The sequence below is a fragment of the Notamacropus eugenii genome, chromosome 1 (assembly GCF_028372415.1).
Source record: "Notamacropus eugenii isolate mMacEug1 chromosome 1, mMacEug1.pri_v2, whole genome shotgun sequence".
Classification (NCBI taxonomy): domain Eukaryota; kingdom Metazoa; phylum Chordata; class Mammalia; order Diprotodontia; family Macropodidae; genus Notamacropus; species Notamacropus eugenii.
In genome coordinates, this window is record NC_092872.1 from 369,296,939 (window position 1) to 369,441,117 (window position 144,179).

At 40.5% G+C, this 144,179-nt stretch overlaps 4 protein-coding genes and 1 long non-coding RNA gene across 13 annotated transcripts; 3 read left to right on the plus strand and 2 right to left on the minus strand.

The window, feature by feature from the left end:
* Window positions 1–9,246: 9,246 nt before the first annotated feature.
* Window positions 9,247–21,057, plus strand: DELE1 (DAP3 binding cell death enhancer 1). Its single transcript, XM_072630614.1, has 13 exons — window positions 9,247–9,417; window positions 10,246–10,360; window positions 10,474–10,591; window positions 12,397–12,541; window positions 15,025–15,195; window positions 15,395–15,462; window positions 15,594–15,690; window positions 16,591–16,733; window positions 16,945–17,103; window positions 17,189–17,281; window positions 19,089–19,248; window positions 20,228–20,467; window positions 20,747–21,057. Exons 1-12 carry the CDS (start codon window positions 9,387–9,389, stop codon window positions 20,464–20,466), a joined length of 1,539 nt encoding a protein of 512 aa, XP_072486715.1. The 5' UTR covers window positions 9,247–9,386; the 3' UTR covers window position 20,467; window positions 20,747–21,057.
* A 5,475-nt stretch (window positions 21,058–26,532) lies between these two features.
* Window positions 26,533–40,423, minus strand: PCDH12 (protocadherin 12). Its single transcript, XM_072630613.1, has 4 exons — window positions 37,218–40,423; window positions 34,586–34,683; window positions 33,255–33,406; window positions 26,533–27,577 (listed from the first exon to the last, which is right to left on the minus strand). Exons 1-4 carry the CDS (start codon window positions 40,083–40,085, stop codon window positions 27,135–27,137), a joined length of 3,561 nt encoding a protein of 1,186 aa, XP_072486714.1. The 5' UTR covers window positions 40,086–40,423; the 3' UTR covers window positions 26,533–27,134.
* Window positions 40,424–49,708: 9,285 nt separating this feature from the next.
* On the plus strand, window positions 49,709–74,771 carry RNF14 (ring finger protein 14). Of its 7 annotated transcripts, none has more exons than XM_072630616.1 (8): window positions 49,709–49,826; window positions 57,759–57,920; window positions 58,928–59,079; window positions 62,390–62,917; window positions 63,428–63,656; window positions 69,562–69,734; window positions 70,807–70,937; window positions 72,115–74,771. In XM_072630616.1, exons 2-8 carry the CDS (start codon window positions 57,767–57,769, stop codon window positions 72,170–72,172), a joined length of 1,425 nt encoding a protein of 474 aa, XP_072486717.1. In that variant the 5' UTR covers window positions 49,709–49,826; window positions 57,759–57,766; the 3' UTR covers window positions 72,173–74,771. The 7 variants fall into 7 exon arrangements, with proteins under 7 accessions (XP_072486717.1, XP_072486716.1, XP_072486722.1 ...); XM_072630615.1 differs by lacking the exon at window positions 49,709–49,826 and adding an exon at window positions 51,804–51,892; XM_072630618.1 differs by lacking the exon at window positions 49,709–49,826 and adding an exon at window positions 51,927–52,154.
* A 1,959-nt stretch (window positions 74,772–76,730) lies between these two features.
* Window positions 76,731–98,496, minus strand: GNPDA1 (glucosamine-6-phosphate deaminase 1). Of its 2 annotated transcripts, XM_072630622.1 has the most exons (8): window positions 98,479–98,496; window positions 98,201–98,263; window positions 90,574–90,703; window positions 88,239–88,340; window positions 83,731–83,913; window positions 81,964–82,148; window positions 79,145–79,319; window positions 76,731–78,148 (listed from the first exon to the last, which is right to left on the minus strand). In XM_072630622.1, the coding sequence occupies exons 3-8, from the start codon at window positions 90,695–90,697 to the stop codon at window positions 78,069–78,071; spliced, it is 849 nt and encodes a 282-aa protein (XP_072486723.1). In that variant the 5' UTR covers window positions 90,698–90,703; window positions 98,201–98,263; window positions 98,479–98,496; the 3' UTR covers window positions 76,731–78,068. The 2 variants fall into 2 exon arrangements, with proteins under 2 accessions (XP_072486723.1, XP_072486724.1); XM_072630623.1 differs by lacking the exons at window positions 98,201–98,263; window positions 98,479–98,496 and adding an exon at window positions 92,669–93,579.
* Window positions 98,497–98,602: 106 nt separating this feature from the next.
* On the plus strand, window positions 98,603–119,422 carry LOC140518445 (uncharacterized). 2 transcript variants are annotated; one of them, XR_011971923.1, is made up of 5 exons: window positions 98,603–98,762; window positions 109,499–109,849; window positions 113,284–113,353; window positions 115,268–115,345; window positions 116,818–119,422. It is a non-coding gene; the product is annotated as an uncharacterized lncRNA (long non-coding RNA). The 2 variants fall into 2 exon arrangements; XR_011971922.1 differs by lacking the exon at window positions 109,499–109,849 and having other exon boundaries at window positions 98,614–98,762.
* Window positions 119,423–144,179: the final 24,757 nt, after the last annotated feature.

The window sequence follows — 144,179 nt, forward strand, 5'->3', positions numbered from 1 at the left end:
ATTTCTCTGAACTCTCCAGTTTATCAATGTCCTTTCTCAAATGTAGCAACCAAAACTGAACACGGTACTTCAAATGTGGTCAGACTAGAGTTAAATGAAACTATCACCTCCTGATACCTCTCTTAATTCAGTTTAAGATTACATTAGCTGTCTTGGCTGCTACAGAACATTGCTGACAAATACTGAGTTTGCAAGCCACTAAAATCCTCAGCTTTTTCTCAGAAGAACTGTTACCTAATATGCCTCTCTCATATCTTATGTTTGTGGGCTTAATTTTTTGAGGGACCCATATAAGACTTTACATTTATTCTATTTTTTTCTTGTTCTAGACTTAAATACCAAATAAAATAAAAATTTCCATATACATCATAGAACAGGAAGGGACTTTCTCCCAAACTGTGACTCTATATTATGGAGAGCTTTTCTAGTATATAATAAATTTGACATATAACCTTCAAAATTGTTCTTCTTTTCTGTGATTCCTTTTGACTTCTATTCTCTTCCATTTGGGGGGAGTATCCTAATGATAGGCCCATCCCACCTCCCATTCATCCTCCAATTGAAAAGAAAAGTAAAACTTTTGTAACAAATATACACAGGCAAGCAAATTTCCACATTGTCCATGTCCAAAACTGTATGCCTTACTCTGAATCTATGAATCTTGAGATCATCACCACTCTTTCAGGAGATGACTAGCATTCTTCACCCTTGATATTTTGGAATTCTTAAGTCTTTCAAAGTTATTTTGCTTACTCTACTCTGTATCGGTTCATATAAAATTTCCAGGATTCTCTGAAACTATCTTTTTCACATTCCATTATAGTAATATATCATAATTTGTTCAGCATTCCCCAATTGATAATCTGTTCTGAAGTTTTGTCAAGTTATTATGCTCACCCCACTTTGTATAAGTTCATACAAGTCTTCGCAGGATTCTCTGAAACTCTCCTTTTCATCATTTCTTGTGGCACAATAATATTCCATCACCATCACATTCCATAATTTGTTCAACCATTATGCAATTGATAGGAATTAGTCTTCAATTCTTTGTAACTAGAAAAAGAGATGCTATAAATATTTTTATAACTATGATTCCTTTCCCTCCTTCTTTGATCTCTAGGAATATGGCCTAGTATATCAAAGGGCATGCACAGTTTAGTGGCTTCTTGGACAAAGTTTAACTTGCTTTTTCAGAATGGCTACTCCAATTCACAGTCAAGTTATCAAGCAATTATTAAGCACTGCCAGGCACTATGTTAAGTGCTAAGGATTCAAAAAAAGATAAAACAGTCTCTTCTCTCAAGGAATTTATTAATCTAATGGGAAAACAACATGCAAACAGTTGCGTACAAACATGATATATTGCAAGATAAATTAATGATAATTTTAGAGAGAAGACATAGCATTAAGAAAGACTGGGAAAGGCTTCTTGCAGAAGGTAGGATTTTGGCTCATAATTGAAGGAAGTCAGAGAAGCCAGAAGGTGGAGATGAGGAGGGAAAACATTTTAGTCATGAGGAACTGCCAGTGAAAATGCATCCAGGCAGAAGTTGGAGTATAGTGTGTGCTCAGTCAGGTGTTTGAAACATCAAGGAAGCCAGTATTACTGGATTGTAGAGTACATGAAAGTATAAGAGTGGGAAGGCAGAAGAGAGGCCATGTTGTGAAGGGCTTTAAAAGTCAAGGTATTTCATGTTTGATCCTAGAAGTAATTGGGAGTCACGGGAGTTTATTGAATAGGGAGAGGGGGGGATGACATGGAAAGACCTGAGCTTTAGGATGATCACTTTGATAGCTAAATGGAAGATGGACTGGAATTCAAACAGATTGGAGCACCAAGATATGAGATAGGTATACCAACAGTGCATTAATCTAGATATTCTTTGACAGGTCCTCTAATATTTGTCATTTTAATTTTTTCACCTTTGACAATCAGTGGGTGTGAGCTGGAACCTCAGTTACTTTAATTTGCTTTTATCTAATTTTTAGTGATTTGGAGTATCTTCTCACATGGTTGTTACCTTGAATTTCATCCTTTGAAAGTTTTGCTCATATTCTTGGACCATATCAAATTTTTTAAAAATATGAGTTAGTTCCATACATGTTTTGGAAATGAGACCATTATTTAAGACTCTTTCTGAAAAGATTTTCTCCCAGTTAACTATATTGGTTTTACTTATGCAAAAACTTTTAACTGTTAAGCAACCAAAACTGTCTAAAATATCTTTTGTGATGCTCTCTACCCCTTTCTCGGTCATATACTGTTTCTCTACCCATAGAACAGAAAGGTAATTTCTTCCCTGCTCCTCTAATTTGTTTCTGATGTGACCTTTTCTGTCTAAGTCATTTACTCATTTGGGGTTATCTTGCTTGATACATCATATAAGGTGTTGATCCATACCTAATTTCTGCCATTTCCTATTAGATTTTATATTATTTGATTTGCTCAACAATCTGGTCTGTCAAGATCTTTTAAAATCTTGTCATACAAAATCTTAGTACTCATCTTTGTGCCAAGTGAAAGTTTGAAGAGCATGCTATCTCTGTCTTTATCTAAGTTACTGATTAAAATGTTCAGCAGCTTAGAGCAAAATATAAATCTCTTTGGCCACTTCACTTGAAGTTTCCTCTACGGTGACATCAAAACATTCTGACTACTGTTTAAGTCCAGCTATTCAACCAATTTCGAATACAGTTAGCCCATTTCTGCCTCTTTTCCATAAGAATGGTAAGAGATTTTACCAAATACTTTCCTTAAAATCTAAGTAAACTTTAACTATAGCATTCCTCTGAATCACATAAATTTTATATTTGGAAGTGTGGACTTCAATAGACATCTAGAGAAACTCAATTGCACAATTTCCAAGATTCCTTTGAATACCTTCCAGCTTATCTACCAGCTTGGTAGCCTTGCCCCAAAATAAATAAATAAATAAATAAGGTTAGTTTGATATGATCTGTTTAGAAAGCTAAGTTTACTTTTGATGATCACTACACTTCCTTTTCTAAATATTAACCAATTGTCTCTTTAATAATATCTTCTAGAATTTCACCATAAATTGAAGTTAAGCTCAATGGCTTATAGTTTGCCAACTCTACTTCCCCGTTTTGAAACTCTGAAATTTGTCATTCTCCAATCCTATAGTGCCTATTCCATTCTCCACAGTCTCTCAGGTATCATTGACAGTAGTTCAGCAATCACATTTATCAGTTTTTTTCAGTAACCTAAGGTCGAGGTCAGGTGATTTGCATTCATCAAGGGCAGTTGCCCAGTTTGTTGATCTGGCACTATCAGCTCTCTATTTTTTTGCTGTATGGTTTTGTCCCTTTCAGTCCAAAGATTTAGCATCTAAATTAAACTGAATAACTCTGCTTTAGCTCAGTCATGTCTATCCTATGTACCTTGGGTAACAGTTCTAGTTCTTATTATCTTTTCCACCAAGTGCTTTTTAAAATTTTTTCCCCCTTACTCTTAGGTTTTCTTGTCCACCTCAGCTTTATTTTGAGCTTTCATACTCTCCACACTATTCTTAACAAGACCATGCCATACCCTTATATTTGTCCTACAACTTGCCTTTGCCTCTGCCTTCTGTACTTTTTTTAAATCTAAGTTGGTTGAGGTCCTATGTATCCACACAAGGTTTCTATAGACACAGGGAAGAAGGTCCAAAAAAGAAGGGTGAGACATTACCACAGCTTTTATAGACTATGGAGAAAAAAAGTTTCTCTACAGGAGTCAGTCCTTCCTAATACTCAAGTATTATTTTATTAGTTTTCATCAGCCAAGATCTGCCTTCTCATCTTCTCACCACACACACAAACACACCCAATCCAGTTGAGAACACAAGGAAAACAAAACCCATTACAAATGTATAATCAATCAAAATAAATTTCCACATTAACCAGATCAAAAGAAAATTTGTCATATTCTGCATTTCAAGTCCTTCACCTCTCTCTCAAGAGGTGGGCAACATGCTTCTTCATTAATCTTTTGGAGTCCTGGCTGGTCGTTATGCTGATAAGAGTTCAGCACAATAGTATTCTATCACATTTATATAGTATATCTTATTCATACATTTTAAAATTTATGAGTATCCATTCAGATTCCCATTCTTTGCTGCCTCAAAAAGAGTGGAATTTCTGAATATATTCAGAGTGTTTTGTTTAGGACTAATCCTTCCCTTAAACTACCCTTCCTCTTATTTCCCCTCTCTCTCCTATGTTCCTATGGAGTGAAATGTATATCTTTATCCAACAATGTGTGGTATGTATGTATAATTCTTTCAATCAATTCAGATGAGCATGGTTGAAGTGGCAGCCACTTTCTCTCATTACCTTCTTTTTGTATAGATGTCTATTTGTGCACCATTATTATAATTTCCCCTATCCTTCCTTTCTCTCTACTGTTTCCATTGTATGACTCTTTCCCTCTTTCCATTCTTTTTTTTTTTATAAGGGGGGAGGCAAGACAATCCAGGTTAAGTGACTTGTCCAAGGTCACACAACTAGTAAGCGTCAAGTGTCTGAGGTTGGATTTGAGCTCAGATCCTCCTGACTCCAGGGCCAGTGCTCTATTCATTGTGCCACCTAGCTGCCCCTCTTTTCTTAAGCTCATTAAGACATAACTGAACCTCTACCAGGTCTTGTCTGATCTAACTATTTCTAAATACCCTGATGATGACAGGGTTCAGAGGGAGCACTATCATTTCCCCACATTTGAATGTAAGCAGTTTATTCTTGTTTAGTTCTTTATCATCATTATACTCATCATTTGATGTCCCCCTTTCACTCCTCAATTTGAACTTGAAAGTTTCTCTACAGCTCTGGTCTTTTCATCAGGAATGCTTGTAAATCCTCCATTTCATTAAAGGTCCATTTTCCCCCCATAGCTTTATACACAGTTTTTCTGGGTAAGTTATTGGCTACTGTAAGCCCAGATCATTTGGCTTCTGGAATATCAAATTCCAAATTCTCCTCTCCTTTATAATAGGGGCCACTAAATTGTTTATAATTTTTACTATGGCTTCTCAGTACTTGATTTCTTTCTTTCTGACAGTATGTATGTATACATACATACATATACACATACATAGGCACACATATATCACATATACTATATATAGTCTATGTATGTATGTATGTAGGTTGTGTGTATTATCATTGGTCACCATATGTGTGTGTATGTGCACACAGAGTGACCAATGGATTCTTCCTATTTCCATTTTATTCTCAGGTTCTAAGAGATCTTGGCAATTTTCTTTTAAGATTTCTTGAAATACGATGCCTAGGTAGAAGAGGAGTGGGAGGGAAGGAAAAAATTTGGAACTCAAAATTTTTTAAAATGAATGTTAAATTTTTTTGCATGTAATTGGTAAATATTTAACAAAATAAATAAAAAATTAAAAAGAAATGTCTAGGCTCTTTTTTTTGGATATAGAATTCAGATAGTCCAATGATTTTTAAAATTTTTTTCTCTTTGGTCCGTTTTTCAGGACAGTTGTTTTTGCTATGAGATCTCTTACACTTTCTTCTATTTGGTCAGCCTTTTGATTTTGTTTTAACATTTCTTGTTGCCTTGTGGCAACATTGGCTTCCGTTTGGTACATTCTAATTTTCAAGGATTTTGTTGCTTGAGCAAGGTTTGGTACCTCTTGTGCCAAACTGTTTATTCTTTTTCCAAATCTTTCTTCCATAACTCTCATTTCTTTTTCAGTTTTTTCCTAAAGTACTTTCATTCCATTTATAAAAACATTTATCTCTTGCTTCATTTTTTCTGGAATTCTTGTTGAGTTTTTTTCTTAGGTATTGCTTGTAGATGTTTTGAAATCATTCTCTTCTGTTTGTGTCTTGTTTGTCTCTGCTCATTATAGCACGATTCTTTTTTTGTTTGTCCATTCTTCCAATTTACTTCCTGACTTTGCATTTGAGGGTAGGGTCTGGACTTTGCCTCACTTCTGGAGGGGAGGTCTTAGCTGGTTCTGTTTCTGCTTTCTTGGGAGTATTGAGTCTTGGGTTGGATTTCAGGAATAGGCTGAGTACCTACAAGTTTAGTTTAGTGCTCCAGGCCAAAGTCTGATTACTGCAACCTTGGTGGTCTGAGCTCTCCAAGTTCCTGACCTGGATTTGGTTCTATTTTCACACTAGATTAAATTTCTCCCCTCTCAGCTAGCTAGAAAACTATTGATTCACTGGGATTCCTGCCCTGACCTCTGTAGGCTCTGTAGCCTCTGTAGGCTGGGTTAGATATTGAAAATGGAATCCGTTGGAGTCTGAGCCACACTGTTTGCTACTGGCTTCTGATCTTGCTCTTTATTCTGTGCACTGCTTAGGCTCTTCCTATCTAGGAACACCACCTCCCTCTACAGGATACATTCTCAGTCCAAACTGAATCTGTGACCTAGAACTGAGTAGTGGACAAAAATGCTGCCAGTTGACACCTGTCCCTGGCACAGTGCTCCTGCATGGGTCTGGAACCTTGTCTTCCCCTCATGCACAACCTTTTCCTAGGCGCTGGGATGTTTGAATGCAGCATGCTCAGTGTAACCCTGTCTTCAGGGCCAAGATGGCCTAGACAGAAGATTCACTTTTTTTCTGGATTTCCTCAAACAAGATTTAGTTTAGCGCAATTTTTGGAGCAGTTTGTCTGGGGGAGTTCACTGTACTGCTTCCTAACACTCCACCACCTGTGCTCCTCCACACTAATAATTTGCAATTCTTTTGAGAACTCTTTGTTGCTATGTTCGAGGAATAACATTTGTTCCTGTCTGTGCATTTAATTCCCTATATGTCTTGACCTTTATCAGAAATATTTGATACAAGTGTTTTCCCCCAATCAACTGTTTCCTTTTTTTCTCCTAGTTGTACCGATCCTGTTTACAAAAGCTTTTCCATTTCACGCCATCAAAACTATCCATTTTCTCTTTTATATCCTTTAAGCCTTAAAAATTTCCCCTCTAATTAAGTTGTAAAATGTTATCCCCATCTATTTTCCCCTAATTTTTATGCGAACTTTTATATTTAAGTTAGCATCAAATATCAGTATAAATCCATCTTGTACCGAACTGCTTTCCAGTTTGCCCAGCTCTTATCAAATAGTTATTCCCCAAATAATTTATGTTCTTAGGTTACTGCTGCACTATTGAGTTTAATGATTTCTGATTCTTGCTTATTTTTCAGTGATCTACTTCTCTATTTTCAGTGATCTACTTCTCTATTTTTTAACCACTGACAAATAATTTTTATGATAACTACTTTGCAATATAATTTAAGGTCTGGAATTATTTTTCTTGATTTTCTAGACCTTTTGTTCCTCCAAGTGAATTTGGTTTATTATTTCACTTAGCCACATAAAGCATCCCTCTTTCCTCCCTACCCAATAGTTTAAGAACATCAAATTGCAAATTCAACTTTTGATTCTTGAGAGCTTCCCATCCATCACAGAGAAGCCATGTACCATAAGTTGAAGATATTCTAGTGGATCTCAAGCTACCTCTTCTCTTGCACCCGGAGCGACTATCAGAAGAATTTTATTTCCTGGTATCCTAACATATGCCTTCCTCTTTTAGATTGACTTTATTTACTCTTTATGTATCTTCTATGTGATTAGTTATTCCACGTGGCCTCCGTTACGATGTGTATGCTCCTTGAGGGCAGGGATTTTTATTTTATTTTTTGTATCCTAAGCACTTAGTTCAGTGCCTGGCATCCTAGTAGCACTAAATAAATTTGTCAAATGACTGAATTTTGTTGAACCTTTGAAATCTATACTTCAAAAACCTACAATGCACTGTCAGACTATTCTCAACATTTCTTCTCTAAAGCAAAATCTGATAGGAAATTTTGTGCTTTTGTTATACTTATTCTATAATAAGAATTATTCCCATCACACAATGTTCCCAATATTTCCAGTGCAATAAATTGTTTCTCCTTATTGGTTAAAATCAGATTCAGCATAGAACTTTCCCTTATTTGTTCTTCTACTACATAGAGTTGGAGGTTCCAGTGGGCCACCCAAGTGAAGATGCCCAGCAGCCAGCAGCAAGAGATTTAGAGCTTGGAGTTCAAGTAAGGCATTAGGAATAGATATATAGATTTGGTAGTCATATGAAAAGAGGCAATAAATGAACAGATGCACAAGAGAGGGAGAATTTAAAGGGAGTAGAGGGTTAGAGCAAAGCAATGAAAATCAGGATTAGAGGACAGAGGACTACGAAGCAACCAAAGAAACCAGGAGAGGGCAGTATCACTAAAGGCTAGGGAGAAAAAGTTTCCAGGAGGAGGGAAGGGGGTAGGAATCAGAAGGATAAATAAAATGGACAGAGAAATAAAAAAGTACCAAAACAGAAAAAGTCACCAGATTTAGACATCTACACAACTCAGTTCAGCAAGTGTTTATTTAACGATCATATTCAGTAGGGAAATAAAAAATAAATTTAAAAATGTAGTTGCTGCTCTTGGAGCTTAGCTTTAGTAGGGGAAGACGTTAAAACGTATGGTTATAATGTATCTGTAGAATAACTATAATAAAGAGATACAAAGTAAAGTGTTTTCCGAGATGCTCAGGGGAAGATTGTTACTGTCAAACCAGGGAAAACTTCCTGGAGAAGATGGCACTTGAGTAAGCTCGAAGGATAATTAGGAATTCAGGAAGCAAAGGATAAGAGAGGCCGTTCCAGATACACACACGATGACAATAAAAGCTGGAATGCTGTAAATGCGTACAAGGAGCACAGGGCGCAGCTGAGGGAGAGATCAGTGAGAGCTGGGGGGAGGGGATAAAGGGAGCCTTCTTTTTTCCAACTGACCTCGGAGAAATCATGGAAAGTTTCCTAGAGGAGATGATGGCCTTTCGATAGGGCTTGAAAATTTAAGTTGGAATTAAAGAGGCAAAGAAGGTGGGGGAGATTCTGTCTCCCCCACACCCTCCAGTCGCGGGTAGGGGCTGTGACACTGAGCAAGTGACTTCTCTCCGGCCCTCGGTAACTTCAAACACCTACGCCCCCCGTCCGCCAGGCCCCACTAAATCAAGGCCTTTCTTCCCGCCGCCTCTCGGGGCTGACGGTGACACTACTTTCTCCAGTCCCTTCGGCAACCACTCTGCAGAAAAGATGGAGGTGGAGGGAGAATGACACCTGAGGAATGAACTGAAGGCTGAGGCCTTCTAACCTAGACCCAGCCCGGAGTCACCCCCGGAACAGGCCTAATGCCCTTCCACCTTTCCCTTCCTCTCGGTGAGCCCTTCCTTCCGGTCGGGCTCCGGCTCTCTGATTGGCCGACTGGGCTACTTCCGGCTGTACTCCCTCCCCGGGAGCCGCCGCCGCGATTATGCGGCTCTTTCTGCGTATAGACTGTGTTCTCTCCGCACCTGGCTTTGTGGTTGTGACAACATGTGGCGACTCCCAGGGATCCTGGGCCGAGGTGAGGGGACTCCGAGCAGGGACAGGGATCTTATCTCCCTCATGTCGCCGAGCCCCAACCGCTGTAGCACGATTTAGAGCGGAAAACGTGGCGAAAGGCCGAGAGGGGCCCAGCCATCATGGAATGGGCGGGGCCAATCCGGGAGTGGGTGGGGCCTTGAGAAAGGGGCGGGGTTAAGCTGGGACAGGATTTTACCTTTGTGTCCTTGGGCCAGTTTCTTGACTTTTTTTTTCAGAATTGGTTTCTTCATATGTAAAACGAACGTAACACTTGAACAGCTTAGCTCACAACGCCGTTTTGTAAACTTTAAACACACTATAATATGATCATTTTCATTAGTGTGCATAACCATCATCAGTCAACCCAATGAGACATTTGGGAAACTCTTGCAAAAACTCCATAGTGGATGGGAAGCTTTCAGCAATTAAATTTTGATTTTCCAGTTTAGTGTTCTTAACCAATCAAACTATGGGATGGGGACCAGGAAGAGGGATACTTTATATAGCTAGATGAAATTAATATAGAAATAAACGCTTATTCCCTTCCTCCTTATCAAATAGTGGAAGCCATAGAGGAATAGGCCAGAGTCAAGGGCAGGTCCTAAGTGCCAAGGAGAACAAGGTGGAGGGAGGCTAGGGCTAGGAAAGAAAGCTCGTGAATCAAGACGAGATCATTAGGACCTTGGGATTTGGGTCAACTTTTTCCAACTGTCTTAGGGTACCACTGCTGGTGCCCTTTCCTTATGTGATTCAAGAGCCAGGGACCAATGGAAGCAGAGGTTATCCTCAACATTTGAGTTGCTGACTGGCCACATCTCTCTCTTCTTAGCCCTACAACATCTGCCTAAGCACAGCCTTCGTGGTGTGACTCCTGGGGTACCCAGTCAGGATGAGCCTCAAATTACTCGGTCACCACAGTCCATCCCTGTGCCCATCCATAATAGGTAAGTATAAGAACTACTTCCAAGGAACCTACCACACAGCCCCTACCCTTCCCCAGGACCCTACCCCCACCTACTTAACAGACCCTGAAGGTTTCCTTTTCATTTCTTTTTAGACATGAGTCCCATGTCCTGGGTGTGGGCAGTGGCCCAAGGTACCAAGGCTGGAAAAATGCATTCCAGTGGATCTCAAGTCGCCTGTGCAGTCACAGAATGTGGGATGCTATCTCATGGGTATGTCTTCCCTACATCTATCTGTCCAGGGTATATCTAGAGTCTAAATTTTGAAATACAGCCAAGAGATGAAATGATGGGGCCATCATTATGAGTAGACAAATAATTTATCCTCTGAATCAAAGGAAATAATGTATATAAAACACTTTGCATACCTAAAAGCACTTTACAGTACAAGTAGTCACTATTAGACCAAGTATAGGTAGCCCATGAAGGGGAAGGGTTAGAGGGAGAGGGGGACAACAGTCATTGAGAAAGTTGTTAAAATGACTCACCACTTTCATCTTCTGTATCAGTTTACTTTTATTCTTCTTCTCCTTTTTTTCAATCTTTTCTTTTTACTATTGACCCTTAATACTTGCAGATTGATTAGCCTAGGTACTAGACATACCAAGAAGTTTTAAAAAGCCAAGGAGATTCTGTATCTAATTTGGGAAAACAGCCCTAAACATAAAAACGATAACTAATAATACAAGAGAGTATATGCTGAGTGGTACAAACCAGTACTACAAGAGTTCTTTCCCTATCAGAAAATTTTAAAGGCAATGACCCTGGTCTCCCTTGTAACCTGACAGTGACTAGCCAGTACTGGTAGGTCTTTAATAAACGTGTCTTGATTTCAAGACTTTATGCCTAATGAAGTAAAAAGGTTATATGAATAGTGTGTCTGCCTTCTAGGGTCTATGACAACAATGTGGAATGAATTAGGCATGTGTGCAGAAAACATCCTTCAGCTGAAGATAAGAGAAGTCTCTTGGTTTCATAGACAGTAGCAGAAAGTAAAGGTGTGTCTGGTGATGTTTGGGCCCAGTCTTAAGCCAAGACAATTCATTCCCATTCCATCCACCTCCCCCAACCAAGGTCTTAGTGTTGAATCTGAATCCATTCAGTTCAAACTTTTGAGTTCCTGCTCAATGCAATACATTACATGCAATACATTATCCTATGTCAGGAGTTCTTGACCTGGAGTCCAGCAATAGATTTCAAGGGTTGCATAAACTTGGATGGGAAAATCAAAAATACATCATTATTTTCACTAACTGAAATTTAGCATTTCCTTCAGTGATGAATCTAGACAACAAATATTATTCTGAGGACTCCAAAAGGCTTCGCCAGACTGCCAAGAGCTCCACGACACAAAACGAAATGAAGAAGCCCTGTCCTAGGTGCGAGAGAGGTCACTATTAGTTTTGTAATCCAGGCCCCAGTCCACATCAATTCCATTCTCTCAAATACCCCTACGGGCTGCATCTGTTTGCAACAGTAACTTCTCCCTCCTGTAGTCCATTCCTTTCTAGGAAGCAAGAGCTCCAAGGGCTCATGAGTGGTATCTAATTCACACAGTCTCCCTTTGAGGAATAAGATGGGCTAGGGAATTAATTCCACCCACCCCAACCCACTTTTTTTTCCCTTCAGTTAAGCAAGGTTAGTACTGTGCTTCGGGTTACAAAACAAGCAAGCAGTGGAACCCTAATAAAAAGCCCAGCACTTTGTTCACTAATCTAAGCAATCAAGGATAGGAGCCTTATGTATAAACCAACAAGGAGGATGTTTTTGACCTTCAAGGCACAGGAATAGCCTTATTTCCTTACATTTTCAAAAATTGTCTCAACAGTTTTTGAGTCACATCTATTATGTAAAGATGTTTGTGAGAAAATCATCCTCCAGGGTTGGGTGAACTCAGAATTGTCCTAACAGGAAATCATGATCTGTTACAGTAACCTACATTACAGAGGGACCAGTTTATTCACTCTTATTGCTTGTACCCAGTTGGGTTTCTGACAGGTTTTTTTTTTCTTTCTCAGGGAACCCTGGCTGTTCTGGCCGTGCAACTGGCCAAGCAAATCCAATTTCATGCATCGTTACCAGGTTTCCAGGGACAAGAGCAGTGCTCTTGGCACAGTCACCTGGACCAGATCCGTTTCTCCCCTTTACTGTGCCAAGACTTATGTAAGTTATCTCTTAGACAGGCAGAAGGAGTGGTTCTAGAGTTCCTCTTGGCCAGGATGTAGCTATAGGACACACCCCAGGAAAAGAGCCATCAACTCTTCCTCATTAGGGGGTCAGAAATGAGGTCAGAGGAAAGTGAACATGGTAAAGTTACATCCACCCAGGGCGTAGAACAGTTCCACCCTTGAAAGTTCTTCTACTCATCCAAAAGAAGGAGCTGAGCAGAGGGTCCTGACAACCTCCTCTGTTTTGTTATTGTTTACAAATATTTCTTTATGTTAAATTGTATTTTTTTCAGTCATCAAGCATTTATTATTTTCTACCTACCACCTCCCCCTCCCAAGAAAACAAAACCCCCATAATATAGACATAATCAAGCAAAATAAATTCCCACACTGACCATGTATCTCATTCTGCATATTAGCCTATAACTTCTCTGTCATGAGGTAGATAGCATTCTCAGCCACTGATTCTCTGCAATCTCAATAAGTCATTGTATTGATTAGAGTTCTTAAGTTTTTCAAAATTGTTTATCTTTACAATGTTAATATTGTAGTATACCTGGCCTTCTTTGGAAAATAGATTCCTACCAACCTCCAGGGCTTCCCAATTTTTTTTATTTTATGGCACCTTTATTTTTAGTTTTTCATACCACAGTAGTTGGTGTGGGACAAACACAGCGTTTCTTAGGTCAGGAACGAAAATCAGCCATCTTATGCACCCACCATTTCAATCCTCAGTCAGTGGCCCCTATATATTAAGCAGTATCCCATACAATCAGATTATAGATAGGCAAATAATTTGAATGGTCCCCTGGAATTTGTTGTAATGAGATCTGACTTAGAGTTAAAATGATAAGGGAAGAGCTCCCTAAAGGAACAAGTGTGAGAAAAAGCCACACGTCCCATCCAGTGCTTTAAGCAAGAAGCAGGTGCAGTGGTGGGTTCTGTCTCCCTTCCCCCCTCCCCCCCTCTTAGCCCTCTTGTTTGGCCTATATTTCTTCCTGAAGGCCTAGGCCCTGAATGGGAAATCAGAAGCCCTTAACCCACAGCCTTCCAGCCCTTTCCCTACATAGCTGGATTTTGAAGCCTCTACTATCCCCTCCCTTTTGGGAAGAAGTCTATAGTCCTCACTGTACTTCAGTCCTCCAGGCCACTCCTTGCTTCCTACTGGTAGTCACCTAGGTCTCTTCCTCTAACCCCTCATACCCCACTCCAACTTGCCAAACAAACATGGCTACTCATGCTGCTTGGATAAATGGGAAAGTCACCCACTACAGTCTCTCATATAGGTAGAGGGCCACCATTTGATCTTAGTCACATCTGACCTCCCACTGTATGCTAAGGTCTACTCAGTCTTACTATCTGCCCCACCACTATGTTTCTAAGACCCTAGGCACTGCCATCTGGCCTGCCAATACACTCTAAGAATTCCCAGGCCTTACTATTTGCCCTGTAGCTAACCCTTTAGTACTCTTCCATCCACTTTTTAACAGAACACTCATATATGTGTTGTCTCTCCCAGTTAGAATGTGAGCTCCTTGAGAGGTCTACTTGGCTCTCTTTTCTATTTGTATCCTTAATGCTTAGCATATCCTAAGCTCTTAATAAACATTCTTTCATTCAGAGGGAGCCTTTTGGGGAAATTCACAGATAATGATTTTAAAAGGAAAAGTTGGAAAAGGAGGAAAAGGAAGGAAATAGTGAGTTCCCAAAACTATAGACTAGTCACCTTAACATGAATCTTTAGCAAAATTTCAAAAGAAATAATCATCACATCAATCATTATGGGTTCACTAAAAAAAAAAGTCGTGCCAAACTAACTTGATTGCTTTTTTCATAAGTTTACTAAGTAACGGGGGTGCCAAAAAAGCATTGTTTATCTTGAATTCTCCAAGGCAGCTAGCATTAGCCCTCCTGATCTGTGGAAGCCTTGGAGAAATGTGGGTCAGGTATGATGGAATGGATTCAGATCATTGAACAATTGTACCCAAAGTACATTTATTAATGGACATATATCTTTCTGTATGGTGAGGGGAATGGGTTGTCTGTTATTGTGAAAGTAGAAATGGACTCACTTTATATGACTCTGGAGTGTAGAACTAGTAGTATTAGACACAAATTATGGACGGACAGGTTTGGGCTCAATATTAGGAAGTGTTCTGACAGCTATCTAAAAATGAGGGTTCAGCTGTTCCATCATACCCTGACAGGAATGTTATAGAAAGGATTTCTGCATTGGGAGGACAATTTGCATAAATAGCATCTAAGACCCCTTTCAATGGTGATTCCTTAGGAGGAGACAGAGAAGGAATAGCCAGAGATAGGAAGTACCAGGAGAGCCTAAGTGTCATAGAGACATCAGAATACAGGGTTCATTTCTGCACAAGCATCCTTAAAACACAATGAAAGGCTGCAGTCCAGCTCTGACCAGGATTTTACATATGTTTTATGCCTTACCACTTTCTCCCTGGCATTTTCTAGGGCTGAAGAAAAACATTCTCCCTACAAGTAATCCCCCAACCCCCTTCCACACTTGCCTTGAGGAACCCACAGAAGAGCAGAAAGGACCTGACCCTCAACACCCTCAGCCTGAGAGCCTTGCTTCCCATAGCTCCACAAGGACAGCCAGACTTAGGGGTTCCTGCAAAGCAGGTAATGAGCTAGTATCTCTTGGAGTCAGTCACAGGAGATCCAAAGGGCTGGGAAAGTCTGTGCTGGTGAATGCCCCAGGATAGGGCAATGGACATCCCTTTGTAACTGCATGCTTTCTGACCTCTGGGAAGTAGAGTGTGTCAGAGCAAAGGACTTGTTCCTTTTGCTATATAGCTGTGTGTCTCTGGTCTTTTCCCAGAACCTGTTGGAATTGCTTTCTTGGATGTGACTGGAGCAGGCCAGTGTCATACCACCAGAGAGAGACAGGTATTGGTGAAATGTTGCCACTCAGAGGCTTATATTTGTCCCCTGAACAGGGAATTGGGGCATTCTCAGGGTCTGGGCAGGGATCTGTCTTGACTATCCCATACTGATCCTTCTGGCCATTTGTTTCTCAGGAGCAGGAGGAAACAGAGCCTCTTTCCTTAGAGGAAGCCATGTCGTCTTTACAGAAGCAATTCCAACTCAGTGTTTCTATCGCCCTCAATTTCCTCGGTAACTGATTGCCACCCAGGGATGAGGTGGGGGTATTGGAAAAGGGAGAGGACACAAAAGGTAATTGAATGGTTTTCTGGAGTAGCAGAAATGTTGAAACTCTGAATAAGGGAGCTAAATTCCCTGGTATAAGTCATGAAACAGCAGGAGCCATGGGGTGAAACCACATACAGCTGCCAGAAGTACTCATAGAGCCTGTGCCTACACCTAGAACATCCAGGTCATTACACCCTGCCCTAAAGTGACTAAACATGGGTCACAGTCTCAGAATTCCTGGGAAACCAGGGAGCCCTCCTGTTCATTGGGGTTAAATCCATAGATAAATTGTCAGAATAGAGACTGCCTCTTCCTTTTGTCTCTTTCTCCTCCCAACTCCCTTCTTTGTGCCTGGAAGGAGTGGGCTTTTATCAGTCCTGCCAAAAGATCTTAGAATAAGTAAGATGGTGGCTGTGGAGTTAAATTGGTGGTTAAATGAATCTGGCTTTTGCATCATCACCTTTGAGTGATTTGAATAGAGGCTAATCTCTTCTGAGCATAACATGTAACTGTCAAGTAACAGTGGCAGGCATTATATGGTTAAGTGCCAAAAAGCAGTGGTACAGACAGAAAAGACTAGAAATTGAGAAAAGGGAAATATTGCCTTGGTGGAAATTATTTAGAGAAATTGAGAATTGAGCTGAGCCCTGATAGTTGAAGAAGAAAGAAAAAGCATTCATCAGCATGAACATGGGTTTGCCATTTGAATATGGTCTGTTCTTTCTCTGTTTTCTCTTACATTTTTAGGATCAGGACTAAGGAAGGGGCCTATCATCAGGCAATTTGTATTCTGGGTCCATGGGGTCTTTGGCAAATGTTGTGGGAATTTCATATTGTCCCTTCTGCCCTGTGATCCCTTTACAGGGACTGAAAATATGAGAAGTGGCAGTTGTGAAGCAGCATACTCTTACTTTCAGAAGGCTGCAGACCAGGGCTATAGCAAAGCTCAGTTTAATGTTGGCCTGTGTCATGAGCATGGAAAAGGGACCCAGAAAGATATCAACAAGGTAAGTGAAGTCTTCTGATTGATTCCCACTCCTCTTCTGTGCCAGGTTGCTAAGAGGGATCAAAGCTGGGTGGAAAAGTCTGATCTCACACTATGGAGAACAGCCCTGACCCAGTTGAGAATAAAGAACAGCCCGGGGAGAGTCTCTCACCCAGTAACAGGGGAGCCTTCCAGAGATGAAACTGAATGTAGTGCCTGTCAATTTGTGCCAGGCAGTTTTTTATTACCAGCTTGCTGCCCAGAAGGGCCACCAAATGGCTCAGTATCGCTATGCCAGGTCCTTGCTGAGTGACCAGGTCCCAGCGAAGGAAGCTGATAAGCAGAGAGCAGTGGCCATGTTGAAGCAAGCAGCTGATGCTGGCCTGAAAGAGGTAAGGCTCCTGCCCGAAGGTAGGGGGGTCCCTGAGGGCAAGCATGGCAGGGATTGAGATGTCCCATCCCCTTGTTCTGCCTTAGGCTCAAGCCTACCTGGGGGTGCTGTTTACCAAGGAACCATTTGAGGATCAACACAAAGCCGTGAAGTACCTTTGGCTTGCAGCCAGTAATGGGGTAAGTGGGGGAGTGACATAGGGGCCTTGACTGGGTCCTCTGGAGCTCTGGGAGGGCAGGAGAAGGAAGGACAAGCAGTGGGAAAGAGTACTTGCAGGCAGGACCAAGCTTCAATGATGTCTGGGGAATCAGCTTGTCCTTCACTCTCCCCATGCCCATGGCCTTTTCTTCCTTCATTTCTTGGTCAGCACCCTGGAAGCTTTGCCCTGCGTTGTTGGGCAAGAGAATTTCTTTTCAGTTTCATTTGGTGAAGGTGCCTTAGGTTACTGACCACCATGTCCTTCTGTTCCTGTCTTTGCTCTCAAAGAACCTCATGAAACCTTATCTGGGTTGAAATGGACCTGAATTTTAATATGCAAGTGTGAGGAGTCTCTCCAGCTGTGTAAGTTAAGAAGGAACACCAAGAAGATGGACTGACAGGGATCTGTCTGTCACCTCGGCTAATCACAATCCAGTGAGAGCCTCTTATGTAACTGTGGAAGCAGTACCCAAGGCTAGGACTCTCCTAACAGGTCCTTGGTATTAGACCAGGCATCTATTCTATGACATCACAGTCTTGTAGGACATCATTGGACTCAGAAGATATTTAAATGCCTTTAAGAAAGTGCAAAACCAAACCTCCAGTATTTATTGTGTGGCTAGAAAATAGAGTGGTGTTTTGTAAGTACTTTGTCTTTTTAGCTGGTTAGGTATTCATTGGGTAGAAAAGTCTCACTAAGGTAGCTCCCTCTCCCAGTGCCAGTTTGTATCTGTCCTGTACCTTGGAGAATGGTCAGAGAGAATTACCTAGGGGCAGTGGGAGGGGGAGTATAGTAGCATGTTGGGGCTTTAATGAGCAAGTACCCATGGTCACATAGCCACTATGTATTAAAGGTAGGACTTGCACCCCCATGCCTTCTTTCAGTACTCCACACGGCCTCTCATGTATTATAAAGTAGACCCCATTTCTGGCTTCAGGTTGGGGGTGGGGAGAAGCTGGATGCTACAGTGGATGGATTGCTGAAGTTGGAGACAGGAAGACCAAATCCTGCCTCAGATACTTACTAGACCCATGACCCCAGTGGGCAAATCCCTTAACCATTCTCAGTTTCCTTGTCTGTAAAATGAGGATAATAATAGTATCTACCTCATGGGATTGTTATAGGGGTTAAATCAAATAGCCTATCTAAAGTGCTTTGGAACTCTTAAAGTACTATGTAAGGCCAGTTTTTATTAATTAGGAGAGCTTTTTTCGCCAAACATTAATTCTTATAAAACTGGCCTCAGGCAGGGTTGTAGGAGCTCTAATTTACAGCATCCTAAAGAGGTGCTCTTTACTCAATCTTCTTACCTGTAAGCCCCACAGTATGTCATATTAGGTTTTCAGGATATAGTTACCCAATTTTTTAGAATGTTCATCCATAATCTGTGTGTGTTCAGTTCATTCCCTGTCACAATAAACATAGCTGGCTGACTTTCTTCAGATTTTCCATGATTCAGGTTGGCTGCTTTATCCTTCATTCACCTCTCTAGTCTCTCACAGTTCCTGGTGAGGGATTCTCCACAGACCACAGGCACTCAGTACCTCTATAGGTAACCTCTGGCTCTGTCTTCTTTGGACCAGGCTGGCTCTAATCTCAGATTCTCTTTGATAACCTCAGATTTCTTTTTGTGGTGATGGTTCATGAATGGTGTCAGTGCTGGGTCTTGGTTCTTGCTTTATACAACATAGATGAAAATTGCTCACTCTCACACCCTTTGTTCTCTTCTGCTTTAACATGTTCTGCATCTACAATCTTGCATGTGTGTGTATGTGTGTCTTTTTTAGGATTCTCAGAGCAAGTACCATATGGGGATTTGCTATGAAAAGGGCCTTGGAGTCCAGAAGAACCTAGGAGAGGCCATGAGATATTACCAGCAATCAGCTGCTCTAGGGAATGAGCCAGCTCAGAAAAGGCTGAAGATGCTCCTCTCAGCACAGCTGGAAGGTACAGTTAGCCCTAGCCCCTCTACATGTCTCACCCACAGTTCCTTAAAGGAATTGAGGTGGATCATTGGATCCAGCCCACGTGGTGTGGTCAAAATGACAGATTTTTCCCTTTTCCAAGAAACAACTATCTCTATGCAAAGGTAGTTATCCCTGCTGATGGAGAAGATAGTGACCACTGGTAGTTCCTTCTTTATGTCAATTTTTTTTTTTACTATTTTATTTTATATTTCATACTTTGATAGTATTATCAGTTTTCCTTGGTTCACTTGATTCCTGTAATCCTAAAGAATTATCCCATTTTTCACAGAGGATCCTGTAGGTTGTAGGCCCAAGGTCACTTACCTAGTCAAGGACAGAGTTAGGACTCGAACACTGATCTTCTGACTCTAGTCCAGTAATTTTTCCGCTACACTGCTCAGCCTTGTCACTGTGTTAGGACGTGCTGTTGCACCTTGTATCTTCCTTCTTTGAGCTCTAGGGAGTAGCATGTCATTGATAAGACATCCTCGTGTCAGGAGGATTGCGGTAGAATTGGTGTACTGGGGGAAGCAAATCTGTGTTATGTCCTTTAGGGTCCCACACATTAGGTGCTATTGTGGCTAAAAGCACTAGGCTTGAAGTCAGAAGAACCCTGTCTGAGTCCTGTCTCAGACACTTACTAGTGGTATTACCTTGTACCATGAGGTTATACCTCAGTTTCTTCATGTGTAAAATGAGGATGTTGAATTTAGTGACCTCTAAGGTCCTTTCCAGCCCCAAATCTATGATGCTATGATTCTTTTTTTACAACTTTATAGTCGTAGAAAGTTGCCTGTGATACCAAGAGGTTACATAGCCATTATGTGACAGAAGTGGGTCTTGAACCCAGATATTCCTGCCTCTGAGGCCCCATCTACTGTGCCACACTGCTTCTCTAAAAACAAAAAACCCCCAGATCCTATTCATTGAATGATAGTTCTTACTTCTCTTCCTCACAGCTTTGGGGCACAATAATCCAACCCTGAAAGGTTTGAGGTCCTTCTCTAGCCCTTCTGTTTATACTCTGAATACAGCCCTGAATGTGGCTACCCACCTTCCCCATGCTTGGAGCACAGGAAGCCTTGGACTTCTTAGCAGAATTGATCATCTGGGATCCAGCCCTGTAGCATCTAGTGTGACAGAACCCCCAAGTCCACACCCTTTTGAGATGCATCTAGTAAAACTAGGATTTGGCTAAGGTAAGAATATAGTTATGGAGAAGCCTCCTTGAGGATAAACCTTGGGGTGGTTTGAGGGGATACCAATGAGAATATAAAATCTTTTGCTTTCTTGTGAGGAAATTGTACTTGAGAATACCATTCTCTGGTAGGGGCTGGTTCGAAGTTCACTACAGAGATTTGGGAGTATTTTCACCAACTGTTTTTAGAGCTTAGCAAAGTAACGTATATAGAATCTTTTCCAGTCCCAGAACAATAAGGATTTACTTCTGTTTGATTTGTGTTTTTTTGGTTTGAAAGAGAATTTCCAATCACAGCTGTTCCCTGAATGTATCTGTTTGGCCCCACAACAATCACTTCAGTCCCAAAGATGGAAGCTTTGGGAATCTTTCACTAACATTGAACACAGTCTTGGACCCAAAGGAGTTGGTACTGCCCAATCAGATCCTTCTGTGAAGACCTTGAAGAATCTCGTTATTTTCCCATGGAAAGTGGAAGACTGAGTGCGAGTTCTGTGAGCAAGAGTGTGTGGTTTTCCATAGTCTCACTTGGGACATTATATAACATTAAAATCTCTAATATTTAATAAAATCAGCCAATTAAAACCAAAACTAGGTTTTCTTATCACTTCATCCCCTTTGAATGTGAATGGGAGATGAATGGGGGCAAAAGAGAAAGGGCAGCCCAACCTTCATGCCTTAAATCTTTCCATTATAGTTTAAAGTCACATGACTAGATATTGTTCCAAAGGGAATGCTTGGAAAAGAACACATCAACCTTCTTCCATTGACTTCCTTACTTCTTGTTAATAACCCAGATTAATGATTTTACTGATAACTTCTCTTTTTAATAATATTCATCTGTGTTTAATGAAAGATATTTAGGTAAAAATCAAAGGAATATGGATGGATAGATGGTTGAAAGATTGATATCTAGATAAATAGAGAACATTTTACAAGTTCACAAGGTTTCAGAAAAAAAAAGATTGGGTATACTGGCAAAATAATCCTCTTTCACATTCCCCTGTGTTGCTTCAGTTTCATTTGTCTGTGCATGCCTTCATTGAACTTTATCATAGACCTCTCTCAGTAGGTCCCTCCCACACCTAATATCTCCCAGAGTTTCCTGTGGTTTCGATGGCTTTCCTGCAATACTCATTCCTCAGCTTCCCCAGCCATTCTTCTTACAGAATTTTATGGAATAAGTCTTCTCACAGAGTATCAGCCACCTTGGGGAGTGGGGTTAGTCATCATTGGATAGACTATGCTACAGTCCCTCCCCCATGGCTGCATCACAAAGATCATCGAGACCATAATAATTGACATTTACGTAGTATTTCTGGTTTGCAAAGCTTGCGGTGTACTTACAATTTTTTACTTAGGATATCTTGCAATTATCTCATTTGATTTTCACTAGGTAGATACTACAGTATATTATCCCAATCTGAATGAGACTTAGGGAGTTAAATGACTAGCTCATGATTACACAGCTGGTAAATCTCAGAAACAAGATCTTTTCTGACTCCAGATCCAGTGCCCTTTCTGCACCCCTCTGCTGCTTTCACCCAGATGGGTTTAGATAGCACAGAAAAGCCAGAGACCTTTTAGCATTAAAGCCCCATTATCTGATGACTCATCACCAGATCTTTGAAAGGAAGGATAGGGCAGAGCAGCCTGGTCAGCAGAGCCTGGGCTGGACTTTTGGGTGACAGTTCTCTGGCTGACTTAATTAGTCCCCTGTGCCTTAGCTTCCTTATCTGGGCTTATATTTGTCATGTACCCACAGCTTGCCAGAATAAAAGAATTTAAAAACCCTGTTGCACCTGCCTAAGTCCTTATGATTGAACTTCCTTTGCCTTTCTGCTTCCTTTGGGGTTTGATTTTCTCAGCAATCCAAGGTTGATTTCGCTAGCCTGTATGTTCTGTGACAAAGTGCCCTTGCTTAGACTCCTCAATCCCTTCTAACCCACATTTCTTTAGGTTGAAATCCTACTCTTCTTTCATTGTTCATGTGATGTTTGGAACATTTTTGCCTTTCTCGTGGCATTTGTCACACTTGGCATTACATTGAATTTGTTTCCCCATTAGACCTCAAGTTCCTTGAGGCTATAGAGAGACATCACTGTGAGGTTACACCTTACAACCATCCATCAGTCAATCAGTAGACATTTATTAGTATCTGCCATGTGACAGGCACTGCTAAGTGCTGGAATACAAAACAGAAAAAGACAGTCCCTACCCTCACCCTCAGGAAGTTTATGATCTAATGGGAAGGGCAAAGATGAACAAAGATGACTAGCAATTGTTGGATTGTAGGAAGACGGTAACAACAATATTCATTTCTGGTGGAGCTGTAAATTGGTCCAACCATTCTGGGAAACAATTTGAAGCTATGAAAACATCAGCTGTATGGCATATTCATCATTGTGTGCCTCCGGGTGCCTAGCACTGATCCTTCCACACGACCAGCACTCAATCAATGTTTGTTGGATGAATGACTGTTCTTTTAGTTGAGAGAGGGTAGAAATAAGGTTGATAATGTACAGATTGCTGTCAGGTTGAAATTTGGTCACAGGAATGACTGCCATCCAGTCTTTGAGCTGGCTCCAGGTGCCATCCATTGTACTGCCTGTGCTTGATGATGGTTGAATGCTACCTATGGCTTGCCCTCTCAGGAGAGAATGAGTACCATCCTGGTAGAATCTTATGGAGTACTGTTGTCCAAAATTTTAGCTGTGTCATTTTTACCTTTCTGTGACCCATGTTTGTCATGAACTTGAACCATTTTGTGCTGAAACACATTGCAGCGTACTTTCCCTGTACAAGAAAAAGCTGTTAGTATAAGAGATGTTTCTATGAGACAGGGGAAAGGAGGGACCTAGGTGGCACAGTGAGTGGAGCCCTGCACCTAGAGACAGGAAGACCTGAGTTCAGATCTAGCCTTAGCTATGTCTGAGCAACCTGTGCAAGTTACTTAACCTGTTTGCCTCAGTTTCCATAACTGTGAAATGAGGAGTAACAGCACCATACAGGGTTGTTGTTAGGGTTAAAAGAGATAATATTTGTAAAAAACAAACAAACAAACAAAAAAACCACCATAGTGCCTGGCAAGGAAAGGTTCTAAATAAATCCTTATTCCTTTTCCTCAGAGTGTATATCCTCTTTCCCTCTCCCCCCAGTTCCCAACAGAATAGATTTTTTAAAAGCACAGCTCATCCAGTTTGCTTGCTGTGCTCCAGTGGCCCACAAGAGGTCAGAGGCAGAGAACAGTTGAAGAAGCACATTGCCAGAACGGTTCATCCATTGGGTTCTCCAACACCATGTGTCACCTTAACACATCCTGCAGCGGAGGAGATAATCACATATAATGCCAGCACTGGGCTGAGCTTCAGAAGGCCCGAGACCCCACCCAGGCACGGCCTTTTTGGAGAAACTACATGAAGTTTTTAGAGTTTTAGTTATCTCATCTGTAACATGAAATACCACTTTACATATACAAAATATAATTATCTTTCTTGCTCCTGCCTAGGAGAATGATTCTACCATTCTCTGATCATAAGTTCTGTACCCCTACTGAGGAATAGCAGAAGAAAGGTTCCTATCCACAGGGCATGAGGCGAATGGAGTGAACCAACTAAGATGCCTGGAAATTTCTAGGACAAAGATGAACTTTAAGATTTGCTATTTCATGGTTCTCTACATCTTGCGGGGAGGGGGGCCAAAGGAAGAAGGGAGCAACTAAATCTGTGATTTCATTAAGATAGGGAAGACCCAGGGAGGAAACTCCTTCTACTAATGGAAATTAGGACCTGATCTGCAATTTATAGTATTAGAGAGTTGTATGGGGACAAAGAGAGATTAAATGATTTGACCATGGTCAGGGGCAAAATCTGAATCCAGGTCTTTCTGACACCCAGACGAGCTCTCTGTACTTCTCTACATATAGTGCCTCTCTATTCAGGGATGGGAAACCTGTAATCTCAAGGTCACATGTGGCCTGCTAGGCCCTCAAGGGCCCTTTGACTGAATCCAAACTTCACAGAACAAATCCCCTTAATAAAAGGATTTGTTCTGTAAAACTTGGACTCAGTCAAAAAGCTGCACTCAAGGACCTTAGAAGGCCATATGCTGTCTTAAGGCTGCAGGTTACTTTGGATACTAAAAGAGAAAAAAGTCTCTTCCCTCAAGGAGCCTACAATCTGCTGCTGGAGACAACATGCAAACGAATGTATGCAAATGTATCCTGGAGACAGGATAAATAGGAAATAATTGATAGAAGACACTGGAATTAAGAGAGGTTGGGGAAGGCTTTCTGCAGAAAGTGAGACTTTGGGACTTAAAGGAAGCCAGAGATGTCTATAGTTGGATCAGAGGAGGAACAGCATTCCAGGCAGAGGGGACAGCCAGAGAAAATACCCAGAGGCAAGAGATGGAGCATCTTGTCTGAATCGAAGAGAGCATGTTGGAGAGACTGGAAAGGTAGGAGGGGCTTCTGACACTTATGATGATGAGCTTCAAATGCCAAACAGAGCATTTTGTATTTGATCCTGGAGATCACAAGGAAGCCACTGGAGCTTACCAAGGAGGGGCATGGCATGATAGGACTTGTGCTTTAGGAAAATCCCTTTAGTGGCTGGAGATACACTGGAGTGAAGGGAGACTTGAGACAGGCCAACCATCAGGCTATCGCAATAATCCAGGCATGAGGTGCCAAAGGCCTGCCCTAGAGTGGTGGCTGTGTCAGAGAGAAGGGCGCATATTGGAGAGATGTTGCAAAGGTGAAATTGACAGGCCTTGACAACAGCTTTGATGGGTGGGGGGGATTGAGAGAGAGAGAGAGAGAGTGAGGAATCGGGGATGACTCCCAGTTTGCAAGCCTGAGAGACTGAGAGGATGGTGTCACCCTCTACAGTAATAGAGAAGTTTTGGGGTGATTGAAAGAGTTTAGAGGGAAACTGAGTTCAAGTTTAAGATGTCTACTGGACATCCAGTTCAAGACGTCTGAAAGGCAGTTGGAAATGAGACGTTGGAGGTCAGCAGAGAGTCTGGGCCAAGACAGGTAGATTTGAGAATTATCAGCATAGAGATGGTAATTAAATTTATGGGAGCTGATAAGATCACTGAGTGAAGTAGTATAGAGGGACAAGTAGAATCCTGAGGGATACCTGTGGTTAACGAGAAGATGATCTAGCAAAGGAGACAGAGGAGAAGTCAGAAAGGACCATTAGGGTGAGAACGAGGAGAGAGTGATGTCTCAAAAACCTAGAGAGAAGAGAATTTCAAGGAGGAGAGAGTGTTCCACCATGTTATTGGCTGCAGAGAGGTCAAGGAGAAGGAGAAAAGAAAAGAGGCAAAGAAAGCTTTACTAGTTAACTATTTCCTTTGACAGATTTCCTCCTATTAATAGGGATTTCACAGTATTCTCTATAGAGACCAAAGTGAGTTAGATTTTGGAAGAATGGACAAAGATTAAAACCCAACATATGAGAAAGGATGACTCATGCACACAAATACACTGAACTGAAAATAAAGTGTCATCAGAGGCCAATTCTTTTCCCAGTCATAGAGCTCTTGACCCAACCCTTCCCAACATCCAACAATCCAAATTAAGTTCATCTTCAACATATTAAACCTCAGCCTCAGCTTCTGATAGGATAGTTCACAGATCCATTAAGCCAAGTTGCTTTGGAAGTATTTTATTTTTAAGAGGTCTCCAGAGTGAAGCTTAGACAAGTTCACTGCTGGCGATAGCCCAAATTATTGGCTATTTCTCATCTCCTGGAGTGAGAAGAGTTTAATCTCAGGTGTCCTATTATATATAGACATCAGAATGGCCCCTTTAAATGCCACATCAAGGAGAACCAACAGGCTGAAGGCAGAAGGCATCTCTAGAGAAGGAATCTTTAGTGGCAGCTGATTGGAATGTTAGGCTCTGGGGAATGCATAGACAACATAGGCATGTGTACATAATAGTACACACCACTTGGGAGAAAGTCACAGGAGTCTCCCCCTTGACTTCCCAAAACCAACTTGGACCAAACTGACTAAAGATTTTTTGGAGGGGATGGGCAAAGTGAACACTTATTCTTTCTCTACTTTTTATGTTTGAAGGGAGGTGACAGTCAGAAATGTATGCTATCTTATCAGTAGGCCAATTAACACCAAATCCCCCAGGATTCAGGACCCTATATATGGGTGGCTCAGTTTGTATCAGATGAGGGGCAACTCAGGTAGTAGCTTCCATGAGAATGTCCACCATACTTGCTGGTGATATTTCTTAAACATTTCTACTTCTAGGGACTCTTCCTTTACCTTCTGTGTGTATTTTACCAGCAAACACTCAATCTGCTTCAGTCCAGCACTCGTTCTTCAGCCAAGTCATTCAGTAGGTTGAGCCCTTTAAAGAAGTCTGCTTTGGTTCACTTGCTAACACTGACGATCTTGGAGATGGGCCAGGTGTCTTCCTTGGAGCAGCTTTTGGATGGAGAATAAGCCAGAAGTTTTCTGTCTACCTCAGATTAGGTTCCTTCATGGTAAGGTTAGAGATTTCAGGACCTACCAATGGGACCCAGGATTCAGACTCATCACCTAAGCACCAAACCCAACAAGCCTTAAGGTGGACTGAACACACAATGCGCCAGTGCTCCCCTAGACTCTGGTAGGTGGCTTAGGTTCCCCCAGCTCTAAGTTCACAGGCCTCTGCTGCTATTGCTGCTGCCTGTCCTGCTCTTTGTTCCTTTCCTTCCACTTGTACCTATGGCTTCAGAGCCCAGGGCCCCACTTCCAGCAAGGTCTAATCCCAGAGTCTTGCCACAGGCTGAGAGACGCTGAAGCACTTCAGAAGCAGCCACAGGGGCATTGCTGTTTTGGGACAGCAGCATCTCAAACAGGGAGCTCATTTCTGAGAGGAAGGTGCTGGCCAGTTGGGTCCCCACAGAGTTCATCTCAGAACCAGCCGATTTACCAAACGTCTGGAATGTTCTTGGCTCCTCCGTGGCAGTGATTTCTCTACACTGGCTAGTGGCCAGGGAGTCTGGGGAGAAGACATTGTCTCTGTAGTTGGTGTTAAGAGGCAGGGACAGCCTCGCCATCCAAGCTGGATCTGGGACATTCAGCCGATCAAGGGCCAGACCTGTCAGTCAGAAAGAAACAACAACCTTGCTGTGAGACAACGAAGTACCAAGCAGGTCAAGGGAGGAGCTGGAGGTCAGGGAAAGGGTACTGAACAGTGCAAAGTAGGAAAGGGAAGTAACTGGAGAGGATGAGAGAAAGAAAGGAAGGAAAAGAGCCCAGATAGGTGAAATGTTTGGGGCAAGAAAAGTCAATGGAGAGCAGAGCTATGGGGAAGAAGCAAGTCAAGACAAGAGTGGTTAAGAATGTAAAACTAGGATTCAGTAAAACAATAAGGTGACTTTTGTGTTGGTTATGAGCTTTAGGTTTACTTATCTGTTCCCCCTTCCTGCCACCCTCTTCCACTCCTGTGCAGTCAGGTCTCCTACCTCCTTAAAAGAAACTTTTCTCTCCTTTGGATACTATAAGGTTACTTAGAACTGCTTCCATTATACAGACTGAAGCATGCTATTTTTTACTTTCTTTTACTCTTTTTCTTTTATTAGAGTCTTTTGGTAAAAAATTACTAATATGGAAATGTTGCACATAACTGCAGATGTATAACCTATATTTGATTGCTTACCATCTCAGGGAGAAAGGAGGGATAGAATTTGGAACTCAAAACTTAAAAAACAAGTTTTAAAAGATTGTTTTGATGTATAGTTAGGGAAAATATGTGTATGTATACACACATATACATATAAATGTGTGTGTATATATATATATATATATATATATCTGCCTTCATTAGCTTTGATTTGACTAATAATGTTCATTCAGCCTATGGCCACATTAGTCCTTCTCTACTTTGTGAAGGTTCTCTGTGTGATGGCAGACTAGGCCATCTTTTGCCTCAATTCTTACCTGGCCTTTAATTCCTGAATGGGCATTGCCCCAGACAAACTGAGATCTGGGAAAGACCTTAGCTTAAAAAGACCAAGGTCTCCCATTAAATCTGGGGCCACCATCAGCCTTACCATTGGATTCTAATGACACTGGAGGAGACAGTGAGGCTAATGACTCTGCACAGCTCTGCCTCACTTAAATCCAATTCAGTTGCAAGTCAAGACATCACCCTCCTGATGTCAATGGTCCTCTTTGAGAACCAAGGATGAAAAACAACAACAGTGAAGGTCCCTTCCTCTTCCCTGTGGACTTACTCTCTCTCACCCACATCATAGGAGCCTTGCTTCCATCTCTCCCCACTTGGCTGTCCCACACCCCTATTTTTTTCCCAGCCCAGCTGATTCTCTCCTTCTGAATTAAGACACTAGTATTTGGTTTAAAATCAATCAAAGACAAAAAATGAAACAGTCCCTATCCTCAAAGAATTTACAGTTATCAAGGGAAATAACATGTACCCATATAAATACATGGAAAACACACAGCAAGTAAATAGAAGGCAATTTCCTTGTGCAGAGGACCTAGCTGCTAGAGGAAACAGGAAAGGCCTCATGGAGGAAATGGCATTCGAACTAGAAGGTGGGGATTTCAAGAAATGAGAAGGGAGGGCCTTTTAGGCACAGAGATGGGTGATGGAGTGTCTAGAGTAGGCCAGGTTGGTTGGATGGCAAAGCATAGAAAGGAGAGTAAGGTACAATAGATCCTGAAAAGGTTGGATAGAGCCTGACAGTGAAGGACTCCAAATGCCTAACAGAAGAATTTTTATTTTATCTTACAGGCAATAGGGAGTTACTGGAGCTTTCCAAATAAGGGAGTGATGAGATTAGACCTTGGCTTTTAAGAATGGTACTTTAGGAGCTATGTGGAGAATAGATTGGAGAGGAGAGGGGCATGAGGTAAGGAGACCAACTAGGACAGGGGCGGGGAACCTTTGACCTCGAGGCCACATGTGACCCTCTAGGTCCTCAAGTGCAATTCAATCAAAAGGCTGCTCTTGAGGACCTAGAGGGCCACATGTGGCCTTGAGGCCACAGGTGCCCTATCTCTGACCTAGGAGATATTGATCATGTGCTTTTTAAGAGTTCCTTTACCTAGGTTCATAGATCACTTTTATCATTTCTAACCAAAGATAACTCTGATTTTGGGGTTTTGTTTAAGCATCTATTATTTCTTTGGTGGAATATCCCAGCAAGCACAGTTCTTCTGTTAAATTAGTAACTCTAATCCCAAACATGAGGATTTCATTATTTGCTTGAGGTTTTTGACCTTTGATTCATTCCTCTAAAGCAATTTCCTTAATAATTCTTCTATAAAGTAATCTAAGTAGTTTGATTGACACTGAATTAGTATGTTAACTGTCATTTTCATTATAGTGGCTCAACCTGTCCTTGAGCATTTAAGATTTCTCCAATTATTTAGACCTCTTTATTTCCATAAATCTGTTCTATAGGTTTTATAGGTGCATTCATATCATATAGGGATATTTTCTTGAAAATATGCAAAGGTGCTTCCTTGTTTGCTACTCTACCTCTCTGGCCTATAGTGCCTCAATTGCAGCCTAGACCCTGGGCCTAGAAGGGGAAGCACTTCCTAGAACTCTGAGGACAATTCAAAGACCTCCCTTTCATTACAGAAACTGGTGCCAAGTGGAAATGTGCTACATATGAGCAAGGAGCTTGCTCAGGGGGATGATAATTGAAAGAATATCCACTACCCTCCAAGGCAGAGTGGTACCATGGGAACAATACCAGATTTAGAGTCAGAGGGTATGTATTTGAAGCCTCGAACTACTACTTACTACCCATGTGACCCTGAACAAATTACTTCAACCCTCTGGGCTGCAGATTTCTTATCTGTAAAATAAGGTGATTGGACTAGATGACCTCTGACATTTCTTCCAACTCTATATCTACGATCCTAAGACTCTAGGTCCTCCATATAAACTGCCTCTTATGTACCAAGAATATTCCAATACCTGTCTTCTCTCCTTAGCAGAGAGAATGGCTATGGTAAATAGTTATGGTGGCAGAGGTAAGGGAAAGCTAGCTCCTTCCTAGACCATGATGAGTTATGAGACTGATTATTAATGATTGTGTTTCACATAGGGTTGGCACCCAACACGTGAAATGTTGCATGTGACTTCCTGAGCCATTGCCATGCTTGGAGGGGTCTTTGAGAACATAAGGGGCTATTCCTTCCCCCTTTCCCAGTTAGACTGGGGTGAACAAAAACCTTTCTTACAAAAACAGAGAAAGATAAGACAGCATGAAATTTAGAATGATAGTGTTCATATGAGAAAAGTGAAAATGTTATATTTGGAAAAATTCCATTCAAGCCTCAGTTGTTTAGCCCCCAGTTTCAGCATCTTCGCTGTTAATGGAGGTTCCAATAACTACTCCTCATCCTAGGTCTAGAAGACTTTCTGCCCAGGCCTAGAGCTGAGAGGTAGAATTGTCTCTATTATAGAAATACTTCCTGTACAGAGTATCACCACCACCCAGGCCTCCCTACAAATTTGTTAATGTCAAATACTTCTCTTCTGAGCTAAATACAGGTACTGTCTATCTACAGTTGATACTGGGCTTTACTAAAGAGAACTCAGGACTAAAATGATCTTTTTAGATTTGCATCCCCCTCTGTAGAGCTAAGCAACGTCTTTAGGGGCTGCTGGTTAACCATAAGTCTAATAGGAGAAAAGGAATAAAGAGAAAAATGAGGAGAGAGAAAAAAAGGAAAAAGATAGGATGAAGAATTATGTAGAGAGAGTCATCATCAGTTTTATTTTTAATCAGACAGTTATTTGGTACAGCATAAAAATAATTATAATCCCGGAGCTAAAAACATGGAATTTCACTAGAACTCAGATCCACTACTTTTTTGTTATTGTTGATTTGAAGACACTTCTGCATTGAAATCTAGGAGGTAGATGGGCAAATATCCCTTCCTGGTAAATTTCTGCCTTTTTGCTTCTCCTACCCACTCACCTTTAGCATCACTCACACTGATTGCAATGACTTCTAAAGTTAGCCACAAGGAATGGGTGCCCAGACCAGACAAAAGTAAGAAAAAAGAGTCAGAACAGTGAAAGACAAGAAAGAGCCAGAGAGGTGAGTGATATCATTAGACTTCAACTCAGCTTTCTGCAGAGAAGTTACTTTACACTGACCAGATGTTGTCCAAAATACACAAATTTTGCATGAAATTGCTGCTGTTCTCCACAAGACTTACTATTTTGCTGCTTATTATCATAATACCATAATTCTAGAACTGGAAAGGACCTTTGTGGTCATCTAGTCAGTTCAGCTCCCTCATTTTACAAATGAAGAAACTAAGGTCCAAGTGACTTGGTCAAGGTGCATTAATATTAAGTGGCAGAGCCACTGAAGCCACTAAGATAGATTCTCTGACTCAAGTACCAGGATTCCTTCTATTGTATCATGCTACAGTTTGCTAAAACCATTAATTTTTTAAAAAATTCAACTTAATAAACATTTATTAAGTGCCTACTATGTACTAGGCACTGTGCTAAGTACTAGGGATACAAAAAGTGGCAAAAGACAGTCCTTGCCATCATGAGAAGATAGGTGGCATCAGGCCTGAAGACCTGAGTTCAAATCTGACCTCAGATACTTACTGGCTGTGTGACCCCAAGTAAGCCACTTAACCCTATTTGCCTCAGTCTCCTTATCTGAAAGATGATCTGGAGAAAGAAATGGCAAACCACTCCATCATCTTTGCCAAGAAAATCCCAAATAGGGTCACAAAGGGTTGGACAAAACTGAAACGCGTGAAAAATGAGCCTTCATAGTGTTTACAAATCTAATGGGGGAGATGACATGCAAATAAATATATACAAATTAAGGTCTATACAAGATAAATAAAAAACAATTAACAGAGGGAAGGCACTGGAATTAAAAGGGGTTGAGGAAGGCTTCCTGTAGGAGGTGAAATTTAAAGGTAAAAAGCACCGAAAACATAAAATGAAATATTAAGGCAGCAAAAGCATTAAGCTTTTTAAAAGCATTAACTTCAGACTTTTGTGGTGAATAGGTCATGGCCAACCCTGAAATAGGGTCGCTAATCCCAGTGTGACCTTGGAATAAGAATACAAGTAGCAAAGGGCATTCTCCTTGAGACTATAAGCACCTTGAGGGAAAGGGCTATCTTTCTCCTGTTTTTATACCCCCATCATTCAGCACAGTGCTTGGCACATAGTAGGTGATTAATAATGATTGATTGATTCTCTGCCATCACTATAACCCGTTTTGATTCTCTCCTCTACCACCATGTCCTGACCACCCTGGAGGAAGAGAGATAAAGCTGAAAAAGACCTGGTCACTGACCTTCAGGATGTTTGAAATCTTATAGAAGAAAATGATAAACAAGTGCCTACCTAATAACAGCTGTACAGGTACATGGATCCCTTAAAGAATACAGCTGGTTAATGTTTCTCTCAGGGAAAAGAACAATTAGCAAATTCACAAATTATAGTTATTGTCAAGGCAAATTTGTGAATACTTATGAAAGGCAAAGAACAAATTAATCTATTCGCTAGTGCTTTTGGTTTCCAATCAAAGTATAACTTAATTTAAACTTGCTTAAATGAGTAATTACCTTGCTTGAAGTTTAAAAGGAAATACAACTAATGATTTTGCTAATTGTTCTTCCCAACTGTGACTACAATAGTCTTTCACTCAATAAATATTTGTTGAATTTGAGTTCTGAAAAAAGAAGATCCTGAAGGGATAGAATTAATCAGAGTCAATTGAAGTTATTGATCAAAAGAAGCCCTTTACCTGTTTGTGGATCAAACAAGCTCTCTAATTCTTCCTCCAAGAGTTGTTTCATCGAGAGGTCCAGCTCATTGTCCAAATTCCCATCATCTGCTTCATGTTCTCCATGGTCACCCTCTCTGGCACTTTGCCAATCTGTCTCCAATCCTGCATTTCTGTAAAGGAAACCAAATCATCTCAGGAAGCCACAGACTTCCTAGAGTTTTCTCTCTCTTTTTCTCATTGTAGAATTCAATTTGACAAATATTTAAATGCCTACTATCTATGCAAGGCTCCCTTTTGGTTCCTTCTCCAGTACATTTTGTTCATGGTTTCAGAACCTGCTCTAGGCCAGAAGTGTACATTCAAAATAGCTACAACTTAGGTTTCTCACTTAGAAAGTATATCCAAGTATAAGAAAGTATATCTTGATGTACTGCTGTCTACCCCATTTTACTCTTTAGAAATTCTGTGCATTCTTCAAGGTCCAATTCAATGTTGCCTCCTCTAAGAAGCCCTTCCTGATACCTCTAGTGTATTCATATAGTACTTTGCTTGTACCCCTCTTATGGCACTTATCATATTCTACCTTGTATCATGTTCATCTGTACTCATGTCTCTTTCTATCGGGCAGCTATAATATCTTGTCTATCTCTGCATATTCCATCTCTGCCTGCCACAAGATCTTGCCTATATCAGACACTCAATAAGTACTTTTTGAATTGAATTGAATTGAATTTCCACTCCTTCCTCTCAATCACATTTAGTCTCCAAGTGAAACCTGAGAAACATCATCTCCTAGGGCTGTTTTCATGTGGAATATTTGATGCCCAGGAGCAGGGCCACTTTCAGAGGAGGCTAAATCTAGCTCACTAATGAGTTGTGAGTCCTCAAAAATAGTGAATCCCACTCAAGGGGACAAACACCCACACTTAACACAAACTATTATTTCTACCCTTTAAGTTAGGCTTAGGTGACAAAACAAGAGGGGAATAAATTTATTAATACAAAACAAAACATATCCTGTGTGCAAAAGAAGCCCAGACACCTCTGTAATCAGCAGACAAATTGGAGCATCAGAAATGAAATCATTTCCTTCACAGCTCTAGGACCTAAATATAGTGGCAAAAGCACAGCCCAGCCTGGGACCGAAGGATGGCAGGGGGTGGGGGACCAAGCCTAGAATTCTGACCCAGAATAGTAAAGACTGAAGATCAAGGAACTTTGGAAATCACTGACCTGAGAAAAATGAGGCCAAAAGGGGCTGGGATTGAGAGGATGGCCAGGGAAAGAGACAGACCCAAGGTTTTTGAAGACACTTCTTTGAGTAGAGCTGAAGGTTACGTGTTGCTTACCTGACACTACCGGTCTTGGCTGAGTATTTGTTTCCTCTGTGGTTTGGTTTGGGTTGAAATTGGCCCTGGTGCAGCAAGGACAGCAGCTGGGATATTTGCTGTAAGACAGGAAAAATCTGTTGACTCTACACAATTCCTACCAAGCACACTTCCTTGCCGGATGTTTCCTTCAATACTGTGCTTTCTTTTTATAGTGTTTCCTCTGGCTTCAGATGTTTGTGTGATTAGGACAGGGGGACAATGCAGAAGTGACAGAGACCTAGGCAAGCAGATTCCCCAAGCTCCCTTATTTTACCCAGGAAAGCTATAAGGTAATGGAGAGGGGAGCTTAGAAAATATGTTATCTTGCCCTTTCTTTGTCCATCTTTCTCCTACACACACACACACACACACACACACACACACACACACACACACACACACACACACACACACACACACACACACAAACACACACCCCTGCAAGGTGACCAGAAGTAATGGTCCTTACCAATTAGGGAGATGAAAGTGGGATGTATGATGGAGGAGGAAAGACATTTCTTGAAAAAAAACATTAAAAAAAATCTCACTCAGGCACTAGTAAATTGCCACACAAGATTTCTTTGCAAATGTTGTTTAGTTAATTGCTGTCTTCAGAACAGATGAGGGAGTTCAGATAGGCCAAGTGCCATGCACATATGTACTTACATAACAAAATAATAAAGCAAGAGTAAGGTACAAAAAAAGGGGAAGGGAAAGAAAGCAAGCCTAATATTATATTAGTAAAAAATGAGTTGTGTGTCTGTTTTCACCAACATTTAAGCTTCTACCTGATCAAAAGAGACATAATGCTCTGGTGCTGAGGGAAGGAGAGCAGACTGGGACCCAGGATACCTGGGTTGCCCCCTCATCTCTGTCATCCCTTTGTTGTATGATGTTAGGCAAGGGATTTAACCTCCCTTAGCTTTTGGGTTGGACTCTTCGTCTGTAAAACAGGGCTCATGATACTTGCTTTATCTCCCTCACAGGGATGAAGATTAATGAGCTATATTTTTTATAACTGCTATATAAATACAAAAAGTTTTTCTTATTTTTGTTACCAGGATCAGTGCTTCAGCCTTAAGGGAGGTTCTCCAGGATGACGGGTTGTCTTTCCTCTGAACTCAGCTCATTGGGCCCAACGGAAGAGAGGTCTGAGAATTCCCAATGTCAAATGTGATTTGGAAGTCAGACCCTTGAAAGGGGAAAAGAGAAGCCTCTAGGCTAGGATTTGACTGTGACTGTGAGGTTTTTAAAGAAGTAAGGGTCAGTAGGTCATTCTCCCATTTCCTGGAGCACACCCGACCCCAGCCCCAAAGAGCCAGGTCCATTCATCTGCTGCAGCTGGAGAAAAAGCTATCTATTCTAAAAGTGCTATCTGCAGCAAGCCATTTCCTCCTTGTCTTATCTGCTTGTATGACAGATAAGAAAACAGCAAGATGACAAGCCACTTAACACAGGAAAATGTCTCTTTAATGCATTCTCCCTTCTTTCCAGCCTCCTCATTAAGTAACAACCCCCAGACAAAGTCTGCCCTTGTCTTTGAGGGGCTTGGAGGGCCATTTTGATGTCTGGGGCCCATGTTAAAACTACCCAAAAGGGAGACTGGCTATTTGCCTGGTAGTCTGTGAGTCTGTATTTTTGGCAAGTTCTTGGGAGAAGGTTGAGGAATTAGCCCTGTCCTTGGAGGGCAGGAAATTTGCCTGGTCTACTTGGCACCACAGGAATATATCAGATCTATTTTGTGAATGTAATGTGGTGTAGAGGAAAGAGCCTTGGATTAGGAAATCCTAGATTTGCTATTACTAGCTGAATGACCTTGGGTGACTCTCTTTTCCCCCGAGCATCAATCTCCCTGACTGTTAAATGAAGACAAGTTTACTCGCCCCAATTACTTCACAAGAGAGTTGTGAGGATCCAATGAAATCTGAAGGGATTTGGGAACCATATCCAGTACAGATAAAGCACCATGAACGTGGTTTAGTATTGTAGATTTACAGAGCATCTAGTCTAATCCTTTCACTTTATAAATGAGGAAACTGAGACCCAGAAAGATCAAGTCAAGGAGCAGAGGCAAGAATAGAAGCCACATCCTTTGTCTCCAAATCCACCAGTCTATCCATGAGTCTCACCAGCTGATTTCTCTTTTCCTGGACTTAATAGATTAGATTGCTTTCCTTTTTCCTACCTCCTCCCTGCCCTCATCAAAAAACAAAACAACAAAACAAAAACAAGCCTTCAGTTTCAAGTTCAAATTATTCATCTTTGTTTAGTTTCTTTTTTAATTTTGTCATTGGTTGGAAATAACTACAATTTAAACATAGAGAAATGACAAATTTAACAGCCCAATTTCAGTGCTCTAGTGTTTAAAGTGTAGCCTTATCCATATTGGGTAGAGCCACACATCCAGTGAGCCTGTACTATTTGACTTGGATAGCAGTTTTACTTAATGGAATTCTCATTTTCAGTCATTTTCTGTCTGCTACATATTATATAACAACAAAGAGTCAAGTCAAATATAAAATATCACTACATCTGAGACAGAATCCACAGCCATACTCTTTTTCATGGATTGTTTGTTTTTCCTCTAAGAGGATGCTTGTATTAACAATACCTGAACTGGGGGGGAGTCAATGGTGAGCTCTTCCATGGGGTTTCGTTCTGTGAAGGCAGCCACAGACAGTCGGACCAGGCTTCGCAGGATCTGATGGGGGTGGTGTTCTTTGTCTGGGTCAGCTTTGGCATTCAGATTTCGCTGCCTCCTAAGAGTTGCAGTAGAGGCTGGAAGGGCTGGCACTGGTGGATTGTTCCCTTGCTCTTGGGATGGTTTCATTTGGGGGATCCCTACATTCTTTGAGGCCTTGGGGTGAGGTTGGCATGTTGTTGGCTGTGGGTCTGGAAGGTTCAGATTTTCTCGAGAGGCATTTCTCTGCCTGGGATGGTGGAAAAGGAGATTGTAGGTATCTTGTAATACCTCTCTATCCTCAGGGGAAGTTCCCTGGTTCCTTTGGTTCCTAAGTGTCCTGTACAATGTTGGGGTTAAATATGGAGCCTGCAGTGGAGAGTCCCAATCTGTTTCTGGGACATTTTCTTTTCCAGCATCCTTATGGGGCAGCCCGGCCTCACTAAGCTCTTCTGCCTGGCCCCTGAGCACTGGCACTAGGTGAATATCAGTTTTCTGGATTTGTTTCTGGGGTCTCTTGGGCTGGTGTCGGTAGGTTGATTCTGCTTCTCTGCAGTTATAAGCTCTGTTATCTTTACGGTCAGTTCTACAGATGGACACAATCAGAACAAAAATCAACAGGAAGATGGCCAACAACACAGCCAAGCAAATCACTGTCAGTGCTGAGACACTCAAGGGACTAGATTCTTGTGCCAGGTTCTTCAGGTGATCAAGGCTATTGGTGAAAGTGACTTTCACCAGAGCTCTGGTCTCCAAGGGAGGACTTCCTTGATCAGTGACAACAACCATCAGTTCCCATTCACTGCCAATGAGGCTGCTGGCATTGGTGGCATTGATGTATAGCTGCCCCATGTGAGGGTCAAGGAAGAAGAGGTGAGCATCATTTCCACTCTGAATAGCATAGAGAGGATTTCCGTTGTCCCCAGAATCTGCATCAATGGCTACAATGGTCACTAAGAGAAACAGCTGTGACCTAGAGGCCACTGAAGAAGACACGCCAGAGCTGGATGCTCTAAAGGGATCAGGGGTCTCTGAAGCAACCATAAGGTGACCAGTGGAAGAGTTCACAAACACAGAAATAGAGGCTGCCCCACCATTAAGGACAGGCTGTACCACTATGGGAGGATTGTCATTGGTATCAAGGAGGCTGACCCTCACAGAGGCACTAGAAACAAGCTGAGGTTGACCTTTATCTTCTGCTATTACCAGAAATTGAAAACTTGTCATCTGTTCATAGTCCAGTGTAGTAGATGCTGAGATCTCCCCAGTGTCAGAGTCAATAGCTACCAGATGGGAAAAAGGAGATTCCTGGATACGGTAAGTGACTTTTCCATTGAGGTCCAAGTCAGCATCATGAGCCTTAACAGTGATGAGATGGGAGGAAGGTAAATTATTCTCCCAAATGGAGATGTTGTACTTGCTCAACTCAAACATGGGTGCATTGTCATTGATGTCACTGATCTGAATAGTGATCTGTTTCTCGACTGATAAGGGCTGCTGCCCCTGGTCTTGGGCTAACAACGTCAAGTTATATTCAGGCCACCTTTCCCTATCCAGAATGGCATTGGTCAGGAGCATATAAGTGTTACCATTTGTTCTTTTTAGTTGAAAATGTCCCTGTCCTTGGCTGAGGGAGCAGTGAACTAGGCCATTGTCCCCAGAATCCAGGTCACTTGCTCTCACCAGGGCAATGAAGCTATCCCTGGGAAGAGCTTCAGATATCACAGATGGCTGAGAGGCCCATGTAATATGTATGCTTGGGGAGTTGTCATTGACATCTAGAATCTTGATGAGGACTTTGCAGTGAGCTGGAATAGGGTTGGGACCCAAGTCCCTGGCCTGTACATCTATCTCATAAGCAGGGGTTTTTTCATAGTCCAGGGGCTGACTCAGAATAATCTGACCTGTCTTGGCATCAATACTAAAGGTGTCTTGCACATCTGGTGGCACATGCTTACTGAGGGAAAACTCAACTTCCCCATTTGGTCCTTCATCAGGGTCAGTAGCTGTGAGATTTATGAGAAGGGTCCCAGGGACAGTATCTTCCCCAATTTCTAAAGCTAAGGAGCTCTCTGCAAACATAGGACTGTTGTCATTGGAATCCAAAACACTGACCTTAACTAAGCTAGTGCCCGACTTGGGGGGATCCCCATTGTCAAAGGCTGTTAATACCAAGTCAAAGGATGCATGCAGTTCCCGGTCCAGCTCCTTAACCACCACAAGCTCTGCATGTTTGCTTTCATCAGGCCCCAGGATCACCTCCAGAGCAAAGTGCTCACTGGGAGAAAGTGAATAGGAGTACAAAGTATTAGGGCCAGTGTCAAGATCCCACGCTCGGTCCAAGGGAATCCTGGTTCGAAGAGAGGCACTTTCAGAGATCTCTAGCTCCTGCTCTGCTTTGGGGAAGCGGGGCTGGTGATCATTGATGTCCAGTACCTGGATCTCCACATGGATCAAAGCTAAGCCCGCTGTGGCCAGCACATCAAAGGATATCAGACAAGGATCTTTCTGTTTGCAAAGCTGCTCTCTGTCGAGCCTCCTCCCAGTGCTGAGTAAACCATCTTTAGAACCAACATGAATGGGAAGCACCTGAAGTGACTGCAGAATCTGGAAAGCCCCTTCTTGCCTGCTTCTCTCCTCCCAGCCCAGTTCTTTAGACAGTTTTCCTATTACTGTTCCATATGGCACTTCTTCTGAAACTTGGTATTTTACAGTGAGAGTGGCTATCTCCTGACTATCTGCTGAAAGAAAAAAGAACCAGCACAAACCAGAGAACTGAAGCCATAAAAAGAATGCCATGCTTACCACCCTATCAGATGGGTTTTGGAAGGGGATAAAGTCCCTTAGGGGCTGGAAAAGTCCTCAGATGTTTCCTGGGGGCAGTGTTTGGCCTTGTCTTCTTGCCACCAAGCTTGCTGGCGTGATCAGGTCCCATATTCAGATGCTGAAAAAAATAGCAAGATTCCTAGGCAAGTCCATCTTCATTTGAAGAGAGCAGTGAACCCCAAGTTTAGAGGGAATCAAAGAAGGCTTCACTCTTGCACCAGTCCTGACACTTGTGCAAAGGATAGAGAAAGTCCAGCTTAAAACGGAACTTTACCATGTGAAATGAGATGTAGGGGATTCAGACTCCAAATAGTTGCGAGAGCAAGGAAACAGAGAGGCTGCTTTTTCCTATGGAAACCCCACCTACAGGAAAGGGAGGCCTGTGAGTTGAAATGTCAGTTAGAGAAATAGCATTTCCCATGAAAGCTGAGTATGAAAAAGAATCCAGCTCTGGCTCAGGAGATCCTCTGCTGGGAAGGTGCTGTCCAATAACTGCTCTGCTACTGCCAGAAATCAATCCCTTTCCCTAGAGGGAAGGGCTACATGGAGCTACCTTTTCCTAGTCCCCAACTGTTCCCATCTGCATGCCATGCATGCCCCACAGTGTAGGCACAAGCTGCCACTCCTGCCCTTCCCACAGACCCACTCCCTCACCTTTCCCCGCTGTGGCTTACTGAACCCTTGCTTTAGAAGACCCACTCTGTCCTGGCACTAATGACCATGCTCTTTATTTAACTTCTTTCTTCCTTTATTACCCTTCCCCCAGCTCCTAATCACATAGTTTCATTGTTCTTCTTGTCCTGTTTTGATTCTTGCTGGGGGGATTCCCCATCTTCCACTTCACCATCTTTTCTCATGCTATTTTTAATCTATCCTCTTTCTCCCTCTCTTCCTTCCTCAATTTCTTCTGTCTCCTTAATCCTATTTATGACCAACTCTTCCATTGACCTCTAGTTTCCCACTACCACCAACTCCCACAAATATTTTCATTGACTTTTGTGTAAGTACACCCACCCTTCACCTTCCTCCCACCCTTGAGGGAAAGGAAGGAAGGGAGTAAACATTTATATGTCACCAAGTACCAAGTACTGTGCTAAAATCTGAGAGGGTAGGTATTATTATTACCCCCATTTTTACAGTAGAGAAAACTGAAGTTAAATAACTTGCCCAGGGTCACACAGCCAATTAATATCTGAGGCTTGATTTGAACTCAGGCTCCTGACTTCAGGCCTTGAAGGTTATCCACTGTACCACTTTCCTCAAAGCAAGTGAGAAGGTTGTATTGAGGAGCAGGTTGGGTGGAGAGTAAGAAGCATGCATAACTTTGCATTGTTCCTTTGGGATCAGGTTATTTTTCATGACTTTCCTCCTCAATCTGGGGTTTCAAGTGTCATAGGGGTTGATTGATATGGCAATAATCCCTCTTTAAATTTCCTGGATTCCATGGATCACATACATGGTAAAGATGGCTTTGCTCCTTTTCCTTTTGTTTTGCTTTCTTGCCTAGGGTAAACCCATTTTTCATTTCTTTTTCCTGTCCAAGAAAGTGCAAATGCCTATTGTTACCTCGCTATCCATTTTTGGCACAATGATTATATGTCTTGGATTTTCTAAAAAAGTCCTGATTCCAAGAAAAGGAAATATACATTTATGAGGTTTTTCAAAAGGAAGATCTTATGTCATACCATGTGTTCCAATTCTTGGTTTCAGCTATATGAATCACTTTCATTGTAAGAAACAAGAAAAGGCTGCCTGCTATGTACTCTTGCATCCGCGAAGGAGCTAGAGAGCAAATAGGGCTGAGTTTTCACTGCCATCTGCTGACCACAGGCTTTTATAACACTCCCACAATGTTGCCCAATTGCCATCTGGTGGTCAGAGACTTAGAAAGAGGATTTGGGATGAAGTTGATTTCCAGAAATGTTTTCGGTAAAGCCAGAATTGTTTTAATAAGAAAAAAGCCTTCCCAGAGAACTGCTTTGAAGGAAATAGTACTCATTTGTATATAGATGTTCCAGTATCCATATTTCTTAATCAGCTTAATTACTTTATAATCGTATGCTTTTATGTGAGCAGTATCACCACATATTTATTATCTAGAGATATTATTACTGTTGCTGGTGTAAGTGAGAAAAACATATCTCACTTCTTTACAAGTTTTCCTCAGATAATGAATAAGATACTAAACCTCAAACACAAGATGGTTATATACCCTTTTCTCTAATTTTAACTTTTTAAATTGTAGAACAAATAAGCATATTTCTACCCAAACTTTTTACATCTCTCATTAAATGTTATTTGATACATATATGTATTGTTGTTGTTTTATGTATTCCTGTGCTTTGTATTTTTGCTAGGTCTTCTGTTTATGGAATGTAGTGGAGCATTTGGATATATGTGCGGTTAATTTCATTTGTCAAAATGAGAGGGAAAATTTTAATAGCTTGAATTTGCTTAACATATAATAATAGGCCAGTCAGGCAGGCAACAAGCATTTATTAAGCACCTATTATGTGCCAGGTGCCATGTTAAGTGTTTGGGACTCAGAGAAAGTGTTTGGGATTCACTGTCTAATGGGAGAGGCAACATGGAAACAACTGCAGACAATTCTCAAGTTTCTTGGGGATAACGGTCCTAGAAAACCACGGAAAAGAAAAAAATCTAATGTTAATACATTGAACTTATGAGAAATAGGGGCTTAGGTTCCTAGAACCACCAAAAACTGTAATCTTTTCCAAAAATTGCTAAAAATACACTATTCTGCATACAGTTCTTTATAACAAACATTCATTCTGAAATATGCACTTTTCCTCACACAGTAACCATGAAATGACCCATAAGATACAATACACAGAACAAAATTAGTATCATTGAAAACTTTTGTTCTAGTTGCTAGTAGTTCTCTAGAATTCTACGATCTTTCATGCTAACATCTCAATTTTTAAAAATTTCCAAAAAAACATTGATTTCACACAATATATACTTTTAATAATACATGAAATTTATAGTACCACAAATAGCATTAAATTTCATCTGATATTGTTCAGTCACATTCAACTCTTTGTGACCCTATTTGGGGTTTTCTTGACAATGATACTGGAGTGGTTTCCTATTCCTTCTCCAGCTCATTTTACAGATGAGGAAACTGAGGCAAACAGAGTTTAAGTGACTTGCCCAAGGTCACACAGCTAGTAAGTATCTGAAGCTGAATCTGAACTCAGGAAGATGAATCTTCCTGACTCCAAGCCTGGTGATTTATCTACTTAGTGCACCACCTAGCTGCCTTCACTATAAATACTATACAGCAAGCAATATTCTTAAAACTGAAACATTTTTTAACCTGAATCTTATCTTCCACTGTGTCAGATGGAAGTGTGAGGGAATTGTGCTCTATGCTATTACTGCTGTAAACCTCTATGCCTTGGCCACTCTCTGAAAACCAAGGAAGAGGTTGCTAGGACTTTAGCCACTGCTATGAGTAGAGGTTGAGACTGGTAAGGTCTGGAAATCACCTCCAAAATTCTGTCCTTCACCCCCATCATGAAGGACCCACCAGCTTGAAAAAATGTCAACTATATCTGTTTCATGCTCTGTTTGAGATCCTTAAGGGTGTCAGAGTATGTGCACAGTTGCCACTGGGAAAGTAAAAGTGTGGTTACTAAAAACATCACAGAAATGCTTGAAGTCAGGAAAGTTAGACCTAGGATTGACTGTATGTACAAACAAGTTACATACAGGACAATCAGGAGAAAATCAACAGAAGAAAGGCACTAAATTGAGGGTCAAACGTGGGATTTTAGCTGAGACTTGAAGGAAGCTGGGAGGCAGAGATGAGGAGAGAGAGAATTCCAGGCATGAGGACCAGTCAGTGAAAATGCCTGGAGTCAGGAAATGGGGTATCATATGCAAGGAATAGCAAGGAGACCAGTGTCACTGAATCAATGAGTATGTAGAGGGGAGACTGGGAAGGTAGGAAGGAACCAAGCTGTAAATTCCAATCAATTGTAAATCAATTCCAAACAGAACATTTTATATTTAATCTTTGAAGTGATGGGAAGCTTATTATTGAATAAGGGTGTGACACAGTCAGCCCTGGGCTTAGGGAAATCAAATTGACAGCTGAGTGGAGGAGATGGATTGAACTACAGAGAGAAACTGTCCAGCAGGCTATTGCAACAGTCCTTGTGTGAGGGGATGAGAGCCTCTACCAGGGCAGTATCAGTGTCAAGGGAAAGGGGAGTATACAAGGGAGTTGAAAGGCAGAAGTGACAGGCTTTGCCAATAGATTGGTTATAGGGAGCAAGAGTGAGAAGCCTAGGATGACAGCTGGGTTGTGATGCTGGGTGACTGAAAGGATGATGGTGCCTCAACAAAAATAGAAAAGTTAGGAAGAAAGAAGGGGAGGTCTTAGGGGACGGAGGGATGAGTTCAGTTTTAGAAGACATCTATTGGAATTCAGTTTAAGATGTCCATTAGACAGTTGGAAATGCAAGCCTGGAGGTCAGGAGAGAGGTCAGGGCTGGATGATTAGATCTTTAATTTTTACTTCTGTATAATCTCAAAATAGGTTCCTCTTATAAGCTTATTTTAAAGTGTTATTGCAAGTAAATTTCTTTTTACAAAGTAAATTTGAAAAATATATCAGGAAACACAAAGATAAAACATGCATGAATATTCAAGGGTTGACTCTGTTGATTAACCTTGTTATATATTCATCATCTTCAGGTGCCTTTATCATTGCATTGTTTTTAATTTGAAAGATCCATCCATGAAATCCCTCCATCACATTAGGGGGCTTTTCAGGTTTGAGTTTTTTGTTTTGTTGTGTTTTACTTATTCTTTCTCATTCAGCATCTTCTTACCTGCCTGTTGGATTAACTTTTTTTATGAGAGGAGGGAGAGTTTAAAGTTTAACTCCTACCAAGCCCTGTCCCTTGGGACAAAGAGTAACTTGGACCCTTAGAAGGGAAACAATATTGAGAAATACTTTAATCCTGCACTTGGGGTAGCAGGGTGGAGAGAGACTCAGGACATTCAAGAAACATTTCCTCTTCATCACAGGGAGGGTTCCTTGTATCACACTTATGCCCTTGTATCACACTTGTCTCCACCTTGATTTCACTTACATTCTAGAATGTGCCCAAATGTCCTAGAATGTTTCATCTGGTATCTATCTATCTATCTATCTATCTATCTATCTATCTATCTATCTATCTATCTATCTATCTATCTATCTGTCTGTCTATCTATCTATCATCTATCTATCCATATATATCAACATAATCCCTTGAGGCTTTTATTATATTGCAACATTCCTTTGACTTTTTCATCAAATTCATAGTTAAAAAATTATAATTGCATGGTTTTGAGGAAACACTTTGTAAACCTCAAAGCACTATAAAAATGTAAGTTGTTATCATTGTTATATCCTCCATTACTGAAATCCTACCTACTCTGGTGCTTTGTCATAGCATAGAGATAACCCTGAGTTCTTAGATGCCATGTCAACAATATGGCCTCTACTGTGGGTGTAACAGGAGACTGTATTGTCTATTATTCAAGGACCAGCCTAGATAAATTTGGAGGCTCATCAGTGGGTTGGCTACCCCAGGTAAGGAAGACCATCTACTATGGTCTAGTAGAAAGATTACCTTCTGTGTTGACTGACTACTCTGATGACCCCACAGATCTTTGAAGCAATACATGTGTCTATAAGTACATATATATGTATATATATATATACATACACATACATATACATACACACCTATATATAATATATAATACAATACACACCTATAAATAATCATTAATAATGGAACAATTAAAATAAGAGAAAAGACATAGTTGTTTTTACTAGTTATATATATATATATATACATACACATACATATACATACACACCTATATATAATATATAATACAATATATACAATACACACCTATAAATAATCATTAATAATGGAACAATTAAAATAAGAGAAAAGACATAGTTGTTTTTACTAGTTATATATATATATATACATACACATACATATACATACATACCTATATATAATATATAATACAATATATACAATACACACCTATAAATAATCATTAATAATGGAACAATTAAAATAAGAGAAAAGACATAGTTGTTTTTACTAGTTATATATATATATATACATACACATACATATACATACATACCTATATATAATATATAATACAATATATACAATACACACCTATAAATAATCATTAATAATGGAACAATTAAAATAAGAGAAAAGACATAGTTGTTTTTACTAGTTATATATATATATATATATATATATATATATATATATATATATATATATATAGGTGTGTATGTATATGTACCTGAAGTTTAGATTATATTGCAATGTTTTTATCTTTGTCCAGATTACATTAATAATTGATTACAACATTCCTAAAACCAGTTTGGAACTGCCCAGTTGGACTGATCTTGATATGACTTTGATATGCTACAATAACCACTTGGATTTGGGGGTGGGGGAAGGTCTAGTGTCTCTTGAAGAGATTGCCTCTACTCTAGATATGCTTCCTCCCTCTTCAGGGCATGCCTGAATTTCTTGCCTTTTTCTGGAAACATAAATGCCTCATACTTATACAATAGGTACTTTCCCCAGGTCAATCCCTGGTATCTCCCTGCTTATGTCATCAGAGGTGGGAAGCCAATCAGATGAGCTCAGATGAGAGCTGCTCCCTTTCTTCCCCTTCCCCATCCCCCCAATATCCAGAGACTTTACTGTTAAGTCGCCCTAATGGAGAGTTATTTTTGAGTGATTCTTTGCAGTTGGAGGAAACAGGGCCTTGGCTATCTCCCACACTGACTAGAAGTGAAAGAAGACATATTTGACGAAGTTAGCTCAAAGAGCAATTTTGTCCATTATTTCCTCCCACCCACCACCAAATTTCCTCCTCTTGCTCTGGAGGAGGAATGTCACACCTGAGGTCTGGCACCTTCCCTGCTTATACCCTTTCCTTGTTGTCCCTGTCCTCCATGTTCCCCTCCCTGAGGTATCTCACTTTAGATTTCTGCCCTTCTCTTGTGTGAGGTGAGATGTACTATAATAAAAATCTCTTGTGCTACACATCACTGGCTTACTTCCTGATTCTTTTTTGCAAGACTTTCTCTAAGTCTCTGGGGCCATAAAAGCTTCTTTGCTTCAAACTAAGCAGAGAAAGAGAACTCTGAGCCTGATTCTGGGCCTTCAGCATTGCCTGCTTTTAAGAACAAGTCCTTTGACTGAGACCTAGTGGTCAGACTGGGACTGAGCTGGAGACAGTTAACATTCAAGTATCTAGAAAGCAAATGAATGTTACGGCAAAAGATTCTTCTCAAGAAAGCTTCTAACATTTCCTGTCTGTCTTATGAATCTAAAGGTTATCTGAAGATGAGGTGAAAAATAATCATTAATAATGGAACAATTAAAATAAGAGAGAAAAGACAGTTGCTTTTACTAGTTGTATATATACAGCTTTAGGACCAACAATTCATCCTTCGGGCTGAAGAGAGATATAGACAATCCTTTTAATTTCCATTATTATCAAGCTCTCTGTACGCTTTTTCCAATACCCTCAGCAGTTTTTTTTCCTAGATCTAGTGTTAAAATGAGCTTTACAATGACAGTAAGAGAATCTTTCAGACTTGATGATCCTCTGAAGTTTCTCTTCAGCAGCTTCAGTTGGAAATCTCCTGAAATGGTGTAACCTAGAGTTATTCTCTGTACCCACATATCACCCCCAAACTGGGTCTCTGGTTTTAGAGTCCAATGTGAAGGGAGAATTCCTATACTTTATTTTCTGAGACTTCATTTCTTAATGTACTTTGCTTCCAGAGTTCAAAACAAACTTACAAGTATGTCTACACATACATACACGTACATATATATGCATATACATATATAGACACACACACACACACACACACACACACAGGTATATCACAGCCCAATTTAGACAATTCAACATCAACATCTACCGATTAGCTCCAAAAGGTATGCATGAAAAAGCATGTCCCTGACCCTCAAAGAACTTACATTGTAACAGAGAAAGACAATATCTATAACCAGGGTGTTTAGTGGGTCCATGCAGCAACAGTGATTGATGGCAAGAAGATGGCCTGGTCAAGTGGCATGGTTTAATCTGGGCTGGCTCTCACTAATCAGGACAGCGTGGCTACAAGATCCAGAGTTCCAAAGCTTGAGGAGCTTAGCTCCTCTAGGACCTCATCTTTGGAGGTTGTAACAAATGACAAGACAGGTAGCAAGATAGCTAATGGTCTGATCTGGGAATGGTCAGTGAGACTGTAACCTAAAACTCACTGTATCTCATAATCTAGAGCGTCTCCAAGTCAGCTAACCTCACTTCCTATTGTGTAGACTCAAAATGAGAATGGAAAAAGCTGGCATAGCTTATCAGTGATCTCTATCAGTTAAAGTCCCTTATCTAAAACCTTGATCTTAGTCTTATATTTCTCTAATCAATTGATCAAACTCACTCTCAGAGAAGACCAAGTTTACACACTACCTATTAGGTACCAGCAATACTGAGAAGCAGGATAATGTAGTGGAAAAATCACTGGACTTGGAATAAGAAAAGGACCTGAGTTTTGTAGCTGTCCAATGTATTCATCATATAAATATGATCACTATTGTGGCTACCTGTGTGTGTGTTCTTCCTTCATTGCTGAAGATCATGCCATCAGAGAAATGGTGACATGATTTGCACTTGACTTTGTTCTGAGTGAGGGAGGGCTGTGCAGGTCACCAGCCTCACTTCTCCTCCAGAGCCACCTGAATCCAGTGACCAGATATTCATCAGGATGACTGGAGATGACTCAGGATGAGGCAATTGGGGTTAAGTGACTTGCCCAAGGTCACACAGCTAGTGAGTGTCAAGTGTCTGAGGTAAGATTTGAACTCAGGTCCTTCTTCTGCATTGGCGCTCTATCTACCGCACCCCCTAGCTGCTCCAATTCATTTAGTACTCTGAGGTTTAAAAAAGTCCCATCTATCTACTCAACACCACTGTGAAGTAGGTCCTGGAAAGCATTATTCCCATTTCATAGATGAGGAAACTGATACTCCGAGTGTTTAAGTGACTTGGTCAGCCTCAAGAGCCACACATTTGAATGCTACTAAACTAACAAACCAAAAGGCAGGATTCAAATCGGGAACTTGCATCTTAGATGTGCTACCTTCCCAATCTGGGCCAAAGAACAGGTCATGAAAAGGCAGGGAGTATATTGCCCTTGAAATCTCATTATTCTTCAAGTAATCAGATTCTGGCTGATTCAAACACTTCCCTAAATTACATCCTGAATTCAGCTCTGGACCATAAAAACTTCTGTAACCATACTCTCAAAAACAATTTAGAACCTAAATAGGAACACGGCCACTTTCAATGCTTATCATTACTAACTAACTATCTTGACAACACAATTCCAACTCAGGGGCCATCATCTTCAACTATCTCCATTCACTGTCTGTGACATCACATGGTGTCACAATTAAACCTATGACTGCCTGTCTTAGATAAATCCTTATGGGTTATCCTATAGACTCATACTGGATCATGTAATCTCACATACATGCATTTGGTAATGAAGGGTACAAGGAAACATACCAATGACACAAGGATTGCTGTGTAATAATAAAGCTCTACTGGCCTGTGATGGAGAAGGTATGAGCTCTTTCATGGGGCCCAGACACTTTCCTTTAGGCTGAATTATTTACTAATAGCAGCTGGCTGAGTATTTCATTTGGTTTCTATTCTGAGGTAGGGAGGAGGCAAAGATTTTTTTCTCCTTTTTGCCTACACTGATTGTTAGTGAAAACGACATTAGTGAATTTGGTCAAAGGAATGTCATTCATCTGGACTGATTTTTCAAGGTTTTTGTTTCCATTGTAGAGCTATATTTCAATTACAGGCAAGGCTTTAATCAAACATGATCTATGAAAATTCAGATTTATAAAATGCAAATGGGGGAGGGATAATTGTTTGCTTTATAAAAAGGCTGATGCTTAGACTCTGCTTTAGTCAGACCAGTCTTGAACCTTCTTCCAGTTCTTCCCCCCAGGCCTACACTATTCTTTCTCTTTAACTCCTTTTGTACTTATTTTACGTACTGCACCATGTGGCACTTTTATGATATCTATAATATAATCTATAATGCATACTGCCTTAGTCACTCAACCCTAGCTGGATGGAATAAGAATTCTCAGCTCCAACGTCCTTCTTTCCCACCCCCTGTATTTTACAATTAGAACTGAAGACAGACTATGAGGGCATGCACATGTGAAGTGTTGCTTAGAATACTGCTTCACTATGACTGCTGGCTTGTAACCCTGAGAGTCTTCAATTCATTCCTCTTTTAGTATCCACTACAGTGGATAGTACTAGACCTGACTTGCATTTTAATACAGTAGAGAGTGCTGGACTTGGACTTGGGGTCAGGAATCTTTGGGCTTGAATACTCTGAATAACGTGTCAACTAACCTCACTATTGTCTAGACCCAGTCCAGGATCCTTACTGTCTAGGATCGGTCACTGGGTCCCTCTGAACCTCAGTTTTCTCATCTATAAAATGGGCATAGGTATTACCAGAGTTGTTATGAAGTACCTAACACGTACTTGGCTTAAAGCTCTACATAAACATCAGCTACTGTTATTATGCCCCAAAAATGTAAGGAGATAAATGGGAATTCCTCGCTACAACCTCGGTCAGGAGAACAATGTCTGGTGAACTTGCAGAGACGTGGAAATCCAGGAAAGAAGAAAGGTGTGAGCTCTGCATCCCTCAGTGGTCTCACTTCCATTTAACAACCATTTGGTTGCGCTCCTACCATAAAAGGATGGCCTTTTACAGTGGGAAGGGTTCTTATGTGCCTTCCACAGGTTTCTCAACCCGAACCACATTCTGTTTTTAACATCAAGACTGTGCCGGGATCGCTTGAGCCCTTGCCCTTCCGACCTCGGGCAGCCCAGTCTAGTCCGCAGGACGTTGGCCAAGAGCGGGAGAGGAGGGAGAAGGGTCGGTTTTTCGGTGCACAGGCTAGGGAGTGTGGATGACCTCTTTGCGAGGTCCGGCTCCATGAACCGGGCCAAGGTGAAGTGATTGGGTCACTGCCAACCAGGGACGGCGGGGACCAAACCAGAGAAGCAGCCGGTGGAGGCGTCTCTGGACTTCATTTCCTAATTTGCAAACGTGGGACGATCTCCGAGGTTCTCCAAGATCTCAGAGCAAATGAGGGGGAAGCAGACAGACAGGAGAGAACTGGGGCGCTTCCTGGGGGCACCTCTGGAAGTAGTCTAGCAGAAAGTGCCCAGGAATGAATGAACGTACGCTCTATTGTGATTTGGGGCAAGCCACCGAGCCTCAGCCCCCGAAGGAGCAAGGGCTTGTGTGCCTCGAGAACCACCTGGGGCTTGTTTGTTCACACACCCACTTGTAAAGCCCGAGGCCCAGTGGTGCTGGGATGCCCCCGGGTTCCATCTCCACGTCCTCCTCTTCCTCCTCCTCCTGCCCTTTCTCTCCGGCTTCCCCGCTTCCGGCCGTTCCGGCTCTCACCACCTCCACCCTGCAGGGGGCGCAGCTCCCGGAGCGTCAGCGTCTGCGCCGCGCCTTCCCTCCCGCCGTCGGCCCCGCCCTCCCCACCCCACCCTGGCCCGCCCCGCCCCATCCCATCTCATCCCATCCCATTCCGTTCGGTTGCTCTGTGGTTAGAGGAAACTGCCTGCCGGGCCAGGTGAGGTGGACGGCAGGGAGCGGAAGTCGCCGCCGACCTCCACGCCGACCTCCTCCTCGGGGGTGGGGGCCGAGCTGAAAGGCGGCGGCGGCGGCGGTTGCGGCGGCGGAGGCGGCTCAGCAGGCCGTAGCGACCCTTGCGGCGACGGCCCTTCAGTCACCCGGTGCCGAGGCGCTGGCCGCGCGGGCTGACCGGTCGGGAGGAGGGGGGAGGGGAGAGCGGGGCGGAACCTTTGGGGCCGAGCTCGGGCTGCCACCGGAAGGTGAGGGTGCTGGCCTCCAGGCGCCCGGTATGGAGAGGAGGGGAGACGAGGCGAGGCGGGGCCGGGCGGTTGGAGGGCCGCCCGCGGAGGATGCGGGGAGGGTTGTTAGTGCGGGTTCTGAAACTCCCCCGAAACACCTTCAAACAGCCCCTCTTGCCTGCCCGAATCCATCCCCGGAACGTGGGGAGACGACGGAACCGAGGCGCCCCGTGGGAAAGGGCGGGGCGGACGGCCGCCCCCTCCCCGTCCCCGTCCCCGTCCCCATTCGCAGACTGGCCCCTTTTTCTAGAAGGAAGGGAGCCCCTACCCCAGTAAAGTCAGGGGTGCCGGGGAGAGAACACCGAACCTGGAGGCAGGAAGGCTCGGGCTTAGACACTCAGTAGCTGTGTGACCCTCTGCCTGCCTCAGTTTCCTCATCTGTAAAACGAGGATAACAGCACCTCCTGCTCTGAGTTGGGAGGATAGAGTGAGGCAACACTTGCCAATGTTACCGTTATGAAAAGATGGGGGCGGAAAGAGGAAAAATTAGTAATTACTTTCCTCATTCGGTGGCTGGCCTAAAGAGAATAATTTGCCTTTTTATAGGGTTCGGAGTTTGCAAAACACTTCTTCCTACCTCCGATCTATGAGGAAAACAGGTTAAATGCATCCTGTTCAGAATCAGACTCTAAATCTATCACTTTAGGTTTTGAATGCTTTTGATTGGTACCTGACATTTCCTAGGGTCATAAGAGCTGGAAGACACCTTTAAAAATCATCTGGTCCATAGAAAGAGAAGTGAAGTGACTGGACCCAAGTCTCAGCAGACCCCGGATCGGAATCTAATTTAATTGCTTTTGACTCTTATTCCCTATCCTATGACCTGTCATTTGGTATAATTTTATTACTTCTGTTGTATTAAAGCTAAATCTGGTGATTTTGGAATGGGTATCCTCCAGCAGTTGTAGATACTGTAATGGAGATGTTTTTTGAAGGCCTATATTCTTTGCCTTAAAATTTAATCCATTACAGCAAAAAAATAGAGATGACAGATTTTTAGCCTGTTGAAAGGTTATTTGTCTGGGAGAGGAGGTTGAGGGTGCCTACTGAATTCTTTAAGCCCATTGAAATAGAGAAAATAATTAATTCTAATATCACCCTACTACCCACCTAGGCACCAAGCTTATAGTTCTTGTTAATTGCAAGAAATGATCTGGGCAAGTGTGGAACTTGTTACTGCTCAACTTCATTGAAAGTTAGGAGTGTGGTATTATTTTCTCTCTGTGATGTATTTGTCAAATCAAATAGTAAATTCTTATATTTTGCTTGTGTACCAAATTGCATCAGAGAAGGACAGGCAGCTTAGGTAATGCTTTTAGTGTGGCAGTACTTTCTTTCATCGTGACAGCAGCCCTTAATGACATAACCTCCTGAAGTGGTTGTTATTTTAAATATGCCTGCCCACTGACTGCTTGACTTATTTTAAAGTAGTATGTTGAATTAAAATTTTAAGATGGTAGATGATGGCCTTAAAATTAATTGCTAACAAAGCATTTCACTTCTCACAACAATGAAGTTTGTAAGGAAAATCTAAACAAAACATTTTTAGGGTTTTTTGTCAGTTTTTCCCTAAGGAATTCAGAACATATTCTGAGTACAAATTGATTCTGAGATCAGCTCAGATCAGAAAAGCTCAAGTAACTTAGCTAAACTGAATCTGGCAATTCCAAAAAACTTCAGTACTTCACACTGCTTGGTGCTACACCTACAAATCTCCATGGCCTGTTGAAGAGATAACCTTTTAAAAAATACATTGAAAGTTGATTATGAACAATCTGTTTTATGAATAATTGTCTGTTTCATCTTAGATTCTCTGAAGTGCTTTACATTAGTGTAACATACCATTAGGGAAATAATGAATTCGAACATAATTTTCTTCTAGCAGCTCAAAGCAATTCAACAGTCTCCTTCCATTGGTTCATAGTATATTCTTAAAATGTCAGATCTTAAGTCCAGAAACGAAGGCAAAGGTAAATTATCAAAGAGTTTCATTAGTAGTAGCAGTCAGGAATGAAATGAAGTAAATATTTATTGTTCATGATATTGTAGGATTACAAAGTCTATGAAATTAGATTCTCTGTCTTTTAGGTACTCATAGTCTAATTAGAAAAATAACATTGGGGGAGGGGAAATCTCAATTATTAGATAGCATTTAAGTGCCAGATCAGTGGTATATAGAAATTGTCAAAGTTTTGATCATGTGAAACTTGTTCAGAGGAAGTGAGAGGTTATTCTGTCTGAGTTGAACAGAAAAACTTTATAGAGCATATATGATTCGAAGAAGGTCTTGGGAAAGTGATGAAATTCACAGAAGAAACACCCTGTGATCTTAACTAGGAAAACAGTGAACTAGTTGGGAATTATGGACATTTATGTGAATTGGAGGGTATTTGAAATTAAGTGGAAAATTTTTTTTTTACAATTAACAAATGTGCATTATTTAATGCAGGGTTTTTTTTTCTGATATGTGCTTTATCTGATTTTTATAAATTGAATGATTTTGCTGTTTAGAAATCCTCTGGTTTATATTTATTTATGTAAATAATCATATAGTCACATTTTTTTATAAATCAAGTCTTTCATGTTGGATTTGCTTAAAGAGTTATACCTGTGTGTATATATGTATGTAAACACACACATTTTGCTGATAGGAACACTCTTTACTCTGAGTGTATAATATATACATACATTATACCTTAAAATAATTGCTTGCTAACAAAGTGTTTTTAAATAGAAGACTAGTAAAACCTGTTTTTAATAGATGAATTGTTCATAATTAGCATATTTTGAAAAACAGTTATCTTGTTTTCACCTCTAATTTGTGTAGCACAATTTCTCTTCTTGCAGAATGTTACATGTCAAGCAGCTGAATTGTCAGAGATTAGCTAATATGATTTTTACTATTTTTTTTATACTTATAGACAACTTTCCAGATTTTACAACCAAAACCTGAATTCCATAAGGTTCCTTTCAAATAACTAAGACAGCTATGTGGAAGATTCTTTTTTCTTAACGTAGTTTATATTCGGGACACAGGCATTGTTATGAAATTAAGAATTGCAAGGAATTTAGGAATATGAGAAGTGGTATATCTGTATGCATGTGTGTGTATGTGTGTGTGTTGTGTATGCATGCATGTATGCTGAAGACTAGCTTTGATTACAATCATTCTCAAGCAGTGCCCACAGATATCACTTGTGTATGCAGTAAGAAAGAAAAAGAAAAGGAAGAATAAAAGGGAAAAAGGAGAGGGAAAAAATTAAAGTGTATCTGGGGTTTGTGATGGTGAAGGGCAAATTGAGTACTTCAAAGTTTCTCTTTGAGGGATTTACTGTATAAATAGCCTAAGCAAATTAACCACCAAGTTGGAAGTTGGTAGTTCAGTTTGGGCTTATGTGTAGTGTTTCATTTAAAGGAAAAATAATGAGAATTCAAAATATACATATTGAGAGAGCCTAACACCCACTACTATAATTACTTGTTTTTTACAAATGACAATTAAAATACCAACCTTAGTTTCCAATTTGAGCAACTCCTGTTAGGTAATTCTTGCTGGAAAATGAAAGAAATTAGTGGCACTCCCAAGCTAATTAGACTGAGAATGCCAATTACAATATTAGGTATCATTTTCTTGGATGTGTTATTTAAAGCAAATATTTTGAATCCTTCCACTTAATACTAAGTGGACATGCAACTTGAGAATGATAAAATTTCAATAAGGAATAATCTTGTCCTGCAAATCATTTTTGCTATTTTGTTATTTTGTGAAGAATATTAAAAACGTACACATGTACACAAGCACACATATTTGTGCTTTACACAAATAGATATTCTGAAAAGCTATATAGAGGGTGACTTCTTAGTCATTTGACTTACTGAGAGGCAGTGTGGTGAGATAGAGTCCACCGAGCAGTTTAATTAGAATTGGATTTCAGTGCCAACTCTGTCACTAACTAGCTGTATAACTTTGTGTAAGTCACCCTTTCTGGCCCTTTGTTTCCCTGTTCATAAAATGATGGCCATAAACTAAATAATCCCTGAAGGTTAGCTCAAACGGTGTCTACTTAGGGGAACCCTGAGGTAAAACTTCTTGTTATATGAATGATCACTTGAATTTTCCATTTTTATCAAGCTGCATTTTTGTATATCAGGATTTTCTTAAAGTGAAAAGTATTAGTAATTGCAACAGTATTTCTAAGTTTTCACTGCATACTTTGTTGTTTCAGTCATGTCCAACTCTCCATGACTCCATTTGGGGTTTTCTTGGCAAAGATATTGGAGTGCCTTGCCATTTCATTCTCCAGCTCATTTTACAGATGAGGAAACTGAGGCAAATAGGGTTAAGTGACTTGTCCAGGGTCACAGCTAGTAAATGTTTGAGGCTGGATTTGAACTCAGGTCTTCCTGTTTCCAGGCCCAGTGTTCTATCTATACATCAATTAACTGCATCTAGCTATAGGAACTTTCTAATTTTTGTGTTCTAAAAATTTATAGTCAGGTATTTAAAACATTCATTTCCCCAACAAAAACCATGTTATAAAGTCGTAAATACAGCTAGCTTCCCAAGCAATCCCTGCCTGCCCTCCCCCAATCCGTTTAATCAATAATATTCCTTTAATATAATATCTATAAGAAATTTTAAAGTGCACAGAAGAAAACAAATTCACAAGGGGATACACAAATAGCAACTTTCTTACTACCATGTTAAATATATGCTTTTAAAAACTGTATATGTAGCAAGTTTACTGTTTCATATGCAACCAACCATCTTCCTCTTTTTCTTTGTACTTAAATGTACCTGTTTGATGAGTAAGTTCACAATTAAAAAAACACTAGGGACAAGTCTTCTGGTGGATAAGAATATGGGATTGTGCCTTTAAACTTCCTTCTTTGTTACCTCGCTGATACATAGAGATAAATAAATAAGAATCTGGAGAAAGAGATGAGGATGTCCTAGACAGCTGGAAGGGAAAGGGAATTCTTCTGATTACCATGGTAGGGCAGCTATTCCTAGGTGGCAGTGTGTTTTCTAGGGTTGTATCTAAGTCATAGACTGCCTATAATAGGTTTGTTAAAGTCTGTTATTTTTGTTACATCATTGTCAATTTGGCATTAGCAATACTGTATCCTTTTTCTGCTTTTAAATGCCTTGGTGACTTTTTGACAATGAACTTTTGTCCATTTATCTTTATATAAAAATCAGTGATTTATTGAATCCTAATGATAGACACTTCTATATATTATGATACAGAATAATAGAAGCCATACCACCCACTATAAGAGCATAATAATATTATAGTTGCTGATTATTCAGAATTAGTCCTCATAAAACCCCAAATTAACCAAAGCTGGCAATAAGCAACAATTTCTAATATGGTTGTTTTTATTTTAGAGATAAGGAGATACTGTAGTATTATACCTGCCTTGTTTTTAAACTACTGCAAGACTGACATTGTTGCTTTGCAGTTCTGTAGGTTTTAATGCTGTTTTTTTGGTGGTGTGGGGTGGTTTGTTTTGCACTCTCTTCAATTTTACTAATTTGAGTAAATACCCTTAACTTGACAGAAAATTAAATGTCGTCAGAAGACCGAGAAGCCCAGGAGGATGAATTGCTGGCCTTGGCAAGTATATATGATGAAGATGAATTTAAAAAAGCAGAATCTGTTCAAGGTGGAGAAACCAGAATATGTTTGGATTTGCCCCAGAATTTCAAGATATTTGTGAGCGGTGAGTCATGATACTTGTTCACTTTTAAAGAGATTGTTCTAAATGCAGCGTTTTCTGGTTTTCCTGGCAGAGATGTTGATACTGTTGTTATAGCTTGAGGTGTTGGACATTATTAGGAGAATGGCTAACCACTCTATGCATGTCTCTTTGATAACCTGAATAACTTTCTGCATGTCTCTTTGATAACTTAAATAAAAGGGGTAAGTAGATTTTTAGTTGCTATTTTCTTGAATACCAAGTAGGATTTCCAGATAGTTTATGCTTCTCAAAAACGGCTTCCAAAATTCTTCCTAACTTCTAATATGTTTGCTGCCATACGCAGTAACTTTTGCTTAAAAACAAAAAAACAAAGTATCAATAGAATGTCGCAAACATCACAGAAGGATCTCAAGGTACTTTCCCCCAAAAGTTATTACAGTATAGAGGAGAACTGGAGAAAAGGAAGTAAGGTAATACAAGTGAAACTTTGGTTGTGGAAATGCTGGCCTGCATGAACAAGATACCCTGCTGATGGAAGATCATGTAGTGGCACATGTTAATCTAAATGGACCATGACATCTGGCCCCAGTTAATCTCAATACTTCATACCAGACTCTTCGGTAAGGATAAATATTTCCCTTTTCTCTGAAATTTTTCTCTAATTTTCTGCTGTTAAAATAGTGTGTATAATTTGGTGACTCATTAAAGTTGGGAATCCCACCAAACTGCATGCTATAGTAAATTACATTTTTACTAAGCAAGTCATTGTGCTTTGATTGATTTTTAAAGACTGATTTTTTTTTCCCCTTGAAAGGAAAACTAAAAATTAAAGAAGCAGAGATAGAGAGTTAGACATAGGGGACTGAGAGATTTCTCTCTTTTGGGGGAAAAAAACTCCATTTTCTTTCTTATACCACCATCACTCACCTCCCCTTCCTTTTCCTCTCACTCCACCACAGTGCATTGTTTTGTACCCAGTGGGGCACTCAAATATTGATTGATCCTTGAATTCCCTGTTTTTGGTTCAGGCAATCCAACGGAGTGTCTCCAGAATGGTGGCTTTGAATATACAATTTGCTTTCTGCCTCCACTTGTGCTGAATTTTGAACTTCCACCAGATTATCCATCAACCTCCCCTCCAGCATTCACCCTCAGTGGCAAATGGCTTTCACCAACTCAGGTTAGGTTTGAAACTTACTTTTTATTATCCATCTTCAGGAACTTGAATACTTTCTTTAACTGATGTTCACCTTGTTGGCATTAAGGAAATTTAATACAATAAAGAGTAGCTTCTAAATTTTTTTACATTTATAAATCCTGTTGTTAATGAGAAACTGATTGATATACTGAACTAGGAATCAGGGGACCTAGGTTCTTCTATCATAGCTCTGCTAATTATAGTGGTATGATCTTAGGCAATTCACTTAACTTCTCTGGGCCTCAGTTTCCTTACTGTAAAATGGAGTTTGGACTAAATGATGATCCTATGATCTCTTAAGATTTCTTTCTAAGTCAAGTATTCTGTTACTATATAATTGAAAATCCTTTTTTTTTTTTTTAGGAGATAGCTAAAATGCTTCAATTCTTTAGTGTAATGTGGACCCATCATAGATTGCAGTAAAAATAATTTGAAATCATGTATATGTGTCTTTTTATCATCTTGCAATTTTCCAATTTTATCCATATTAAAATTGAAAAAAAATATGTTTTCTCCAAAATTAGTACCCTGTCATTTTTTCCCTAGGAGTTAATGCTGCTTTTTTCTTTGTATTTGCTTCCTAGCTAAATGTTTTTTTTTCTTTTCAAAGGAAATCTCTTTTGGTTGCAAGGGACTAAAAAATGAGTTTATGCTGTAAGAAGCTAATTTCTTATGTAAATATAAAAAGGGGCTTTGTTTCATATTTTACTCTTGGTAAAAATAACTATTTCTTAATTAATTGGTCTCTATATTTGAATTTATAAAAGCAGTAATGTTAGGTTCTAGAAGATATTTAAATATCTCAAATGTATCTGTAGGGCCAGACACCTCATATTAAGTGCCAACATTTCCTCTGTAATTTGTTGTTTTTCTACCACAATTTCATTCTATTTTGGGCAAAGAGAAAAGACTTTGGGCATAATATAAAGCATTCAGGCACGGATTTTGGTTCAATAGCAGCAAGACTTGTCAAAATCCTTTTGAAGATTGATAGACTGAAGAGTGTTAAGAGATAAGCTATCATTTGCTGAGCTCAAAGAATAAGTAGCCTGCCCATTTTTCATTGTTGGCCATGTAGTTTTCACCTCCTCCAACTCTGCTTTTTAGAATATCATTAAGTTATGACAATGCTTACAGAGAACGAGGAAACATACTTCAAGATTCAAATAGGCCACCTCAGAACTTGTACAAAGGTTATTATGCTTTTAAAATTAAAAAATGGTGCTTTAAATTTTAATATCTGAACTAGTGGCAGAGAGCTTCAGTAAGTCAGATAAAAGAAAATAGTGACCTACTTGAGTCCAAACTGCCTGGCAACTTGGTAACAGCATGTAGATAATTGAAGTAGAATTAATTTAGATTTTTTTTGTGCTATTTCTGCAAAAAGTTCAATGTATGCTTTACAATTTTTTTATTGTCTAAATAGTCTAAAGTATTTTTTTTTCATCATTACAATGTTAAAAATTAGTGGGAATACAGGAAGTAGAAAAAAGACACAGGAAAATTAGGGGTTTATGGTTTTATTACATAAGCCAAAGAGAATAATTCACTTGATTTTGCTATAATGTTCTGTATCTAAGGTAATTAGAACCACACACTTCTTTCAGATGAAAAAATCCACATTTCTTATTTCAGCTCCTTCAAATTCTTTTACAGCTTTCATTGTTTAGGCATCCAAAATAGCTATTGCTCAATGGTCATTTACAGTCTTCTAGTTCTTTGACCTCTTAGCACTATATATCCAAGACAAGAGTTAACAGTTGGGCCTGTGTATTTAGTCTGAGGTGGTAGTGCTAGGGAATTAGAATGGATTTCTTCCATTCTCTCCCTATGGACAAACCAACTATCTTTTTAGAAATGTTGAGGGGAAAAAAGGAGGAGGAAGGGATTTGGAAGAAGGTTAGATGAGGAGATGGGTCAGTTAGGTGGTGCAGCTGATGGAGTGCCAGGCCTGAAGTCAGGAGAACTTGAATTCAAATCCAGCTTGAGATACTTCCTAGGTGTGTGACCCTGAACAAGAAACTTAATCCTGTTAGCCTCAGTTCCTTATTTGTAAAATGAGCTGGAGAAGGAAATTGCAGACCACTCCAATGTTTTTGCCAAGAAAACTTCAAATGGGGTCACTGAGAGTTACACCACTGAAATGACTGAACAACAGCAGCATAGTTAAGGAAAGAGTCATCTAATTTTATGGTTCAAAGAGCAATTAACCTTCTGATTATTAGTAAATATGAAATTTCAATTGTGTAGAATTAAGTACCACCAACAGCATAGATTTTTCTTATGAGAAAAGTCATAACTAAGTGAAAGATTTCTTTTTTAACATTGAATTTATCATGAGCAAGTATTAAGGGCCCATCTGTGTTCAATATCAGACACTATGAGAAAGGTAACATGGAATTATGCTGTCACTTTTCAGTTGGAATTAATTTAAATTTACCAAAATTTGTTTGCTTTTTTAAAAAAAATAGTTTGTAATTTTGTTATGCTTTTTTTAGAGGTTTTTATGGGGTAGAATTTGCCTTTCAGTCTAAGCAGACACCATTTTTTAAGAAGAAAATAAAATGATTTTAACTTTCTTCCTTGACTTAGGAAATATAGGCCTTTTTTATAACCTTCAAACTGCTCTGACCTGTTTTTGTACCTGCACCATTAATCTAATTCCTTTCACTAACTGAGTTTTGTTTTAAACACATATAGGTTAGTGAAATGAAGTTCTAAATCAAAAAATGCACTTGATAAAACAGATGTTCCTTTAGTGATTTCTATATGTTATACTTTATTATATAATTATAATTAATTTAAAAATTTGGTCTTATCTTTAATCTATTTCATTACTAATCATAATGCCGACGAAATTTTATGTTGTGCAAGGGGAATTTGTCAACTTTTAAACTATTCTAGAACACATAAAAGAGCTAGGACAATAAAGGATCTGAAGCCCTCTATTACTAAATCCTAGTCTTTTAAGAATATATAGCTTGTTAGATGATTTCTGTTATGTTTAATCTGTACTTTTGGCATATTCACTAATTTCTTTGTTCTAGTCTCTAAGTTTTTAACTCTGTAGTGTATTTAGACACAAAGGGCTTACTCTTCAGAGAATGAACTGATGATGAGACTTCCAGGTCATTTTACAGCATGTCACAATGAAGGAAAATGGTGATATAATATAAAGACTTTAAGTAAAAGCTTAAAAAGGAAATCATTCTGAGTCAAGGGTTAGGGTTGCTTTTTTTTTTTAATTGAATTTTTATTTCTGATACTCAGTGATGTTACCTTTTTGTTGTAGCTGACTGCTCTGTGCAAGCACTTAGACAACTTGTGGGAAGAACACCGTGGCTGTGTGGTCCTGTTTGCCTGGATGCAGTTTCTCAAAGAAGAAACCCTAGCTTACCTGAACATTGCCTCTCCCTACGAGCTCAAAATGGGCCCCCAGGGGAACGTACAGAGCAGGACATCTCTGGCTCCTCCTAACACAGAACTAGATTTTGGGGGGGCAGCTGGCACTACAGTAGACCAGGAAGAATTTGTGGATGAGAGAGCTGTGCAGGATGTGGAGTCTTTGTCCAGTCTGATACGAGAAATCTTAGACTTTGATCAAGCTCAGCAGAAAAAGTGCTTTAACAGTAAGATGTACCTGTGCAATATCTGCTTTTGTGAGAAGTTGGGCAGCGAGTGTATGTACTTCCTGGAGTGCAGGCATGTCTACTGCAAAGCCTGTTTGAAGGACTACTTTGAAATCCAGATCAGGGATGGCCAGGTGCACTGTCTCAACTGTCCAGAACCAAAGTGCTCCTCTGTTGCTACTCCTGGCCAGGTAACTGATTGTCTTTTGGGGAGCCTCTCTTTGTCTGATTGGGGAGCAAGTATAATAAGAGGCTCCCTTGTAATCATCAGGATCATTTATTACTTAAAGCTCATAAATTTATCCACTTGATTCATTTGAAATAATGTGCTGTCATTTTAGTTAAAATGAACCCAAAGGCTGTCTAGGGTAGACTTGTTATCAGCTTGACAGTGAAATGAGTTACTGTGTAAACTTTAGTAACTCCAACTCTGATCCTGGGGTTATATTTTCATTTGAGGTCTTCTAATTTGTCTCTGAACTGAGCATGATAGGTTTAAGAAACCCAAAGAAGCAATACTTTGTCCCTTTGCCCTTCTGGACACAAACTAGTGTCTTGATCTGAAGGTTACAAAAGGGTTAACAAATCTCTGAGCAGCAGACTCAGGAGCTCTGGATCAGAATCCTAAGGATTTCCTGATGAGAGTCATTGTGACAGTTAACATGTAGCACCAACCAGATGTTTCTTCCTTCTCCTTACAGGTCAAAGAACTGGTGGAAGAAGAGTTGTTTGCACGTTATGACCGCCTTCTTCTACAGTCTACTTTGGACTTGATGGCAGATGTAGTGTATTGTCCCAGGCCATGCTGTCAGACTCCTGTTATGCAAGAACCAGGATGTACCATGGGCATCTGTTCCAGTTGCAATTATGCCTTCTGTACACTTTGTAAAATGACTTATCATGGAGTTTCTCCATGTAAAGTAACTGCAGGTAATTGTATTAATTTGGAAATGGAATTGAAAAGGATTCTCATAGCTTTAGGGGAGGGAGGTGGTAAAAGAAAGATCTATTAATTTAACTTGACTTTTAGAAAACTGTTTTCTACTTATTTATGCAGCATAATCTAGAGCAAGGATGGAGAATTTACACTTCCATTTCATCTAGACCATGGCAAGTTTTCTAAAATTGGCAGTCACATATTCTTAACTCTTCAGCAGTTAGATTAACAAATAAAATATATTCAAATCTGAAGGGAAGTTCTTGTGGTCAGATGAGCCTCCCAGTGTCATAATTAGCCTTATGATTATTTTCACTATGATTCTCCGAGAAGAACTCTGAGAAGAACTCTGCTACATTAGACCCTAGAAAGATTACCAGAGCAAAATTTTGGTGATGTCATCTGGGAAGGGAAAAGCAGAGGCAGTTACATCATCGCTGTAGGGCCAAATTGGACATGATATAGAACTGAAAGGGGTTTTTAGATTGTATTAAATTTTGTGTTCCATGATCTTAAGCTTAAAATCAGGTAAGTTGAATTTTTTATTCCTATTTTCCCTGCAAAATCAACAAAATTACAAAATTAACTTGAAGTACCTATGTTATCTGTTACTTATGTGTGTCTTATTTTTTTCCCCTAGAGGTGGAAGCTAAAGCTCGTTTTAATTCTTTCAATTTGCTATACTGAGGTAGAGATGGAAACTGGATACAGAGAGGTTTAAGATATTAATAAAATTGAGAAGAAACCTAAAATCCAATGCTAATATTAATTTGTTGATTACCTTTATTTTGAGATTACAGACGTATCCTTTTGACATAATCATGCTCAAGTAAAGATGTCAAGGAAAAAGGAAAATGTTTCTAATTATTAGAGGCAGAGAGCTCACAGAGTAAAAATGTTAGATAAGTAATTCCACTAGCATTTAGAATGAATGAAAATGCAAAATGTGGCTAAGCAAAACCCATTACATTAAGAAGAGAATACTCTAAATAGTAGCTTGAAAAATTGAAGAAAGAATTTAAGGCAATATTTTCAAGCAAGCAGATTACAGAAGACTGAAGATATTGAAAGATTAAATAAGCAGGATTACTGAATAAGTTTGTGTTTTTAAATTTAAGGTCTTTTGAGTTCCTTGTAAGTTCTGTTTGAGTAAAATGGGGAATCAAAACTGGGAAAACAGGTGGGACAGTGGAAATAGACTCTGATCCCAGAGGACCTTAATTAATAGTTCTCCCTGACATCATCTTTTGCATAAAGCCTTTCCTGATTCCCTTTGCCCACTAAGCCTACAAAAATTACTGTGTATTCAACTGCTTCATGTATTTTTGTGCTTATTAATCTTATGTTGGTGCTATATTTTTATTATTTATACTTTGTTCTCACTACAACCTCTAGTCCTTTGGTCCTTCAATTCTTTCCCTGGGTATTACCCCTGTACTGGCAATATTCTCCTCCATCTCCCATCTTGTTATTGTTATTCAATTTTTCAGTGGTGTCTAACTCTTAGAGACCTCACAGACCATAGTGTCACAGAGGTTTCTTGGCAAAGATACTAGAGTGGTTTGCCATCTCCTTCTCCAGTAGATTAAGGCAGCAGAGGTTAAGATTAATAGAGTTTAAGTGACTTGCCCAGGGACACACACCGGGTTAAGTGTCTGAGGCCAGATTTGAACTCACACAGGAACACAGAAGTCTTCCTGACTCCAGGCCCAGAACTCTATACACTGAACTACCTAACTGCCTCCTAAGCATACAGATTAAGTGACTTGCCCAAGGTTTTCCTTTTTCACCCCATGGTGAAAGTTTAACTCTACACTGTCCTGTCTTAATTCCCTTGCCCCTTTATCCTATTCAGTCAGTCAGTAAGCATTTATTAAGTACCTGCTGTGTGCCAGGCACTATACAAAGTGCTGGGAATACAAAAAAGGCAATCCCTGCCCTCCAGGAGCTCACAATCTAATAATTGAGACAACAAGCAAATAAATATGTACAAACAAGCTATGTACGGGATAAATAGGAAATAATTCAGAGAGAAAAGGCACTAAAATCAAGAGGGTTTCGGGAAGGCTTCCTGTATATTAGATCAGGGCTTCTTTTTCTACTCATGACCCCTTTTCACTTAAGAAATTTTTACATGACCTTGGGTGTATAGATATATAAAATAGGTATGCAAATAAAACATTTACTGATAATAAATCATAATTTTTTTAAAAACTTCTTTAATATACATATAATTTTGCCATTTATTAAAGATGAAAACAAATATATATATACTAATGACATGGATGTGCTTATTTATTTTTACACAAAGAATTAAATCTTGGAATATTTAATACTGCAGGATGTAGAACATCAACGTTTTTCAGAGTTAATCAATATTTTGATTTTATAATCATCAATGCTGAAAATGCCGCTTTGCATAAATACATAGTGCAAGATGGCAGAAATATGTTTAGGGCTATTTCAGAAATTGCTGGAAATTTTGTACTAATTGCAAGCCAAAATTCATTTTAACGATTTTGTACTTACAGTAAAAATACTGCCATTCATAACACAATAGTCTCGAATCTGAGCCAAGGTGTTTCTGGCAGTGTTCATTGGCATTGCATGGTGGACGGCATGCGAAGTGCAGAATTCATGTGTGTATTCAGAACCAAGGCTGCAGTGAAGTTCTACAATGCAACACAGGCAAGCACTTCCAGAAACACCTCGGATTCATTATATGTTTGATTTTGAATTAATTTTTGGTCATTGAGCATTAAGAAAGCTTTTTATTATTGCCAAATTTTTTTGCAACCCCCCCTTCAGTTACACAACTCCATATGTGGTCACGACCCCACAGATGGGATTTTATTGGGGAGTTGGAGGGAAAACAGGATGGGGAGATGAGGAAGGAGAGCATTCCAGGCATGAGGAACACCCAGAGAGAATGCCTGGAGCCAAGAGATGGAGTGTCTTGTTCGTGGAACAGCCAAGAGGCCAGTGTCACCGGATCAAGGAGTATTTGTCAGGGTGTAAGAAATCTGGGCAGGCAGGGGTGAGGGGAAATGGGAAGGGCAGGGTAAAAGTCATGAAGGAATTTTGTATTTTATCCTGGAAAGGTGAAAGAGAGTCACTGGAGTTTGAGTAGGAAAATGATATAGTTGGATCTGCACTTTAGAAAAGTTGCTTTGGTGAGTGAATGGAGGGTGCATTGGAGGGGGGAGAAACAGACTGAGACAGTGAGGCTGACAGAGCTACCAGCAGGCTACTGCAGTAGTCTAGTCATGACATTATGAAGGCCTTCACTAGAGTGGTGGCTGTGTTAGAGAGATGTTGGAAAGATGAATTCAACAGGTCTTGACAACATATTGGATATGGGGGTTGAAAGATAGTGAGAAGTTGAAGGTGACTTATAGGTTGTAAGCCTAGGGGACTGGGAGGATGGTGGTGCTCTTGACAGTAATAAGGAAACTGGTTTGAGGGGTAGGGGGAAAGCTTTGGGGAGAAAAATATTGCTGATCCTCTTCTGCCAAGCCTCAACCTTGGATTACTCCCACCATCTGCTGCCTTCTCTTTTACTCATGTACTGCTGAAAAGAGCTGGAGAAAATCATGAAACTGCTGCCTGGGTCATGTTCTACAATCTCAACTGGATCCCCATTGCTAATCACCTATCCCACTCATCATGTAGCTTTTCCTAGACTTTTTAATACCTTCCCAGACCTCCCATGGCTCCCCCCTTCTCTTACATACTTGGTAACTGAGAACCTTACTCATAGTTCACTGAGAAAATTGAGGCCATTTTCTTCTTCCCTCATCCTCATATCTTCTCCTTTGCCCCAGTTTCATGCACAGATGTGACCTTTGTTCTTGCTGAGACAAACCCCTACATGTACCAGTAATCCTATTCTGTCCCATCTTCAATCGATTGCTTTTTCTATCATCCCTATTCTCTCTGATCTACAGTCTCTCTCTGTCTACTGACTATTTCCCTAGTTCTTACATAACCACGTATCCTCCATCTTCAAAAAGCCCTCACTTGATCTCTGTTCCGGCAAGCCATTGTCCAGTGTTTCTCCTGTCTTTTGTGACTGAACTTGAGGCAGTGTATAACCATTGCTTGTGCTTTCTTTCCTGTCACACAGTTTTTAGTTCTTTGTAATCTACATCCTTGGAATAAAACTGCCCTTTCCATAGTTGATGATTTCTTTTTTGGTGGGGGGAGGCCATCAGGTCACAGCTATTAAGTGTCTGAGGTCAGAGTTGAACTCGGGTCCTCCTGACTCCAGGGCTTGTGCTGTGTTCAGTGTACCACTGTACTACCTACCCCAACCAGTGATTTCTTAAATCACATTTATTAAATGATCTTTTCTCAAACCTCATCCTACTTGATTTTCTACAGCCTTTGACACTGTCACTCATCCTCTTATGATTCTGTTCTCTAGGTTTTCATGACACTGCTTTCCCCTGGTTCTCCTACCTGGCTTATTACTGTTTCCTTTTCTGGATCTTCAGGTACCAGTTACTAATCTATATTGTCTTCCAAGATTCTATCATGAGCCATCTTTTCTTTTCCCTCTATTACTATTTCACATCTTCATGCAAATGATTCTTGGATGTATTTATCCGACACTTAACTAATTTCCAGTTTCACATCTTCTGTTGCCTTTTTGACATCTCATATTAGATGTCCTATAGACACCTTAAACTCAGTATGTCCAAAACTGAACTCATTATCTTTCTCCCTTCTCTCTTCTTTACTTTGCTATTGCTGTCACTACCATCCTCCTAGTCACCCAGGCTCACAACCTAGCTGTCATCCTTGATTCCTCAACTCACTCTCAACACTCATAACTAATCAGTTGCCAAGTCCTATCAATTCAGCTGTCACGACAGCTATCGTATATGGCCAGTTGTCTCCTTGGTTCTCTCCTTTTTCTCCTCTGGCACTGCCCTAGTACAGGCCCACATTTTCACATGCCTAGACCATTTCAGTAACCTCATAGTTGGTCTTTTCACTCCAATTCATGCACCAGTCAGTTGTCAAATTGATCTTCCTAAAATTGAGCAGGATATATGTGTGCATGCGTGCACACACACATGTCCTTGTCCTACTCCTTAGCTGTCCAGTGACACTGGCTTTTTTGTTGTTCCCACATAAAATAATCCGAGACTCTGACTGTGTATTTTCGCTGGTTGTCCCCTGTGCTTAGAATTCTCTTCCTCTTCATATCCACCTCCTAGCTTCCCTGACTTCTTTTAAGTTCTAGTTAAAATCCTGTCTTCTACAAGAATCCTTTCTCACCCCTTCTGATTAATATCTTTTCTTTGTTATCTCCAATTTATTCTGTATAGATCTTGTTTGTACATAGTTGCCTACTCCATTAGTAGATGTGTGCTTCTTGAAATTCAGCAGGGTCTGTTTATCGATTTTCTGTCCCTGCCTTTTAGCACAATGCCTGATATGTTATTTTTTCAGTCATTTCAGTTGTGTCCAACTCTTTGTGACCCACTTTGGGGTTTTCTTGGCAAAGACAGTGGACTGGTTTGCTATTTGCTTCTCCAGTATATAGCATATAGCCTAGTATATAGTAGGTGCTTAATATAGTGATCATATGAGAAAGTCAGAAAGTAGATTAATGTGAAGTAGAGATAGGCTCTCTAGATAGATAGCCTGGTTAAATTTGGATGTGAAAGATTAGACTTCAGTATAAAAAATGATTCCATGATAGATTGTATTTCCTTTAGTTTAGGCCCCAAGGTAGGCAGAGTTAAAATGAGATAAAATGTCCTTAAGCAAAAGTTGTTGTATATACTTCTGGTCATAATCTTATTGGGCGGCTGACTAGAGAAATTAATAAACATGCATCTTTGAACATTTGCCTTTATATAAAACATTTTCCTTTTCACTTTCTAGAAAAGCTAATTGACTTGAGAAATGAGTATCTTGAAGCAGATGAGACCAATAAACGATTTTTGGAACAGAGGTATGGTAAAAGAGTGATTCAGAAAGCCTTAGAAGAAATGGAAAGTAAAGAGTGGCTAGAAAAGAACTCAAAGAGCTGCCCTTGCTGTGGCACCCATATAGAGGTGAGTCTGTGGGGACAAATGGAGAGAATGATGCAGGTGGGTTCTCATTTAACTGCTTTATCTCAAACTTGTTCAAATGCACAGACTTATGATCAGTCAAGTTTATAACCCTTTGGTATTTATTAAATCTTATTCCCTGGTAGATAACATATTTCGTTGTTGAATATTACAATGATCATGTCTTAGGTTTATATGGTACTTCACGTTTTTCAAAGTACTTTCTTCACATTAGACCTTATTTGGTAATAGCATTCTACCATATCTGCCACATAAAGGTGAACTGGCTTCAGAGGTGGTCACACTGTAGCTGTGGTCTTTGATAGGCCTGTGGATTATTCTAAGCCTCTTTTAATCATAAGCTGACCTTCTGCCACTCAGGTTGCTCCTGGGATACATTACCCTGGTACGTTTTAAATATGTGCTCAGGAAATACAAATGAATTTTCATATAAACCTAAGATAACTTGAATAGGAAGGATAAATCTGCTGGAAGAAAAGAAAATGAATTTTAAAGCCAAATATAAATGGTTTCTTAGTTACCTGTACTATGAATTCTCCTTCCACCTCTCCCCCACCCTCACAAATTAGGTCAAACAGTGAATTCTGCCTAATGACATTGGTTGCCTGTGTTACAATCCCTATGAAAAAATGCTATTAAGCCAAGGGACACTGACATCTAAAGAGCAATGTATTGGAGTTGGAGGATTTTTTATTATTATTTAATGAGATTCAAATTCATTAGAACTTAAAATTCTTCTTTAAGTATGTATTCTCTTATCCCTGTATTTTTCATTTTAAAGGCTAGGTATTCCTTGGTTTGAACTGGCCATCAACCAAAAGTTTTTGCTATTACAAGTATGTGAGCACTTGTTAACAATTTCCTTTGCTTTTATAGGTCCACAAAATAATTGGCATTAAAGTGAAGTAAATTAATAGTCATGTATAACCCCAGTGGGAGAAGAGGGAGTAGACATTCTTATAAAATTGGATAGATGTCATGCAGAGTCTATGTGTTATGTTCCTCTTTGATTTTATAGCATTGTTATTTCTTCTTTTTCTTTTTCTCTCAGTAGAAATTAGATGGGTGCAACAAGATGACATGTACTGGCTGTATGCAATATTTCTGCTGGATTTGCATGGGTTGTCTATCTAGAGCAAACCCTTATAGACATTTCAATGATCCATCTTCACCGTGCTTTAACCGGTATGTATTACACAGGAATGGTCTAAGGCAAGCAGTAATTTCTAGTACCTACTAGAATAGCTTAAGTAAATACAGTAAACTGGACCATATATCTGTTTGGTTAGGAAGCAGACTGCCAGGGTTCCATTTTTTTTTTTTAATTTGCTACAGTAGAACTTTTAATGCTGGTATCTGGGGACAGAGTTAGTCCCTGTGTTTTATAGGTTGTGCTCTCTATAAGACTTTTTATGTAATTATTTTTCATAGTAGATATTACTTCACTTGTGGTATCTGTCTAAACCCATGTAATAACAGATTCTCAAATTCTATTTTAATGAGGTCCTTACTTCTGCTGTACTTCAGTACACAAGTCAAGTTAAGATTACCTATTGTGTGCCTTCAGAGGTCATGTAGAAAAGAACTGACTGTTCCTGACCTGGAACTACTCAGTAGTAAAAGAAATAAAACACTACATTTGTAAATAATTTGAACAGAAAGCAGTTGGCAAGTGCATAATAGTATAGGAAGTGGGCACTAAAAGGAGAGAGTTGAGGAGTAGTTAGCATTAAATAGGGATTAGTGACTTTCAAGAGTTGATATACCTCCTCCTTCACTGCCTCATACAGCCAAGGAATCACTCTATGTCATGCATGATCTTAAAATGGAACATACTTGTCAAGGTGCACAGAGTTAAGAGTCTTTTTCATCCTTGGCCATGGATTGTTAAATTTGAATCTGGAGGAAAGTACATGTTCAAATTTCTGTATGACTTTTTAAAACACTTTCCCTCACAATTATGCTAAGGAAGGAGATAGAGCAAGTATTTTGCCCAATTTTTTAGATGAAGAAATCAAAGATTATATAAAGTAATGTACTTGCCCAAAATCACACAACTTAGTATGAAAGACTAGACTTGAACGCAGGTCTGCAGCCTCTGTGATGAGTGACTTACAATGAACTACATCGTGCTGCCGCTTTCAGGGTGTTTCAGCAAACCTTTTCAGGAAAGAGTTGCGTAGCTGATAACTTGGAACTGAGTTCATCCTTCTACAGTAGAGTGCGCACAAAATTAGAAATAAAATTCTGCAAGGAGCTATCAGGAAAGAGGGCCCAAAGGTGCTTTGGAAAAAAAGGAAAAGAAGAGATGTTTCATTTCTTCCCAGTGCATAAAAATGCATTTTATTTTATGGTTTTCCAGGTTATTTCAAGCTGTGGATATTGATGGTGACATTTGGGAAGATGAGATTGAAGATTAGTTAAACTACTTTATTGCTCAAAGCTATAGAAGTGGAATGGTTTGCCCTGTTCTTTTGTTGAGTACAATGTGTAACCCTGCAGGAGGTTTAGAGAACCATTTAGTCTTCCCATGTAGGAAGTGGAAGAACATGGTTTTATTTTCATTTTCTGCTGATTAAGGCACGTGTATAATTTTCCAGTGTTGTGTAATGTGAACAATTATAAGCCAAAGGTTTTAGAAAACATTAGCAAGAACTAGAAAAAGTATTCAATATCACAATGTGCCCCAGATTCTGAACTATAAATGTTTTCTTTGTTACCCAGCCTCAGAGGGAGAGGGTTCAAAATGATAATCTTTTAAAGACCTTTTTCATATCTCTAAGGCATCTTGCTCTTCAGGGCATCAAGTCAAAAGCACATTCCTTGGGGTCATTTCCCCCCCGGAGTCATTCAGTACTGCTCTTTCCACTCTAAGGGATACTGCTACATCATAGCCTAAGATGTGCCCTTACCACCAATTCCAGGTCACATGCCTGCCATATCAGTCCCAGAAGCAGAAATCTAATTTCCTGCTAAGTTGGGTATACTTGAATAGTGATAAAGTTGATCAGATCTTCCAGTGGTCTTTTGCACTTCTGGCTTTTAGAATGAAAAGAGCATATGGACATTTTCCCAGTTTATCAGAAATCGTTCATTTTTTTTTTTTTTTGGTATCACAAATACTTGTAGCTCATCTAATACCTATTTTCTTATTTATTTAACCAACAAATTTGGGCCAAATGTAGTCTGGTGAATTGTTATGAAATTAGAAGAACATTAATGAATCCTTTAACTTTAAAATTATGATTTATATTCAACTCTAATCCATTTTTATTTGAAGTAAAATTCAACAGTGACTTTACTCTCTAACCTACTATCTTCACAGCCTATCTCTCACACATACCCTTTAAGTGGGTTTGGTGATTAATGCAAACTGATTTTAATATTATCCTGAGCAAAACATTATGAATGAAATCAGTGAGGCAGAGGGTCAGGTTTCTTTTAGGTAAACATAAGGGAAGGAGGAAAAACAGGTATTGGGAAAATGGATATATTTCCAAAGTGAATAAAAATGATTTTTGAGTTATCTGCTGCTTGTGACTATTTAGAATGCTACTTCCCTGGTAGCAGGTAATCAAGATGTCAGTTCCAGTCCTGACTTTGAATTCTGTGTTAGAAAAATCATACTTTCCTCAGTGATGAAGAGTTTTTAGTTGAAAATACAGAGCCTTGCTATTCAGTTTTTGCAAGCTTTTAGAAAGCAACTGTTTTTTCCTCTCCTGTGACTTGGTAGGAGTGACTTGATAGCGTAGTTAATATAAAACTTCAAGTAAATTTTTCTGGCTGAAGAAAACCTATAGTATCTTCATTTGCTGTTTGTGAAGCCAGTCCTTTTCCATCTGCATGCAAGTGATTGAGAATAAAATGAGTATTTTTTTTTTTGTTTGACTGTGATTCTAGAGTCACGTTTTGGACCATATAGCTTTTGACTGGCAATGTAATTGTTAGCTTTCTTTTCTTCATGTAATTTGTTTATACAACCCACTCTGAGAGAGTAATTTGCTCATCTGTCGGTTATTGTGAGCTAACTTGTTGCCAATTCAGTCTTAAAGCAATTGTCCATACTAGATAAATATGTATAATAATCGGATACTTAGGAAGAGGGCAAAATAAAATCAGAGAATAAACCATTTTTTCTTGAACCTCTAATTGGAGTTAGATTTCTAGGACCTCTTTTTTGACAAAACTGATTGTTTTCAAGGACAGTACCTTTTACAAACACTTTTTTTACTTCACTTTTTAAAATAAACTGAACATAATGTGAATTCAGAAAACTAATTATCTGGTGTGTGTGTGTATATATATATTATATATACATATAATATATATATACATCAGTGTAAATGGCTGCTGAGTGAAAAGAGAATTAAGTTCTAGTTTTTAAGCAACAATTGGTCCCATCAGGATTGGGTGCTTAAATCTGTTAAATTGTCGGATTTGTGCAAATTATTGTATTGAGGCCATAAAATACACACTATTAGGGAGTGGAAGCAGGGCAGCCATCATTACATGGGAAGAAGAGTGCTTCCATATGTACAAGAATGTTCTTAGGTTTAAAGCCCTTACCCTAACCATAGACATTGAAAGGGGAGGGTGCTTAACTTTTGGCATGATTTGTAAACTTAGTTTTAATGTGGCTTCAACTTTTATCTTCTAATTATTTCTGACTGGAAAAAATAAGATACTGATTTTTATGTGTGAGAAATACTTCAAAAAGGGATTCTTCATCTAGAAAGTACGCAATAGAGAAAAGAGATTTTATTTATGTTTATAGTTTGGTTTCGTGAAGGCCTTGGTTACTGAACAAGATGCTTTACAATAGCTTAACTGAATCCCAGTGAAAACTTCTGAATATTTGTGACAGAATGATATGCTTTTCAGATTTACTGCTGTTTCTCAAGCCTAACACAGTGGTTGGAAGAAACTACATCCCTCTTAATTTTGTAAAATAGGTTTGACTCTGTTAAAAATGAGAATGTAATCTACAAATGAATAAATACTTTATTTTAAAAAAGCAAATTAGAAGGCTGCCTCCACTTTCTCAGATTTCCATTGGCTGCTTATGGTATGGTATGTATTATCAGCATGGTGTGATTCGGGAGCGGGAAACCTGTGGCCTCCTTAGGTAGTGGGTGTGCCCTTTTGACTGAATCCAAGTTTTACAGAACAAATCCTTTCATTAAGGGGATTTGTTCTGTGAAATCTGGATTCAGTCAAATGGCTGCACTTGAGGATCTAGAGGGCCACATGTGGCCTCCAGGCCCCAGGTTCCCCACCCCTAGACTGTAATTGTTATTTGTTATAATGTGCTAAATGTGTACTAGGTTTGTAAGCTGAGGCTATCCTTCCATTCAAGCAGCTTTTCTCCCTGAACAGGACAAGATTAGAGACAACAGACACAAATACCGAATCACCTAAAACAGATTTGTGTCTCGGTTCAGCAAATTAGAGAAAGCCCATTTCAGATTTTGAGGCCCTCTTTAACCCTTGGAAAGGAGCTAAAAATGGTAGTCATCACTATTTTCTGGCCTTGTGTATACTAAATTTGTTATAATTGTTATAATTCAGGAGTGTCCAACATAAATCATGTTTTGACCCCAAAAAAAACCAACCCCAAAATCTTGAAAAACAAATGGGCTATTTTGAGTTTTTACTTCTTAGTTACCTGCCTGCTGACCCCTGTATTTTCCAGGGCTCCATCTGGTTTTCTAGGATTATTTTATTATCCTTAGTATTATAAAGACAGAGATAAATCATTTAGAGTTCATGAGAACAAAGTTTCAAACCAGTTTGTAGAGTTGTTACATATTTAGACCCTGAGATGTGAGTGGTAGAAAAGGATTTCTGGATACTGAGCCACATTCTGAGACTAATACGGTTATTAAATACATTTTAAACTCACATGATAATGATGACCAAAAATTTTGGGTCCTTATTAACAAGTGTCACCAGTAGATGGCACAAATCTGTGTTGTGGTCAAACTACAGCAGGATGACAGAACATAGTCAATTAAATGGACTAGTGATGCAATCAGCTGACAGTCCATTTGATTTCCTGCCTATATTCTCTCTCCTTTTCCCCTTCTTGTGTGTGTATATACATATATGGAGTAGGAACTAAACTTGTGATTTCATTGGAAACCTCCTTTGCAACTTAATGCTGCTAGGTGTACAGAAGCATTCAGAGGCAGGCTTGATGACCAGCCCTTTCCCACTATGCCCCATCCACACACCAACTACACAAAATGTCAGGTATGCCAACTGATTATGTTAGAAGAATGCCCAAGCCTTAAGGACAATCTAGTCTACACCAACATTAACAGCTTATTTTGCCATGTAAACAAAGCAGTGAACTCCAAAATTCTGTGGGCTTCAGAGAATGAAATAAGATCAAGTTATAAAAAAGCCTTTAACAAATTAGGAGCAAGAGAATCATAACATTATCTTGTTCTCTCAGACTTAACAGCCAGACAGTCTTTTATGAATCTAAGTTTAATAAAATCAACAAGCAGATCTCTATGGACAGAAAAACCAGTCATGGAAGTTTCCCTAGGGTAGTTTTAATATTAATGATTATGAACTTTAAGCATCTACAATATGAAGATTAAGACAGAATTATTATCTTAACTTCATTTTTCTTTGACTGCAATAAGGGGTAGTTATATGGACATAATAAGATTAAATGCAGGAACAAAGGAGACTATCAGTTTCGTTGGTGTTATTGCAGCTGTTAAGCAAAAAACCACAAAGTTATTCCAACACCTTCCAAAATAAAGTTTAAATTGGTTATGAAAGTAAGATCATAGGATTTAGAACTGGAAGAGGAGAAGCCTAGTAGCTCAGTGACTTGCCCAAGACCTCAGGTTTTCTGATAGAAAATCTTAACAGCTCTCATATGCCAGAAGTGTCAAACATGTGGGCCAACCAGATCTTTGAAGAGAGAAGGATTAAGAAAGAAGGTCATTACTCTTCACCATGTTCCATCTGAAAATATCGAATTTAATAGAAAATATCACATTGGATGGAAATAAGTCCATTTATCCATCAGTTTATAACAGAATTTTACTAATCACATACTTAATAGAAAATATCACATTGTAAACAAGTCCATTTATCTGTTTAAAACAGAATTTTACTAATCACATAAAAGCTAAAATTGAAGTACAAGTAGAAAACACAGTATTCAAAAGTTCTGTCAGAGGCACCTGAATCACACTTGCAAAGACTCCTCCCCCCCCCCAAAATGGAGCCAGCAGCAGCTTGTCATAGGCACATAAAATATTAGATAGTAAGAAGGCTACAGGGTGAGTGGAACGAGTGTGGCCATCCTAAAAGTAGTGGAACGAGCAACAGTGGAAGTTCCCATTGTCTAGAGGAGGGACAACAGAATGAAATGTCCCACCTTCAGCAAAATATATCTGGGGTATATGACTGACTAATCCTTAATGGAGAAAGGTCCTCTGATCTAGCTTAGTAATCACCCTCAGTGCCTAGTATATCATCCATAATGGGTGATGGTAAATGTTTATTGAGTGAATATTACATGATGGCAAAGTGCATAGGCATTTTAAATAGGGGTGAGCAAACTTTACTAGGTAGACTTTCCAACATGGTATAGCCTTGAACTCACAAATTTTGAGAATGAAGCATTGTATTAAACCCAATCCTAAATACTAAGGGGCCCTGCTATGAAAGAGACAGAAGACAAGGGAAAAAAAGAGAAAAGTAGATACTCCTCCCCATCCCCCTACACCTGTCACTAATCTTGTTCAGGTCCAAAGTGTCCACTTTCCCCAGGACTACTCTTCCTTCCTTATGTTACTAAAGAGACCAGAACAGCAGCCCTCCCTCACTCAAAACAAAGTCAACTGCAAGTCATGTCATCATTTCTCTGATGGCATGGCCTTCTTTGGCAATGAAGGACAAACACACACCAAAGAGACCTCTTCTAAACAAAGTATCTATTCACACACTTTGTGTCTCCCTGTGCCTTGGGTGCATTTGTAAAAAAATGTTCTTGTTGGGCATTTCTACATCTACTTTCCCTTATTTAGCAGGTAGAACATGACAACAGAAAACAAGAAATAGCATACTTGAGAGAAAATCAAGTTACAGCACAGAACACCAATTTCTGTAAGCTTCAACCTTTACAGCTGAGTGCAAAATATCCACCTACACTCATTTTCATTAAAGGCAGAGAAAACACTGAAGTGGGCATATAAATATTTAATCAATGAAACTTTTTTCCCTGAAGACCTGTTCCCTCAAAGTCTGTATATTTCTTTGGGGAATCAGACAGCTGGCTCCAAGGGTAAGTTACTTTCTTGGATGACTGGATTTTCTTTCTTTCACACTGTACAGTGGTTCCACTAGCTTGTTATGAGCTTTCATCAACCCTACCGAAAGAACAAAAACAAAAATTATGGTTAGCTCAGAATGAGGTACACCACAGAATAGTTTTCAGAGGCCATCCCCAGAGACTCAACTTTTTTTCCAATGTCTTCCAACACATTTCAGGTAGGAGTTGCATGGACTCTAATAAAGCTTCAATGCAACAGTTATATCCCATAAATTTTCTTATTTATAATTTATCAAATTATAGAAGTCATTTTAAACACACTAGGATGTTAAACACACCAGGTATATTAACAAAGTCTTTTCAGCTTAATCACAAAATCTCAGCATTGGAAGGGCCATCAGATCAAATCTATATCTGAACAGAAATCCCCATCTCTCGAAGACTTCTCTGCTCAGAGATGTTCTGAAGAAATGAGCAACTCCCTCATTCTCGATTTAGTCTCTTTATGCAGCCGAAGATTTCATTGGTTGTTTCTCTGGCTATTAAGTTTGCAGTGTACTATTATCACCAGCTCTCTACCAGCCTAGACTTCAAAGAGCTCAGGTTTAGATACATACCATGATGAGACATCTGTAGGATTCTGGTGAAGGTGTATATAAATCTGGATTTCCCCATAATCAATTTGCTTAAACTGAAGTCACAGTGTCCTTGTATCATGTGAGAAGTCCCAGGGCACTTAGTCTAATCAGTGCCTTACCTTGGGTAGTTATCTAACAATGTGAGGCCCTCAATGTGTAAGTGTAAAAACTGAGGATCCTTACCACAATCTGGGAATTAGATGGTAGTCTTTTATTATTCACGATACTTGGGATATTTTAACTTTATAATTCTCTCCATTCTTTAAAGAAAAAGTCTCCACTCTCTTAAACAATTAGCTCCCAAGCCCTTGTAGAAGTCAAACTTCCTTCTTGAGGGACAAGTCCTGCTAAGAGGTTGTGATTTTACTTATTTATATCACCCAGAGATTGAAAGAGCCAAAGTAGGAAAAGTGAAATTCACTCCTCTCCCTCTTTAATTCCATATTAATTCTCACCTTTGAAATATTTAACAGTTTTGACTTTAAGCTCCAGTGTGGCATCTTCATCACACACAAATATTGTACGGGGGTGCTGCTGGAAGGCAGACACAGTCCACATGTGACTTACCCCCTCCTCAATGGCCTTGTGCAGTGCAAATGCCTTGTGGGCACCCGTAATTAAGATCATCACCTATAGATTGGAAAACAAATGTAGCATTAAGAGAGTTCACTGGACAGGGAGGTAAGTCAAGGTCCCCAAGAACTTGCCACATCCCTGTCACTAAACCAGTTCTCTTGGACCTGTTTGCTCAAATATAAGATTGGATTGGAGTGGATAATCTCTCCACTCTCAGAACATTAATAGCAAATAAACTACTTGATATTTATGCCACTGATACCAGTACAGAAGCTGGAATGCTGGGATTAGGAAAGGCATTCACAGAGAAGGTGGCACCAGAGAGCTTCGAAGAAGGCTAGAGACAGGTGAGGAGGGAAGTGGTTGCTTCTGGAGACTGTGGATAAGATACTCTCCACCTTACTTGAAGTCTGGCTTGGGGATGGTGGATGATCAATGGTAGAGAAGATTCCTATATATATATATAGATTGTACTAGATGGAGGTGGTAAAAGGTCCTTCTAGCTTTAGCAGCTATGTGGTTCTGTGAATTTGGAGTAAGGAAGACATTGGTTCAAATCCCACCTTTGGCACTATGTGACCATTTGTAAGTAGACCAAGTTCTCTGCTTTAGTTTTTTCATCCGTAAAATAGGAGCAATGATACCTTTAATACCTCACATGGTAATGAACAAATGAGTCAATACATATATATATAGATATATATATGTGTGTGTAAATATATATGTATACATATACACATATATATTGAGTTAATATAAATAGTTTCTTTATCTGTAAAATGGGGGTAATGATACCTTTAATACCTCACATGGTAATAAAGCTCAAATGAATTCATATACATAATATCAATATATATAAATTGCTTTGCAAAAGTGCTATAAAACTGTCATCTATTACTATAACACATCCTTGTGAAGAGGCCAATAGGCACTTCTGAGCCATAAACATCTCTTCGATCAGTTCTAACACTGAAACTTGCTTCCAACATCCCCTAGGCCTCCATTTTCCAAGCTGTAAAATGCATACTCTTACTTTTTACCCATCTGAAAAAGCTACATAACAGGGATCCAGGGAGTAACTGTAAAATCCAAAAGGTTATTACCTAACCTAGTCACCAGTAGGGAATTAGATGCTTTAGTTAATGCCTACCAAAAAAAAAACAAAAAATGATTAGTCAACTGGCTTTTCTTACATATAAAAAGCCTGCAAAATATTTTTAATTTTTTTTTAATTTTTATTTAATTTTTAATTTTATAATCAAACCTCATGGTCCAAATACCAGAGCTGAAAGTTAAACCCTTTAAGGGCAAACTACAAAGAAGGGGGTGACAAATGGGTCTTCTGTTTTGCTTTCCTTCTCTGAGATTCTAAAATACATGAGGGCTCAGGGAAAGGGCTGGACAAGCAAGCAACGTGTGCCTGCTTCAGAGCTCTATAAACACACATGTGTTCTCAAAGTCTTTACTTCTAATTCCAAAAAACACATAGTAGTTAACACTGACCATCTAACTCAGGACTTGAGGCAAGAGGCAACTTGAAGACTGGGGCTTTGGGGTTCCTTTCCTTCAATAAAGTATTGTTATTGGTTTTTTTTACATAAAGTAATTATCATGAGTAAATGATATCCAGAGACTCTTCTAGCTAAAAAATAAATTCTATGACTGAATCTAAGTTCAGAGCCCCTAAAACTTTGGATTTCTCTCCCCACAGCCTTTCATCTTGAGTTATTCTTACATATGGCTCTAAGTAGAGGCTATTATGCCTGTCTTTAAAATAAGAAAACCAAGATAGCAGTAGCTGAAGTGACTTTGTGCCATCCAGCAGTAGTATAAACTTGGGATAGAAACCAAGTTTTCCAGTTCCCTGATGAGACTTCTCTTCATCAAGATTATGACTTTTTTCTTTTTTTGCAATGCTAGGCAGAAGAAAGGCCTTTAAGGCACCAATATTTTACAAACTTCGGGGGAGGTTTAAAAATACAGTGCCAAAATCATCGATTAATTCAAGGAACAAATGAACCCACCCAAAGTTTAAAATCACAATGGGGAGGGAGAGAAAGGAAGAGTTTTCCACCTTGCAAAAGGATGAGATGATTCCTTTACATTTGCTTCTAAGATGAGCAACTCAACTGGAAAATCAAAATGTTTAAAAAGCCACTTCCTATTGAAAATCTATCATGAATTACAGTAAAGCACCTCTGAAATTTTAAAGTCAGTTGCAGTGCAAACACTGGATTCTACTGACAAGATTTCATCCTGAAACAAACTGAACATACCTATTTGGAAGGTTAACTGTATCCAATTAGCCCCGCCCACATTTACCACTTCAATCATTAGGCAATGGCACACAGGTATCTGCTGGAAGGAAACAAAACTTCCCCCAATACAGACCTGAAATGCGGTAAAAAGGAAAACGAGAAGCGTCATGGGCCCTGGGCATGGTCCATCTCACATGCCAACATTAAATCCCATGTCATATAATTACACACCCTTGACTTGAAAAAGAAACATCAAAACACTACGTAAACAGAGGGGCAGTGTCCCATAAGTTGGCTACCCTTCCCAGAGATAGCCTTATACTATTCTGAATTAGGAAGGAAAAGGAATCATACTCCTCTCTTAAGAGAAGCTCTGCTCTATGGACAAGGGTCCCAGAGAAATGTCAAGGAGACCCAGGGCCCTTCTATTATCATCTCACCTCTCTGGCATCCATGACTGTACCCACACCCACAGTCAGAGCCATCGTGGGGACTTTTGAAAGATCTCCTTCGAAGAACCGAGAATTGGCCATGATGGTATCCACGGCCAGAGTCTTCACTCGGGTCCTAGAAGCCAGACTTGAACCAGGTTCATTGAAGGCAACGTGCCCATCAGGACCAATACCTGCAAAGAAAACAGGTGGTACCAGGAAGATATGACATGAAGTCAGTGTTCCCTTATCAACAGGTGAGATTTCCCTGAACCATCAAGATCACATTGATTAGCTACCAAAAGAACATGATCCAATGGGAAACAAGTCCAAGTTCTTCTGCTAATGAGCTATATTATGGGTGACCTCGGGAAAGTTATAGTCTCTCTCTGCTTCACTTTCTTCATCTATTAAAGTGGAAAGACCACCTTCTCTAGCCACCTCACACGTATAGTTTGAAGATCAAGATAATAAAATCACTTTTGAAAAAAGTTAAAATCATGATACAAATATGTGACCCTACAATTTTATTACTAAAGACAATATATCCTGGTTATATAACTGACAGCTCAGCCTAGCACAGTAAACTTTCAGATATAGTAAGCTCAGGGCTGTCCCATTGTGGATTATAATTTTAAAAGTTTACTTTCTCTTACTAGTTCATAAAGTTTGTTAGGTGAATCTCAGAGTTCACAACACTGGAGAAAAAGAGGTATGCTGGTTATTAAAAGCACACAAAACATATGATATGTGCACACACACATAAAGTTAACTACGTTAAAAATAATTCAGCTAAGCCATCCTTTGCTCCTAGCTAATCAACCATTTGTATGCTGTGCTCCTTGTTAGGTAGTTATAAAGCATCCAGGAGACAAATTATGTGTGCCCTCAATAGGCTTACAATTTTTTCCAAAAGGCAAACACTTCCTAATCCCTTCATAACTTAGGAGCTGAAAAGTTAGGTTCTTCCCCTGCTCCCAAACCCATTTGGTGGAGAAATTGTTCTGACACCTTTAAGCACACCAGAACTACCACACTAATTAATTAAGCTCAGGAGTCTGGTGGTGAGGGAAGTCTGACATCATCACCTTCTTCACCAAATAAACTAATTCTTTCTGTTCTTACTATACATAGCTGGGAGTAAACCTATGGAATTTATATAAATTCATGGGATTTTATCATAGGTAATCTAATCCAAACTTCTCATTTTATAGATATGGAAACTGAAGCCCCAAGCAGTCAAATGACTTGCTCAATGTTGCAGTAATGGAGGTACTACTGCCAGGGTCTGAACCCAGGTCTTCTGACTCCAAATCCACTGCTTTTTCCTCTGGACTGTTTTGCTCTCAAAGAGAGAACAGTCTGGACGTAAAATACTGTAGCCAATGAATTGTTTCATTGGATTTATTCAATGACTATTTCATCTAGGAGGGACCTTAAGATCACCTACTAAATCCAGCTCCCTTAATTTATAAATAGGGGAACTCAGGCCTTCGGAGAAGTGATATGCCCAATATTACACAGTAGAGTGTCCATGCCATATGACTTCCCACCATAATGTCCTTTTTATTAATTCTAGTACGAAGCAGGACAACAAAAAGATGGGTAAATTTTAATGTCAGAGGAGTGGAGTGGGAAAGCAAGAAATGAGTTAGGGCCCAGCCCAGGAAGCAGGAATCGAAGCAACCTTTTTTCTAACTAGACTGTAGGACAGGACCTCTGCTTTCCCCTCCTCTTGAATACTTACAACAGAGGAGTTATCAAGTCTGAGCTCACCTCCAACAAAAAGCTCAATGCCTCCAGACTCCTTGATCTTCTTTTCAAAAGCATCACATTCTGCCTGCAGATCAGCTGCATTCCCATCCAGGATAAAGACGTTTTGAGGGGAAATGTCAATGTGCTTGAAGAAGTTGTTCCACATGAAGGAGTGGTAGCTCTCAGGGTGGTTACGTGGGAGGCCTAAAGAACCACAGAACCACTATTACCTTCCTCTCCTTCCCCCACAATAATTGACAGGACATCTCATAGAACCAAGTCAATCAATCAACAGATACTTATTAAGAGCTTACTGTGGGTTAGGTACTGGAGCTACCCTTAAGAAGCCTATATTCTACCAGGAGAAACACCACAAGGTAAATGTATGATGGGGAAGGCAGTAGCAACTGGGAGTTGGAAGCAACCTCATCTGATTCAACCTACAGTTGACAAAGAATCCTTTCTACAGCTCAGGAAGAGAAGCCCAGCACCTCCTGAGGCAACCCATTCCATTTCTGGAAAGCTTTCCATTGTTATAAATGTTCTTTGTTGAGCCTAAATCTGCTTCTTTGCAGCTTCCACCCATTGCTTTTAGATCTGCCCTCTGGGCCAAGAAGAAGAAATTTAAACCCCTTTCATGAGACAACTTTTAGATATCTGAAGACAGGCATCATGTGCCTCCTCAAGGCTTCTCTTCTACAGACTAAACCAAATTCCTTCAAGCCATCCCCATATGGCATGTCTCTTATCTTTTCACCCTCCTGCTGTTTGCCTTCAGATTTCTCAATATCCACTGATAAATCAACAAGCATTTTATAAGTGCCTACTATGTGCCAGGCATTGCTACACAGAATACAGTTACAAAAGAGGGTCCTTGTCCTCAGCGGGGACTTATATTCTATGTGTTCAGAAATAAGCAAACATTAGATCAATACAAAGTAAACACACGCACACGCACACACACACACACACACACACACACACACACACACAATTGGGGGTGGGGGAAAGCCTCGGGAAAAATATTAACAATAAGAAAATCAGGAAAGGTTCCTTGAAGTGGAATTTGAGGTGAACCTTGAAGAGAATGAGCTTTCCAAGAAGAAAAATGAATGTGTCCACTGATGGGGATAGGCTAAGCAAAGGTACAGGATGTTGTCTATGTGTATCAGCATGTTGTATGTGAAAGGGAGTAGTGCTAGTGCCAGACTGTTAAGGGCTTTAAACACCAGAGGAAATTTTACTATATTTTAGAGGGAAATGGGAGCCAGTGAAGTTTCCTGAGCAGGGAGGATGACATGGTCAGGCTTGTGCTACCTTTAGCAATATCACTTTGTGGAGGGTTTTAGAAAAAGGAGAGACTGGATGTAAGCAGCGTAGTTAGGAGGGTATGGACTGCAGTAGTTCAGGTAAGAATCACTGAGGGCCTGAATTATTATGGCAGCTTTGCTGTGAATGGAGAGAAGGAGATGAATGCCAAGAAAGATTAAGGAAGGTATAAATGATAAGATCTGACAACGAGGTGGAGGAAAAGAGAAGAGCTCAAGATTACTCTGAAGTAGCACATCTGGGTAGCTGAATGAATGGTGATGCCTTAAAAAGAAACAAGGAAGTTAGGAGGAGGATGGGTTTAGGGAAACGCTATACATTCTGTTTTAAACAGGCTGAGTTTGAGATGTGCTCATGGGACATCCAGGCACAGATGTCCAGAAGGTAGCTAAAGATGTGGGATAGGAAAAGGAAAGATGTGAAGGCTGGTATGTAGATTTTGGAGTCCTCTTCACAGAAATGAAAATCCAGGGAAGAAAGACTATCCAACAGGTAGGGCCCGAGAGGTCCCCACTACCAACCACTGTAGAGGATACCACAGAGAGGAAGAGGACTGAGTAAAAACCACTGGATTTAGCAATAAAGGTGATCATTGATAACCCTGGGGAAAGAAATTTTAGGCAAGTGGTAGAGACAGAAGCCACTGCAAGGAGTCAAAAAGTAAGTGGAAAATAGGCCATGAGAGACAAAAATAAATATGATAATAGCTTAAGGGATAATGGGGTCACATGAAGAGTTGTTTTTTGTTTTTTAGGAACAGGAGAGATCTGGGCATATTTGTAGGTAGCAGACAAGAAGCCAGCAGAGAGGCAGAGGATGAAAATTAAGGAGAGATATGACCTGGTCATCCCAATGGCAGGCATAGCCCCAGGGAGGTAAGTGATAAACAAACAAACAAAAAAGTTCCATAAACACTAATATTTATGGCAGCCTTTGTGTGTGTGTATGTGTGTGTGTGTGGTAGCAAAGACCTGGAAACAAAGTCTATTGTATCCAAGTCCACTGGGCACACATGAATGGAAGGGGATATTATTGTTCTGTAAGAAATGACAAATACAGAAAAGCATGGAAAGACTTACATGAACTGATGCAAAGTGAAAGTGAAGTAAGCAGAACCAGGAAAACAATATATACTACAACGTAAATAAGAACAACCACTCCAAAACAACTGAAACTAAATATTTTGAAATTATAAAGAAGACACATGACCAAAACTCCTCTTTCTACTCCTTTGCAGAGGTTGAGATCTGCATTTGTAGAACGCTGCATATAACATGATGTGTTTTTTAATGTGCTGGTAAGTTTTGCTGAATTCTTTTTTTCCCTCTTTTTAAATTATTTTGCATAAGGGATGATTTTGGAGGGCTATAGGAAACAGAAAAATCTAGGCAATGTAAAAAAAAAAAAAAGATGCCACAAATATATTTCAAGAAAATTAGGGAGAGGGTAGGAATGATAAAAGGATATGGAATGTCACATTGGTAGAGTGCTGGACACTGAACAGAATGATGGTGCAAAGGATTCAAGGATAGAAGACCGTGCAAAGTGGAGCAGTTAACTAGAGTTAAGATTTTGAAAAGAATAAAGTCAAGCCTAGGAAAAGGGCTGAAATGACTAGAAGTTGTAAAGAGGAAACAAAGTAGATTTAGGAGAGCAGTAAGGTACAGGGTAAAAAATGGAAAGAAAAGGTTATGGTCAGATAAAGAAATTTCAGAGTTTGGGATTGTGGAGGTAGAACACTTGTGGGAGATGATGAGTGATGTGTATAGTTGAGATAGAGTAAAGGCGAATATCACAGGAACTGAGGTTGATAAATGGGGCAGCAAAGCATTCCTAAAAAGTGGGATCCAAAATTAAACATTATACTGCAGAAGTGATGGGGAAAGTTTGGTTGGTTTTTTTTTTTAAAAAGATCTGGGGGTTCTAGTGGCCTGTTAGCTCAATGGTAGCCAAATCAGCTAATGAAATCTTAGGCTACATTAAGGTAGTATAATGTCCAAGATTAGGAAGGTGATAGCCCCCTATTCTCTTCCCTGGTCAGACCACATCCACTCTTGACATCAGAGGTCTTAATCTTTTTTGTGTCATGGGCCCCTTGGAAGTTTGGTGAAGCTCATGGACTTTTTCAGAATAATGTTTTTAAATGCCTGTGATAACTACATAGGATTACAAAGCAAACCAATCACACTGAAATACAGTTTTTGTAATACTTTTTAAAATCAAGTTCATGGACCCCAGGTTAAAGATCCCTGTTCTACATACTCCTGAAGGATAAATGTCTGAAGCAGAAAGTTTTAGTCACCACTGCTATTTACCAGACACCCTATGGCCAACCTGGAAAAGTTAACCAAACATAAGGGAAGCTATCCCTCAGCCACAGGAGACAGATCGCGTATAGTGGCATCCCACCTGCAAATTCCGTGCAATCTGTCTGTCTCTCTCCCCCCTCCCTCCTAAGTTTTCCTGTATCTCCTTCCCTTCTCCCCATCTTTCCCACAGGGCTTGGTGGGGGGTGGGAGAGGGAGGGAAATGAAGGAAAACAAAGGATATCACTACCTTTTGATATCCTTAAGAATGCTTTTGAATTCTTCTACAAGAAGCTCGCTAAGAAAATTGCAGGTTAAATTGGGAGTATTTCGAGTGCGAAGCTAAATCTTTGCCCCTGTATGTCCTGTGCACCCCACAGCTCACTATGCTAAAGATAGCAATCAGACTTCCAAGATGAGATTTCTTTGGTCAGCAAAGTAAAGATACAACAACAAATATATAAAGAACCAAAGAAATGTCAAAGTAAATTCATCAAAAACAGAAAGGGAGTTGGTACAGTATTTTACGTGGCAGGGTAAACAAAACAGGGCCCACTCTCCCCAGCAGACTGGAAAAAGTGTTAAAGGAGAAGGACAGAATAAGAAAAGGGATGGTGGCTAAATACTGACACCAGGAGAGACACATCCTACCATGAATTTCTCTGCAATCATTCATTCCAGAGATAGAGAGCACAAAGTTCAGTGGCGGGCACTGTGCTGTAAGCTAATTAGCAAGCCTAGGCCTTGAGCCCCCATTATCTCCCCTGCCCTACTAATCATTCACGTGACTGAAAGGCCCCATTCATTCATCCTGGGAGCCCCACGTCAGGTTCAGAAAATTGCCCTTGTCTCAGATAACATCTTCCCTCTGTAGGCCCTTAAAAATGCACTCACCCACATACTCGTCCATGTTAAATGTCTTCACGTAAGCGAAGGAGAGGTCCCCATTCTTACAATATTCAATCAGCTTCTTGTAGCACTGAAGAGGAGTGCTCCCTAGAAGAAAGGGAAGTCAGTGAGGTCTAGGGGTTTGTTAGCATTGCCCAGAAGCCAAAACAGTGACCCTAAAGAGGCCTCTTCTTAGGATCAGGCCTATCTATCCCAGGTCAGATCGAAAGCTCTATTCTCCTCTTTCCAACTACCTCTTTATCTTTCCAGAAAGTCTGATTAGGGGGAATTCTTGCCTCCTTTGTCTTCCCTACTAGAAAATCTCTAGTGGAAGTTGGAATTCAGCCAACTCTGGCCCACCCTGAACCTTTCTTTCTCTGACTGCCTTTGAGTTTATCTCATACATATTTATGGTGGGATTATGTATCACAATTTAACACATTCTTATATTGTCTTTTCCCCCACTAGACCATAAGCCGTCTATAGGTAGTTACTGTCTAGTTTCTCTTGACAAGGGATTGTTTGCATAGGTTTTTTGGGCTCCAGGGAGATTCAGACCCTCCCACTGCCCTTGTTCCTTAAGAGAGTCACCGCCCCAACTCTATAGCCTTTGATCATCAGCTCTAATGACTCTGAGGCTTCTGAGAGAGAAGGCAATGCTCATCACTCCAGAAGATTGGGCCTATGACCAGTCATGACCTACAGAGCTGGTGCCCACAGAAGACATCTGCTGACCTCCATGTGATGATAATGTTGATAATGGCCCAGCTTCTTGAACAAGACCATAATAGTCTCTTCTCCATGGTTAGAACACCAAGCTACTTGGAAGCCAAGTTCAAAGACCTGATGTCCTTGTGGACAAGGAAAGTTTCTGTCTCACAAATGCAAGGGAAACCAGGTAAGAACAGAAATGGCTCAATATAAAATCCATCCTCACTCTAAGAAAAATAATTCAGTGCCCAAGCCATATGTCTAGCAAGTCAGTAATTTTACATAATCCTCTCTGGATAAATAATTACAGTTCACACTTATATAGCACTTTAAGGTTTGCCAAGCACTTTGCCCACCTTCTTTCATCCTCACAACAAATCTTGAGATAGGTGCAATTTATTATCTCCTTTTTTCTTTTGAGAAAACTAAGGCTCAGAGGTTCAGTGACTTACCCAGAGTCACTCAGCTAGTACATATCTAAAGTAGGATTAGAACCCAGGTCTTCCTTACTGAGTCTAGCACCCAACCTACTACACTAATACAAAAACAACATTATTAGTCTCTTGACTAGTCCAAGTGGGTCATGTTTGCTTTTCTATTTAGCAGGATTCCAGACAAAGCAGTAAATAACTGCTTCCCATCTGCAAAGAAAACAGGGCAGGAGGGAATGAGCTAAAAGGGGAGAAGTATTCTAGGTTAGAAGGAAGAATTAATTAAAAGTTATGAAATGCTGCAGCTACAAAAACTCAGTCCTGCACCAACCCAGTCTGAATTCCAATAAGTAAACTGCTCTGTTGTCCTGGTAATGGTGGTGTCTGCTCAAAGTGCCTCCACTTATCTCCTGGCTACCCCAACCTAGTTCCTGCTGCTCTGGCACATCTGTGGCCTGCTGGGGGATGGCTCCCCGCCTCCCTTCCTGTTTATGTCCAATGAATTCAAATGAATTGCCACTTCAGGGACCTGTCCTGTTTCCCTCTATTTCTTGAGAAAGTGGCTGCCAAAAGTAAAAAGCTTAGTTTTCTGTATTTTTAAATAAAGAGCTTAGTGCTTACATAAATTAAAACTTTCTTCTACCATACTTCATGACCCCAAAAGAGTACAACAAAGAGGAGGTCTAAGGAGCCCCAACAGATAGTTTTATAGCTTCCCCAATAGTTTCTCAGCAATTTTAATCTAGATCAATAATCTGAGGAAAAGTTGTGGGGGTAAAGGAGCACCACATGACTGGGAGGAGAAAAGAATGTGTCTTGAACATGGGCTCTTATATTCCTAAGGGAAGCTAATCTGTTTCGTATAACTTTTTAGTTTTAAGTTTAGTTTAGATAGCTAAGCTCTATCAAAAGTTACTTCTAACCCCAGAAATGATACCAAACTGAAAAGCAACAAATGAAGAGTTGTTTTTCTGGAATCGTTTAAAAGGTGTCATGTCTGGAGGCAGAGGTGGGTTGATGAGCTGTGGAAGTTCCTCCCCATAACCATGAGTGCTTTGAGAATCTCTGCAGCATAAGAAATGCTACACAAGGAACCCCAAACCCTTTTGCTACCTGGAGTTCCAGGTACACTTCCAGGTACCTCTTCCTCCCCATTTCTACCATCCTGCCACACCCCTCAAAAGAGCCCCATTACCTACCTGTAGGAAGCCCCAGGGTGAAATACCTGTCAGGGCCTGGTTGAAACTGGATAATTCTGTTTCTGATGTATTTGGCGGCCCATTCACAGGCCTGAACGAAATCATCTAGGATTATAAGTTTCATTGTGTCCTGTATGGGAATTTATAAGGAAAAAGAGACAGCTGAAGCAAGTGCTCCCTCTTAGAAGGGCCAACAAGGAAGCCCCAGGGAGCTCTGGGCTGTCTACTACAACTCTCTCACCCTGCTGCCAGGAGTTTTCACCATCCTACCCCACCCCAAATGTTCATCCACACATCTAAGAAGCCCATCCTAGCAATCCCCATCACCTGTCACCTAGTGGTGGAGACAAAGGGCCCAGGAGACAATTGGTTGAGGATGGGAATAATAGAAAATAATAATAGCTGGCATGGAAATAGTATTCCCATATCTCATTTCATTTGATCTATGGACCAAAGAAAATCAGAGCTTTTGAAATGAATGAGGCAACATATGCTTACATGGGAGACACTGAACAGGAAGAACTTTCCAACAGTTAAGAGTTATCCTACAATGAAACAAGCTGTCCCTGGTAAGTGAGCTTCCAGACAAGAGGTATATCTAAGCAGAGACTAGATCAGTCAATTAACCAACAAGCATTATTAAGCACTTAGTATGTGTTGGGCACTGTGCTCAGGTGTTGGGTGTACAAAGATAAAAATGAAGTGGTCCCTGCCTCAAGGATCATAAGGTCATCCTACAGATGATCACTTGCCCAATTTTTTAGGGTAGATATGCATGAATTTGGAACTTTTACAAGTTCCAAGATTCTCTAACTCTTAAAAGTCTCTGTGTAGGAAAAAAGGTTCATTTCACAGTTATTGTAGTATGCAGTATACTAAGATCCTCCACTCCTGATTCTAAATCCAGTATCCCATTCTAACCTCACTTGCAGGTGATTTTCATGGGGAACTGGGCTGGCAGTACCAAGTTCAAATTTTAGAGCAAGGGATAGCGTGGAGTTTTAGTGGGATTTGGAGTTAGAACAAAGCACTTTAAAATCCTGGCTCTGCTCTTTACAGATATCTAATACATGGGCCTGGAGTCAGGAAGATTCATCTTCCTGAGTTCAAATGTGGCCTCAGACACTTACTGGCTGTGTGACCCTGGGCAAGTCACTTAACCCTGTTTGCTTCAGTTTCTTCATCTGTAAAATGAAGGAAATGGCAAACTGCTTTAGTATCTCTGCCAAGAAAACCCTAAATAGGGGAATGAAGAGTCAGACTTGGAAGAACAACCAAAACAGCTCTTTGCAATCTTTGTGACCTCATGCAAATCCTCTCTCTGGGCCCAGGCTCCTCACCTGTTAAATGAGAGGACCCTAAGATTCAAACCTAGATTTTTAACAGCTCAAATCTTTGATTATGTGACTCAAGGTCCAAAAGATTATAACATTTGTCGTATGAGTCACGTAAAGCAATTCCTGCGATAACAGGAATTAAACTGAAAAGGCTGAACAAACGGACAACGTTATTACAACGGGCAAGGCATTTTTCCTGCATCTCCATGCTGAGCACAGTGCCTGGCACCTCTGTCCTTCAGTCGTGGCCGACTCTCCCTGACCTCAATTTGGGGTTTTCTCGGCAAAGATACCGAAGCGGTGTGCCATTTCTTGTCCAACTCATTTTGCAGAGGAGAAAAGGGAGGCAAACAGGCTTACTAAGTGCCTTGCCTAGGGTCACTCGGCTAGCGGAGTGTCCGACGCCGAATTTGAACTCGGGTCCTCCTGACTCCAGGACCGACACTATCCACTACCCCACCAGGGGCACAATCGGCGCTTAATAAGTGCTGGTAGACAGAAGGCACGTAAGAAGGGATGCTTGCTTCTCCTTCAGTGTGGGGCCAGAAGCAGCAGCGGAATACCCGGTTCTTCCCGGGTCAGCTCCGGGGCAGTGCCCGTCCCCGGGGGCTGCGGGAGGGCAGGCGCTCCCCCGGCCGAGGCTGGGGCTGCACGCCCCGCACGCCCCCCGCGCCCCCGCGGCAGCAGCCCCGGGCTGGCGGCCGCGCACGCCCTCGCCTCCCCGCAGCCCGCACCCGCACCCAGCGCGCCGCACTTACTCTTCCCGAGCTCCTGCCACTCCGGAGACTCAGCGGGGCAGCTCCTCCCCGAGGGCCAAAGTCATATGACTGTCAGGTCACGTTGCCAGGGCTGCTGACTCAGCGTCCCCCCGCCTCCCTCCCGACCCTGGTCCCCCACTCCGGCCCGGGCCCCGCTCAAGCTCCGGGGCTCGCCTGGGGACCCGCACCGCTTCAGACTTTGCCTCTTAAAAGCCCGGGGCAGAGTCTAGCCCTGGGGCGCCTCCCTCGGCATCCTCCGCTCCGGGAGGGTTTTTAGCCTTTTGGCCCCCTACCCTTTCTGAATGCACAAAATGAAACACATAAAGTTACAAAGGAAACCCTTTATATGGACGTGACTGACATTAAAAGAAACAAACTTAATGAACCCTAAGCTCAGAACTGCAGTGAGTCCGAGCCCCTCATGCTGCACTTGAGGAACCTGAGAGGGGGGTGTCCCTCACTCAACGTCTTGCAACTCCAAATCCAATCTTTTTACCCTATCAGACTGCCCCTCCATCCTGTACCTCCCCCGCACACCCCCACTTCTTCCCTCCTTACGGAGCTGGAGTGACCGCTCCCACCACATGCCTCATCCTCAGATTCCTCTGATGCTATACAATCTACCACATGGTTTCCTCACAATTCCAGTCTCAGGTTGTATTGACCTATGGCAAGTTGCCTAGTCTTTCTGAGGCAAAATCTCCTTCCCTGTAAAATAAGGATGGGCGAGAATCTAGTCCTAGATAATACCTAGGACTCCGACAACTCTAAATGAGGCACTGAGGTGGCACGGTGGGTAGAATCTGCACAAGAAGTCAAGAAGATCCGAGTTCCAATCCTACATCTGATATTTCACAGCAGAGTGTGAGAGAGAAAAGGGAAGCGTTCCTAATGTGAGTCACAATATCTATTATGTGGGAGGTATATTTGGAGATCCTGGAGTCAGGAAGACTTCAGTTCGAATTGACCTACGATTCTCACAAGCTGTGTTGTGTGACCCTGGACAAGTCACTTAACCTGTTTGCCTTAATCCACTGGAGAAGGAAATAGCAAACCACTCCGGCAATATTGCCAAGAAAACCCTATGGACAGTGTGGTCCAGTGGGGCGCAAAGAGGCGGACACAACGGAACAACAGATTTGCCAGGCACCGTCTCACTTGATTTATTTACGTCTTTTGTGTTTATATAACCTTCATCCCTGGTAACAAAAGATTTTAAAGTGGGGAGGAGAGGGAGAAACAGTTCAGAAAAGCTAAGCAACACGTCAACCCAGGCCGACTGTTCCACACACTTTCTTGGAGCCATGCTTGGTCAGGGCAATGCCCATGGGTTGTCAAGCTATGTGCCTTTCTATTTTATAGAGGAAAAAATGGAGGCCCGGGGAGTGCAGGTAGAGTTCAAAAAAGCCTCCCACGGTTAAGTGCAGGATTTGACTATCCAAGAAGGGGAGGGATAAGTAAAACTGAGATCCATGCAAAGTTTGCACTAAGCCCAGCAACTGTAGCCAAGAGATGAAGGGTGGAGAGAAGGCAGCACACTGTCCCCATACTTTACTATGATACTATAGCCCAGAGGAACTGACACAGTTGTTGGTTTTGTCTTTGTTGGGAAGAGGTAGGGGGATGAGGAGGGAAACAAAAGGTCATGAGAAATCAGCAAGTTTGTAGATCTTTTAGAACCCAGAGCCCTTAACTGATCTCTCAGCTCCAACCTAAAAGTTACTTTGTATTCATTTTGTGTAGGGAGAGCTAGGTGGTGAAGTGGGTAGAGTGCTGGGCCTGGAGTCAGGAAGACTTGAATTCAGATATGACCTCAGACACTTCTAGTGTGTGACCCTAGGCAAGTACGTCACTTATGCCTGTGTGCCTCAGATCCCTCATCTGTAAAGTGAGCTAGAAAAGATGCCGATCTTTGCCAAGAAAATCCCAAATGTGGTCACAAAGAGTTGGATACAACTGAACAACAAGAAGAGTAAGTCTTGTCTCCCCTAGTAGTAAACTGTAACCTCATTGAGGGAGGGACCTATTTTATTTCTGTCTTTGTTTCGATGGCACATAAATTGTCTGACCCAGTACACAGTGCTTAATAAATTCATTTCTGATTGATTGTTCTGCACAAGCAGTGTATGAGGGGTTTGACTATTCTTTCACAGAATTAATTTAGATTAATTAATCTAAAAATGTTTTATTGATATTTTTTAAAACACTAAGGTACCTTCCCAATGACCCAATCCTCCTTTATTTTTCTAACAAAGAAGTACATTTAAATAAAAGGCAATAACACAAATGGACCAGTCTAACTCTGTGTGTGAGTGCGTGGAGGGGGGGGGCGGTGTATGTATGACTCATTCTGCACCTCTCATCCATGATTTGGTTCTCATGCCTTTATTCAAAAATTGTTTTTCCAACCAGCTTCCTGAAGGGACTTGGAGACCCCCAAGGACCTGTCTGTCCTAAGGAATAGGCAGGGTTAGGATTCCCTCAAGGACCTATATTCTCCTTGGATCAGAAGGGTCTCTGTGGCCAGAATTAATGTCCTTGATTTATCTTCTTTGGTGAATTTATGCCTTTTTTTTTTTTAGCTACTGGTCCTACAGGTACCTCTCCCTGAGTTTTTTGTCTGACTCTCCTCCATTGCTAGCCTATCAGGGTAATCTTATTTTGCAGATAAGGAGGAAAAATGTAAACTCCTAGGTGCTCAAGGGCTTTTGTCTTTGCCTAGCAAATGTACTGTTTGTTAAAAGTATTCATTGGATTTTGTATCTGAGGATCTGGATCTGGGGACAACCTTACAGAATTTTCTAGGCCTCCTTATCCATAAAAGTTAGCTGTCAACAATATACCCCAATTCTCTCTCCCCACCTCCCCCCGCCCCCGGCCCCAATTGCAGCCAACCTGAAACACTTCAAAATAATCAGGGGAGTTCCCTGTATTCTGTGATCAAAGCCTAAACAAAGTCCCAGTTTGGTTAAATAGACCTTTCTTAAAATGCCTGAACTGAGAAGAAAACACAGTGCTACCTGTCTTTAATGAGCTCTTTGTAATTCCAGAAAGATAGAACAGAGGCCAACATCCAGGGAGTGGTCTGCTTTGATTTAGAAAACTGAATTATTGGTTAAATTTCTACTTCATTCTTCCCTTGGTTCACAGCTACCAGCCAGAAGATGGCCTCATTCGCCGATAACTACAAATGCTTCCCCCATTCCAGGGGAGCTATGATAATGCCCAGTTTTCCTGGTAAGCCATCCGGAGGCTATGGATCCCCAGAACTGTGTTCAGCACATCCAAAAATTCATTGGTATGACATCTGAAAGAGCAATAGTCTTGGAGGTAGGGAAATCTTAAAAATCTAACCATGTAGCTCTTTCACTAGCAAGAAGCTCAAATTGGTTTCAGGGCAGAGAGAATGGATTGAGAGGATTTAATAGGGGAGGTGGGGAGGGCACAGCTGTAAGTTGCTGAGGTGTTTCATCACTTCTGCTGTGGTGCCAGACAACTCTGTGACATGGGCCACCACTGAGCAGCATTGGGAGCTGTTCTCTGATTTGGCTCTTCTAAATCACTAAGCAGAGGCGGCCACCTGCAGAGCAGCAGATTGTACAGGAAGCACAATCAAATTTTCTCCATCCCCATAGTCCTAAATCCTTGTTTGTTTCAGACCAGTCCTTGAAGGAGTGAGGCGTTATGACCATCACCAAAAAGGAAGACAGACTTCCTGTAGAATATAATAAAGGCCGGGGGAGTGTGTGCCCAGGGAGTAAAGGCAGACAGTTCTCAAATGACCCCTTGTGGAATTAAGAGAAACACTAAGAGTTCTCAGAATTTCATGAGTCCTCTCTGTCTGGCACTAAGACTGCTGAGCAAATACAAAGTGCTCTGTTTACCATTCAGAGCCCTTCTAATACCTTACTCTCTCCTATGTACTGATGGGCTGATCTGTGAACAAGGCACTCCATCTCTCCAGTCCAGCATTTTCTCTGGATGTCCCTCCCCCCCCATGCCTGGAACATTCTCTTCCTACTCTGCTCTGACTACTGAACTCCCTGGATTCCTCCAAGTCCCAAATAAAATCCTACCTTTTACAGGAAGCCTTCTTCAACACCCCCCCCCTTCATTCTAGTGCCTTCCCTCTGTTATTTCTTATTTATCCTGTGTCACAGGGTACATATTCGTTTGCCTATTGTCTCCCCCATTAGTCTGTAAGCTTCTTGAAGACATGGACAGTCTTTTGCCTCTTTTTGTTTCCCTAGCCCTTGAGTTCAATGCTTGACACATAGTAAGTGCTTAATAAATGTCTATTGATTGATTGATGAAAAGCCCAACAGAAAAAGCACATGGACTGGAGTCAGAGGAGCTGGATTCAAATCATATCTTTTATACTTACTACCTGTGTCACCTTGGACAAGTCACAACCTCTCTGGGCCTCAGTTTTCTTCTCTGTGTAATGTGGAGGTTGGACTAGATGACCTCTAATTTCCCTCCCAGTGCTAAATCTATGATTCCATGAAGGGCAGGGCAGTAAACTTCTATGAAGCAAAGCTTTGCATATATTGGGTTACAATGTAGGTCACTATCAGAGGAGAAGGTGATGATGAAGACACATATGTGTGTACTATACACACACACACAGAATGGAGGAGAAAGAGGAAGAGGAGGCAGGGCAAGAGGGAGGGAGGGAGAGAGAGAGAGACAGAGACAGAGAGAGACAGAGAGAGAGAGAGACAGAGAGACAGAGACAGAGACAGAGAGAGACAGAGAAGATTGAAATGCTTACTTTGAGCCAGGTACTGTGGTAAGCACTAGTGATACAAATAAAAGAAAATAAGAGTATCTACACTCAAAAAGCACACCTTCTAATGGGAGAAAATGACAGAAAAGCTGGAAGAGGCAGGGCAGGTGGAGGGGGGTGTTGTAAAGATACCCATGGAGGGTAAAGATACCAGTGGGGTAGAGAAGTCCAGAGAATGAGAGTAATCATAGGTGGGGCTCCTCCAGGCTAGGGCCTCCACTCATTAGAACTCAACATGGGGAGGCATCTCCAGGGTGGGAAGGCTGCTGGAAAGGACATAGAGAGCAATGTCTGTTCTGTCCTAATTAGGTGGTGTTGTGAATGACATTTCTCTCAATCTAACACAGAAAGGCTCTGAAGTCCTGTGACACAGGTTGTAATGGGAGACACTGGAACAAGAAAAGACTTTTTAAAAGTAGAGGGGCAGCTAGGTGGCGTAGTGGAGAGAGTACCAGCTCCGGAGGCTTGAGGATCTGAGTTCAAATGTGACCTCAGATACACTTATTAGCCGTATGATCTTGGGCAAGTCACTGTTTGCCTCATCTGTAAAATGAGCTACAACGTGTGGTCTATGACTGTGATGGAAGACTACTGTGGTGTAAGAAATGAAGAGCTCGGTCATTTTAGAAAAACATAGAAAGACTTGCAGGAAATGATGAAGAAGGAAATGAACAAAACCAAGAGAACACTGTATGCAATAGTAGCGATGCTGTTTTAAGAACGACTTTGAGTAAACAAGTTACCTTGTCTATTATAAATACCCAGATTAACTATAAAGGACACATGAAGAAAGACACTGTCTGCATCTAGAGAAAGAATGGATAAATAGAAGTATGTTATAGAACAATTTGACACACCCACACCCACACACCCACACCCACACACACACACACACACACACACACACACACACACACACACACACACATACCTATTTGTATCTAATGATACTCATCTCTAAGTGGGGGGATGAGGGAAGAAAAAATGGAGATAATATTAGTAATATAATAATAGTACATACCTCCTGGTGCTGTTGTGAGGATTAACTGAAATCACGTGTGAACACCTTATAAATGCTATCTATTATGATGATAACAGTTTCCTGGGGCAACTGAGAACATAAGTTGCCTGGGGCAACCAAGTTAAGAGACTTGCCCAGAAGGTTGCACAGCCAGTACAGGAGCCAGTACACAGTCAGGAGCGGGACCAGAACCCAGGTGTTCCTGACCCTGAGGCCAGGTGTATCCCACAATGCCTTTCACATTGGTGTAGAGGATGGTTGGGAGAGAAGGAAGGCTGGAAGCAGTAAGACCAATCAATGAACAAGCATTTATTAAGGATCTGCTATGTACCAAGCACTGTGGTTAAGATGCTGCCTCAACAGTTCAGAGGAGAGGGTGATGAGGGCTTGAACTAGAGCGTTGGCAATGTGAATAAAGAGAGGGGGGCGGATGGGAGAGAGATGGAGAGAGGATGGGTAAGAGTTAGCCACTGATTAGATGTGCCAGGGTAAGGGAAAGGGGAGAGTTAGACTCAGACTGGTAAGCTAGGTAACTGACCTAGGAGAAGGATGGCAGTGTTCTCAACAGACATGAGAAAGTGGACAAGGGGTGGTTTGGGGGGAGACAATGAGTTCTGTTTGGGGCATGTTGATTATTCATGAGTCATCAAAGTAGAGAAATTCAGCAGGCTGTTGGCAAGAAAATACTAGGGTTCACAAAGGAGGTTAGGGCTGAATGTTTGAGGATTTGAGAATCATTTGAATTGTTATGATCATTGAACCAATGGGAGCTGTTGAACTCACCAAAGAAAGCAAGTGTGTGAGCAAGGGTTTTTAACCTTTTTTGTATCATGGACCCCTCTGGCAGTCTAGTAAATCCTATGGACCCTTTCTCAGACTCGTGTTTTTAAATACATAAAATACATAAAATTACAAAGGAAATAAATTATATTGAACTACAGTCATCAAACTTTTAAAAACAAGTTCAAGGATCCCAGGTTAAGATCCCTTTTGGAAGAAGAGGGCCCAGAGCAGAGCCTTAAGGAATACTCATGAAGGATCAATGCAAATCAGATAATGATCCAGCATTAATTTGATACACAATAATGCACAAGTGTATTGTGTGAACTTACAGCCACACATGTATATGCATGTGTGTCGCATGTATATATGTATGTATGCATGCATACATATGTAGTATGTCTTAACTGGAAGAACCTTGAGCCCTCTTACCCATCCAGTCACCACATAGCCACACTATATATTGTATGTCTTAACACTTCCTTGAACTTATTTTTAAATATTTTGAGAACTGTTTTAATATGATTGACTTTTCTTTGTAATCTTATGTATTTTCTTTTATGACTTTAAAGATATTATTCTGAAAAGGGATTCACATAGATTTCTCCAAAGTGCTAAAGGAGTCCATGACACATTTGTATGTATAGTTTCATTTAACTACCTATACACACTTGTGCATATGTATGGATTCAGCCCATCAACAAGCATTTCTGCACATTTGTGGCTTCCTGTGTGCCAGGGATTGTGTGTGCTAAAAGCTGAGGATATAGAGAAAGGCACAAACACTACGCAGGCCCATGGACTCCTGTTCTACTGGGAAAATAACATGCAAACAAATCTATACATACAGATATATGCCATGTCAGTGGAAGATAACCTCTGAGATATGTATGTATATTTGACCTCACAGGGTGTCTATGAGGAAAGTGCTTCATAATATTCAGAGTACCCAATAATTATGATTTATTATTATTGTGATAAATAATTATTATAATAGCTAACGTATAGCACTTACTAGATGTCAGGCACTGTGCTGAGCACCTTTCCAATTATTATCTCATTTGATACTCATAATAACCCTGAGGTAGGTGCTATTATTATCCCCATTTTACAGTTGAGGAAACTGAGGTTAAGCTACTTGCCCAGGGTTACAAAGCTAGCAAGTATCTGAAGCTAGATTTGAACTCAAAGTCTGGCTGACTCCAGGCCCAGCGCTCTATTCACTGAGCCATTTAGTTTCTCGCTAAGTTTAAAAAAGTTAGTCGTGTGGAAGAACTTGATGCTAACTTCTGTTTGCTCTCAGAAGGTTAAACCAGAAGCAGCAATGGGGGAAAGTTGCAAAGAGGATGATTTAGGCTCTATGTGAGGCAAAGTGGACCAAAAATGGAATGGGATACCTGGACGGCTGCGGGCTCCTCCTCCCTGGAATCTCCAAGTACAGCATGGATGACAAATATTGGGCATGTTTAGTGAGGATTCCCTTTGTGTATGAGTTGGCCTAGATGAATCCCTTCCAACTCTTAAATCCTGTGAATGTATGGAGAAAAAAACATATTTTTTTCTAAATATATAAAAAAAGGAACTTTGGGTTACCTGTACTCATGTTCCTGTTAAATATTGCATATATTTATGAATCTCCCCTCAGGAGAAAATAGAGTCCTTAGGGGAGGGATGAGGAACCTTCAGCTTCAGATGCCCCATGTGGCCCTCTAGCTCCTCAAGTGTGGCCCTTTGACTGAATCCAAATTTCACAAAACAAATCCTCTTACTAAAAGGATTTGTTCTGTAAAACTTGGACTTAGTCAAAAGGCCACACCTGAGGACCTAGAAGGCCACATGTGACCTCGAGGCTGCAAGTTCCCTACCCCTGCCTTAGGGGACCAGGAGAAGTGGAAGCAATGTGGCCAGTAGGGAGGGACCATATGACAGAGCCTGGCCTCTCTTCCTGGAACTGACCATTTTTGCTTTAGGGATGAATATTCTCTTTCTAAGACATCCCTTTTTGTTCCAATAAGAAAGAGGATGAGGTGCTTCCTAGGTAAGGAAGGTAAGGTACCTTGAACTCCCTAACAAACAGATACCATGTGAACTCATGAAAAAAAGTCTTCCATTTCTAAGGCGTGAAGTTTCAGAGACAGAGTTCAGGTTGATGCCAGGAACAATTTCCTTAATCAGTTAAACAACCATTCATTAAGTACTATGTGCAAAGCTGCCTAATCAGATATAAAGTATCTGGGGATGCAGATGTCATGGACAAGGCAGGCTAATAAGGACCCAGTCTATCCAATATGTTCTGTGGTTGTGTTCAGTCATGTCAATCATGTCTGACTTCTCATGACCTCTAAGTATCTAAGTATCCTCTTAACTTCTGCCCTAGGACTTTATCCACTGCCCCCCCCCCCAGCTGCTACCATACCTACTGCCAATCCGTGTGGAACCTTGGTGATCCTGGGTTCTGGAAAGGAGTGTTTGGGGAGGGAGAGATTGGGAAAGGCAGAGCTTTCCCTCCCTGATCAGAGCATATGCAGGTATCCTGACTCCTTCTTGTCAGCTTATGTGGTGGCGATGAAAAGCCTTTTTTGTTGGCTGCTGAGCCAGAGCTAAGTGAGCATATGAAAAGCCTGAAGAGACGAAATGTCTTTTTCTGCTTTATGACGGCTCTCAAGTGAGGAGACAGGGGAAGGAAGAGTCTTGGGCCCTCTCACCCACCCAGTCACCGCGTAGCCAGGAAGGCATGGTTCTGTTGTTTTTCTGACTTTCCTAATCTTGGGTGAGGGAGTGTTGGATATGGAACAGCCAAGGTTATGATTCTGAGACCCAGAAGGTTGGAAGAGCCATCACAGGCCCAGCAACTGAAGCCCACGTTATTCTGGTGGTAGCCATAGCAACCAATCCAATGAAGAACCAGCTCTGAGGAATGATCTCATTATCTCAGCCCTGCAGTGGATTGGCCTAGCAGCAGATATATCTGCTAGCAAGGAAGACGTTCTAGACATTCCTGCAAGCAAGGAAGTGACTTGTACATGCCCAGTGTGAACCTGGTAGGAGGAATGAGTGTAACAACAATTTTATGTTTGAATTCATTCTCTCCAGGGACTGAAGTGCGACTGTGTTCCTAGTTTGTGAAGTTGAATTTAGGTTCCTTTTCTGACTTTTGGTAAATTTTCCTTTATAAATGCTAATTGATGCTAACTGATAATGAGGAAAGACCAACAAGTTCCATGTGTAGTGGAGAGATATTAACTGGAGGTTGCTATTGAATGGAGATCCCCAAAGGGTTACCCCTAGAGCCCTGAGAAGGAGAGCAGTAGCTCTACTCAGCACACCCAACTTGCTATTTCAAGTATAAGGTGGGAGGGTGAGCCAAGTGTGCCTGTGTGCTACACAGAGCTAAAATAAACTGGGGAAAACAAAACAAAAAACAATCGAGAATTCCCCAAAAATGACTTGGGCAGCTAGGTGGGATAGAGAATACAGCATTAAGTCTGGAGTCAGGAAGATTCATCTTCCTGAGTTCAAATCTGGCCTCAGACACTAACTGTGTGACCCTGGGCAAGTCATTTAACCCTGTTTGCCTCAGTTTCCTCATCTATAAAATGAGCTGGAGAAGGAAATGGCAAACCTCTCCCAGTATCTTTGCCAAGAAAATCTCAAATGGGGTCATGACTAAAAACAACTGAAAATAACAATAGCCTCCTTAGGGTTATGTGAAGGAGAGATGGGTGCTAGACTGGATAAGGAAGGTAGAGGCATGGAAGGAGAGGGCAGGACAAGACAGGAGACCTACAAACAGTTCAATTTAGTGAAAAGGTAGAGGGCGTGAAAGGAGAAATGTCGAAGAAAGACTAGAAGGATGGGATTGCACCCGATGGCTGAATTCCTTAAATTTCAGACTTGGGGGCCCCAAGAGGATCAACCAGTTTTGGAAAGCAGCAGAAACAGCCAGGATTAGAAACCAGGCTCTCTAACTGCAGATCCAGCCTTTTTCCCACTACAATAGGCAGCCTTCATGATATCCTAGAGAAGAACTATCCCCCCTATTACACAGGGGGAATGACTTAATTAGACCTATTCATTCAGAAGTTTTTGGCAGCTATGGAAAGAATGGAACTTAGAGACGAGAGACTGGAACCAGCAGGTCTCTTAGGATGATATGCAAAGAGACTGGCTCAAAGCCTGACAGATTTGTTTGTCTACAAAAGGAAAAAACTTAAAATGATGGGTTTGAGGTGGAAGATTTCATTGTGGTTCCACCTAGCCTTTTATTTTTTCTTTTCTACAGTCACTTCCACAAACTTTAGATTTTCTCTCCCTCCCTCTCTCCTCCCTCCCCGAGACAGCTTGCAGTCTTATATGGATTCTACACAAACATTCTTATTGAATACATTTTCACCTTGGTCATGTTACATGAATGGGAGAAACCATGAGAAAAACCCAAACAAAACAAAACACAAGAGAAAATATTCTGCTTCATTCTTCTTTCCAGTTCCATAGTTCTTTCTCTGGATGTGAATGGCATTTTGCCTCCAGTCCTTTGGAAATGTTTTAGGCCCTTGCATTGCCGTGAAAGGCTCACACGCTGTGGTTGTTGCTGTGTACAGTGTTCTCCTGGTTCTGCTCCTTTCACTCAGCATCAGTTCATATAAATCCTTCCAGGCCTCTCTGAAGTCTTCCTGTTCATCATTTCTTATAGCACAATAGTATTCCATTACATTCATACACCACAGCTTGTTCAGTCATTCCCCAATTGATGGGCATCCCCTTGATCTCCATTTCTTGGCCACCACAAAAAGAGCTGCTATAAATATTTTTGTACATGTGGGAACCTTTCCCATTTTTATGATCTCTTTGGGATACAGTCCTAGAAGGGATGTTGCTCACCTAGCCTTTTCTTACCTAACAATGAGGTCGTATGGCCTAACTAATAGGCACAGGACTTGGAGTCACAAAGACCAGTGTTCAAATCCTACCTTAGAAACTTACTAGCTATGTGATCCTGGGTAAGTCACTTGACTGCGTCAGTTTCCTCATCTCTAAAATAAGGTCTGGGGATACCATGCATTGATGTTTGGGGAACCATACTGGGTTTGGGGTATTCGGGACTCCAAAATACCAATACACTGGGTCCTGCCAAATGAATTCAACTCAAGACTTCTTCCAGTTAAAGAAAAACAAAGTTTATGAAGGGTTCGCCATATTGGGTTGACTCTTAAGGAGACTTGCTATTTGTGATGCTTGTATTGACAAGCAGACCGGTAGAATCTCAGCTAGACAGAGTCAGGACTGGATTGACTCTGAGTGTCTTCATGGAGGCAAGATGGAACTTATATACAGAAAGTCCAGTGGGGAAGATCTAGAGGTGGTCTAGTAGTCTGGGAGGAGGGTCTAAGGAGGATCTTGATGAGACTGGGGTAACTAGTGATGTAACCAAGGGTGGGAAACACCTGGAGGCAATTGGGAGGTATCAGACAATGCAGGACTTGGGTGGAAAGCAGGTGGGGCAAGCAAGAGGTAACAGACAATGGAGGGAATTCAAGGAGGTTCCCAGAGTCTGAACCCCATCAAGGGTATTATACTTAGTGGCTTCTAAGGTCCCTTGTAGTTCTCAAACTGTGATTCCTTTTAAATTCTAGTATGTGCTCCTTTGTATGACAGATCCAAAAAGCACCTCAGAGGCTTCAGATCAACACTGACCTTTACAATTTGTTGGCATGTGGCACCTGAAATGATTGGAAAGGATGGAAATGAGGGTTAAAAATTAGGAACTGACTGGAAATTTGAAGGAAATTCCTCACTGCAAGTCAGATGGAGGCTTGAGACCTGTACTTCAATCCTACTACATGAAGGAAGTGAATTCAGAAGACAGACTAAATGTCTATGGGCTGTAATTAACTACTGGTCTAGTAATCTAGAGTTTAGCTCCTGAGACTAAGATTTTCATGGAAGGAAAGCAGCTGGGTATGTGATTTTTCTTCACTAAAGAGTAAAGCTTAGCCTCTGGATTATAAATGTGTGTGTGTACACATACACATGTACATATACATATACATACATTTGTGTACATGTATATGTGTGTGTGTGTGTGTGTGTGTATTTCCTTCTCTGGCTATATGAAGACCTTCCTTCACTAAAGAGTAATGCTTAGCCTCTTCTGGACTATGTATGTATGTTTAGGTGTGTACATATAAACATACATATATTTTTTCTGTATATATATATATATATATGTATATATGTATTTGTGGAAGATTGTGTCCCCAAGAGAATGTTCCATTACTTCTTTTCTTAATATGATATTTCTATCAAATGCATTTACTTTGAATCAGTTGTGTCTTCTGACTGAGCAGGAAAAGTAAACATATTTGGTGAGGCCTTTTGAAATTGGTAGAATGCTATAGTATGAAAGGAGAAGTGGGGAGATACATGAGAAATATTCTATCAATTTGTTGTTCATTCATTTCAGTTGTGTCCAACTCTTTGTGACCCCATTTGGGATTTTCTTGGCAAAGTTACTGGTTTGCCATTTCCTTCTCCAGCTCATTTTACAGATGAGGAAAATGAGGCAAACAAGGTTAAGTGACTTGCCCAGGGTCTCACAACCAGTAAGTATCTGAGGCCAGATTTGAACACCGGAAGATGAATCTTCTTGGCTCCATGCCTGGCATTCCTAGCAGCCCTCCTCTCTGTTAGGGTTGTGTAAAAGGGGAATGAGCATGATATAAGAGGTTGTGGCTTCTGGTCATTGGTAGACTTCTTTTGGAGGATTGGTAAATTCTCGTCAGGAATGCTATAGAAGTAGCTCTGGGAGGTTTTCATACAACTTCCAAGATTTTTTCAGTCTCTGAAAGCACAATGACCTTCAACTGTCCTTGAAAAAGTAAAGCACAAATGTTTTGTGGTCATCTTTTCCTGTTTCAGGCAAAGACAGGAAGGAAGCATTGTTTCCATTTCCTGCCCCAGACACCAGAACTCAAACTTAGTTTTGCAGCTCTACAGCCCTTGAGCTTAACCCGCTATTCCATATCTATGGGAGCCAAGTTAGTTATAGGTTTGGGTACAGTGTTGGGGAATGGCTCATGCTAGAATCCTGCCCATTCATGACCAAAAAAATCCCCAAAACGTGGTTTCTATTTCATCAACCTGATCATCACAGGCAAAGATACATAAATAAAACCTCCAAAAGAAGAGATCAATTAGAGTAGAGAGGAAGGTATTGATGGAGAGAGGGCAGTCAATTGAGAAGAAAGAATCAGAGGGGGAAAAAAAGATTCATTCCAGATCTCACTCCTCCCTCATGTACTAGGGATCCAAATATAAGACAGTCTCTGTCCTCAAGGACCTTACATTCTAATGCAAGGGAGTTGTGTAACACACATGAGGGAGCTACATATAGCCAAGAGAGGGAGCTTTAGTCTAAGCAGGCCCAGGGATTGTGAATGGAACCATAGGATGGCCCATGTCATATCCTTTTCAATAGCATTGATTTGGTTATTGTTCCCAGAGCAAGAGGTAGAAGTTGCGGGTGGTGTTGGGGATAAACATACAATAAGATGCCGAGGTAGATTTTGGTTTTCTAGTGGATAGCCAAAGGGTATAGGTTTAGGGGAAAATATAATGATTTCCATTTTGGATATGAGATACTGGGCAAAGGGCCAATGGGTAGCCTTAGTGACACCTTGTCTCTAGAAGCTGCTTTAGCCCGGACGCTTTTCCCCAATGGTTCTGAGAGAGAAATAATCATAGGATCATAGCTTTAAGGTAGATGGGACCTCAGAGATCTTCTAGTCTCTACATTATGTTGCCTGAATTTTGGCCATCATCCCCATCTAGAACTTTGGACTCCATCTCTGGAATGCTTGGCCCCAATAGGTAAATTTTTACCTTCTCTGGCCCAGAAATAGGCCTCCCCACCACTTCTAACATATCCTCATACTATATGCCACCATGAAGCTGTTCTCTACCCCCTTTTTCACTCCCCTTTATGTATTGTCTGCCCTATTAAAATGTAAGGTCCTTGAGAGTAAGGGTGTCATCTGTTTCCCTAGCTTTTAGCACAATGCCTAGAGGAGGTCCTTACATGTTTTATCTCTAGCCCAACCCCCTCATTTTACAGATGAAGAAACAGACTTTTCCAAAGTCATGCAACTTTGGAATATCAGAGGCAGAATCTGAACCCTGATATTTCTGGCTTCAAGTCAAATACCCTATCCCTTATGGCATGCTTCCTTTGCCTTATAGTTGCTTCTTTCTCTAGAGCTGGCTTTTCAGCCCGCTACCTAGGCACTGTGCTCACTTTCCTAAGCTACAATTTGATAGGAATAATGAATTCATAATGATCTAACTCTGATGCCTAGTCCCAGCACCAGCATATATTATGTCAGGGGGAGGGAGATAGCAAGTGTGCTATATGATTTCAGAAATGACCTTTTTTGTTTCTAAACTGATTTAAGAACCAACTTTGCTCATGCTATGGTTTTGAGGTAAGCTTTCTCCACCCAAAAAATTCCTCTAGAGATGACTCAAGATGCAAGGACTGTGCCCGTAGGAAGGGCTGGAATTCCAAATACTAGTGAAAATCTCAAGTCACTCCAAAGTTACTCCAAGTTGGAAAGGAACGCAGAGGTCATAATGATTGTTAAGAACTAGCATTCATGTAGTGCTTTAAGGTTTTGCAAGGCACTTTACATATGTTATCTCATCTGATCTTCACAACAACCCTATGAAGTAGGCGCTGTTTTGTAGATGAGGAAACTGAGGCTGACAGTGGTTAAGTAACTTTCCCAAAGTCACATAGCTAGTAAATATCCAAGGCAGGATTTGAACTCAGGTCTTCTATGCCACCTACCTGCCTCATCTCATCCCTTTTGTACCTAAATGGCAATCCTTTCCACAATATTCCAGAGGAAAAAAAATGATTACCCAGCTTTCTCTTGAAGACTTTCCTTGATGAAGAGCTCCCTACCTCTCAAGGCAGCCTAATTATGGGAATAATGGGAAGCTCTAATTATTGGGAAGTTTTGCTTCATACTGAGCAAAAATCTTCCATTCTCCAACTTCCACTCCTTGTTCTGGTTCCGCCCTCTGGAGCCAAGCAAATCAAGTCTAATCTCTCTCCTATACGATAGTTTTTCAAAACTGGAGGATAGCTATTATGCTTTCCCTGCCCCCAAATAATCTCTTCTCTTGGCTAAATATTCCCAATTCTTTAATTTGGTCATAGGATTTAGAGCATGAAAGGATTGGACAGATCCTAAATTCTAAAGATGACAAGTGACTTTAGAAAGATCTTGTAGTTACTAGCAAAGGCAGGACTTGAACCTGGGTCTCTTGACTACAAATCCAGTGGTTTTTTCATCACACTATAGAGCAATGATGGTCAAAGGTACCATAATATTTCCCATCAGCTATGTTTGCAAATTCAGTCATTCTCAACTCTTCTTTCTCTCTTAATGCACCTCCATCCAACGAGTTGTCAAGTCCCTTCCATTCTACCTCCACAGCATCTCTTGCATCTTTCCCTCTTCTCTCCATTTATATTACTACTACACTAGTTCAGACTCCTGTTGCTTCACTTCTGTACTTTTGTAGTAGGTTTTAATTAGTTCCCAGCTTCCAGTCTCTATAATCCATCTTCTGCACAGCTGCCAAATTAAAATTCCTAAGATTCAAGACTGACCATGCTGGTGGTCTGCTAAAAAATCTTCGGTAGCTCCTTATTCCTTCTAGAATAAAATATGAACTTATCAACCTGACATTTAAATCTCTGTCTAATCTGGCTCCAGCCAGCCTTTCTAGATATTTCATTATGGTCTCTTTCATAAACTCTCCAAACCACCCTATAAGCTTTGTCTTATATTTGATATTCCCACATCCTCAAGTGTCTGTGCTAGCCATCTTGCATGCCTAGAATGCACTGGTTCCCTTCTGCCTCTCAGAATAATTCCTAACTTCCTTAAAGATTCAGCTAAGGTGCTACTTTTTCATGAAGGCTTTCCTGGTCCCACTGGTTATGAAAGTCTCTTCTCAAGTTATCTTATATTTATTTTTGGGCCTGTTGTATGGAACCCCTCCCCCAATAACATAAGCTCTTTGAGGGCAGCAATCACTTCATATATTTCTTTGTAGCCCTAGCACCCAGGGTATTGCTTTACACATAGTATACCCTTCATAAATGCTTGTTGGAGTGGATTGTATTGAATATGGAATGGTTACCAGTCACCTTCTTCTTGTTATGTTCCAGCTTACCAATGTTCTTCCTAAAATATGGCACCTAGAACAGAATACAGTTTAAGGGGAATGGTCTGACCAGAGCAGAATACAGTCAGACTGTTTAGTAGTGAACCTTCTTTTGGACCTGCGATCCTTCAAGTGACAGTCTACCCCCATTCAAGAACCCTATGAAAATTATATCAAAGAGAGAATGAAATTCAGACAGTTTATCTCCTGGAGAAATTCCTCACCTTCACCTTGGAAACTCTCCATTCTCACCGCCCTCCATTCTCTGAGCTGAATAGCTATCCAAAGTGCTTCGTCAGCTCATCGTGCTCAGCTCTACTTCCCTGTTTTGAGGGATTTGGCAACAGATTCTAAGGTATGATGAATGCCCTCTCCTTGGATTTTGGCTCAGGTCTCAGAGGCATAAGGTCTGAGCCTTGAGGATTTGTTTCCTCCTGGACAATAATGTAAAGAAAATCCTCTAGCCCCATTAGAGTCTATTTTAATCTTTCAAGAGCTCTCATCACAGGCCAGGAAGGAATCGGATCCATTACCTTCCACACCAGTGTTATGTCATTAGCTACTTAAGCAGAAGGCTGCTTTCAGCTGTTCCAGGAATATGTAGAGGGGTGAGGAATGGAGCAGAAAGAGATTCAGTGGGGGGTGGAGTAAGGAGGGAACCAATAGAGAGAAAGCAGGGGGTGCATGGCAGGTGGAGTGAGAGGCAGACCATGGTATAAAAGAATGATCTCTAGCATGAAAAGGGAGGTTATATACAGCATCATTTGAAAGCATAAAGTTTGCAACTCATCATTTGCATCCCACCGATCACAACAGAGCAAGGATTGTGCCCTTAGGTCTATACAGTCTGACTCCCTGAGGGTGGCAGTGTGGCATGGTTAAATCCGGCTCCTGGCATCCATTCTTTTCTCTTTTCCTGTTCTCTGTTCCTTCTCCTCTGCCTGTCCCCTCACCAAAAGTAGATTGCTTTCCCATTTTCCTGCATGGTAGTCTCCTGTAATGTATCTGTCCCTTATCTGGACTCCCAGAGAGTGACTATCTGCTAACTGTACTGGAGTGTTCTTTTTAAAAGTTAAATTTTATTTTTTTTATCAGCAAAAATTTGCTTTTACTTCATCCCATCTCCCTCAACTGAGGATGCAAGAAAAACAAAAGCCCTGTAATAAACATATATAGTCAAACAAAACAAATTTCCCCATTGACCAAAGTCAAATACGTACATAAATACATATATGATATATACACACATGCATGCATATACAGATTTCATTCTGTTCTTTGAATCCTTACCTCTCTATCAGGAGGTAGAATGGTATGTTTCATCATTAATTCTCTGGAAGTGTGGTCTGTCATTATGCTAATGAGAATTTCCTAGTCTTTCAAAGTTGTTTGTCTTCATGATATTGTTGTCATTGTATAAATTGTTCTGGTTCTGTTCAATGAACTCTACATCCTTTCATACAAGTTTTTCCAGGTTTATCTGAAAGCATTACCTTTATTGTTTCTTACAGTACAATGGTATTCTGTCACATTTACGTATCATAACTTGTTTGACCTTTCCCTAACTGATGGGAACCCATCAAGGCTGCTTTTTACAAAGGCTGCAAGCTAATAGGTCAAACACATAGTTCTCTTACAGAGAAACTTCTCCCAGGGAGATAAGGTGCTCTTGCTTGAATCAGTCCAGTATATGAAAGGGAGGGCAGGGTGATAATTGGATAAGGAGAGAAAAAGAACAATATTCTATCTTGGACTTTAGCTAATCAGACTAACCAACAAGCAGAAAAAAATATATAGACATATATGTTGATTTATCTCATATCTCCTTCTGAATCTGTGTGATGGTCCCCTACCAATTAAGAAATTAAGATGTAAATGGTGCCAGTTGCCCCACTTCATGCACTCTACATCCATGATATTCCATCTCCAGTCTCTTTGCCTTTGTCCAGGCTGTACTCTATGCCTGTAATGCATTCCCCTTCTTATCTGTTTCTTAGAATCCCTAGGTTCCTTCAGATCTCAACTAGATGTCATCTCCAATATGAAACTTTTCATGTTTTCCCACCTTCACATTTCTTTTTGTTTATATTGTGTAAATCATGTATATTCTTCTGTGTGTACAAGGTGTCTCCCCCAGTAGGATGTAAATTCCTTAAGGGTTTGGACTTTCATTTTTCCATACCTGTTGGATCGTCTGGCCCATAGTAGGTGCTTAATGCAGGCTTGATGCTTGCTTGCTTGGTTCTCTTTCAGTAAATGTGAACTCCTTAAAAGACTGTTTTTGCCTTATGTCTTTAGCAATTATTGCAATACCTGGTACATAATAAGAGGTTAATAAATGCTGTTGACTTGTTTATAGAGGTAGCTAGATGTGCAGCAGAGAGCATATGCTGAATTTGGAATCAAGAAGATCTGCGTTCAAATCTTGCCATTGATATTTATTAGCTATGTGACTGTGGGTGAGACCCTTAACTTCTTCCAGCCTCAGTTTTCTCATCTATAAAATGGGGCTACTGATAGCACCTACCTCATAGGGCAGCTATATGGTACAGTGGATAGAGCACCAGTGCAGGAGTCAGAGGACCTGAGTTCAAATCTCACCTCAGACACTTGACGCTCACTAGCTGTGTGACCTTGGGCAAGTCACTTAACCCCAATTGCCTCATCCTGGGTCATTTCTAGTCATCCTGATGAATATCTGGTCACTGGATTCAGATGGCTGTGGAGGAGAAATGAGGCTGGTGACCTGCACAGTCCTCCCTCACTCAAAACAAAGTCAAGTGTAAGTCATGTAATGATTTCTCTGATGGTATAGTCTTTCTTCTTTGGCAACGAAGGACGAACACACACCTCATAGGACTGTGGTAAGGATCAAATGGAATAACATGTAAAGTGTTTTGTGAACCTTAAAGTATTGAATTAATGCTAGCTATTGTTGTTTGGGTTAGAGATACTTCATGTGTGGTTTGTTGTGGTTAAGTAAATGTTGGGTTTTTAGTGATAATAATACATACTTGATAAATTGACAGGAAGTAAGTAAAACATTCCAATGCCTACTTCAGGAAGGCATTATTTATGAGGAAAATGTTTTGTAAACATTAAAGCCACCATATAAATGAGTACAGTGTAGCAGAAAGAATGTTCAGTCTGGAATCAGGAAGATATGGGTCCAAATCCTTCCTTTGTCACTTACTTTCCAATTGTGGGCAAGTCACTTAAATTCCCAAGCCTCAGCTTCTTCTCCTGTAGGATGGAAATAATAACACTTTGTAGTACCTATCTCCTGGGTTGTTGTGAAGCTCAGAGGAAATAATAAATTAAAAATAATTGGCAACTTTCAAGTGCTATCTAAATATCAATTATCAGTAATGGATTATTATCATTACTCCAGGGTAACCTATGTCACTTTTGATTGAAAATGTAAGTCCAGAATATGTGATGCAGTGCTTCTCAAACTTTTTTTGGTCTTAGGACACTTTTATAATCCTAAAAATTATTGGGTGTCCCAATAAGCTTTTGTTTATATTGGTTATACCTATTAATATTTATCATATTCAAAATAAAAGTGTCTCATTATTATGAGACTACTGAGACTTGCAGATTCACTGAAAGGCTCTTGGGGATCCCCAGAAATCCCCAGACCACACTTTGAGAAGGTGTGGCTTAATGGAAGAGAAACAAGCTCTTTTTGATCAAAAGGAGAAAACAAACCAGATAACTAACAGATAGATGACTGGAATCTGCTGAAAGAAAACAATTAGTTTTATCTTTTGATGATCTACCTCTTAGACCCAGTGAAAAAGAGATGAATCTGCTGATGACCCTGAAGCCTCAGGATCTTCAACTGCTTCAATGAGAGGTATGTCTATAGGGTATGTGCTTCTAAATCCCCTTCCAGTCAGTCAGCTGGTCAGCTCCTCAGTCGTATTCTACCAGCAGGCAGGCCCTCAATCAAAGTCTGTGTATTAAGGGAGCAAGACTTTGTGTCAAGAGACCTGAATGTGAATCCTGCCTATCCTAGTTATTATAGAGGCTACTCTGGGGAAGTCATTTAACCCTTGAGTGCCTCAGTCTTCTCTGTGGAAAAACTCTTTCTATCTCTTAGTCTAAGAGGGCAACAAAGTGGTGCAATGGATAGAGCGCTGGGCCTGGAGTCAGGAACACCTGAATTCAAACGTAGTCTCAGATATGGACTAGCTGTGTGACCCTGGGCAAGTCACTGTCAAGATATTTGGAGATACCTTGTTTCCTGGAGCTAAGGTCCCAGCAAGCAGGCTGTGCCCTGAGCTTGGCATAACAACAATCCTTTGTGCTCTAGATGATTTCACCTTCTGGCAGAGTGTATTACTTTGATCAACACCAGGTGTTCACTGCTCCCTATTTCCCAGGGACCTGAGAGCTATCCATCATACCTCTTGACATGCTCATAATCCCTGTTTTTTATAACAGCTAAGTAACCAAACCAGATACTCTACTCCTCTTCGTGCCATGCAAACTGTAATTCTGTACCCCACTGTAAGATAATCAACTTGGAGATTCTTCCCACAGCACCAAGGAATGCCTGCATTGTCCACGAGTAAGCCGGCTGTAAGAACAATTATTCAGTACCTAAGAATGATTATGTCATGGTCCAACCCACTAGTAGTTTTTTAACGTATATAAAGCACTGCTTTGCCCCAGGATGTTAAACCCTCCTCAGGAGGACTTCACCTTGCGAGTATTTCCTCACTTTGAAATTAAACTTCTGTTTATACTCTGACTCTCCTGTCTCTTGCCTGATCTGTTAGGCTCTAGCCTCCGAGGTCAGGAAACTCCTACTTTGCCTCTGTTCTCACTTCAGCCTCCTTGCAGGCTAAAAGAATGTTTGATTAGCTCCATGAACAGCACACTTCTGCAATTTGGCCCCTCTGTGAGCCTCTGTTTTTTCTGCACATCTCAGGTTCTGTGTATCCCAAGACAACCAGGTAAAATTAGATTTGCATGTTTTGTTGTTTGTATTTATCTTGTCATTTTGTCTGTGTCTGTATCTTTATAAGATACAAAATGGCTGTGTTTTGTTTTGTGAGCTAGATTCTGTTACCTTGAAAAAATTTAAAATGCAACCATCCAGAAAATCTTCTAAGGGATGTAACCAGAGTTTAGAACACTGGGAAAGATTAATGAACTTGCATAACTGAAACAGTTGTCCCAGTAAGCAGGACTAACTCCCACTTTAGGCTTTTTGTGGGAGAGTAGGTTATAAGAAAAGAGAAAAACCTGTAAGACTTTTTTTTCCCTTGTCATTCTGACATTGACCAAGTTGGAATTACAGAAATAAAGTCATATAATCAAAGTTGCAGAACTGCTCAAAACATCTTAGTAGACTGTGGAGGTTTGGAGATTGATCATTAAGTCATTTTAAGATTGCAGGAGAGAACTTTGGAGTAATACCAGGAATTCATTCCCTTTGAAACATCTAGGTAAGTTTGGGGTACCACTCTGTAGAATTTGTTTTAAGGAAAAAGAAAGATTAAGTCTCATAAAAGTTTTTAAAAAGCAATTGACAAGATTAATAGTTTCATTGTTCTAGGGCAATGAAAGAAAACTAGTTGGTAGCAATTCCAGAGTGGAGAAAGAAAAAAAATGGTAAACAGTTTGCACCTTATAGCAACCTCTTGTTAATCCTTCCTTGACTTTTCCGTTTTTATCCTATTTTATTAATAATCTTCACTTGCTTGTCTCTAAACAAATTAACTTAGAGATGCTAAAAAGAAAATTTTCCTTGCAACTGCAGAAACCTGTCCCTCTCCACATCCCTTCTACACCATTAGAAAAGGAAAGTACGATCCCTTTAATCAACAAGAGACAAAAGGTAGGAATTTGTTTTTTACTGTAAAAAACCTGGTCACTGGAAGACAGAATGTAAAATGAAGGCTAGGGTATATGTTCAAAAAAATAAAAATACCCCAGAAAGCATTGAGGTCCCCTCCCCACAATTCTGATCACTCAGCATGGCATGGCTCTGGGGAAGGATGGCAAAGGTAAGGGTGGCATAAAGAGGAGAATATTCAGTAAACCCTTCTCCAGGAGTCATGAGTGTATCTCATGTGGGGATGGCTAACAAAACCATTACAGCCCATGTCTCATGTTAAAACTTCTCATCTCAGATCAGATTAAGAAAAGAGAATGCTGGAGAATTATTAGGAAATTTGAATTGTGTTCTGCCCCACCTGGTGGGGACAGCAACTGCATTGGGACCCCAAACTGGGAGTGACTCCAACAACCCTGTGCCACTGGGCATTCTATAGCCCTCTAGGACATCCTGCCTACCTTGCCTTAGCAGCTGCAAGTGGCAGCTGTGGGGACCTAGTCAGGCCCAATGACCGACATTCACCTTAGGAGGGTCTAGGTGCCCCTAGCAGTGCCTAGCTTGGTAGTACGAGGTAGGGGAGTCAGCCAACTTCTGCCCTTGGTGAGCCCACCCTTCTCTGTTCTAGTTGCAGAAATATATTAGCTGTGTAATCTTAGGAAAGTGATCTGTGTTTGCCCCAGTTTCTTTGTTGGAAAAGAGAAAAATAATAATGTACCCATGTCCCAGGATGGTTGTTGTACAATCAAAATGATAGAATGATTGTAAAGTGCTTACCACAGTGACTGGCATATGGTGAGTCCTATATTAATATTTCCTTAATTAAATGTAATTGTTCCATGCCTTATAACTCTAAAGTGGTTTTAAAATGTCAAAGGTAATAAGATCAATGATTTTCATGTGTTATGATTTGGAAATGCAATTGATGTCATCTAATGTTTATTGTTTGCGTTATTATTGCATTTCTAAATCTATATTGTGAAATATAAAAGAACATTGCAATGGTCTTTGCAAATATCTAACAGAAATGCTGTTAGATAAAACTTCCCTTTTAATCCAGATACTATTAGATTATGAATTGGGCTTTTCAAAGGATGTTATAAAAAATTGGATATTAGAAAACTGTTAAATATGTAATGAGGTGTATTTTGTTATAAAACAGGTAGTAATAATATTTACTATATTAGCAAATTTTAATTTGAAAATCTTGGCTGTTATGAAAGTGTATATGGTGGTTTAAAGACGTAGCTTTAACACATTAATTATGAATCAACTATCAGGTACTTGCTGTATGTCTGAAGCCCCAGAATATGGGTAGTTTTAATTTATAAGTAAAGGTGGATTAATGAAATGTTAGCTCATAGGGAAGCATCAAGAAAATATTCAAGCCTCAAGTTGTGGTTACTGATTTTTTACTATCTAAGGTAAAAATTCTTGGAACTGTGATTTACTCTTGTTTTGACCTTTGATTACAGGGATAGCTGTCTGAATTGTCATGAAGCCAATAGTAGAAAATGGCATGTGCTGCAGTCTGGAAACTCCTAAAGGTGGATGTCTGTGCCTGGGAAAAGTTTGGGATACAACTGTGGACATGGCCTAGTTAGGATCCTGCTGACTCTACTTCCTCATTGTGCTCTTTCCTTTCTAAAAAGGAAATTTTCCCACTTGGTTAATCCTGAGCTGTCAGATATGACTCATACCTGGAATCAAATAGGGCAAAGGAAGTTTATCCCTCTGTTATAATATATGACATTGTTCTAACTATGTTCCTCTTTTTCCTTTTGTAACAAATTTCAATAATTAAGAAGCTGTGTAAATACAATACTAAATCTATTAAATAATAGATTAAATAACATTAAATAAACATAGATTAAATAAATAAATAATGCTGGAATATCTCTGAGTTACCATAACAGGATTAAGTATGAAGTTATTACAATTTTAACCTATATTTGTGGTCAAATTATAGTATAAGGATGATATCCTCCTAAGGGGGAAATGATTAGATAAAGTAATAAGACAAAGATGTAATATGAAAGTTTTCTAAATAAATAGAATAGTAACTTTTTAAAAAGCAACAGTATTAGACTGTTTTCTCTAAGAACTATGTCCAAATTTATCTATCATGGAAATTCAGACTTTCAGTTTACTTTAAAGTTTCAGTAATAAGTTTTGGTAATAAGTTCTCAAAATTGGATTGAGGATTTATTAATTAAGGAAGTTATGAATAAATTGTATTGATAACGGTAAAGAAAGTGAAATTATTTTCCTTTTTAAAGTATCTGTCTGATAATTTTAAAAGGCAGAACAGTTCATTTTACAATTGGACCTTCATAAAATTTTTAAAAGATTCTTATATCAGCTACAGGATTTAGGTAAGCAAATGGTATTATAAACTGAAATTCTCTGGAGTTTCACCATTGGAGAACCAAATTTAAATAATATTGCTAGCAGAATTTTCTAGGAACCTCTAGATTTGGAACCAGTGAAGCAAAGTCCCTTTTAGAGCTGTCTTGAGAACAAAGCATATTGTCCAAGAAGAGCTATCTAGGGGACCAGATAACTACAGGAAACCTGTTGGACTATCCTTTCTGCACGCTCTGTTCCCTTAATCAACTGTTCCTGCCGGTTCTGCTGGGCTCTGGCCTTTGCAGACCCCAAGATTCTTACCTGCTCTGTTCAGCTTCAGCGCCCTCCTCAGGCTAAAAGAATGCTTCCTTAGCTGCGTGCCTCTGTTAGATGGAGCTTGATTTTTATGTTTAAGTTCTCTTGGTTACCTTGTCAAGATTATATCTCCCTTTTCAGGACTAGTCTATTGTGAGCTCTCTAAGCAGTTTGATTTGTACCTGACTTAATGTAATTATGTTTTACACGAGAATTGTGTGAATAACTTCATTGCATTGTTTGAACCTAACCCTGCATGGCTGGGAAACTGGACCCTCTCTACGTGCTGTTTAAGGACCTATGTTAAGCTAATCAGAAACTCAGATGCCAGGAGTTTTTTTATCTGAAAACTGGCCCCAGACTGATCAATCAATCATTGTGTCTGAGGGCCCGTAACAGATGCTTCTGACTACTTCCACAACTGCCAAACTTGTGGGTGTATACTACCCACATCTGAAGAAAGCCTCTGCTTCTGAGCAGACTGCAGAAACCCTCCAGGATGCTCAAGTTCCATCTAGTACAGACCCAGAAACAGCCAACATTAAGATGAGACAGTTGTCCCAATATTCTGGACAAGGGTTGAGTATGCTGTCCTAGTTTTTTTTTTCTTCTTCCCCTTTGTTTTGTGCCCAACCCCCAAGGCCCTTATTCAAGCATGTTTTGGCATCTTCTCTCTCTACAATCTTGCCTTTCACCCCTTTCCTCCTTGCAAACAAACAATGGCTAACAATGATACCTGGGCCATATCCCCATAAGTCCCCTTAAGGAGCTAACGCTGTGAGAAGTATCCTGTGGCATCTTGGCTTATACCTACCTCTCCTTTATTGGCCATAAGGGTAGAGGTTCTTTCAGACCCCTCCTCCCTTTGGCCAAAAGGGGGAAATGTCAAGATACCTTGTTTTCCAGAGCTAAGGTCCAGCAAGCAGGCTGTGCCCCAAGCTTGACATAACAACAGTGCTTTGTGCTCTGGATGATGTCACCCTCTGGCAAAGTGTATTACTTTGACCAGTACCAGGTATTCATTGCCCCCTATTTCCCAGAGACCTGAGAGCCACCCCTTACATTTCTTGACATGGTCACAATACCTATTTCTTGTAACAGCTAAGTGAACCAAACAAGGTACTGCACTTCTGTTCCCACCATGCTAACTCTGGTTCTGTACCCCACTGTCAGAAAATCAACTTGGACACTGTTCCCACAGGACCCAGGATCACTTGTATTGTCCACAAGTGAGCCTGCTATAAGAACAATTACTCAAGACCTAAGAATGATTATGTCATGGTCCAGCCCGCTTGTGGTTTTTTTATGTATATAAAGCACTGCCTTGCCCCAGCATGTTAAGCCTTCCTTCCCTGGAGGACTTCAGCTTGCTAGCGTTTCCTGACTTTGAAATTAAACTTCTGTTTGTGTCCTGACTCTCCTGCCTCTTGCCTGCTTTGTACAGCTCTGGCCACCCACAGATTAGAGGCTGGTTCCAGTCCAGCTGACATCATTTAACCTTGTTTGCCTCAGTTCCTCATCTATAAAATGAGCTGGAGAAGGAAATGGCAAACCACTCCAGCATCTCTGCCAAAAAAACCCCAGCAGGGTCACAAAGAGTCGGCACAACTGAGCAGCAACTCTTAGTCTAAATTTTATGAATCCTGGTTTCACTGCTGTTAGCTATTTGAGCACAGGCATGTCACTCTCAGTAAACCTCACCTTCCTCACTGGTAACATGGTGATGAGAGAAATGATTATTAAATAAACAAATATTGGGGAGATACAGGATTTTTTCCCTTCCTCATTTGGTCAAAGCTTAGTTCTCTGAAGGGCTGGGAGGATGATGAGATGGAATCTTGTAGTTATTGCCCTAAACTGGAAGAGAGACTTACAAGTAATTTAACCTAAGGTGAATTCCAGTCCATTGTGTTACACAATGTGTCTGAGCAGATCCTTTCTCTAGACTGCCTGAGGCTTGGGGTGGTCTGGGAATAAGATGATCAAAGGCACATCCCCTAGCCCTTCATTAGAATGGTTTCCCGCTCATAACATTCATTCTTCTAATGAATTATTAAATAATCATAGCTGATTACCATCCTCGGAAACACCCATGCTTCCAAGGGCATATAATCGTTGAGCTGGTTCCATGAGGGGTCTTTGGCATTCGAGAGTGTCACTGACCCTTTTATTAATCATATGCTAATATGATTAATAAAATGATTAATTACCCAGAAACTATGTCTCTCGAACTGATAACAACTATGATATCCATTTCGTAAGTATTGTGAGGACAGTTCTTTTTAAACCTTAAAGTGCTGTACATTGTCAATCATCTAGTCAGTCAGCCTAGACCAGGACAGCAGCTAGCCAAGTGACTGGGACATAGTAGGTGCTCCAGAAAAATGTGTTGAATTTAACTGATTAATTCATCAGACAGACAGGCAGACAGATCAAAATTCAGCTAGTCACATTTGCTGAATATTTGCTACAGCTGGGAGCTGTAAGGACAGCATTTTCAGAGAGATCACAAGAACCAGAATGGTTTGTCTTGATTTTGTCTAAAGAGCCTAGTGACAAACTAAATAAGGTATTTTTGAAAGAACATTCTTAGAAAAGATGGGGAAATACACCCACCTTCTATCAGTAAAGGGATGTAAAGGGGTGGTGGACTATGGATACAGATTATTGCAAATGCTGTCAGATGAGGTTGCAGTGCCGGTTGGTTTTGCTTAAAAGTTTATTTTTCAAAAGGGAGAGTTCAGCGGTGAGGTGTATACTGAGAAATGATTGGATATCGTACAGAGACAAAGGACTCACACTTCCCACCTACAGCCATGTTTATAGGTTGGGTCCCCAGACTGTATTGTCTCCTCAGGGTTTTAGGGTATCTCTGAGGATGAATGGGGTTTTTCTAAAGCTATTGGCTCAAGTCCCCATTCTGTTTTTCCCCCCAGTATCAATCACCAGTGCCAGTTAGTTTCTCCACAATATCAAGTTGACCATTTGCTTTCTCCTCACTATCAATTAACCCTAGATTAGTTTTTGTCAGATATATTCATATATATTACAGTACATGTATGTGCAATCCATATATACACACACGCACACATATACACATGGATAAATAAGCATGCATGCATATACAACACACACGCACATATGTACACCTATACATACATGGACAATAAGTACATACTACATATACATACACACAATACACACATGCATATGTATACACGCAGGCACATGCATGCATGCATATACACAGATAAGTAAGCAATTGTTTCACAAATTACACATGGGAGACAATGGAGGTTTTGGACTCCAGCCTCTAGCGGGTTTACTCTTGATCTGGTCAGACAGGAAGACAGCTTTGGAGGGGTTAATAATCTTACTTTATTCTAGTCCAGTCTTTTCAATGGGTGTGCTGATAATGGGAGCACTAACTCTTACAGCATTCCCTCATCACCCTTCTCGCAGGAGTGGGTGAGAATATGGTAGGAGCTGCGCCTCCTGCGGGATCCCCTAAGCCTCAATGGGGGCTGGTTGAGGCAAACACAGATTCCCCCTAAGCCTTGATGGGAGCCAATCAAGGCACACACAGCATTACATTATCATATTCCCCCATGGGTTCCCCACTCACTGGCCAGTGCCCATTGGCTTTCTAGGGCAATAGACAAAGAAGGCATAGGGCCAGCAACAGCCTCGCAGGTTAACTTTAGCAATATTGCCATTCAGCAAAATCATAGTAAATATCACACTATGTCATCCGGTATCTCGCTGCACAGCATCAGTAGGACTGCCTATCACCATGATTCTAGGAATTACTATCTAGGATCCTTGGAGCTATTCTGGGAGTTATAGAAACTAGAGACTGCCATGGCCATGGAGCCTGAAAAACTAAACTCTAAGAAAGAATAATAAAATTCTCCTTACAGCAACACACACATGCACACACAATACATGCATGCATGCATACATGTACACCGCATATATGAGCACACAACACACATTTGTGCATATACATGTACACATGCAATATACATGCAACATACATATACACATATGCCAGAAGTATAGACATATCTCCCAACCCCTCTCCCCTCTACCACCTTGGTCCCTAGAGAGAATGGATTCAGACTTAAAGTGGTTACCACAAATATTTCCACCACTAACTTCACTTCCAGGTGCAGCATCGCTGATGACACACCTTTGTTTGCAGGGCCTAGTGTCTTAGCTGCTGACTTTGATTCACTACTGGGATGGATCCCACAGGTCACTCCTTGGTTGCTGTGGCTCCCACTGAGCTCAGCTGCCCAAAAACTCTGCTATGCACTCCCATCCCTGGACCTCTGGTGGCTCTTTTTTTTTTTTAAATTATTTTATTTGTTTTTGGTTTTCTACAATCACTTCCATATATCTTAGATTTTCTTCCCCCTCCTTACTCCCTCCTTTCCTCCTCTCTCCCCACAACAACGTGCAATCTTATATAGGTTCTACATATACATTCCTATTAAATACATTTTTACCATAGTCATGTTGCATAGAAGAATTAAAATGAATGGGAGAAATCAAAATAAAACAAAACAAAACATAATACAAAAGAAAATGGTCAGCATCAGATCATATAAGTCCTTCCAGGCCTCTCTGAAGTCTTCCTTTTCATCATTTCTTATAGCACAATAGTATTCCATTACGTTCATATACCACAACTTGTTCAGCCATTCCCAATTGATGGGCATCCCCTTGATTTCCAGTTCTTGGCCATCTGGTGGCTCTTTTAACCTTTCCAAGATCTCTGGACTTCATCATGACCCAGTGATAAAGGGGCCAAGTCCTTTCCCTGACCTGGGAACCTGCAGTTTTTGCCTCTCTTGCCTCCAGGAATACTCTATTTAATGTATTAGTGACTTTCGTATGCATGCTTAGTTCTGGTTTAGTGGGCAATTATAAGTTTTGTGTGTTTTTTTTCACTTTGTAGTAAGTTGACAAGAAACAGAATAGCTATACTTGCTCTGCATTATCACACCCTTCCAGAAGGAGGCTCACCAACTGTCTCCAACCCCTCCATGGTCAGTTCTCTGGACTAGGTCCTCATCGACCAGTATTCTTGCTACAGTATAAAACTTGAAGCAGTAATAAAGCATTATGAGAAGAAAGAACAAAGCGGGGGGGGGGGGGGGGGGGGGAAGAGGAGTTGCAGGAGGGGGAGAGAGAGAGAGAGAGAAAGAGAGAGAGAGAGAGAGAGAGATGGAGAGAGGGGTAGCTGTACCAAGTAGAGAAGGAAGGTGAACATATAGAACAAAAATATGGTAAAATTTTCTGCTTATTTTAATTTTTTATTTTTACATTTTGTATTTTAGTGTTTGAGGGTTTGCTGAGAAGTATCTATTATGTCAAAACAAAATATCAATAAATTGAATGAGGAAATCACTTAATGAAATTAATTTTAAAAGAAAAGTCTTGACTTTCCTAGCAAACAATGCTTGCTTTTATTACATGGACAGCTCTTGACCAGGTGCTGACTGCCTGGGGAAACAGAAAATCACAGATGCAGCCCTTCCCTCTAGATTCAACAATATGTAATTAGAGCCGCCTGCAGGGCTGGATTTTCCAAGTTTATTCAAGGGTTTCAATCAATTAATAAACATTTATTAAATACTTACTATGTGCCAGGCACTATGCTAAGCACTTGGGGTCCAAAAATAGGCAAAAGACAGTCCCTGCCCTCAAAGAGTTTACAGTCTCATGAGGGAGACAATATGTGAGCAAATATACAAAGCCTGAGTATAGGTGTTGATATTAACAGTAGACACAGGGGGCTAATTTTCTCAGGACTAAGTGAATCAAGAATTCTTCTGTGGTATGGTGTTTTTCCTGCCCCTGTATGTGGAGGGTGTATGATCCCAGGTTGTGAGGGGTGTTGCTGCATCAGAAGGGGTTTGATTGCCCCTGTCCTTGATCGTGTTGACCATGTTGTGTTTTGGGGTAAACCATGGTAATGTATAGAAAAGGACAAGCCATTTAGGGGAGAGAAGTCAAATGAGAAAAACAACCAACTTTCGAGTAATTCTTGACGTTTCCTTCCTGATCTCATGTAGACTTCCCAGTCTGAATCTTGGTTCTTACACCCTCTTTTCTTACCCATCTCAACCCCACAAAATCAAGAGCACAAACAAGTTCAGAGTCAGTAGGAAGTAGATATACACATAATATTTACTAGTGGAGATGCACATTAGTGACCACCTGTGATCAAAGTAGCTCACGCTTCTGAGGCTGCAGGACTTTTTCTATTCTTTCTCTTCTAGTTTCTTCATGCTGCATTCCTCTCCCCCTTCCCAGCACAGCACTTCTGCTGGGTAGCTTGCTCCACTTGACTCCGTGGGTCAATTCCTTTCTATAACTAAACTCATGACAACCAAGAATAACTCTTTCTCAGCTCACAAAGCTTTTCTTGTATGAAGGCTTGACTTACTAGACCTATTCACTACTGCATATAAGACCACTCTTTTCGTTTGTTTGCATTAGTTTTTATTTTACTACACAGCATATATCTTAGAAACCAAATGATTTAAAAATACAAATAGTGTCTACTTTAAATCCTGTGCACTTTACACAATTTTGTCAATTAATACCCCCAATTCATTCTTAATAACATTAATATCAATAGTAGTCCTACCCCATCAAGGCAGCACGTTGAAATCCTTTGTGTTTTAGTTTTAAAATGATGCAGTATATTTTCATCATTCCTCTTTGGTAATATGGTAAAGTGCCTAAATTTTAATTCAAAGCAATACCACTACACAACGATGAGTTATGTTGAAATTAAACTGTTGTATCATAATACAAATATCATTTAAAAATTAATCTGATCCTTCTACTATCACCACTACCACCACCAACCTTGAGCAATTTTTTTTAATCTGAAAAATAAAGTCCTCAGTATATAGTTGCATTGACCAGTAAAACAAATTTCAACCCTGGTTGGGTCCAAAAATGTTTGTCTTTTTCTGCATCATAAGTTCATTACCTCTCTGTCAGAAGGTGAGTATCATGCTTCATCTCCATTCTTTTGGATTCATGATTTATTATTGTGTTGATCAAAGTTCTAAAGTCTTTTAAGTTGTCTTTCTCTGGAAAGTTATCATTGTATAAATTGTCTCCTTAGCTCTGCTCACTTCCTTCTGCATCAGTTCATAGGGTTCTTCCCAGTTTCTTCAGAAAATGTTCATTTCATTATTTCTTATGACACAGTAATAGTCCCTTATATAAATATAACACAATTTGTTTAGTCATTTCCTAATAGGAAGATATCCCTTTAGTTTCTTATTTTGTCCTACCACAGGAAGAAATGCTATAAATGTTTTTGTACATATTTTTCCTCTTTGAAATCTTCGAGAAGTAAGCTTCTCGAAGTAGTAGTGTAGCTGGGTCAACAAGTATGAACAGTTGACTATTTGGGGGACAGAGTTTCAAATGGTACAGTATTTTCTAATAAGCAGCTCTGCCATTAAAAATCATGAGTGATGGGAGGGAAGGAGGAGAGTCAAAGAATGGTTCCCTCTTAGAGTTTGATTCTTCTGTAGTTGGTTCTCTTATTACCCATCCGATCATAATCTTCTGAGCTTCCTCCTTTTATTGACCATCTAAAGAATGTCTTGCTTTAACAGGCAGTTTTCAGAGGAAGAAATTAAAGCTATCTATAGTCAAATGAAAAAATACTCTAAATTGCTATTGATTAGAGAGACACAAATCAAAACAGCTCTGAAGTACCACATCACACCTACCAGATTGGTTAATATGACAAAACAGGAAGATGATAAATGTTGGAGAAGATGCGGGAGAGTTGGAACACTAATTCATTGTTGGTGGAGCTGTGAGCTGATCCAACCATTCTAGAGAGCAATTTGGAACTATGCCCAAAGGGCTACAAAAATGTGCATACCCTTTGACCTGACAAAACCACTTCTAGGACTGCATCCCCAAGAGATCATAAAAATAGGAAAGGGTCCCACATGTACAAAAATATTTATAGCAGCTCTCTTTGTGGTGGTCAAAAACTGGAAACCAAGGGGATGCCCATCAATTGGGGAATGGCTGAATAAATTCTGGTATATGAATGTAATGGAATACTATTGTGCTATAAGAAATGATGAGCAGGAAGACTTCAGAGAGGCCTGGAAAGACTTATATGAACTGATGCTGAGTGAAAGCAGCAGAACCAGGGGAACTTTGTACACAGCAACAACCACAGCATGTGAGGAATTTTTCTGGTAGACTTAGTACTTCATTGCAATACAAAGACTTAAAAAATTCCCAATGGACTCTTGAGGCAAAATGCTTTCCACATCCAGAGAAAGAACTATGAAATTTGATTGCAGAATGAAGCAGACAATTTTCTTTTGTATTATGTTTTGTTTTATTTTGATTTCTCCCATTCATTTTAATTCTTCTGTGCAACATGACTAAGGTGAAAATGTATTTAATAGAAATGTATGTGTAGAACCTATATAAAATTGTATGCTGTCTCAGAGATGGAGTGGAGAGGGAGTGGAGAGGGAGGGGGAGGGAGGGGAAAAATCTCAAATATATGGAAGTGATTGTAGAACACTGAAAACAAACAAAATAATTTAATAAAAAAATTTGAATTAAAAAAAAAGAAAGTCTTGCTTTTCAAAGGTTTTGTTTTCTAAAACTATGCCCAATGCTTTGGCCAGCCAATGTCTACCTGCCTTCTAAGTTCCATCAAGTTTGATGGATATACTTGTTTGAACCTAATCAAAGAGGTAAAAAGTATAAACATTTATTTGTACTTGATTTCAGACCTTAAAACTCTGTTGAAAGAGCAAATGGAAAAAAAGCACTGAATAAGTGTTTTTATATGCCAAGCACTATGTTAAATTCCAGGATACAAACAGAAAAATTTAGATAATTACTGCTTTCAAGGAACTAACACTCTAATTGAGGGGGGAAACACATAAATACCTTGTTATCTCTGTTACCTGCCCCTTACAATCTGTAATTTCATTAACAGAGCTAGAATGAAATCAATTGATCAGAGTTCTACTGATCAGCTCCTGCCAGACCCCAGCATAAACACTCAAATATTTATCTATTTTCTACTTCCAAATCTCTTTTCTCTCTTTCTTCTGTTTGTGTTCTCCTTCACTCTAATTCTCTTTTTCCTTTCTTCTCCCTCCTTCCTGTTCTTTCTCCTGTTCCTTTCTCTATCTCTTCCCCTTCCCTCCCCTCTTCTCTCCTCTCCTCTCTCTCTCCTCTCCTTTCTTCTCTCCAACCGGTCTCTTTCCTTTCTTCTTTCTTTCCCTTTTCTTCTTTTCTCTCATCTCTTTTCCTTGCTCTCTCCCCCCTCTTTCTTCCTCTCTCCCCACCTCTCTGTCCCCCTCCCTCTTTCTCTTCTCTTTTTCTCATCTACCTTTTTCTCTCCCTCTCTCCTTCCCTCTCTGCTTCCCTCTTCTCTTCTCCATTTTTCTCTTTTCTCTCACATCACACCAAACCTCATCGATCAATTCTTGCTGTGTAATAATGGTGCCAAATAGGTACTGGCATCAAGGTAAGAAACAATCCTTTCTTTGGTCTGTATAGCTTTGTGAATTATGTGTCTAGAAGTGATTTCAGTAAGGAACGTTCTCTCAAATGCAGGTTGTGTGGCATTAAAGGAGTTGGTCAAGAAGTCAGCCATCTATCCCATCAGGTCATTGTCTCTGTTCCCATGAAGCGTCGGGCCGGGTCTGAGTGATTTCCCCAGGGAACTAACTCAGTCAGCTGGTTGGTTGGTCATGGCAAAGACAGAGCCTTAGAGACAAGGCCTAGACCACCATCCTGCGCTGTGCTTCCTTATTTTTATCTAAGAGTGGCCATTTGGTCTAGATGATTCAGCCCATTTTATCTTGCTGTTATTTCCTGTTTCACTATATTTGAGCTATTTAAAAAGCGCTTCTGAACAAAAAAATACCAGATTTCAAAGCCCCGTAAGAGTAAAACAGAATACTACTCAATCACTCAAAGATTTTTCACCCTTTTAAAAGAGGAGTCTGCACCACTCATTTAGGAAGATCGATTAGAATAACCGGGCTGGAGGGTGGGGAGGCTGCACACTCTGTTAGGTGAATTAGCTGCTCCATAGCCTCAAAGGTACAGATACAGTGTAAGATGGCCTACAGCAAGATAAGCCCAGTAGTCGGTGGAGTGGGCTGCCTGTAGGTGCCATGACTTAAAAGGATGACAAAAGCTCCGTCTGCTCAAAAATATATTCCCATTAGACTAACCTCACACTTTAAAATGCCTGGCATCTGTATCAGTTTTGTATTTCTAGGAAGCTCCTTTTAAAAGTGCTAATATTTTACCTTGGGGGAGTGTGATATATTAACAATGTAGCACAAATTAGTCCCCCAATCCAAAACAAAAACCCTCAAATCTCATCATTTTCTCCTTTCCCACCTTACGTAATCAGCAAGAAGGCTTTGTGCAATTCATCTGCATGTTGAAACATTCTGTGCTCATGATTAAGTTACTCCCCATACTCCCCTCCGAATTCTCCACTTGCTTTGAAACAGATTTCAAGCATACATGTATTCAGTCAGTCTGTTACAGTACATGAGCAATGACCCAGACCAGACTGACGTACAGAGGAATCTATGATCTCCTAGGCTAGTTTGCAACAAAGGTAGGGGGGGGGAGGACATGGAGAGAAGGGGGCACGGAGTTGGAGGGGAGAGGGGTTGGAGGTCTAGGCACTCCTGGATAGAAACCCATTTGTTGTTCAGTCCTTTCAATTGCCTCTGACTCTTCCTGCCCTATTTGGGTTGTTGGGTTGGGTTTTTTGGTAAAGATACTGTAAGTGGTTTGCCATTTCCTCCTCCAGCTCATTTTACAGATGAAGAAACTGAAGCAAGTAAGCTTACATGACTTGCCCAGGGTCACGGGGCTAGTAATCTGAGGCCACATTTAAACTCAGGTCTTCCTGACTCCAAGTCCTGCACTCTATCCACTGAGCCATTTAGTTGCACTATAAAATAAATATCTACCTGGATTTCATGGATAGGGCTAAAGCCATCCTTCCAGAAGGATCCACCCAATTTAGTCCTGGTTTTGGGTCCTGGCATTTCCTCTAGGGTCTTCACCTTTAGAGGATGTTACTACAGGGTGGTCACTGGGGCTGTCTTTACCCCTGCCTTCACCATCTCTTCCTCTTCTTTCTCCTAAGCCCCTGTTTCTGCTGAGTTACTCTGTACTTCCAAGTTCTGGCTGCCATTTGAAAGTTTAGGCAGTTGGTGAAACTTGGGACAATTTGGCAGTCAAAACTTCCATTCCATTCAGACACTAACACTGGCTTGTAATGGGCTTTCAAAATCTTAGTAAAAGGAGACATTTTTAGAAATTCTACTTTTAAAAAGTTGTTTTTGTTTTGTTTTGTTTCAGTGGCTGTTCTCTTTTTGGTTGCTCTGACCTCAGTTTTAACTTGTACAAGCAGTTCTTCAAATTTTTACTGCTTGGGCATCAGTTTTTTGTTGCTTAGTCATTTTAGTCATGTCTGACTCTCTGTGACCCCATTTGGAGTTTTCTTGGCCAAGATAGTGGAGTAGTTTGCCATTTCCTTCTCCTGCTTGTTTTACAGATGAGGAAACTAAGGCAAACAAGGTTAAGTGACTAGCCCATGGTCACACTGCTCGTATCTGTGCTATGCATCTCCTATCTTGGCATATATACCTATGTAATTTAAAATAACAATTATTTCCATCATTAAAATTAGCATTGATTATGATAGAATCTGGGCAGCTGGGTGGTGAAGTGGATAGTGCCTGAAGTTAGGAAGACTCATCTTCCTGAGTTCAAATCTGGCCTTAGACACTTACTAGCTGTGTAACCCTGGGCAAGTCATTTAATCCTATTTGCCTCAGTTTCCTCATCTGTAAAACGAACTGGAGAAGGAAATGGAGAATCCTCCCAGTGTCTTTGACAAGAAAGCCCCAAATGGCATCACAAAGAGTCAGATACAATTGAAATGACTGAACAGTGAGTAGTTGTCTCTGTCCCTCGGATTCACAGGCAACTGTGCTTGGAATAGGCATTTGAAAGACCCTAACATCACTCTTCCTCTCCTTGAGAAATGTGAGAAATAAGTAGCCCAGGTTAATTTATATAACTCAGTCCAGATGGAAGAAAACAAGAGAAGGGAAAATAAATGGAAATGGAGCAAAATGCCTGTGCAGGCCATAAAAAAGACTGTAGGAGGTGTGGAGGCAATGTAAGAGGCAGTGTTCATGAAGGGGCTGAGATTAGAGTTGGGATTCTGAACTAGGATTTCTTAACTCTGCCCCCCTCCCACTCCCAATAACAAACTGCATTTCAATATCATTCATTTCCTTTGTAATCTTAGGCATTTTATATACACCTTTTTTTCTGAGAAGGTACTCATAGGCTTCACCAGACTGCCAATAGAAGCCATAACACTAAAAAAAAAAGGTTAAGGACTCTCGCTTAGGGATAAATAACTATAGGTAATCTGGACCAGGGGCGGGGAACCTGTGGCCTCAAGGTCATATGTGGCCCTCTAGGTCCTCAAGTGTGGCACTGCCTCGAGACCACAGGTTCCCCACCCCTGATCTAGACTGAACAGAAAAAGGAGTTATTCTCACAGCCACACACCCCTGAGGATGCCCTTGGCATGGAGGAGGAGTTTAAACAGTTTTAAAGGGGCTGGAGGTGCCTCTGGAAGGGTGAAATAGCTATAATATGTGAAGTGTAATTACTAAGTAGACCAGCTGTTCAACACAGTCTCTGAAGGAGAGCTAATTAGCACCACTGCATTGTTGTTGTTCAGTTGTTTTGGACTCTTCATGACCTCGTAGACCATACTGTTCGTGGGGTTTTCTTGGCAAAGATGTGGTTTGTCATTTTCTTTTTGTCAAACAGAGGTTAAGTGACTTGCCCAAGGTTACACAACTAGGAAGTTTCTGAGGTTAGATGTGAATTCAGGTTTTCCTGACTGCAAGCCCAATGCTCTATCCATTGGACCACCCTGTGTGGCAGAGAATCCAATATTTGGGAATAGGAAAGCTACTGAACAACCAACAGTAGAAAGAGAATCTGTAACACCTGCTGGGAGCAGAGCACAGTGGCAGTCTATTGGGGGATCATGATGAGGAACATTGAGAAGAACTGTGAGAAGAACAATGAGGCACAGGGTACCAACATGATGGAACTTAATGGGCCTCCCCTGCTTCTTATCAATTATCCCATGCAGGGCAGCACTGTAAATAACAGGGATTATAAAGGTTTTGGTAGAGAATCACCTACCAGAGGGTCTGTTTTCTCTCCTTGGCCTTCAATTCAAGAGCATTCTCTGTCCTTTTATTTGAAGATGAGACGGTATTATGCTTTGAGCCTTGTGAGCCCCAAGTCTTATATGGGAAGCCACTGGCTGCTTTTTGGGGGCAGGGTTAGACTCTGAAGTTCCTTGGTTCTTCCTCAAGGATCTGATGCTCATCAAGTCAAAAAAGAGGTCCCAAAGGACCCTTTATGTCAGGAGAAATCTTCTACCATAAGTTTTATAATCAAATAAATTGAATTATGGGAGAATGTAAAAGGGAATTAGCACCACTAAGACATTGGAAAGAAACAGGGAAGCTGTGCTATTGTGTCACAAATAACACAGGGGAGGCACTGGAGTTTTTGGACTTCAGACTCTAACAGGTTCCCTCTTGATCTGGTCAAACAGGAAGGACAGGAAGACAGCTTCGGAGGGGTTAATCATCTTACTTTACTTTAGTCTAGTCTTCTCAAGAGAGTTTGCTGATAATGGGAGCACCAATTCCTACAGCATTCCCTAATCACACTTCTCAAAGGAGCCAGAGAGAAGGGGGTGGGGCCTCAATGGGGACAATCCAGACAAGCACAGCATTCCAGCTTGTGCACTTCCCTAAAGCCCCTCAAGCCTCTATGGGGGCTGGTTGAGGCAGGAACATGCATTCCTCTATGCATTACCCAAATCCCAAATCCTTCTGGGATCCCCCTAAGCCTTCATGGGGGCCTTTAAAGGCATACAGAACATTGCATTGTCATATTCCGCTATGGGTTCCCCACTTACTGACCAGTGCCCGCTTGCTTTACAGGGCAACAGACAAAGAAGGCAATTTGTCACCAATAGTCTCATAAGTTTGCATTATCTTTTCATTATATCTCACTGCGCAGTCACAGAGGATATTTACAATTTTAAACACAAATGTGTATTATTTATCATTATAAAATGCTGCACAAGCATGGTAGAGATGTTTACAAGTGATGAGTCTAGGAAAAAGAGATTGTTACGGCCATAGATCCTAGGAAACTAAACTCTAAGAAAGAATAACAAAAATCTACCTTACACACACTAAAATCTACCTTACATACAGCTAGCAAGTTCTCAAAACTGTTCCACACCTACGATTTTGAACTCTGAAATTCCCTCTTCTGACCATATTCTCCTGTCCTCTCACGTCTCCCTCAGACAAATTCCTTTTAAACCTGTTCTCCTTCATTGTGACCTCTGGACCCTCCAAACCTCTCTGTCCATCACCCATGTTCTGACTTCACTCTCCTCCCATCCATGTTTTACTCCTGTACTTAACCAGTTTAACTATATACCATCAGGTTGAACTATATACCATCATCCACCCTTAAATCCCTTTCTCCTTTTTTCTTCTACCATTTGTTCCCTGATAATTTTCAAAGATGGAGGCAGCTAAGTGGCTCAATGGAAAAGAGCACTAGGCTTGGAGTCAGGAATACCTGAGTTCAAATCTGGCCTCAGGCATTTACTAGCTTCGTGACCTTGGACAAGTCACTTAACTTCTTTTCCATAATCAATGGGAGAAGGAAATGGCAAACCACTCCAATATCTTTGCCAAGAAAACCCCATGTACAGTATGGTCCATGGAATCAGAAAGAGTCAGATATTATTGAAAACTGAACAATAACAATCTTCAGACATATCCTCACCATCCGCCTTTGCCCTTTCTGCTCCAAGCTAAAATCTTTTTTTCTTGGTATAGAGATTGTGCTTTGCTGACAGAGCCTCCAAGAATTCAGAGGTCATCTCCAGACCAAGATAATTCATCAGAGTACAACCTTAGTAGAGGCCTTGCTCATAGGGAGCACTGAATAAATGTAGGGTGACAATGGGGGTTGATTGAGTCCATCAGTGAAATCATCCCCACCTTACTTAGGGATGTGAAAAAGTGAGGAACACTCTCACTTTGGGAAACTGGAAAAAAAACAACCCAAAAAACACTAGCCCTAGGGTGAGAATACATCTCAGTTGAATCATTCAGTCAGAAAGATGGACAAGTCCTGGACATCAAATATCATGAAATATCAAGATATTTCAACTAGGTATGATAGGAAGGACAAGAAGTCTTCTTAGTTTCAGTCATATCCTCTGAGGTATATATGAAATAAGGAAGTTCATTGCAATTGGGAAGTTTACACTTAGCAACTTAGAAACAGAAGCCTCTGGCCAAGCACCTGAAAAGGAATAGCTCAAGGGAGAGGACAGTGCCATAGCCTTGGTCTTTCCCTCCTCTAATCTGCTCAGCCAGGGGAGGATCCCATAAACTTCTGTGCAGAGTTGGAGGATTTGAAAATTTTCATGGGCTTCCTACCAGTGTCCTCAGTATAGTAGTAGCTGGTGGCACTATCTATTTTGGGAGACAAGGACAAACTAGACACAGTGAGGGAAGATAGATTAAAGACTCTGTGAAAAGCCCAGCAGAAGAACTATAGCAGTCCTAAGGGGGAGTAGCTTGAAGACTCTAGCAAATAGATTTCCAGGAGTTATGAGGGACCTATTTTTCCTATATGTTTTCAGCTTGAGCCCACTTTTCCCAAGACTCTATATAGTGGTGGAAAAGTATCTCACAGACTTTGTTCTTTATCCTACTACCTTTGTAGATAAACACCTCTTTCTAAAAGCTAATTGTCTGGCTGACAAAATGATATTACTGATCAATGACAGGAGAGAAAGCACCATAATGGGAGCTCCTGAGCATTAGTAAAACACCTTCCAACACTTTAGGGATGCTCCTAGAACCCTGAGGGGAGATTAGCAGGCCCCTTCTGAGGAACCAAGTTGTCACTTAGTCCCAGACCCTGTACCACACTTGAATTAATTGATGCTGGATGAACAATATACAGAGCTGATCTCGATGCTGCGGGCATTGATACAAACCCACAGAGACCTGTGTAGTTTTTCTTCTTTTTTTTAAACAGTATTTTATTTGTTATAAGAGTATTGTATTTTTTTCCAATTACATGTAAAGACAAATTTTAATATTTATTTTTTAAAATTTTGAGTTCCAAATTTTCTCTCTCCTTAGCTCTTCTCCCCCGCTCCCTAATGCGGTAAGCAATTTGATATAGGTTATGAATGTATAATCATGTAAAACACATATTTGTATTAGTCATATTGTGAAAGAAGAAACAGACCAACAGAAAAAACCACATACAAAAAAGTGAAGATAGTATACTTTGATATGCTTCAGATACACCATCAATTCTTTCTCTGGATGTTGATAGCATTTTTCATCATGAGTCCTTTGGGATTGTCTTGTATCTTTGTATTGCTGAGAATGGCTAAGTCATTCATAGGTGATCATTGTACAATGTTGCTCATACTGCGTAGGATGTTCTGGTTCTGCTCACTTCCCTTTGCATCAAGAACCCAGTAAGTTTTAATGATTACCTGCAAGGTATCAGTGAGAGATGGAACTAAGTAAGACTTTAGTGTTTGGTAGAATAGTATCTCTGTGGTAGTCTGGAGTTCCTGAGTATTTGCCTTCTTTATGAGTCATTTTTAAATGTCATTTTATAGGTTGATTTAACCTTTCAGGAAGGCACCAAAAAAATGAATTATGTATATGTCCCTTTGCATGTGTCCTGGGCCTGAGGTTGTATTTGTTACATCGCCCTCAAGTCTGGGCACAGTTCTATAATGGGTGATTCCATGATGGGTCTGTGTCTTAGATTTACAGAAAGCTGTGCTTTTAGGTCATAGCATTTAGAGTTGGGACCTCAGAGATCATTCGTCAAACTTCTTCATTTTATAGATGAAGAAGGTGAGGACCAGAAAAGTTGGGACCTGGTGTATTCCTCACTCTAACCATCACATTTTTAAGATATGCCAAGTACTTTACATCTCCTCCCTCATTGAGTCTTACAGCAACCTTGTTAAGGTAAGTGTTACATATACTATTATCTCCATTTTACAGAAGAGCATACTGATACTGAGAAAGTGACTTGCCCAAGGTGGACACCTAGGTGGCACAGTGGATCTAAAATCAGTCTTAGAGTCCAGAAAGACCCAATAAGAATCTTGCCTCAAACTTTTGCTAGCTGCATGACCCTGGACAAGTAAATTAAATGCTCTCAGCCTCAGTTTCCTCATCTGTAAAATGAGGATAAACATAGCACTTACCTCTCAGAGTTGTGGGGATCCAATGAGAAAGCACACATAAAATGCTTTGCCAAGTTAAAGCATTGCGTAAATGCTATATATTATTCGTTATTATTAGGGGCAGTTAGGTGGCACAATGGATAGAGCTCTGGACTTGGAGTCAGGAAGACCTGAATTCAAATCCATCCTCAGACACTTACTAGCTGTGTGACTCTGGAAAAGTTACCTAACCTTTGTCTGTCTCAGTTTCCTCATCTGTAAAATGAGCCGGAGAAGGAAATGGCAAACCACTTAAATATCTTTGCTAAGAAAAACCCAAATGGGGTCACAAAGAGCAAGATACAACTGAACAATAACAACTCATTGTTATTCACACAACCAGTCAGATTCCTTCAAAACACAAGTGTGGCTGTGGCTAGCTCAATGCCATTATTATCATTACAACTAGGACAGGGCATCCAAAGGAACTATGACAGTTTTACTTATACCTGGGTTAAGGTATAAGTAAAGTGTTCAGGTAAGTTCAGCTTTCCAGAATAGTTCTCTTTTACAGATGCCAAGCCAGCCAGTCTTTGATACTGTTCATCATGGGTCAGAAAGCGTGGGAGCAAAATGCCAGGGAAGCCGCTAAGGCTCAGGGCAGCAGTTTGGCTGTGGTGGTCTCACGGTCCTTCATATTCCTTTCTCTGGGATCTGAGTGATGACAGTAGATTCAGCCCAGAATTAAATGTCTGTTCCTTAGAGACTGAGCTCAGTCCCCTTTCTCTAGAGACGTATTTGGCACAGGGCACTCTCATGAGCACTGTCTCTTGGTTAGGATCATAAAATCAAAGCTGGAAGGGACCTCAGAAGCTATCTGGTCCAATCCTCTCATTTTATAGATGGGGAAATGGTGATCTAGAGGCCCTACGTGGCCCTAGGTCCCACAGGTAGTAAAGTTTCAGAAATGGACCAGGAATAATACATTTTGGGAATTGGCAGGTAACTACTTGGTACTATTTGATCCAGTCCCAGAAGTACTACTAACCCCTGAATCCCTAGTCTTCCAAAGGCTATCCCCAAAGATATTTCTGGGATCCTACCTAGTACAAGTTGGCTCTTAGAGTGATTTCTCTGTTGAAGGAGCTAGATACTCCTTGCTCCCTTAACCATTCTGCTGGGGACAACTATTTGTCTTATCAACTTGAAAGGGACAGGCAATGAGAGTCTCATACTAATTTACAAGTTTGTTTAAATTCATGTGTCAACAACAGAAATATCTAATTTCATGTGCAGTCCCAATTCCCTGCACTGGGAACAGAATTCCAGGAAGCAATTATGTTGAACAAAATGTTATGGGTAACAGGAGCGGCTTGTGAATTATTCATGATCAGTTAATTATTTTAACCCATTTTTGTCCATTTTTAACACGATTTATCGTTTCATGTCAGCTTCTAGAAAGCTCCCAAGATAAGCAATGCTTTGTCTTCCTGTAGATGTGTTTACAAGGCTAGAAAACAGTTTGTTTTTAACCTATATTATCTAGTCCAGTAGTCTCCAAAGTGGGGCCTTATGTGCCTTATGGGAGCCACGTCCTGATCAAAAGGTGACTGCGGTCTGGCCCAAAGGGGTATGTGATCAACCAATCAGAGGTTGAGAAGATGGTTCTTCTCTCACCCTTAGGGCAATAGTCAGTCATAAGCCTTTCTTCAACATAACCATACTTAACCTTATAGCTCTCCCCTGCTGTACAAGCTTCCAAAATCCCCTTTTCCCAACTGGACTTCAGGGCACTTCTAATAGCTACTTCTGCAACTGTTGCACAAGTGATATTGGGGAAAATACCCCATTTTCCCATATCCTTCCCCTCTCCCTCAAGCCCTACATGTATATTTATCTATTGTCTGTCCTCTAGTCATCTGTGGCTGCAACAGATGCCCCTCAAAGAGAAGGCTCTGGCTCTGGTGAATAAAGGCGCAGCCTCCCCATTTTCCTTAAAATGGCACAGAATGAATCACACAAGCTGAGCAGGTGTGGACGAGTTTTTAACTGAATCATGGACTTTTTTATGTTATCTTCTCCCCTCTAGTGTTCCCTATTACTGTCTAGGGGACAATGTCCTTTCAGTTACCCAGGTTCACCCCGCCAGTGTCATCTCCAGCTCCTCATTCTCACTCACCCAACAGATCCAATCACTTGCTAAATCTTGTCATTTCTCACCCCACTCCACTTCTTGTGCCTTTCTCAGTCTCTTTGCTCAATTAGTTCAGACCCTTATAATTTCTCTTCTGGAATATGTATTACAATAGCCTACTCATTGGCCTTAAGACTTAAGATTCAGTTGTTCCTGACTCTTTGTGACTTCATTTGGGGTTTTTTTTGGCAAACATACTGGAGTGATTGGCCATTTCCTTTTCCAGCTCATTTTCCAGATGAGGAAACTGAGACAAATAGGGTTATATGACTTGGCCAGGGTCATGTAGCTAGTAAATATCTGAAGTCAGATTTGAACTCAGAAAGATGAGTCTTCTTGACTCCAGACCTGGTGCTCTATCCATTTCACCACCTAACTGCCTTAAGAATATTGCTTTTCAAACCCATCCTCCATATAGCTGCTAAAGTGATTTTCCTAAAATATAGGTCTGAACATGTCAGTCCCATTCACAATAAAATCTAATGGTTCTCTAGGGACTCTGTGATCAATTTTTTTTCATCTTTATCATGTCCTTAAGATTTCTATTTTTATTTAAGTTTTATAATGTACATGATTATAGTGAGACGATATGATATAGTGGACAAGTATAAGACATGAAGTCAGAAAATCCTGGGTTCAAACTCCACCTTAATATCTGTGTGACCTTGGGTAAGTCACTTCATTTCTCTGGACCTCACTTTCCTCATCTGTAAAATGAAGGGCTTGGAACTAACCTCAGAGATCCTTTCCAGCTTTAAATCAATGTTCCTAATACAGTAGTATGTTTATACAAATAAGTAAATAAATATACACATATATTGGGGGGGAACAAGCTCAAAAATTTTGTAATGATTATGGTTCATGATTAAAAGTTTGGAGACCATTGATTTGTGCAAATGGAGCCAAAGAGGGTTTGGGGATAACTGCTGACATACTGACAGGGCTTAGTGGGTTTTTTTCCCTGCTTTTTATTGTTATTCCCTGACTGTTTCTACTCAACACCAAAATAACAGATTCATCCATTCATTCCATATGCATTTATTAAGTGCTTATTATGTGCAAGGGAATGGAGATAAAAAGAAAAAAAATGAACTAGTCCCTGGCCTCAAGGAGCTTATATTCTATTAGGAAGAAAGACTATTTAGTATACAGATAACAAATACAAAATATATATATGTATATACATATATATATACAAAGAAAATACTATGGGAATTTACAAAGTGAGAATCACTCCTTGCATTTCTTTGGCATCTGGGAAGCCCTCCCCCAAAAGATTGTGGTTCAACTGAACTTCTGTGTTTTCTTTTTTCATCTTAATAGTATTTTTTTCAATTACATGAAAAGATAGTTTTCAGCATTCAATTTTATAAGATTTTGAGTTCTAAATTGTTTCTCCCTCCCTCTCCACCCCCTTCCCCAAGACTACAAGCAGTCTGATATAGATTACATGTATACAAACTCATTAAACATATTTCCACTTTACTCATGTAAAATAAGAAGCAGAACAAACGAAAAAAGTCACAAAAAACAAACAGAAAATGAAAATACTCCTACCAGCATCCAGACTCCATAGCTCTTTCTCTGGATGTGGATAATATTTTCCATCATGAGTCTTTCAGAATTGTTTTGGATCGTTGTATTGCTGAGAAGAGCTAAGTCTATTAAAGTTGGTCATTGAGCAGTGTTGCTGTTACTGTAATGTTCTCTTGGTTCTGTTAACTTCATTCAGCATCAGTTCATGTAAATCGTTCTAGGTTTTTCTGGAATCTGTCTGCTCATCATTGCTTATAACTCAATAGTATTCCATTACATTCATCTATCACAATTTGTTCAGCCATTCCCCAATCAACAGGTATCCCCCCAATGTCCAATTCTTGGCCATCACAAAAAGAGCTGTTATGAATATTTTTGTATATGTGTGTTCTTTTCGCTTTTTATGATCTCTTTGGGACATGGACCTAGTAGCGGTATTATTGGACCAAAGGGTATACATAGTTTTATAGCCCTTTGGGCATATAAACTTTTCTGATTTCAGCTAGTTGGGTTTGAGTAGTATATTATTGTTTAGTCATTTCAGTTGTGGACAATTCTTTGTGACTTTATTTAGGATTTTCTTGGCAAAGATATTGGAGTGATCTGCCATTTCCTTCTTCACCTCATTTTACAGATGAGGAAACTGAAATATACAAGGTTAAGTGACTTGCCCAAGGTCATACAGCTAGGAAGTATCTGAGGCCAAATTTACACTCAGGAATGAGTCTTCCTGAGTCCAGGGCTTGTGGTATAGACAAATTCAACCTCCAATGGACCTCATTTCTTTCTTCTGTTACAACTACAACAATCCTCCCATCCCCAGTCTAGACCACAAATAGCAGATCAGCAGCTTTAAAGCTGTAATATAACAATATAGGAGCATTTTCCACCTCTAAATAGACTATCTCTTGTGGGCTGTATGCAGGTAGTGTAAACAGTGGGTATTTACTTCAGTGTGCTTGTGGATGGCCTATCTTTTATAGCAAATGCTATAAAGCTCAGGGTAGCTTTTAGTTGACAAAGAATTTTTTTTTCCTTCGGGTGATATAAATAAAAACAAACAACACTTAGGGGCTTATCTTTCTTTAGACTATTTAGGCAATCATATCTTAAGGCAAATGTATAAATGTGGGGGGGGGTGTATGTGTGTGTGTGCAAATTTCTTTTCCGAGGAGGCATTATTTGGACATAACCTGGTTCCAAGTAAAGCCTATATACCCACCTTTGACCATTCTATACTTCAGTCCTAGGATGATTACATCCATCTCCTCTTCCCCAGAAAAGCAGGCTCCTTATCTAGATTTAGCTCTCTCCCTAGCCATATTAATCCAAGAGAAAGAAGACACAAGAAAGTGACCCATAAAGCATTCAGGTCTTTTGTAAGTCCTGTCAAGCGTATACCATTAGGAAAGGACTGAATAGGGATGATGAAAAACAGATGAGACAGCCAATCACAACAAAGAAGTCAGTCCAATCATTCAGAAGCATTTACTTGTTTAGAATGAGATTCAAAACCCTTAGTGACCTGTAGTTAGGGTTTTGCCCACTCTCAGCTGGCCCTGTTGACCCCATGGGGGAAGTACCACAAGACAAGGTCCACCTTTGACCCCAAAGCCTTGGTTAAATGATGTGCGTCTCAATTGAAACCTGCTGTGCGTGTGGGAGAGGGAAGCAATCAACAGAGAATTTCGGACCGCTTCAGCTCAGGAGAGTGGAGCCAAGGCCAAGCCATGAAAATGGTAAGTGTAAACTTGATGATGGAACTGAGAAAGTTGTCAAAACACAACCATTTCACACCAAGATTCATATTGGTTCGCAGTTGAGGAAACATTTTCTTCCCTAAGGCTAGTTTTACTTTTTGTAGTTATCAAAACATCATAGTGTAGTCAAACAAGTTAGGGATTATTCCTAATCATTCATTCAGCTCAACTCTCTCATTTTATACATGGGGATATTGAGGCACAAAGAGGGGAAATAACTTTCCTCTAGCTCACAAGGCTTGTATACAGAAAAACCAAAAACAGAACCTAGACCTCCTGATACCCTTCCTGGGTTCTTTACATACCAACATATGACCTCCTAGTGCACTCTTCAGCATAGTCTCTCATTTGACATGAAGCGCCAAGTTCATTTTGGGGGGATGTTGCATTTCTCTGCCTTATTGTCCCCATCCAGAAAATCTTGGAACCATATTACCTGACATCATCTGGTATGTTGTCAAAACTGCCCTGGTAAACCTACAGTTCAAAGAATGAACAAGTTTATTTACAAGTCAAAGAAAACTATTAGGGCTCAGGACAGATCTCAGAATGTAATACTTGCTGAATCCCCAGAGGCCTGTCATTTGTGGTCATTTTTCCCTTTCACAAATCCTAAGGTCCAGTAATTCTGGCCAATCCATCCTTCACATAGATGCCAAAGTGAGTTTCCTAAAGCACTTTGATAATTAACAAACTCCAGTGGTTCCCTGTTATCTCTGGAAGCAAATATAAATTACTCTGACATTTAAAGCCTTTCTCAACTTGACCTTAAACCACCAGTCCAGATTTATTACACATTATTCCCCTTCAGCCAGGCAACTAGGTTCCATAGTGCCAGCCTTGGAGTAAGGCAGACCTGAGTGTCAAACTTGGCTTAGTGATTTACTAGTTTTGTGACCTTGGGCAAGTCACTTAAATTCTCTTTTTTTCTCATGGGTCAGATAGGAATAGTAATACAACTGACCACACAGGGTTGATGTGAAAATCAAGAGGTTAATATATCTATGTAAAACACTTGGCAAACCTTAAAGTGCTGTTATTAGTAATTCTTATTCATTCAGTTTGGCATTTTACTGTTCCTCTGGTGAATCGCACCATTTTCCCATCTTTGTGCCTTTGCCCTGGCCACTCCCTTGATGAAATGTGCTCCTCCCTCACCTCCACTTTTAAAATCCTTGGTTTTCTTCATGACTCAGTTCAAGTGCCACCTTCCACATGGAGCCTTTTGTGAGCCCTCAGGGAGCACCTGGGACTCCCTGCAGGTGGTATACTGCCTTCAGCCTGACTTCACAGTAGATAGATTTCCATTATACCTGAAATAAACTACATGTCCAGCAGAGGGGCTTCTGGTTGTTCATCATTGCCTTCCTGCTTCCTTTTTTCTTTAACCATCTATGCTTATTGGCATATAGTTCTCCACACCTCTCAGCCGATGGCAAGAATTGTTGTGCTCCCAGTTCACCCTTTTCCTGATCTTCTCTCCTATCTCCCCCCGGCCCCTTCCATGCCTCATCACTCTGCTTGAAATTCTTCAGCTCATGGCTGCCATAGCCCTCAGTTGAAGGTGTCCCACCCAGACTCTACTTCCATCATTTTCAGGATATTCCAGAGATCCCTTATCTTGGTGGGAGATAGTTGGTCTCCTTGCATCTATAGATTTCTTTCCCCCTTGTGTTACAGATCTGCCAATCTCTTATTTCATGGAATTAGGGGGCCCTTCACATCTATCCTTACTGTCAGTCTGGGGCAGAATGGATTTCACAGTCTGATGTCTTCTGTCTTTCAGCACCCAGGCAGCTAATGTCTGCCTCAGGACTTCTCAGGAATCTAGAGCCTCAGAAAAAACCCACCAAATTCTCACTGTCCTCAATTGTTCCTTTGGGACTTTCTGGGATCATTGAGGCAAGATTTTCAAAGTAACTGGGACTGCTTTTGATAGAGGATGGACTACGTAACCTCTGGGGTCCCTTGCAACCTTGAGATTCTGTGATTCTGAAACTCTCCTCAGGACTGGAGTCAACAAACTAGATAAGGGTTTCAGGACAACAAAGAAGGCCCTGTTTATTTACAGGACAACTTTAGAAAGCTAGAAAGTGGTGTAGAAAAAGCATCTTAAACACATGGCTTCCCTGGCTCTTTTGGGTCTAAATATTAGATGGGAAGTCTCCCAGGAAGTTGTTTAACTAGAGACTCAAAACTGGCATTTGCCAAGCATAAAGCCTCTCCCTAGATGGAAAGGGACTCTTCTTGTTGGTAGAGAGAATATTACTCAATAGTGCTTACATGAGGGATGGAATTGGTTCCCTCTACTTAGGCAAATTATAGGGTTGAGTCCCAGCTTACAGAATCTCAGTATTTTCTAGTCCCTGAAGTTTGGAGATGAAAAGGGCAGGCTAAGGATACTCAAACATGGGCCTGAACTTTCCCAGCTCTCATATGTGAAAGGGTGAGAGTGTTCTAGCAGTACCCTCTGTCTCTTTTCAATCTGACGGAGCCAGTTATCTCTTAACAATATGGGTGCCTTTCATCTTTTTCATCATCTCATTCTCAGGGATCATGGGAAATGTGTGACCTTCAACCTGTCAGTCTAAAGAGTTCTGTTGGGATCAGAACATTTGACACCCAATCTAACCTAAGGAAGGAAATGGAGAACTGGAAAAACTTGGAGGATTACATTGTATAAGAATCCCAAAAAGACCTACCTACCTCTTTCCCTGTCACTTAAGATCAGAGTTCCTCCCATCTGTGACTCCTGACAAGATTACATTCAACAATCCATATCAAAGAGGGCAGAGGACATAGAACAAATAATTTGGAGAGAAAGGGCAACATGTAGATCCTCTAGGTCAACTCTTTCATTTCACAGATATGTAGTGGAAAGAATTCTGGGTTTAGGAGTAAAAGGATCCTTCACAGTTTTGGTTTCTTCGTCTGTGAACTCTAAGGTCTCTTTTAATTCTAACTCTAAGACTCTATGGTTCTGTGACTTGAATTTGAAACATGACTTTGCCACTTACTACCTATGTGACCTAAAGGAAGTTTACTCAAACTCTCTGTGCCTCAGTTTCCTTAATTGAAAAAATGAGAAGATTGGGTTAGATAACTTCTTTTTTAATTAATTTTTATTTATTTTCAGTGTTGTACAATCACTACCATATAACTTAGATTATTATTTTTCCCCTCTCTCCCCTCTAAGTCCCCCCTCCCTCCCTGAGACAGAATATAATTTTATATAGATTCTACACATACATGCCTATTAAATACATTTTCACT

Excerpts from the sequence above, each read along its gene's own strand:
- DELE1 (XM_072630614.1), top strand. The coding sequence starts at position 9,387 with ATGTGGCGACTCCCAGGGATCCTGGGCCGAG. Across the intron at positions 10,592-12,396 it reads TGTGGGATGCTATCTCATGG|GGAACCCTGGCTGTTCTGGC; the intron begins GTATGTCTTCCC and ends TTTCTTTCTCAG. Across the intron at positions 17,104-17,188 it reads CTGATGCTGGCCTGAAAGAG|GCTCAAGCCTACCTGGGGGT; the intron begins GTAAGGCTCCTG and ends GTTCTGCCTTAG.
- PCDH12 (XM_072630613.1), bottom strand. The coding sequence starts at position 40,085 with ATGGCATTCTTTTTATGGCTTCAGTTCTCTGGTTTGTGCTGGTTCTTT. Across the intron at positions 34,684-37,217 it reads TTGACTCCCCCCCAGTTCAG|CAAATATCCCAGCTGCTGTC; the intron begins GTATTGTTAATA and ends CCTGTCTTACAG. Across the intron at positions 27,578-33,254 it reads CTTGTTTGATCCACAAACAG|GTCTGGCCCTTGATCGGCTG; the intron begins GTAAAGGGCTTC and ends TCTGACTGACAG.
- RNF14 (XM_072630616.1), top strand. The coding sequence starts at position 57,767 with ATGTCGTCAGAAGACCGAGAAGCCCAGGAGGATGAATTGCTGGCCTTG. Across the intron at positions 59,080-62,389 it reads AATGGCTTTCACCAACTCAG|CTGACTGCTCTGTGCAAGCA; the intron begins GTTAGGTTTGAA and ends TTTTTGTTGTAG. Across the intron at positions 63,657-69,561 it reads TCCATGTAAAGTAACTGCAG|AAAAGCTAATTGACTTGAGA; the intron begins GTAATTGTATTA and ends TTCACTTTCTAG.
- GNPDA1 (XM_072630622.1), bottom strand. The coding sequence starts at position 90,697 with ATGAAACTTATAATCCTAGATGATTTCGTTCAGGCCTGTGAATGGGCC. Across the intron at positions 88,341-90,573 it reads CACCCTGGGGCTTCCTACAG|GGAGCACTCCTCTTCAGTGC; the intron begins GTAGGTAATGGG and ends CCTTTCTTCTAG. Across the intron at positions 83,914-88,238 it reads TAACATGGACGAGTATGTGG|GCCTCCCACGTAACCACCCT; the intron begins GTGAGTGCATTT and ends GTGGTTCTTTAG.